The 144,179-nt window shown below is 47.8% G+C and overlaps 1 protein-coding gene across 1 annotated transcript; it reads right to left on the bottom strand.

Annotated features, from left to right (window-relative positions):
* Positions 1–31,274: 31,274 nt before the first annotated feature.
* TNC (tenascin C) lies at positions 31,275–89,971 on the bottom strand. The gene is made up of 27 exons (XM_036261518.1): positions 89,500–89,971; positions 85,182–86,591; positions 83,738–84,001; positions 82,306–82,421; positions 81,205–81,361; positions 77,278–77,547; positions 76,339–76,524; positions 76,019–76,108; positions 74,370–74,633; positions 68,271–68,543; positions 67,448–67,720; positions 66,590–66,832; positions 63,334–63,609; positions 60,782–61,054; positions 52,651–52,923; positions 50,795–51,067; positions 46,210–46,332; positions 44,997–45,140; positions 42,806–42,925; positions 40,925–41,068; positions 40,057–40,187; positions 36,780–36,912; positions 35,161–35,312; positions 34,350–34,446; positions 33,358–33,519; positions 33,058–33,221; positions 31,275–31,385 (listed from the first exon to the last, which is right to left on the bottom strand). The coding sequence occupies exons 1-27, from the start codon at positions 89,954–89,956 to the stop codon at positions 31,275–31,277; spliced, it is 6,579 nt and encodes a 2,192-aa protein (XP_036117411.1). The 5' UTR covers positions 89,957–89,971.
* Between the last annotated feature and the right edge of the window lie 54,208 nt (positions 89,972–144,179).

The raw sequence follows: 144,179 nt of genomic DNA, 5'->3' as shown, positions 1-144,179 counted from the left end.
CCGTGGGGCACGTGACAGGATGTGATGACTAGGCACTCAAATTATTGTTACCACTCATCCCCAGGGCCAGGGCAGATGTCAGAGCCGAGCTGCCCTCGATCCAATAGGCCACTGTGAAGAACCCTCTGGGTTTTGAGATCACGAGCAAAATGCTTCACTTTCGACTACAGTGTCTTCACCTGCAAAGGTGAGGTACCAGCTTAATGAACCCCACGAGTTTGTCGTAAAGACCAAAGGTTATGATGCAGGTACATGTGTTTAAGAAGGAGTTCAAATGCCTGGTATTAGCAAAACACCTCTCAGTTCTTCAGATGTCTCTTTGATATTAACATGGTTAAGATAATCAGCCCACACCCAGATGCTGGGGTCATTTAGCTCTGTGGGATTGTTTGAGGCAGAGATATAGGCATTTGGGGATTTGGGGCAGCCGGGCCTCACGTAGTACCAGGGACCTGGCTGGAGGCCCCCAAGCTGGGAGCCTGGTCCTCCAGGGCTGTGTGGGTGCTGGGCACGCCCAGTGAAAGTATGTTTAGGTAAGCTTGCCAAAGCTGCTCACTACCCCTCATTCACATTTCATGCCTGGCATGTAGTCCACAGATTGAATTTCCCAGGGTAGAGTCAGAGGAATGAGGAGGAGCAGAGAGATAAGCACACATCTCGGGCGTACACTGTTTATTTACTGTGCGCCCACCATGTTCTGCAAGTACTATCTCATATAGTGCCCAGAGAGACACAGTATAGTGTGTGCATGACCATACCCATTTACAAGCCCCAAGAGTTCAAATCATTTGCTCCAGGTCACACAGTTCATCAACAGCAGGGCTAGAAGTTACAGCCAGCTGCAAAAATTCCACGTACCTGACTCTATCTGAGTAAGGAATGACATTTGAGATGTGTAGATTAGCCACAGCAAGGTAGGACATCAGTGTTAGATTTCCTGTTATAAATTCTTTTAAAAAAATATTTATTTACTGATTTGAGAGAGAGAGAGAGAGAGAGAGAAATATCGATTTGTTGTTTCACTTATTTATGCATTCTTTGGTTGATTCTTATATGTGCCCTGACCGGGGGTTGAACCTGCAACCTTGGTGTATCCAGACGATGCTCTAACCAAATGAGCCACCCAGCCAGGGCCTATGAATTCTTTATATCAAGTGCAGGTGTCAAGAGGGCAGAAGGAAAACAAGGCAAGAAGAAAGAAGCAGACTTTATGCCTAACTATGTAAAATGCTTAACTACACAACTCACCGTAGAAGTGAGTTATATGTGACATTGGGGAGTTCCTAGGGCTAAATGCTTTCGATTTTTTCCCCTGACACTCTCCACATTTTGATTTCGAGAATCAAATAATCCAAGAATGTCATAATCCAATGTTACCTGAAGGACACGTATATGAAATATCACAAAAATAACTAAATATCCTTGTATTGCTTTTTCTTCCCTAAAGCTGTTTGTGGGTGGTACGTAGGAATGACTCAGGCAATGACATCCCACTTCTTTTGACTTCTGAAATACAAACTGGGCCGAGGCAAAGATTTTTCTAACCTCCCTTTGACAGCCCTGGCTGGTTTGGCGCAGCAGTGAGAGCATCAGCCCACGGACCAGTGAGTTGTGGGTTTGATTCTGGTCAAGGGCACGTTCCTCGGTTGTGGTTTTTCCTCGGCCCTGGTTGGGGTTATGCGGGAGGCAACCAGTCGATGTGTCCCTCTCGCATCGATGTTTCTCTCTCGCTCGCTCCCACTCTATCTGAATAAAAATGGAAAAGTATCCTCCAGTGAGGATGCCCCCCCCCCAAATCCCTCTGACCAGCTCAAAATATGAATAAAAAGTCACACATTATTTCCTGTGAACTTACACACCCACTAAAAGAAAATACATTATCCCCCAGACTCCTCACACTTTTTCAGATTCCCCAGGAACCTTAGATGCTTACTCAATTCAGTGGGGAGCATCAGCCCTTTTCTAAATTCCAAGCCTGGAGAGCGAGCTAGATTTTGTGCACCTGCTTCTCCCTGCCACACAGTGGCGCTGTTGTAACTCAGCCCTACAGAGCCCTGAAATGGTTTTTCCCAAATGGAGTTATATCCTTGCTAGTCCAGGTCCCTGTCCAGGCTGTAAATCCTACTTGGTCTCCAGAGTATTCGTTCCCTTCAGTGACACCCAAGAGCCTGGGCATTTCTGCCCACATCACTTCATTTCGCTTGAGGTGTGGGGTGAGGAAAAGCAGACCGCTCCCGCAAATTCTTTCTCTGAAAATGCCCCAGGGTTTTGATCTCTTTATCCTCTAGAAAAACTCACTGTAAGCCCTTTCATAAAGCCGGCAGGTGAGTGATGGGGTCAGGTTGGCCCCCTGTCCTTACTCACGTCTTAGCGCAGAAGAATTTCTGTGCATCAGGATATGGGGTATTTGGTAGGTATTTCTTTGTAGGTGTCTTTGGGAGGGATTTCTGCACGAACTCCCAGGGAGTAAGAGAAGATGTTGATCACATGTTTTTACAAAGGTTTCAGAATCAGGCCCCACGGCCATTCACTTGGTACCTAGGCCTTCTGTGCGCAGCCTGTGCTGGGCCCTCAGCCGTGGGTGAGGCTGGCTCCTGGCTCTGGGCGATACAGAGCTGGCTAGAATTCCTTCCTAGGCAGTTCGATGCACTGTCCCCTACAAATAGGTTAAGCTTCAGACACAGGGTGACTCACCAGGATTGCACCGTGGACTTCCCCACCTCAAGGCATTTGCCACACAGGTCCCTCCACTTGCAGTGACCTCCCTCCCTCCAGGGCTCACCCCAAAGCCTTCGCGGATTCCTGTCCTGACCCTTGGATCCTTCCTCTGGGCAACTGTAACCCTTCCCCTGTGTGCCTGGGGTTGGATGGAGCTGCACTTGCTTCTGCCTCCCAGCTGAACTGGAGCTCTGCACGGGCAGAGCCCGAGGCGCCTTCGTGTCTGTGTTCCCTCAGGGGCCTGTCGTGGATGACATCCAAGTGCACTCTCGTGCCATGAGCTTGCTTGGCCCTCAGTGCACAGAGCTGCCTCCCTTCCTTCCCAAGGGTCTCCCTATCCTGGACGCTGGGTTTCAGCGGGGTCTCCGCGAGTGGCTGTCCAGATGTGTGCCGGGAGCCCTGGGCGGAGCATTGGGGCACTGGGGTTTCATCCCTGCTGCCTCGGCTTCCTAGACCTGGGCCACTTCCTGAGCGACTTTCCCTTTCTGGGCCTCAGTCTCCACCTCTGTAGTCGGCGCTGGTCCCTTACGCTTCGGAATGGATAAGAATCTGCTGCTATGTGCTCTGCTTCTTTCAGATCGAACCTCCCCTGTGTCTGTCTCAGCCTCTCTTTTCTCCCCTCTGCCTTCCTCTTCGGTGTGTAATAAACGGAGAGTTTACAGTAAAAGCACAGGAAGAGCTGCATGATGTGTTCTCTTCAGGAAAGTACCTGGTCCACCAGGGAGCCAGCAGCAGCCTCAGGAGCCCGTGATCCTGAGCTGTGGCTCCCGGGGACTTTCAGGGTGGACCCAGCGTAGCCCTTGATGTGGCTCTGACGTGCATGCTACACAAGCGGCCCTGACTCTGAGCTGTGGGAAGGGCCCAGACAGTGGTGCTGGGGGGCAGTCAGCAGGTCCACTGGGAAATGGCGTGGAGCATGAACCTCGATAACCTTGAGCACCCCACAGGATGCTCAAACATCAGACAAGGCCAACCTGTTCTCCACTGAAGCTCTGCTAGAGAGGAGAACAGGCCCTTCGAATCCGTGTACACCCGAGAAGCCAGAGATGCTCAGGAGAAATCCCTGGAGTGACAGTACCTGGTCAGCTCCCAAAGCTTCAGAGGCGTCTGCCTCTTATAAAGTACTGAAGACTCCCAGTCTGTTTATTCATGTCTTGTTTTTCTTAGTAGAAATAAAGGTGATGGAGGAACCCGAAGGTACAGTCTCAACAAATGGCTTTTATTCAAGTCATTTATTCATGAATTCATGCATTACACTTTCTTTTCTTTTTTTTTTGGTACATGCTCCTAGCAGGAACTGAACCCAGGACTCTCTGGTCCGCAGGCCAACACTCTAACCGCTGAGCCAAACCTTCCAGGGCCATGCATTCACTTTCTTAGCAAAGATTTGAGGATTTATGTTATACAAGGCACTATGCTGGACATGAGGGATACAATGATTTAGATAGATAGATAGATAGATAGATATATAGATAGATAGATGATAGGTAGATTATGTGGGTACAGATATAAATAAAGATATAGACATAAACTTAGATACAGATATAGACATAGATACATAGACATAGAGACAGACACAGACATAGACATACACATAGACACAGACACAGACACAAACACAGACATAGACATAGACACAGACACAGACACAGGCATAGATACAGACATAGACACAGACACAAACACAGACATAGATGTAAACATAGACACAGACACAGAAATAGACATAGATAGAGACATAGACACAGACATATACACAGACACAGACACAGACATAGACATAGACACAGATACAGCCACAGACATAGACATAGATACAGATATAGACACAGACACAGACACAGACACAGACATAGATACAGACATAGACACAGACACAAACACAGACATAGATGTAAACATAGACACAGACACAGACATAGACATAGATAGAGACATAGACACAGACATATACACAGACACAGACACAGACATAGACATAGACACAGATACAGTCACAGACATAGACATAGATACAGATATAGACACAGACACAGACACAGGCACAGACACAGATATAGACACAGACACAGACACAGACACAGACACAGATATAGACACAGACACAGACACAGACACAGACATAGACATAGATACATATATAGACACAGACACAGATATAGACACAGACACAGACACAGACACAGACATAGACATAGACACAGATATAGACACAGACACAGACATAAACATAGACACAGATATAGACACAGACACAGACATAAACATAGACACAGACACAGACCCAGACACAGACACAGACATAGACATAGACACAGATATAGACACAGACATAGACCCAGGCACAGATATAGACACAGACATAGACCCAGACACAGATATAGACACAGACATAGACATAGACACAGACATAGACACAGACATAGACATAGACACAGACATAGATGTAGGAATATCTACTGGACCCTTGCAAAGCTCAGACTCTGGGAATGGACACAGGCACTATACAAACAGTGGCACAACAATGAGGTAACTGCCCAGAGGGGAAACACTGGTGAACCACAAAACTATAACATGGGGAAATTCTGATTTATTCTGAGAGTCAAGAGAGGCTTCCTGCATAGAGTCATTTGATAGCTAAACTCCAATGAGAGGGGACCACTCTTCTTCAAGCCCCTACCGCACACACGCTTGTTGAAATAACTGTATTGTGGGTCTGACTCCTTTGGTTTCAGTCTGTCTCCCTACGAAGTAAGAGTTTTACAAAGTCATTGAGGACCCAGCTTCTTCTGTCTACCCTCCTGTCTTCAGCCCTAGAAGACAGCTTTCAGTTTCAGGTCACAGAGTGGCTGCTGCTCCTCCAGGCATCACGACTGTTTTTAGGTGCAAAGAAGGGAAGGACTGACCACCAAAAGGGGCATTTCCTTTCAAAGGGTTTACCCAGAGCTCCACCCGTTGGAGTCTGCCTGCCTCTCATTGGCCAGAAGTAGGTCTTACTCTAGGATCTGCTCCTAGTTGCAAGGATGTCTGGGGGCAGAGAGGAGGATTTCAAACTGGGCACTTTGTCTCTGAACCAAATCAGAGGAGACGGGGCGGGACACTAGCTGTACCTGCCCGAGGTGTGCTCAGTACTGATTTTGGCAATCCATATCTTTTTCCCATGTTCGCAACACTGACTGAATTTTCCCTCTGGAAACAAACCTGATCCTACCATGGGAGATCCTGGTGTCCCGCCTCATGAAACCAAAGAATGGACCTTCAGAACTTTGAATCCTGAGCAAAAGAGACAAAGATGGAAAAAGAATTGGAGTGCATTCATTTTAAGGCAAGGACAAAACTTGATTATTTCCTAGTATCTAGAACTCTGGAGCTGCCCAGGTTCTATTCTTTCAGACCTGGTTCTTTAGTCTTCTCTTAGGTTCAGTGAGTCAAAGCCTCTGCTCTCTTCCTGGATTTCTCCCACCCCCAGCACCCAGCTCTTCACTTGAACCTCAACCTAGCACTCAGTTGGTGGGCTTTTCTGCTTTAGGTCATTGCTCACATGTCTGTCCCCTCCCTGCCCCCACCCACTAGACTGTAAACGCTTTGAAGGCAGGGACATTTAGGGCCTTGAGTGACTAACATGGTGATGAGCATGTTGGGTTTCTCGATACATGTTACTTGTTGTTTTTTGATAGATCCAGCAAGGTACCAGAATAATCACAGAACAGACAAGGCAGAAGACAATTGTCTTGGCCATGGAGAGATTTCTGTCCGTGTCTCCGGAACTTTTCTCTGAATCCTACTAGCTGGGCAGACTTAGTAACCCCTGATTCTTCAGAAAGTCCTGACTCATGGAGCCACCCTCCCCACCACCACCCATTATCTTTCTCCTCCTCCTCCCTTCCCCTTCTCCTCTGCCTCCCACTCCCCTTCTCCTCCTCCACCTTCAAGTGTGTCGCCATTATCTTCTTTACCATCATTACTAACTCATATCGAGCATTTCCTAGGTCCCAGACCTGTTCTGAGTGTTATCTATGAGGATGAGTTTCTTGCTCAAGCTTATAGCTAATTCATGGCAGGGTTAGGACTCAAATCAAGTCATTTTGGCCCAAAGTCTTCGTTCTTGACCTCTCCCTCCCTCCCTGCCTCCCTCAGCCACCAAGGTTCTTAGGGAGCACAGGGAACCGCTCCAGCCATGTCCACCCCCCCCTCAAAGTCCTTCCATGGACTCTGCAGCTCCCACTGTGGTGCCCATAGACCCCTCCACCCGAGGATGGGCCCTTCCCTTCACCCCGACTGGCCCATGTTCCACTCACACGCCAGAGCTTCTCACCCAGGCAGCCGTGTGGCGCACGAGCAGGGCTGTGCTTTCCCAGACAGACGCCTTACTGCGCCTCCTTCCCACCTGACGCGCCCCATCCACCTGTGCAAATCCTGTCCTTCAGCTAAGACCTATGTCAGGGGATCGAGGCACATAAAACCCTCTGGGTACACTGCCTTTCAAAGCTTAGCCCACTCTTCTTTAAACCTCCATATTTTCTCGGTGTCCAGGAAGCCCCGGCAGGGCTGCAAGGGGACTAAGACATTGGAGATGGACACACTCCGTTGAAACCCGTTTAGCCCCTTAGTAGCCTTGTAAGTTTTGGCAAGTTACTTAGCCTTTCTTAGTCTCTGTAAATGGAAGTAGGATTATATATTTGCAAATACAAGACACTTCTCATAAAATAGCTCATGCCCTGCCCCTCATCCTGACCACCACTTTCATTGCCCACGCTCCCGGGGAAAGCTGCTAGGCCTGCAAGTCGACTCTGAATCACCGATCTCCTAGGGAATAGGTCATCTTTCCTGAGAATGGCATTAAGAAAGGACACCACTGACTGTTATCACTTCTGTCTTATCTGCTCGGGTGCTCTTTACCCTCCTGGTAATTTCCTGACCTCCTAATGTCTCAGTCCCCCAGTGCTGGTAAGCAGCACCTTAGGCACAGTTATCTGCCCCTTCAAGGATGGAAATTCTATCTCAGCAACCTTGCCACCGGTTTATATTGGTAGGTCAGGCAAAGGGCATTGCAGACTGTGTGGGGGGAGAGGGAGGATGTATGAGCATGAAAAGGAAAGCAGCCCGGTTCTAGTTATGGAACTGCCTTTTACTCATTGTGTGATTCCATCGGGTTTCTGCCCTTCTCTGGCCTCGCTGCTGTCTGTACACTGGATGGCGGGACTCCATCCCCAAGCAGTGTCCACTCGGCTCCATGAGCAGGGTCTGCGAGCCTTGTTTCAGGGCCGTCAGCTTGGCTTCGACGCCCTATGGTGATGGGGGATGGGTGGTTATTGGGGGTGGGTCATCCTGAACTAGAGTAGTCTGAAATGTGTGTGTGTGTGTAGGGGTGGGGGACTGGGACTAATCCAGGAGACTGCTAAGGGGATGTCTGATATCCACCTAGGGACAGTCACTGGGAATTCAGTACCACTTGGAATTCTTGAAGATACTTGAAGATACTTTGTAGATAACCCTTAAAACAAGCAACCGACATTCACCGAGTACCTGCTGTCTACCTATGTGATACTGATAGGAGCTTTGCATTTATATTCATAGTTTTTATTTGGATAGTTGAGTTACTCAAATACTTTATCTCAGAGCACAGTGTCATCATTGGTCCAAACAGCCTCTCTTGTTTTAGTTATAAATATTATTTTTCTTTCCTGCATACTTGGTCCCTTCTCCCACCCTCCCCATCCTAAAGCTATGTGTTTATTTTTAAAAATGTGTAGTGTTTGTGGTGAATGTGTATGCTTTTAATTTACATATATGATGCTGTGATATATATCTCATTCTGTTTCTTTTTTCCTTCACTCCACATTCTGTTTTGAGACTCCCTCCACATGAATGGATGGACTTCTAGTTGAACTTGTAACTGCTACAGAATACCTCAATGTGGAGCCAGTACACTGCCCCTCCAGTGTATCACCTCCAATTCTCAGAAGCAGGGGTGCAGGTGTTGTCTGCTGGGGTACTCATTGCTCTCTCCGGTGCTTTTCATTTTATTTATTTATTTTTTATACGTTTTTAGCCCTGGCCGGTTTGGCTCAGCGGTTGGAGCATTGGCCTGCGCACCAGAGAGTCCCGGGTTCGGTTCCGGCTAGGGGCACGTACAAATAAATAAATAAATAAATAAATAAATAAATAAATAAAGTTTTTAGGTGGTTTGTTTTGTTTGCTTTAATCGATTTTTGTTTTTTTTTTTTAGAGAGAGAGGAAGGGAGAGAGAAGGATAGAAACATCAGTGTGAGAGAGAAACATTTATCAGCTGCCTCCTGCACGCCCCCTATTGGGGATCGAAACTGCAAGCTGGGCATGTGCCCTGAGTGGGAATCGAACTGGGACCTCTCAGCCCACGGGACGATGCTCAATCCACTGAGCCACACCGGCTGGGCAAAGCCAGTGCTTTTTAAAGGCTGACATTGGCTGCCAATGGAGATAGTTTTAAGTGCTGCACATTGTGAGTGTCACCAATAGGGAACGATACACTGTGTTGCATCATAAAGACGGTATCTGTTCGGTGGTAGCAAGTTACTGCTAATCCTCTTTGCTGGCTAAACTTCCCTTTTTTAAATAGATTAGAAAAGGCTTTCGGCTAACATATCTGCAGGCAGCACACTAACTGAAATTTAATTATGTTGGCAATGTAATTAAAATGTAATTTAATAAAGTATGTGTATTTAAAAGTCTCCCTCCATTTTTTATAAGCAACCCTGGTTTTCCATTCAAAGAGGTGACGGTCCATATTTATCAGAATCTAGAATATTACTGATTACAAAACATTATTATTATGTATTCCAGTAAGACAAAAAAATACTTTACTAATCAAACCTTCATGCCCCACTGATTGTGAGAAGCTAGCTGCTTTCAAAGATGTTAAAATGTGAACAAATATGTACCCGCTGCTGTTTCCTCTAACACATAAGGTGATGTGAGTAAGGAAGAGAGTTGGTTTAATGGAAAATAGTAAACAAGTGACAATGTTGGTGGTACGTGAATTCCATAGAGATGAGGAGTGGGGGAGGGGGGGAGTTTGGAAACAATGAATTACCTGCTGTGGGTGGTCCTCACACAGCTTCCTCGGGAGGGGTGCTTATTCTTGTTTAGCAGGCAGGGAGGGTGCCCTCAAGGGGAAGAGGAAAGTTATACTCAGGCAGTCGGTCAAAAGTCCCCACTTCAGGTACCAAAAGCCCAGAAAACCTATGACCTGACTCCAGCATGGCCTGTCTCCTGCCCCCTCTGTCTGAGCGCCCTGAGGAGCGCCCAGTTTTCTCGTCCCGTTTCCTTCCCATCTTGAGCTGTTTAAAGTTTCCCTGCTGGCAGCCACGTGCTGCTCCTGCCCGGGTAGGAGTCAGCATATTCGGGTACCTTTCTCACAGTGGCTACACCATCAAAGGAAAAATCAAATAATGATGAGTGGACACTTCTGACACTGCCATCCACGAAGGGATGTAAATTGAAGGCAGAGGATACTCTGTTAATAGTTGTCAAAGTAGCAGTCAGTGCTTTGTTAGTTACAGGCTCTTTTACTTTTCTTCTCATTTGACCCTTGTCACAATCCTATGAGTAGATATTATCCCCATTTTACAGGTGGGAAACTGACCATGTTAAGTTATTGCAAATCAAAAATGTTAATAATTAGGAGAGCTGTAAGTAGATCCATGAAGGCACCGCCATTCTCTTTTGTTTAAATTAAACTTTTTTTTTTTTTTTTAGTCAGTTGTAGATTCACTATTGCAAGAAATAGTACAGGGAGATGCAAGCGATCTGGTGTATTCTCCCACTGGGGACATCTTGCAGAACTATGTACCAAGTCACAACAGGGATGCTGGGGTCAGTGCAATGAAGGCACAGACCATTTCTGTGGCTCTCTCCTGGGGCTGCCCTTCTACAGTCACCCCAGCTCCCTCTCCTGCACCCCATCCTGTCCCCAACTCCTGGCAACCACTAATCTGTTCTCCACTTCCATAATTTTGTCATTTTATAAATGTTACATACTCTCCAGGTCCCTCCAGCCAGTCAGAGAAAGACAAGTACCACATGACCTCACTTATTTATGGAACATCATCAACAAAATAAGCTGTTGATCAAAAGAGATCCAGAGTCCTGGAAGTAGGGAGCAGACTGACCAACCTCAGAGGGATGGAGGGTGGAAGGGGTTGGAAGAGATAAACCAAAGAACTTATATGCATATATGCACAACCAAAGGACACAAACAGTAGTTTGGGGAAGGCAGGAGGAGGGAGCGGGAAGGAGGGGATCAATGGGGGGGAAAAAGGGGGACATCTGTACTACTTCCAACAATAAAGATTTAAAAAAATGTTACATAAATGGAATCATATAGTGTATAACTTATTGATACTGTTTTGCTTTGTTTTTTATTTTTTTTATTTTTACTCGGCTTAATTCTCCGGAGACACATGCTAGATGTTAAGAGTATCAACAGTTAGTTTCGTTTTATTGCTGAGTGGTATTCCGTGGCATGGAGGTGACACCGTTTGTTAATCAGTCAGCTTTGAAGGACATCTGGGTTATTCCCCTTTGGAGGTCTTACAAATAAAGCTTCTATGAACAACCATGTACAGGCTTTTGTGTGAACATAAGTCTTCATTTCTCTGGGCTAAATGCCCAAACGTGAAATTGCTGGGTTGTGTGGTAGTTGCATGTGCATTTTTGTAAGAAACTGCCAGATGGTTTTGCAGAGGGGCTGTACTATTTTACACCCCTTCCAGGAACATGTGAGTGACCCAGCTTCTCCACATCCTCACCAACGTTTCATTTGTCACCAATTTATGCCATTTTGATAGGTGTGTAGTTATATCTCATTGTGATGTTAATTTGCTTTTCCCTAATGGCTAATGTCATTGAACATCTGTTCATGTCTTTGGTTGCTCTCTGTTTATCCTTGTTCATGATATCTTGCTTCATTTTTTATTTTTTTTGGAATTCCCTTTTAGTTTTCCTCATGGTTCTTTTTTTAAGTTAAAATTTGTATTGAGATCATTGTAGATTCATATGCAATTGTAAGCCATAATACAGAGATCAATCATTAAAAAGATGACTAGCCCAGTTAAAAAGTGGGTAGAGGGTTTGAATCGACACTTATTTCTCCAAAGAAAACATACAAACGGCCGAGGAGCATATGAAAAGATGTTCAGCTTCAACAGCCTTCAGGGAATGCAGATTAAAACCACAGTGAGATACCACTTCATATCCACTAGAATGGCTATAATTTAAAAAGAGAGATAATAATAAGAGTTGGTGAGAATATGGAGAAGTCAGAATCCTCACACACTGCTGGTAGGAATGTAAAATGCTAGACCTGAAAAACAGTCTGGTATTTGTGAAAAACTTAAACAGGGTTACTATGTGATTCAGCAAATTCATTCCTTGGTATACTTAAGAGGATTGAAAAGATCTGTACACACAAAAATCTGTACATGAATATTCATAATAGCATTGTCTGTAATAGCCCCAAAGTGGACGCAACCCAAATGTCCATCAACTGATGAATAGATACGTATACCATGGTATATCCATACAATAGAATATTGTTCGTCAATGAAAAGAAATGGAATATTGATCAATGCTAGGATAAATGCCAGGTTGAAAGAAACCAGTCACAAAAGACCACCTATTGTACGATTTTATTATATAAAATATGCAAAGCAGGCAGATCTATGGAGACAGAAAGTAGATTAATGGTTATCTAGGACTTGGGGGAATTTGGGAGTGACAGGTAAATGTGAAGTTTCTTTTTTTTTGAAATTATTTTTTATTAATTTGTTTTTGTTACAGATTCTCCCCCCCCCCCCAGGTTTCTTTTTTGGAATAATTAATATGTTCCAACATCATGGTGATGGATATACAATTTGTGAATATACGAAAGGCCACTGAATTGTACAATTTACATGAGTCAATTGTATGGTTTGTGAATCATATCTCAATAAGCCTGTTTTTTTCAAAAACAAATAATGGAGAGAGATTCTGTATATCCTTTACCCAGTTTCCCCCAATGGTAATTTTTGCAAAACTATAGTAGGATAGAATACTGAGACCAGGATTTTGAGATTGATAGAATGTACTGATGTTTAGATTTCCCCAATTTTAGTCATTCTCATTTTGTTGTGTATATGTATCTATTTAGCTCTGTATGTTTTATTAAGTGGGCAGACTTGTTTATCCACCACCCTGGTGAAGATGCTGAATGGAATATCACCTCCTAAAGCTCTGTTCACCCAGAGACCTTCAGTTCGTCCTCACTGCCAATAACCAAGAGCAAGGCAACTGCCTTTCTTGCCTCCTAAGCTTCCCAGTAGGTAGCGTATCCTGCTCCTTGCTGCCAAGGACAGAAGTCATAGAGGGACATGAATTCCCACCCACGCAGGAGGTGCAGGAGGTCAGGATTGCGGGCACCATTCAACTAGATTCTAGAATCACCCACACTTCAGAAAGGGTAGGAAATTATCTTACCAAAAGGAGGAACATGAATTCTGGAGGGGGGAGCGCCCCCGTGTCTCCACTCCTCGCTCTCTCCTCCCACCAACTTCAGAAGCCGTCTCTCTAACTCCCAGGCCCGGGGGTGACTTGTCAGCACTTTTGGAGAGCTGGTATTTATTGGGCTGCCACCAGCAAAGCTCTCAGGGAGAGGACTGGCAATGATTCATCTGTACTAATCCCTGTGTTTTCATCAGCCTTGCCTCTGTGCGCGGGGACAGCCCCCGTGGCTCATCCACAGCATCATCGCTCGGTTTCTCTCTAAATGTTTGCTCAGAAAAAGCCCAGAGTTTGGCCTCAGTTTGTTCTGGGCTTCCAGGGGAATTTCCCATCTTCCTCAGATGTGTTTTATGGGTGAAGTTGGTAGAACATTTGCTCCTTACCTGGTGGGGCAGGAGGTAAATCTGGCTTCGGCACAGATTTTTTTGAGGGGCGGGGGATCAAAGACAGACTTACTAGGAACGCAGCACTTGGGACGAGAGATATGGGAAGAAGTAGTCATTACTCTGTCTTTCCACTGTCATCCTACTGCCCCCAGATCACTGGTCTTGTCATAGCTGGCCACATGCTGGTCCCCAGTGGACCCTCCCTCTGCATCTTAGGACCCAGGCACAATTTGGCCATCGCAAACTTACCTTGTGCACATGCACCCCATACAGCCCAGCGGGGGCCCCTGAACTCTGATTTATCCTTTAAGCCCCGCTCCGGCCAACCTCGAACTCCACACTCACAAGCCCGGTTGAGCTTTGCATTGTGACTGGTGCACGGCAGCATTTCCGAAAGTGGGTGTTACTATTAATGGTAACAACGATATCCTCATTAGTTGAGCAACTCTGAGAGACAAGTAGAAGCTCAGAGGTGTGAAAAGACGTGTCCAAGATCACACAGTCTAGTGGTGATGAAAGTTGTTAATAATGAATTTAAATTTCTCATTTTTAGCTATGCTTTCCCTGCAGCCTCCTACCTCCTCCAAGTTTATTATCCCAGAGGACAGGGACTCGACTTCCGAGCTTCCTAAATAAGACCCGAGCCTTGCAAACGGGGCCGTACGGAGAAGAGCAGGGTGACCAGCAGGCTAGAGACCAAGGAGAAGGTAATGTTGTAACTTGAGTCTGAAGGATGTTTTCCGGAAGTGTTCTCTTCTTTGAAGGGAGGACAGTCTGCTTCACTCAAAGCCTGCTGACTGCAATGCTAAGCTCGTCTAAAAACACCTTCACAGCAACGCCCAGACGTGGTTGATCAAACATGGGTACCATGGCCTAGCCAAGTTGACGCCTACATTTAACCATTTCAGCCTAGGGTTTTATGTAAAGGAGAAGGCTGGGAGGGTATTAAACCATCCTGTGAAGCAGTTGACCAAGAAAAGAGAAGCGCTTTAGATAAATGAAAGAAACAGCAGAACAGAGAGTGTTATTGCTTCTGCTCTCTGCTTGGGGAGCTTCCCGGCAGAGCGACCTCACAGGATGTCCTATTAACGTCAGGGCAGCCATCTCAAAGTCAACGTGGCAGTGTCGCCTCTCTAGGGCTGAGGGAGGCGTCGAGGTGCGGCCCCCTCTAGCTGCCCCGGGCTGCTGCGTGCTGTGGACAGCTGGGTGCTGGGTGGAGTACGGTTAGAAGGGCCATCACAACAGGACCAAGGTGGTTCTGTAGAGAAGGCCGCAGAGATAGAGCATTTGGGCTGAGGCTGAATGAATTCACAACAGCCCTCAGAAAGGTCTAGAGGTGGTGGGGCCGAGTTAGCCAGAGAGGACGTGGACTTTGCCCAAGCAGAGAGGGAGGAACTCGGCAACCCCCAGTTTCACCTGCTGTGGACCTCACCTGGTCAGTGTGCAAGTAGGTAGATCCAGGTTACTTCTGACACCCATATCCTCCTGGCTCGGTGCCTCAGGGCCCAGGGTTTTGTTTCCATCATAAGGTTGCATAAACCACACCCAGGTACCGTCTGGGACTGGAGTTGGGGATGGCAGGCAGGAAACCTCCCTTTCGGAGATTGGATCTTTTCCCCCAAAGTGGCTGAGACATTCCTAAAGGGTCTATTTAAATCATTGGTTCAAATTGAATATAAACTCTTTAGAACTTAAAGTCCACATTCGATTTCCTGACTGGCGTGGAGAACTGGATTCATTAAAGCAATGCATTCCGGAGCTGATGGGTGACTACATTCGTTCCGTTAGTAAGTGGTGAATCCAGGAGGGGAAACGGGGTCTTCATTTCTCTGGAGTTCTACACTGACTGGCAGACAGAGGCAATGTGATTCGCTGATGTGTGTTAAGACCCGCCCCCACCACCAGCTGACTGCCGCCAGCCTCCATCACACCCTCTGACCATGGCCTTCGAACACCGACTCTGAGGTCAACTTAGGCTCATAAGGGAAGTGCACTTTTCATCATTGTTTGTAGGGCACATTGCTATCCTTTCAGTTTGAGAACTTGACCTGTTTGTTTCAGTCTGTTCAGAAATTGACCTGAAATTATTTTCTCCTGTTTGTTTCTAGTCTTTTTAAATATGAGTGAAATATTACAGAGGAAATTATTGTCCACTTTGCCCATGATCCCTTCCGTTTTCTTCCGATCTTCCCCAGAAGCAAGCAGGTTCATGAGTTTGAGGTGGATTCTTCTAGCCCCTTTAAAAAAAAATACTTTTATACACACAAATGCACATATCCATGAAAAGCACACATTATTTTGCATGTGTCTTAAAATCAAACCAAATGTATCCAACTATATACATAATTGGTAAATGTATTTCCACTCAACCTTAATGAGATGACAGGTTAATGATTCTAGTTATTTATCTGCTATAATTTATTTGCTCTCCTATTGATGGACACTGTTTTTTTCCCCTAACTTTTACATTTATAGCCTGAATTTTAGTGGTCCTCTTTGTACATGTTTCCCTGAGCTTCTAGAATCAGGGGTGCTGGCTTTTCTGTCCTGGTGAGAGCTAGTTAGCACATTAGGGGATTTTTCCACCTATAGATGCTGAATTCCTTGAGGTCAGGGGCCATGTTTTATTCATCTCTGTATTGCCAGTGCCTGGAACACAAGGCTGAGATAAATGAATAGATACCTCAACGAATGAATTGCCTTCATTTCTCCGCCTGCCTTCCCAAACTGGCTTCTTCCCTCTGTCTAGCATGAAGAGAGCCGAGGAAATTTCCTGCCACAACTACCAGGTGTGTTACCTACATGACCTTGTTCAATTGCCACAACCTTCTGAGATGTGCCGTTTCACAGGTGAGAGAACGCGGCTCAGAAAGGTGAATTAAATTCCTGCCATCACACCGTCAGTTAGGGTCCAGGTGGGATTTGAACCCAGGTCTGTGCAAATCCAGAGCCTGTGGCCACTTCAATCTCTTCCACGATATCTCAGAGTGGGGGGTTCACTAACATGGAACAGCCTGATCTTTTCCCTTCTTAGACATGACATCAACATTGACAGTTCTCTTCCCTTCAAGGAAATCTTTTGACCCTCAGCCTGGGGAATTGACCTGCATTAATTATCCCACAGCTTTGACTCATTCACCGACATCTTCCTCTCTGAGGCCTTGAGTCTACATTAGAGTCGTGGAGATGTTAGCAGGATGCTTTGAATCAGTGGGGCGAGCCCTGTGGTTCTAGAAATGGGAAAGCCAGACCAAGGAGCCCAAAAACCATGCTCAAGGTGCCGCAGTGAACTAGAAGTCCAGCCAAGGTCTGCACTGGGCCTCCTGTGACCAGTCTGGTGCCCTTTGATCTGGCTTTTGGATGATCTGATGGGGCTAGTTCTTCCCCTACAGGGAGGGAAGTTGAGTGGTGCGTGGCTTTGTCATCTCGCTGATTTCAGGGATAATAAACAGGGGCCCTGGCAAGACTTGGACCGGGAATGGACATCCCAGGAACCAAGGACTGTGCAGCCAGTGGTTCCAGCACCCAGGGGAGCCCCGGGGGCGGCTGCCTGCTGGACCGAGGCTGGAGGAGAAAGGCGCCTTCTCTGCGGAGGCCTGCACGGACCAGGGTTGGCCGACTGCGGGAACAGACAGCTCCTGGCAAACCACTGGAAGGTAACCGCTTCTCACGGCAGGTCCAGCGCTCCCGGTGGCCTGGTCTCTGCTCTTCGGGGTTGTTCAGGGGGTCGGTTTGCTTCCACCTTTGATCTCTTCCTGCTCTGACCTGCAGCCTGCAAAGGCAGTATCCAGGGGGGACAGGGAGCCCGGGCTGAGTCAAGGTCCGTCGGGACCGAGCTTGGGCTAGAGTGGGCACTCGCGGCTCCGCGGCCAGTGGCTGGGATCTCTGTCACACTGTCCTTCCCGCCTCTCCGCATCTCTGACCCCGTTGGCTCCTCTCCGAAATGGGAGTCACACGGCCTGCTCTGCCCATCCTCAGCCTCGGGACGTCCAGCCCTGGAGTATGTTGTACAAGAGAGAGCTCGCCCTGCAGAGTGCCCACCCCGGCCTGGAGTCCTCCCTCTTCAGGCCCCAACGTAGATGACACATCCGGGAGATGCTCTTCAGGAATGGGAGGACAGCTGCACTGTGACGGCATAGGGCACGGTCGAGGCCGCTGCCAGGCTGAAGCACAGGGAGCATCTCCCGATGCCGGTGAGCTGGGGCTGGGGTGCACTTGGCCCCGAGAATCAGCGCCTGTCTGTCCCAGCCCCCCGCCAGCAGCCAGCAAGCTCACGGCTGCAGGGTCAGCTGTTGACCTTGACCTTGGCTGTAGCACCACGGGGCCCTGGCAGGGCAGTAGGTCGGCTGGAGAAGGAACTGGCAGTCCAATAACTCTGGATTCCAGTGTTGGTTCTAGTGCTTTGTGGGCTCACTTTCCTCCTCGATAAAATGGGGATAACGACTTATATGGTTGTGTTGACAACTAAATGAGCTCATTATGAAAACTGCTTAGCGACTGACAATAAGCAGCACTCAGGAAAGCTGCGGTTCTTTTCATGCCGTATCCCATGTGCTAGAGATGACTGCCGGGCACTTGCATAAGGGTTGAGTCAGAACTTCCCCTGTGGCTTCCCGGTGGCCTCGTTTCGATGAGCAGTCTTTCACCTCGGTGTCCCTTTCCCGCTCATCCCGATCCTTCCCCTGAATCTTGGCCGCGTAGCGGAGGCACAGACCCCATCTAGCCCCGTGAGGCCAGATCCCCAGCCGCCGCTGTCGCCTGAGGGCCCTGGCTGGATTCCAGACTGCGCTCTCCCTTCCTGAGCACCTAGGCAGTGAAGCCTGAAATCTAAAGCATGACCACTCACCCGGGCTGGCGTTGATTTCACGGACTTGATCTTATGTAGCACTCCTGATTCTATAACCACAATGAGCTTCCTCTGCAGCTTATCAGGCCTCAAGCAGAGCCCGAGATGAGGGCTTGGGAGGTGATCCCAGGAGGCAGGAGTGGGGGCCTGGGCAGGGGAGCTGGGGAGGAAGGAGAGGCCAGTGTACGCTCTGTGTCGGGTTCCCCCGGGCTCCTGGAGAAGGCCTGGCCACCGTGCTCCAGGATTGTCCTGAGGAAGGACAGGAGCCTGGGACACCCACTCAGAGCTCCCGTCCCTCATTAGTAGGGGGTTCCCAGAGGCCTCCCGCTCCCACTTTGAAGATGTCCCTGGGTTCGATCTGAGTGGGCTTCCCAGGTTCAGAAGACAGCCCTGAGGCAGAGAAGTGGGGAGACTCGGTGGCGTGTGCTGGGCGGAGGCTGTGTCCCCTGCAGCTGCGCAGACCTCAGGCACCGTGTCCGCCGATGCTGCTTGATCTAGCAAGTTCTGTCCCACTTCGGACTGTGCCCTGGGACACACCAAGGTCTAGCTTCAAATGTCATCTTCTTAGAGGGGGCTTTCCTGGTGTCTTATCTGAAGGAGCCGACCTCCGGTTACTCCATCCCAGGGTATTTTTTTCTGCATGACCCTCCCCTGGCAGCCTGTGTGGCATAAGACCTGCAAGTCCACGAGTGTGTCCAGATGTTGGTATCTGTTCAAATAAGAATTGCACCGGACTTGGACTGGGGTCATTACAGCCAAAGAGGGTCAAATTCCAATGCCAGTCCAGGACACAGGTGCCAAAGGAGGGCCAAAGCTTCGGGGGATTGTTGGATGTTGTGGTGGAAGATGCCAGCGTCGGGCACAGCAGGTCAGGCAAGCAGCGAGCCGAGGTGCGCCCAGCGGCAGGCAGCGGGGACTTCGGAGGAGCCCAGAGGTCCAGCGTGAGTTCTGCAGACCACGCTGGGCTGGCAGGAGGCTCTCTTGGGGATGGACAAGACGCACCTCCTGGTCCTGCTCCGGCATGTTTAGGGCAATTCTCTGGATCTGGTTTCCATTCCGTCACCCTGGCCACACTGATGATGTCATTAAAGGTTGGGAGAAGTGACGATTTTGGTGCATACCTCAATAAAGATGCATTTTTATCGGGCTACAGCTCATTCCAAAATGGACAGGGAAGGGATTTTAGGACCTGAAAGAGCCTGTTTTCTGATCTTGGTCCAAAGGAGAGGCAGCCTGCAGCGGTCCCCGGGGTTCTGGGGTCTCTGGAAGGAAGAGCCAAGGGCAGGACCTGGGGTCGAGCCCAGTTCTCAAGCCCCAGGAGAGAGCAGCCACTTCTCCATCCGAGCAGCGCAGAAGGACCGTCGCGCCTGAACGCAGCGGAGTCGCGTCCAGACTGCGGTCAGGAGCCGGGGCTGCAGGTGTCCTCCCAAGGACCTGGGGATTCCTGTCTGGGTTCTCCACGCCGCGGGAAGGCCCTAGGGAAGGAGGAGCCGGCGAGTGAGGTGTCTGCCTTGCAGTCAGAGAACCATCAGTGTGTGTGCCCCTTGGCTTACGGACCTTTTCTCCCGGAACCCGGTTACAACAAGAAATGACCTCTGGGCGCCCATGGTTTCTGCAGTCAGGTTCGGTAGTGCCCGATGGTGGAAAGAAAACTGGATTTATTCCTTATCGCTGTAGTCGGTGTCCTCACTGGGCAGGCTGGTGCCGCTGCCGATACTTGCGGTGTATTAACTATCTTTACAGCTGTCTTCACTGATCCCGTAGGGCAGGGTTCTAGAGAAAGCATTCCACTGGAATCCTAATTGCATTAAAGAAAGTGCCTGTCAATGGGGTGTGTCGAATTTACCTTCCTGCGCCTCCATTCCTGCCCCGTACGATGGACACATGGTATTATTTATGCCGTAACATTGCTGTGAGGATTAAATGAGTTCCTACACGCAAAGTGCTGATACTGGAGCCTGACATCTCTCCGGAGCTTCGTGGTATTATTTCAGCACCATCACTCATTCAAAGATGGTGAATCTGAGGGAGGGAAGTCAGATACTGTTTTCACACTGGGGGAGTCCACATTGGGAATCTGTGTGCGATTTCGTGTTTTCAATGTTCTTTGTAACTTGCCTTTCTGCCGAAAGAGTTGCAGTGGTTAACAGATGGAATGCACAGGAGAATCGAACCAGGGGAATGAAGGAGCAGAGAGCCTTACAAAGAACTAGAAGGAATAGAGTGTGCCGCACACCTGGGCCGTGACGAGCGGGGAAGGGGCGATGATGGCATCAGGGGAAGCACTGACAATGTCTATTTCACTTCCTGATCACAGCCCCGAGCACACTCATTGGCAGCAGTAAACTCTCTGAGCACAGGGACGGGGCCTGGACGCAGCAGGAATGCAGTATGTAGTTTCTGAGACATAAATCACGGTGAGCCAGTTTGCTGTGTCTGCATGCCCAGCTCTACTAATGAAACGCTGTGAAACGTGTGACTTCTGTGACTCCACTAGAAGATCTGGGGCCATTTTCTTTAAAACCATTTTTTAAAAATTGATGTTTGGAGAGAAAGGAAGGGAGAGAGAGGGACAGGGGTTGAGAGAGAGAGACAGAGATAGAGAGAGAGAGAGAGAGAGAAACATAGATGTGACAGCAGCTGCCTCCTGCACACCCTGTACTGGGGATCGAGCCAGCAAACCGGGAATCGAACCAGCAACCTCTTGGTGCATGGGATGATGCCCAACCAACTGAACCACCTGGCCAGGGCAAGATCTGGGACTTTGCTTTTTGGAGCTGAAATGCTGAAGTAGAAATCGTGGCGAGGACCACGAGAGACAGATACGAGTGTTGGCTGCGTCTCCCAGTTAGCAGAGATATACTCAAATTTTAGATGTCCTCTCCTCCCTCTGCCCCGAACTCTGCCATGGAGCAGCTGCCCGAATTCACCTGTCTGCGCTTCTTCCTCAATTAACCCAGAGCGTGCATCTTAGTTCCGCCTAGCGATGCCCCAGGCACGCGTGTGCTGATCATTCACTTTGTGTGACGTATGGCTCTTGGGAGTGGAGAGGGCACACCCCTCACTGAGCACCTGCTCTCTGCCAGACACCCTCTGGGACACATGATTGCATTCACTGCAACCATACGAGAGAGCTGTTATGATGCCTGGTTTATAGGTGAAATGATCTGAAGCCAGAGAAGTCACGGGCCTTAACCGAGGCTGTCCCGGAAGCAGAGCAAGGGCTTGGAACCACGGAGCCATCCATCCGCGCTCCACTGGGCGCACGGCTAGCTTCCTCGCCAGGTGCGGCTCGTCTAGCATCTGCTAGGAGATGATTCCTGCCCCCTGCACCCCTGCAGCCTGTTCGGGGAGGCAATTTCCCCACTCCATGTCTAGTGGTCTTGTAATCAAACCTTCGTATTAACACACGTCTTATATGCTGTACAGGAAGCTGAATCGGCATTGGTGTTCAGATGAAGTGGGGAGAAGACGTAAGTGGTGACAGACTGGAGCGGAAGGGTAATAGCACATCTTTGGTCCACTTAAGATTTGTACAGGCTCCTGCATCTCCCCAAGCGAAGGCTAGAAAGTGAAATTTGGTTCCTGCAGCCCAGGAGCCAGTGAGATTCTCTGGTAGGAAGCCAGGGTTGGGACTGCAGATTTCTTTTTCTATAAGAAGTGCACTTCATTGAAATGAGTGAAACCTACAAATTTTAGGAGGTTTAGGGTTTTGCCGACTTGCCAGTCTGTTTCCTGCAGGGGAACACCCAACACTTTTATTTCACCTCCTGTCCCCTCAAGGGGCCACGTTCTTCCTATGAATAATGTCTGTGTTTCATAGTCTTAACTCGTTCAAGACTCACTTTCCTTTTTGCATTTGGGTCTCGGGCTGGAGACTGCAAACCCGGAGCAGACACATTTTGGACACCTCGTAGGAAACAACTAACGGAACCAGAGGTGCAGGGTACGTCCATGTTAGTGCTGGAAGGGCCATCACAAAACCACTTGCAGTCACCGAGACCGAGGGCCCCCCAGTATCAGATGCTCACGCTTCTGTGACAGCCTCCTTGTCCTTTGGATGGCTCTGGTCAGTAGAATTTCTTTTCTGACTTGAGTGCAATTTGTCCCCGGGTAGACTTCACCACTGAATCCAAGTTCTTCCCTCTGTCACCCAACAGCATAGGTACTCTCTCTCCCTTCCGTGACAGCCCTTCAGAGATTTGAGACAGAGATTATGTCCCTGCACATTATCCCATTTTTCTCTCTCTAGAGAGGTGGTGTTCCTAGTCTTCTCCCTATCCTTATTGTCTAAATATGTGCCATTCTCAGGGTGATAAATATATTAACCAGACATCTGTTAATTGAGTGCAATTCTTTTTATTTATTTTTAATGGGGGTTGGTTGTGACCTCGGGATCTTTCCCAATAACTTGCAGGCAATTACTATAAATTAATTCCTTAATAAAGGACCCCTAATCATGCAGCTACCGTGTCCGAGCACCGTGCGCTGTGGGTGTGGCCCTGGAGAGGCAGTGGAATGTGTAGCTTGCCCCGGAGCGAGCCTTGTGTTGCTCTGAGTTCAAAGCTATTTGCTCCCTTGGAACAGGGCTTTTGGGTGGAGACAGATGCTTTTTCAAACCCAACTCTGAGGCTCACCTGAAGGGCATCCAGGTGGAGCGTGGTCCTCAGCCTCCCCTGAGCCGAGTCCACTGTGTGTCTCTCCCCCAAACCCCTTTCCCACACCTGGGGCCTGATGCACTCTCTCCGCTGCTAACTGCTCAGACGGCCTGTGTGTGGGAACACAGACACAGAGAAGCTGAACGCCTCTGGGATGGCCCAGCCTCATTTTATATTGGGACACAGAGGCACTTTCTGAAGAAGCTCTTGAACCCACAACGAGGTGAATCCAGTTGAGCGCTACTCCTGCTATGCCTGGAAAATGCTCCCTAATTCCCTCAGTCCCTTTCCTTCTAGTAACTGTTTCAGTTAGTGCATGAAAAGAAAAGGCTTGGGGGGTCAGCTAACTGCTGACTTCCCATCAGTCCTTGAGAAATGATGGTTCTCCGTACGGTGGGGCAATTGGGCCTGTCCCAGATCGGGAGGATGCTCCCCGGGAGACCACGTGTGTCGAGAGTCCCTGGAGAAGTGATGTCCGCTGGACCAGTGCCACGTTCTGTCTCTCAAATGTCTTCCGTTTGTGGCGTTTCCCCCTTGGAACGTCCTGCCGGATTTCTCTCCCCTTGGCGGCAAGCCAAGCTCGGCCCAAGCCTGTCCTAGGACAGGCTGCAGAGCAATCTCTTCGCGGTTTCTTTCGATCACACTGTTAGGTTCTGACCTGTCGAGGTAACGATGTGGGCGAGCGGGAACTGAGTTTGAACCCACACCGATTGCTTGGCCGCTTTGGGAAAATCGCATCCTCTCTGAGTCCGTTTGTTTCTGCTTAAAGTGATGATGTGGGAACAGAGCTGACATGCAACCAATTAAACAGAAGGCGAGGTGAGGCTAAGAAGGACTGCTGGCCTCTCCTCCCAGGTCCGGCCACGGGGCCCCTTGACATGTCCTGGCTGAGAAGCAACAGAACAGGCTCTGCTCTCGGGGCTGGAGGAACGGCAGAGAGGAAGCCCATGCGCAGGTCCTGTGGTCACGGCTGCCTTCTGGAAGACATGGGCGCTAAGTACCCCAGTAGTATGTCCAGTGGGAATGTGTGCTCTGGGGAGAAATAGCAGCGTACTGGGCGTCGGGCTTGTTTGAGCGTGTGCTCCAGGGTGGTGAGGGCAGGTCTCATGGAGAAGGTGACCCGGGGAGGGTGCCTGGAGGAAGTGGAAGTGAGCCCGTGCGTGTTGGGAGAACATTCTAGGCGAAGGTCTGAAGGGGGAGAGCACTTGCCGGGTAAGAAGAGCGGCAGGAAGGCTAGTGTGCCTCGAGCGTCCGAGAGGGGAGTTGAGGTCACGGAAGTTTAAGGGCACGGATCACTCAGGTCTTCAAAAGCCACTGCGGCACCTTGGGCTTTGGGCTAAGCCACCAGGCAAACTTTGGAGGGTTCCAAGCAGCGGAATGAGGTGGCTCATCTCAGCATTTCAAGAGGATCACTCGACCACTCTTGGGGGCGTAGACTGGGGACAGGGGCCCTTGACTTTGTTTTCAGTGTTGCCCAAGCTGCTCAGGAGAGGCCGAGGGATCGGCATCTGAACCGGGTTTTAGAGGTGAAGAGAAAGTCAAACATGTCAAGGCCAATGGGAACTCATCCCCATCTCCAGGGGGCTTCACTCCGTGCTGGAAAGTCGAGCTCTAGGGAAGGAGAATAGCGGTCTCGTCTCTGAGGGGCCAGGGACAAGCCAAGGAACGAGCACAGGACAGTAGGAACATGTGAGCTTGGTCTTCGCAACCCACAGCAAGGGAACAGAAAGCAAAAGTAAATTAGAGGTGGGGCATTGACACAATGGAGCCGATGAGCATGCCGGAGAAAGGTGGAGGGCCTAGCCAGGAGGTCCTTGCAGACTCTGTCCCTGTACCCCGGTTCCTAAACCGCACCCCAAGTAGATCTGCAAGAAGTGACAAGCCAGGGGGTCTGTGGTTGTGGGCAGCAGAGGGGGAGACAGGAACAGAAGTGCCTGCCCAGCCCTGGGCAGAGTTTGAGCCCCTTATGGAGAGAGGGAGTAGAGTAGAGGTGCAGGTGTTTTCTCGAAAGTGCCTGTGAGTCTGGGAGCCCAGCTGGCATCGTGCCCACATCAACACTTTCACAAGGAGCTCCGCCCGTGGAGGCCTCCTAGAGCCGGGCGAGACTGCCATCTGCTGGAAGCCTCAAGTATTGTGCCCAGACCCTCAGCTGGGACAAAGGTTTACAACTTGTGAGAGAGACAAACCTGTGTTGGCATTTTCTCCGGGCCAGGCACCGTCCATTTTCTCTTTTCAATCATCATAAATTCTCCACAGGGTAGTTCCTCTTCATTCTCATTTTTAGGGACACTCAGAAAAATTGAGTAAACCAAGATCATTTGGTCATTGGAAAACTTGGGGTTCAAGCTCAGCTCCGACAAGAAGCAGATTACTTGGAAGGGGCTGTTACGGTCACACCTGCTTTGCAAACTGTCAAGTGTTAAGGGGGAGGTGGCCATCAGCAGGTGTTCTGTGTGTCCGGAGTGACAGGATGAGGGATACGGGGTAAGGATGGTGCTCCGGTGGGCTCTGTGGCTGATGCTCAGAAGATCCGGGTCTTATTCCAGGCTCTAGCACATGAAGGTCAAGTGAACTTGGAGGTCACTCTACCGCTCAGAAACATTTCTTACCGTATAACTGCAAATATACTGGCCAATGTGGCCGCTGCTTACTTTCACTGCGTGTCTGTGGGTGTGTGTGTTTCCTATAACATGCTGAAATCCATTTTCCAGTCTTGGGATTGGAGCCAGCGGTTATCAAGGAGAGTCCCTGTTTCTGCTTCCTTTCTGAGCTTTCAAGGCACATTGGGGGCTCACTGTGGAGGGAGGGGGTGAGGGGAGTGAGCCCTCTGCTGGCCACTGATATACCACACCTGCTTACATCCCGGCAGGGTGTGCAGGGGAGGCTCCCACTACCCATGGAGGCCCAGGGGACACAGGTAGGGGGAGGCTGCCTTTCTAGTGCAAAAGTGAGCTTTCTAAAGAGCCACGCTGATGAATCACTCCTGCAATTCCCTTCGATATTCTCAGCTGCGCTCAGGACGCAAAGCCTTCGAGGCCCGCCACAGGCTGGTCTTGGTATCACTGACGCTGTCCTCATCCGAACCACGGTAACCTCAGGGGGCCTCCCTGTCCTCCAGGGCCCCTCGGCCCTTCGTGTTCCTGGAGTCAGTGGGGCCTTGACTCCAGCTCCCCATGTCTCTAATTAGGCTGTCGTCCTAATCAAATGACACTGTGTCCAGAGAGCATGCCCTGTAGGAACTGAGGGCAGCTCAGGTATAGGGCTGTGAATATGGAGAACTCTCTGGAACCCTAAGTCCTATGACTTCTACCTGCTAAACCTTTCTCAGCATCACACGCTCCATCTCCAGGGCACCGTGTTTGTGCAAACGCCATCACCTTTTACCTGGATTCCTGCCCGCCTCTCCCATCCTGGACCAACTCCCAACTACACACAAAGGTGGTTTTATTTTATTAAAAAATATTTTTTTCCCTTTATTTTTTTTTTTTTAGAGAGAGAGGAAGTGAGAAGGAGAGACAGAGAGAAACATCGATGAGAGAGAACATCTATTGGCTACCTCCTACACGCCCCCCCACTGGGGATCAGGCCCACAACCTGGGCATGTGTCCCGACTGGGAATTGAACCAGCGACCTCTTGGTGCATGGGTCAATGCTCAACCGCTGAGCAACACCAGCCAAACACAAAGATGGTTTTAAAGGAGCAGACATGCCCTGGCTGGTGTGGTTCAGCTGGCTGAGGTGTTGTCCTGTGCACCAAAAGGTGGCGGGTTTGATTCCCGCTCAGGGCACATACCCAGCTTGTGGGATCCCTGGTCAGGATGCTTATGGGAAGCAACGGTGAATTTCTGTCTGTCTGTCTGTCTGTCTGTCTCTCTCTCTCTCTCAAAAAAGACCATCCCCTCAAACGAAACCCAGACATCCAGACATAATAATACTCCACTGCTTAAAATTCCTTAGTAGCTTCCCATTGCACTTGGGAAAACTATCAAAATCCTTATTCTGGACCCAAAGAACCCGCAGGAGAGGCTGGCCCCATTCCCCCGGACGTCTAGCTTTCTTTCTCTGCAGTCCAGCCGCCTCCAGGCCTGCGGAGATGCCCTGCCCTCGGCCTCCCCTGCCTCCCCCCTGGCTAACTCCTACTTGTCACTGGCACCGTGACTCACATGCCCTTCCTCAGGCAGCCCTCCCGCTCACGTCCCCAGCAGAAGTCCTCACGGTGCCTGTCCTTCCTCCTTAGCACACCCCCCGTTTCCAGCCATCCGTCAGCTTGTCTGAAGTGGTGGCCTGTCCCTGACACGGGGGCTGCACAAGGTTGGGGTGTGGTTATTTTGCTTACTTAGTGCTGAGCACAGGGGGTGCTCATTACCAACTTTGCAATGGAAAGGGAAACCAGAGACTTGGGAGGACACGAAATCAGCACAGCCGACGGGGAGCTGGGTCCTCTGGGGTTGGCCCAGCCCGGTGGGAAGGAGGGGCACTGGGGGGCGGGCAGAAGGGGAGAAGGTGGGATGGGTCGTAGTCCCAGAGGACCGGGTAGACACCGTGATGGTGGTGGGCAGGCCAGCCTCTCCGGCTCCTTGGTTTGCATTTCCACTCAAGGTTAAATCAAAGTCCCTCTGCAGGAATCCACTGGACAAAGTCGACCTGATGTGCTCACGCCCCACTGCCTTGGGGAGGAGGAAAGAGCATTTTTCTGCGTGGCTTCCAAGGTGGCAAGTGCTCCAAAACTAGAAAGGAGCTTGCACGCTGGGGGCGTTCTGTGACCGATGTCCACTCCAGGGGAGAGGTGGGACACCTGGTGAGGCGGGGCAGGCGGGCAGCCCGTGAGTGGTGTGAGCGCCGAGGTTCCCACGGGAGAGGCGTGGATGAGTTTAAGTAGAGGCGGGGGCAGGGTGGGGGGAACCACAGCAGCTGAGACGCAGAGATGCCCTGGGCAGTTATCTGGAGCCTACGGAGAGACTTGTGTGCAAACTGTCAGTCCTCCAGGATGCTATAGAGATAGAGCTGGAAGATAGGTGCCCTGACCCTCCCGTCCCCAGGCATGGAAGCCCATGGCTATAATTCACACATGGCGGCCTTGAAGGACACAGAGGAGGGGGAAAGGAGGCGAGCAGATGGGGAGGGGCAAAGGGAAAACCAATCACCCTGGAAATGAATCCTCAATGGAGAGCTACGGAGAGCTTTGTGGGGCGGACCTGGGCTTGGACTTCAATCGTGGAGTAGGGTTTCAGGATGGAGAGACTGCTTGAACCGGGCCACAGAGTCAGCCATGGGACTGAAATGCGGCTGAGAAATGCTGACCTCTGACCTTTGACCAGAGCTGGCCCACCAGAGCTCGGCTGTGCAGGCAGTTTGACACCAGCTGTGAGTCGTTGAACGTCACAGCCTCGGGCTCTTCTCGGGGCACCTGCAGCCTCCCCAAGGCCACGGTTCAGGACTCCTGTTTGATAGGCCGTCTTCACCGTCAAAATTGGATTCTTGTGCGGCTTCTGGGGAACCCTTACCAGCTTAGGACTGGTGTCTTTCCTCGAGGAGGTGGGACCGGGGCTCAGAGACCTGCACAGCAGCAGCCCACAGAGGGTTGAGCCGTCCGCCGAGGCTGGGTCCCGGCAGGGCACCGGTGTGTTTGGGTTCACGGAGCAAGGCTAGCTGCTAGGGCTGAACTGCAGGCAGCGAGTCTCGATCGGGACAGCGACGGTGCCTCTACCATGACAGCACTCATGACAGCAGCCACGGGCTGGCCAGAGCCATACAGGCCTCTCATCCTCTCTTCCGGGCCATCGCATCCCATCTGAACGCGGCCAGTCAGCCCAAGCGTTTTCATTAAATAAGTCAATTTGCTGGAAGTGCCTTCGGGAATGAGCTGGGGGTTGCTTTCCCCATCCTCCCCATGCCCTTGTTTGAGAAGAGAAATGTGCACCGTGTGTTTCTGAGCACGGTCACTGAGCACAGACAGGTCTGCTGTGCCGGGCAGGCGGCGCCCCGCCAGGACTCATATTCAGGCTGGGGCTGGGGACACTGGGCTGTCTTCCTGTTGGGGGGCTTTGAGCCTGGGAGGAGGAGGTCCTCCTAACAGACGTTCCTTGCAGTTCTAAGATTCTGGGAGTGTAGGATCCCGATGAAGGATCCGGTGGGCCTTCCTCATTCTGTAACCCATGCTCTCATCATGGCGAAACTTTTCCCAGGTAGGAGAGGTTTCCATCCTGGGCCGGGGGAGGGCTCGGACACTGGGGCTAGGCTGACACCCTAGCTCTATTGTTCATCGGGTAAAGAGTCACAGACAAGTCCTTGCACTTCTAGGAACCTGGCTCCATCATCTGTAAAGTAATAGTAAGATAACCAATGCGCATGAGCACTTAATGTGTGCCAGGCACTGTGCTGAGGGTCTCCTGTGGATGGTGTCATTTACTTTTCCCAGAAATGCTTTGAAATCACTTCACTGATGAGGAAACTGAGGCACGGAGAGGTTAGGGGGAGGGAGGTGGAGCCAGGTGTGAACCCAGGCAGTTCTGCCTCTGGGCCTTTTAACACTTGCTTGATAACAATTCCCACCTCATCTACGCCATAAAATTGTTAGGCGATGACATGGGAAAATGGGTGTAAAAACATCTTTTAAACCAAAAATGATTAGTCTTGGAAATATCGAGCATGGAGCTGAATCTTAAGTTGTAAGCTTTTCCCAACCTTGTTCAGCTGTGTCCAAAACAGTGTTCCCTTCTTCCCTGGCTCTTGTCTCCACTTGAGCCCCCACCTTCCCCTTTTAGCGTTCCCCCTTTGTTCAAATTCATCTGCGGCAGCGCGAGACAGACATGAGCGGGGCAAGGACGAGGGCCGGGCACAGAAGGTCATGGGGCAGGAAGCCTGCGCACCTAGCGAGGACCATGGTAGGGCGGGACCTCGTCCCCGGGGACCTTCCCTCCCCGAGCAAATCGCTGGTCATGTGGTTTGGACCCTTTGACCTTCCCTCACTGGAGATGACATCGAGGCTTCAGTTGTATTTCAGCCCCAGGCCCAGAAAAGCAGCAAAACCAGACAAGAGACACCAAGGCTGACCTCAGAACCAGCTGCATTGGGAATGACCCCCTGTCCCAGAGCCCACCAGTCAATCAGTGGAGACCCTCCCTGAAAGGAAAGCTGGGAAGCTGATTAATATTCTTCCCCTGGGACCTCCCCCCAAATCTCTACCTTAAATCCCTTAGGACAGAGGACCCAGCGTGCTCTCCCTAACCCTAACCCTAACCCTAACCCTAACCCTAACCCTTCTTCCCCTCCCCTCCCCTCCCCTCCCCTCCCCTCCCCTCAGAAGCATCATCTTTACCTTCCTCACTTCTAAGCTCCAAGGGCCCTTCCTTTGCTTCTATAACTTATTTCCTAAACCCATTTCTCCTCTACAAATTACTTCTTCCACCTCTGTGATTTTATAAATAAATATTCTCTTCTAGTATGAGTCTTCACGCTGAATTCTTTCTCAGCCAGACTTTAAGTACCGTGGTTGCTGAACCCAGGTCCGGCCTAACACCTGGTGCTGTTCCCGAGGCCCCCAACACGTTGGCTCGGGTGCAACTCAAGCTCCCCAATGAAAGGCAGAACAACAGCCCGACTGAAAAGTACTTGTGCTTTTATTAAAAAAAAATACAATCAGGTACTGTCCACATGTGTTTTGGAAAGGAAGGTCTCTTTAAAAATCCTTAGTTTTCATCATCATCATTATATTAATAATATTAATTATATTCTTAAAATGGAAACGGGGTTGCTTTTCTGGGTTCCGTTGGATGAAGTGTAAAAAAACGGGGATGGCTCCCAATGACACCCGTGGAATCATTGCGAACGAAGATAACGATCATTAATTATACGGCTGGTTCTAAAACAAACTACCACTGTACAGACTGCCCTCTCCCATTCCCAGAGCCACCCTGGAGAGGGAGAACCAGTGTGATGCTGTCCCTGGAAGCCTCTTGCTGATCTGAACAACAACACAGGAACCTGTTGGAGACGCTTGTCTTTGGTTCGAAGGAAGGGATCGCAGAGCGGGAGGCGGTGTCACCTCCCCCGGACGGGGCCGGACGGTTGCACGGGTTGGACTGATGCTTTGGTAACATTCTTTTCTCCCTCTGGGCCCTACGCCTCCCCCCCGGCTGTCCCTGGAATTCACGCTCGTTTGCGCCTGCCTTCGAGATTTCGGAAGTTGCTGGGTCTCACCTTCATCTCGGCAAACTGGATGGAATGTTCGTGGCCCTTCCAGTGGAACCAGTTAACCCCCTGTGAAGAAAGAGGACACCCCCAGATTGGTTCCCGTCAGGTGAGGGGTTCACGGACTGGCGCTGTTTGGTTGACAGGACAAGCTGTGTTCCGTGACGGGTCGCTCACGGGTGTTTCCCCCCACCCTGTGTGTGCTCTGGGGAAGCTTCCCAAGGGCTGGCAGGACCTGCCGCAAGGTGTCACAAGCCACCTGAGATTTGATCTGCCATCTTGAAACAAGCCGTGACCGATGGAACTCGGCACCGTTAGGAAAGGTGCTAAAGGAATTCAGGGCACAACTGGAGGTTGCGGAGCTGAGTGGCTGCCTGCAGGGGCGCCGACTTCACGGGATGCTGACAGAGTGTTTTAAGAGGGCTCGGCATGGGATGGCAGAGGGCACGGCACGGGATGGCAGAGGGCACGGCATGGGGTGGCAGAGGGCACGGCATGGGGTGGCAGAGGGCTCAGCATGGGGTGGCAGAGGGCACGGCATGGGGTGGCAGAGGGCACGGCATGGGGTGGCAGAGGGCTCGGCACGGGATGGCAGAGGGCACGGCACGGGATGGCAGAGGGCTCGGCATGGGAAGGCAGAGGGCACGGCACGGGATGGCAGAGGGCACGGCACGGGATGGCAGAGGGCACGGCATGGGATGGCAGAGGGCTCGGCATGGGATGGCAGAGGGCTCGGCACGGGATGGCAGAGGGCACACAGGCGTGATACAGATTCGGCGACCAGACAGATAGGGTGAATCTTAGCGCTCTCACTGGAGAGATAAATGGTCTTGAACAAGTTTCCAAAGATTCCTGGGCCTCAGTTTTACCATTTTTCTCAAAGGTCTGACTATGTCAACCCTGAAAGGATGCTGTGAAGATGACGTGTTTGTAAAGAAGCCATCACAGCCCTGGCCGGTTTGGCTCAGTGGTTAGAGCGCCGGCCCGCAGACCAATGAGTCACGGGTTCGATTCCGGTCAAGGGCACGTGCCTCGGCTGCGGTTCATCCCTGGCCCTGGTCGGGGTTGTGCGGGAGGCAGCCACTCGATGTGTCCCTCTCAGGTTGATGTTTCTCTCTCTCTCTCTCTCTCCCCCACTCTGTCTCTGAAGATAAATAGAGAAATATCCTCGAGTGAGGATTGAAAACAAGAAGCAGCAGCTATCACAGCGGCTGGAGCAGAGCCAGAGCTAGAACCCGGCTCCTGTCTCTCCTTTGCGGCCCTTTTACATCATCTCCTTCTTCTTCCAAAATCGTGGGAAGGATGGAGAAAGAAGTGTCCTTTGGGCATGTGCTTTGTGTATTTGGGGGAAGACTCTGTCCTACGTGGATGTTGGAGGACCGGGCAGGGAGGGCGGTGCAGCGATGCTCAGGGTGGAGGAGTCACTGAGGCAGCCCAGCAGGCAGGAGGCAGGAAGCCTGCTGTCACCTGCGCCGCCTGGTCCGCCTTGCGTCCGCTCTCCTTCCGGGGCCGACAGGCTGTCTGGGGAAAGCTTTCTGGTTTGATGTCCACCTGACAAGTGGTTCCCCTCGGGATCGTCAAGAGTTAACACTGCAGTTTCTATGACTTCACCTGACCTGCAGTGTCACTGAGCTTTCTCCCCGCTGAGCTGCGACATGTCATCCACCTGAGGTTGCTGCCTCCTAGTCTCACCTGCAACCGGCTTCCCAAACACAGTCCCGGGCCTGCACGGTCCACTTACCTGACTGTGGTTATTGTCCCCGTATCTGCCCATCAGGTTGACACGGTGACAGTTCTTGTACCAGAAGGCTCCCTTGTAGGACAGAGCACAGTTAGTGATGGCTGAGTCCGTGTCCTTGTCGAAGGTAGAGAAGGACCTGCCATTGTGGTAGGACATCGAGTCACCTGGGAGAGAGAGAATGCACTTGAGAGATCCAATAAATGGGCGGACTAACGAAGGAAGGGGTGATGAACGGAGGAACCGGCTGGAAACACGAGAAGGCCCTGTGGCTCTGTGGGTGCCAAGGGCGGCCGTCTGTACCTGCGGTCCCGCTGTACCCCTCCACCCTCAGCTTGTAGCGTGTCTTGGCGTCTCCCACACTGAACTTGTCGTAGACGGCGTAGGCTGTCTTCCCCTGGTCCCGCAGGTCCACCCGGAGCTCGTACTGCCCTTGGGACGTGATTTTGTTCAGGTTGTCCAGCCCTGGGGACGACAGGCAAGGGTTGACGCAGAAGCACAGGTGACCATTGTTTCCACGCCGCTGTGCCAGAGCCGAGGCTGGTGTGCGCTCAGGCGGGCTGAGGCACACGGACCGGGCTGGCAGCTTGGTGAGCTCCCTGCGGGTGCCACACCAGGCAGAGCAGACCGTGTTCCTGAGCTCCAGGTAACCTCCGGGTGACAGCTTTGCCCTGCCACCACCCTCGGGTACAGTGCAGATCAGAGGAGACAAGGTGGAGACAGCCCTTTTAAATTCTAAAGCTCCTTACACGTGAAAGGCAATGGATGACGGGGGAGGGGCACTCCCCACCCAGGACAGTGCCCGTGCAGGCAGCTTGTGGGCTGGATGGAGGTCGGCCTCGTAGTGTTAGCTTGGGGGATTTCAAACCGCAGCTCTAACGCTTACAGTATTGGCTGGATTCCCCCCCACGGCTCTGATGTCCCATGTGCAGGATGGGGATTTTGTACCTTGCAGGGGTGCTCAGAGGTTATGGCAATAAAGAACCCATCTCAACCCCTGGAGCCCAGGAGAGCAGCCATTAAAGGTATCAATGAGGAAGATTCTTAGATGGTCAGTGAATGACTTAAAGCTATGGTCACTCTTCAGACCTGGCTGTTGGCTCTCCCTTGAGTCTTTTATTTTTTAATGACCTAGGGAACTGAAAGTATTCTCCACTGAGAAGTTGAAATTCTGTGTCTGCTATCAGAGCTATTTCTTCCTCATCCGTTTCTCTCCCATGGGCGGCGGTGGGTCGGGACAGGTGGCAGGGAGGCAGAAGTGGACACCTGGGACACACACACGCAGGCTGCATTACCAAGCCAGAATTCTTCTCGGCGGTCCCCAAACCCGGCGGCATAGGCTTTCCAGTTTCGATAGAAATCCTCACGTCCATTTTTGCGTCTCAGGAACACCTGTGAACGTAACCAGTGAGTCGGGGTGCACGTAAGCTATTGAAGGAAAGACAGGGCATCTCTTTGAGTGGAGGAATGTTGGACTATGGGGAAAGCACCCTGGCAGGTCACCTCCAGCCTCGGAGCCTCAGCGAAAGAATAGGGACTGAAAACTCCGCTCAGCTCGGAGGGGTGATGACGTGGTAGTGTGGGGTCGTCACTAGTAACCGATGCCCCATCCTGGGGCAGGATGGCGACGGGGGGAGAGGCTGTGCCGAGCGACAGGGCATGTGGGCACTCACTGTACCGTATGCTCAGTTTTGTTGGGAACTTAAAACTGTTCTAAAAAAATTTAATGAAAAAAAAAATACTACCCAGATTGTATGGTAATAAGATGGAAATCATTCATGTAAAACAGCACAATGCCTAGGAGATAGCAAATGCTAATTAAGATACACAGTGGGTTTGTGACCACTGCCTTCTTATGCATCACAGAGCTGAGGACCAGAGGAGATAAATTACAAGAAAATTATTTTTTTCTGTTTATTTATTTTTATCACCAGCTTCTTTCCCATTCTTTTGTTTGAGACAGAATCCCTGAATGTCTATGTGTGACGGACAGTCATAAAACCTCATGCCCCCTGAGGTCAGAATGCAGGGGGAGGACCTCCACCCCCCTGCCCCCATGTGCCCTCAGCCCCCAACCCCCGAGCCTGCGGTTTCGGTGAAACTCACGATCCATCCACCCCCGTCAGAGGTCATGTCACAGAAGACTTCCAGAGCCTGGGCCTTGTCGCCGTTCAGATAAATGGTGTAGAGGCCAGAGGTCGTGTCTCCATTCAGCATTGCTTGGGAGCAGTCCCTGGGGAACGGGTACAGGAGTCCAACTTCGGGATAAGAAGAAAGAGTGACTGTCAGAGCGGGGAGACTGGGGCGGGGTTTGCACATGTCGGCTCTGCTGTGTGCTGGCTGGAGGACTCGCCCTCTCTGAGCCTCTGTTCCCTCGTGGGCAAGGTGGGGACAGAATCTATTTTGCGGGGTGCCACGAGGCTCAGAGATAGTGGAGGCAAGGGACACACCCATCTCAGTCCCTCTCATTGACGGAAGCCGCCAGTGACGTCAGCGGGCGAAGGGCTAAGCCGCTGTGATGGGCACGTGTGAGGTTGGCCAGGCAGCACCTGATGAACACCGGGACCTGGCACCCCGTGGGTGGCTCCCTGGGGAGCAGGGCACTCTGTTAGGTTGCTGCATCAGACCATTTGGAAGCCAAAGGCAAGGGTTCCGGTCCTGAACTAGCCCCTTCCTTTCCTCGGGACGCTGGAGACGGCGTTTAACAGCCCCGAGCCTGGGGATCGGAGGGGAAAACAAGAACGCCTGGGGAATTTCCAAGTGCGATACTGTGATGCAAGAAATAAAAACCCGACAGAGGCAGACAGTCGTGAGCTGGTGCTTAGCAGGTGGCACGGAGACCTGATGGCCACGCAGTTCCCTCTCGGATCGGACTCCTCACTGAACTTGGCCTTCACCTGAGGTGGCATCATTAGCCCTTGTCTCTTTCGTAGCCGTAGTCTGAGGTCACCTTTAGGGCACCCTCATATTTTTGTGTTCCCAGCACCTGGCAAAAGTTCTGGCAAAAGTTCTGGCAACGAGGCGCGTTTGCCTGTGCCCCTCCCTCAGCAGGTGTGTGCAGAGTGGAGTCTGAGGGTAGGAGGCAGCTCTGAGCTGCACTGTGTATCCCAGGCTCCTCCCTTCCCAGGAATGGCTGCTTCCTCTTGTGCAGCAATGGCACACCTGCCACATGCCATCTGCAGAAGATGCCCAGTGGCAGGTCAGAGTCTCTGGGAGCCTCTGTTTGCCCACTAAGAAACCTGGGTATGGCATTCCTGGCCCACCACACCAGCCTGGCGGGAGGGCTGTGCGAGACTGGGGACATGGACAGGGTTTGCGAATGCTGACATGCTGAAGGAGAAAGAAAGGGACCCTAAGGTTGTAATGAGCTCCGAGAATGGACCACATAACGGGCTAGGAGCTCAAATACAATACGAGGACCCTCATATAGTCCTCGTGAAGAAGGGAGAGCTATTAATCCCGTTGTACAGATGACAACACTGAGGCCTGGCAGTGACGTTCCTGAGTCACACGGAGCAAGTGGTGGAGATGAGGACTGAATCCAGATGTTCTCACTACTGACCCTCCTTCCCTCCCACCAGGAGTCCTGTTGTCTCTTGTTATCCTGTCATCTCACATTCCTCGGGCTTTCAGGGAGAGGCAGGACGTGGATCCCTTTCAGGATTTGATAGAAACATTTAAAGTGGCAGTCAGAGAAGAGGAAGTTTGATCCCTGAGCTCCTTACTTGTGGTGAAGATGGTCTGGACCACCTTGCTCCTCAGGGGCCCGTCCAGTGCCTGAATCTTCACTGTGTAGTGAGTGGATGGACTCAGCTCTGCCAGGCTGTAGGAGGTGGTGTCTGGATCCACAATCACTTCCTAAGAGCAGAAGAGAGAATGTAGTAGCTTTTGGCCACGCAAATCCTTAGGCTATGGATAATGCATTCATTGATTTGCCCATCCATTTACTTCTTTATTCAACAAGAATCCACGGAGTCCCTCTGTGTGCCAGGCCTCATGCTCACTTATGAATGTCAGAAATGGGGAGAATGCAGCACAAGCAAAGGTCCTGGGGCTGGAAGAGGCAGAGCTACTTAAAATAATATGAAAGGCAATGACCTATCTCAACCATACTTGGCTTTTGGTGGGGGAGTGATGGAAGAGGTGGGCAAAGACCAGATGACAAAGGGCCTTAAAAGCCATGCGATGGAATTTAAAGTTTATCATGATAAGAAATGGCAATTCCTCAAGGGTTTTGAACAAGTGAATGACAGCAACCCAATTTAATCTGGTAGCGAGATGAACGATGCAACGGAGAAAAGGTGTGGACGTTGAGGCTGTTAAATCAGTGGTCCCTGAATATGGTTCTTTATCACAGCCCTCCTGGAAGCTGAAAAATAATGCAACACCTGGGCTCCGTCCCAGACTGACTGGATCATGAGGACCAGAAGTGGGGCCTGGCCAGGTGCGTGTTTAGGACACTCCCCAGGTGATTCCCATGCACAGTCCGTTTGGGCATCTCACGTCAGGAGACGGTTACAGCGCTCAGTAGGCAAGACTCCGGCTGACCCGCATGCCTCTCTCCTAGAACAGAGATGTCCAGGAGGGGCAGATGTGTGCTGCTGTGGCAAGTCCCATTCTAACTACTCCTCTGTCACTGTGCTGCTGTCCGGAGGACGTGATCAGTTTCAGTTTGCAGGAAACTCTGTCTTTTCCAATCTTGTTTCTAGCTTCCAATGCCTGTGAAATCACCTTTTAGTCAATGACCTTGGTGTCTGGGATTGGAATTCAACCTACACTCCTAGCTAACCGGACAGAGTAGTGCTTTCTACATCTGCAGACACAGCTGCCCGGGTTAGGCAGCCACGAGTCAGTGTGGAGGCCCCTGGAAGCTTCTCTTCCATCCTCACAACTGGGGAGGTGAATTATCCTGAGTTTTCCAGTGGGGGTGGGGTTTCAGAGAAGCTAAGAGACTGGCTGTCACCCCTTAGTTTATTGGTGGCAGAGGACAGTCTTGTATCCTGTCTCCCAATGTCCCGTCCAGGGTGCCTTCGTTCTGCACCAGACTGCTTCCCTTGAGCGAAATGCATAACGCTGGGGACTGGACATGCGGGAAGTCGACCAGGGTGCGTGCTCATGTAATACCAGTGACCCAGTGACCTTTGTGTGGCCCCCAGGTCAGGTCCTCGGGGAAGGATCAAGTACGAAGCTGGGTTCATTGAATTACTCAGGGATACAATTACCTATCAGCTCTCCAGGCTGCTGTGCAAAGTCATTTTCTGGGCAGTTAGGATACACGGACAGGAGACTTCAGATAAATACCAAATCCTAGCATGCCTGCCCAGGAAGGGGCTTTGGAGATGGGAGGGTCCCGTGCACTGGTTTTAGGGATGTGAACGCTGTCACCCAGAGAAGTACGGGACATGCCTCTGTTCACACAGGGAGCTAGTTCGTTATTATACCCGCTCCGGGAAGGGCCATGATGGTGACTAGAAGTGTGTGCCCACTTCTGGGTAAGCATGGCAGATTGGACATGCCGGCTGATCTCTGCTTGCTTCTGATGCCCACTAAAATGAGGGTAAAGGAATATAAAGTGTAAATCCCCGGCGTGAGGGGACAGCCACGGGCCTGTGACATCCGCAGCATCTCGATAGATGGAGAGTGTGCGGTGCGGTGACAACCGGGGGACAGGACGGAGAGCTGGGGGCTGAGTGAGCGGGCAGAGCCCGTCGGAGGCTCGGTGACAAACGCCCCAGGGCCCAGTTCAGGAATGAAAGGTACACAAAGGCAAAGAGACCTCTGAAGGCCAACGTGGGGTGTGGCTGGGTAAACATTTGTTTAAAAACGTCGTATGAGAAGCATTTCCATCTCTAACAGTCGCGTGCTGCCCTTTCCCAGGCCGGATGGCAGGCTGAGGTTGAGTCTCTGGGAAGGCTGAGCCAGGGAAGAGGCCCTGGATCAGGGCCATGCGGCCAGCAGCGGCCGGGGTTCCACCAGGGGCAGCTTCTCCGGCAGCCTGGTGGGAGGAGCCGGAGGAGCGTCAGGGAGACGGAGTAGCTCAAGAGAAATGCACGTGCAGTGCTGATATTTGGGAGGCCCCCCAACAATGGCTGGGCACTTGCCCAGTCACTCTACAGTGAGCCCCCTTGTTGACATGCCTGTGGGTGTGATGGGAACCCCCCCGTCAGCTCTTTCAGTCTTGCCTCCAGTACAGAAGGACACACCGACATGGCGTGGGAGTCCCCACCGTGAACGATGGAGACCCAACCCAAACCAACAGCAGCAGAACGGAAGGAAGAACCTGGAGGAAGTGCTAGGCTGGCTGTAGACCAGAATCACAGGAACACACATCCTCAGACATAAAGAGACGATGACGCATGACACCCGAACACTATGCTGGAAGCAAAGAGTGTGCGGAGAGTAAGGAAACAATCCTGGAACCACAGAGTATGATGACCACAATACAAAAAAAATTCAATAACAAGTTTGGAAGGTTCCGTTTGGAAAATCTCACTTGTGTGAAGGTCTAACGTTCTTTCAAATGACAGAGTGAAAGAAAAAAAGTTCAGGGGTAGAGAAAACAAATAGCACGAACCATTTCTGTAAACAGTATGCGCAGCTAATGTCATAACATCATGGTGATATGTGTTTCAACATTTGATGGAGCGGTGCCATCTGGGTGACACTATACAACTATAATGGCAAGAATGCAGAAGGAGCCTTTGGTCTTTGCTCATTAAACCATGGAAGGACCGAGACTCCAGCTCTTAAAATGTCCTCAGCTCTTACGAGCAGTGGATTTTGACCTTGGCTGGTGATCAACGCTGGAGTCTGGTAAAAATGAGAGGCTGGACCGTGTGATTCAGAAGGTCTGGCGTGGCCTCCAGGCCCTATTCATTATTATTTTTTTACTTCCCTGGTTGCACTGGGGTAGAGAAACACCACCAGATAATTCTTCCCTGCTTTTAGGATAATGTGAAAGTCTTAACTAGAACGGGGAGTTGTTTGTATACTTCAAGATACCTTGACTGTCCCATCCACGGATTCATACACCAGCAGGTACCCGGTGACAGGTGCCCGGGGGGATCGCCAGGTGAGGAGGGCGGTTTCCGACTGAACCTCAGTAGCAGTCAAGTCTCTGGGAGAATCGAGCTCTGGAGAACACAAGACATTCAGTCGAAAATACATCAGTAAATAAGAGAAAAATCCCCGGCTGGCTATCAGGCAGCTGGTTCCATGTCCTTTCCCATCATTGCCCTCTATGACCTTGGGTGGAGCCTTCCCCATCTGCAAATGAGGAAGTTGAGCCAAATAGTCTCCAAAGACCTACGTTCTCTGGGGTCCATCTCGCCCTCGGAGCCATGTGTTCCTGAGCCCAGCATGGCCTTGATTGGCCTTGGTTGGACTGGGGGGGGGAAGACACAGCCGTGAACATATTTACTGATGTCCCTTGCTCCTAAATGGGAGGAGGGATGGATGCTCACCCCTACTGAGAGGACGCCTCCTTCAGTTCCCTGCCTGCTTAGTTTGTAAAAAGATCTCAATGTAGAAAGCCCCGGTGGACATCTAGGAAAACACGCCTGGAAAATCCTCTTACAGTACTTCCCTGCCTGGAACATGCACCAGTCGATCCTGGATCCAGGCCAGTGGGGACTGGTTTTGCACTTTAAAGCTCCTCTTTTAACATTGTTTTCTAGTCCATGGGGAGCACAGGTCATTTCGGTTCACAAGGAAATTGTGTGTTTCTCCAGGTTCCGGCTGAACGGGCACTGGTGAATTTAGCTGATCTGCCGTCATCACCTTGCAAGGACCTGACTTGAAGGGGGTGGGAGAGGGACCGTTTCAGATGGGGCTGTGGGTGGGCGCCGTCCAGCTCTTGGTGTCTCTGTACCTGTGGTGAACTTGGTGCTGATGGTGGAGGTCTTCTGGGGCCCTTTCTCTGCAAAGATCCTCAGCGTGTACTCCGTGGCAGGCTCGAGGTTGGTCAGCGCGTACTCCACCGTGTTCCCGGACACTGTTCGTGTAATTTCCGGCACTGAACGTGGAAGACACAAACGGGACAGTTAGCGCTCCGGGTCTGAGCCATCGGCAGACTCGGCCAGCGACGCACACACCTCCTTCCAACACCCACACTTGTAGTGATCTGCAGAAATCAGGTTCGCTTTCTGAAATGACTCACACCCCTTTCTCTCTCGACCACTCACCCCATATACAAAAGGCTTATTATATAGAGACTAAATTTTGCCAGGCACCAAATCAGAAGGAAGGGGAACTCGGGGTCAGGAGAAGTTTCCAGAAGGTGCAGGCTGCAACAGGTTTGCAGCTGAGGTGCGGCAACCAGCCGGAGAAGAGGTACAAGTGACATCTTCGAGCCTCGGGCCACCACACGTAAATGTCCACGGCTTGTCCCTCCTTTTTACTTCCTCACATGTTCTTTCATAGTTTGCCAAATCTTGTCAAATCAATAGGCTGGGGGACCTCAAAAATCAGGCGGCAGACACACCAGAGCCTGGTTACTGCCTCTGAGACCCAAGTCTCCAGGTCCAGGTGGAAGCCAGCATCAGTGCCCAGGTGTGTGTGTGTTCACTTCCCATCACCGGTGACCAGCCATCCTGGCTTGCCAGGGCCCGAGGGGCTTCCAGGGTAGGGGACCTTTACTGCTAAAACTTGGAAAGTCCTGGCCAAATTGGGACGGGTTGGTCACCCCACCACATCATCTCTTAACCTCCCATCCCAGCCCCTAGACCAAGCGCTTTCCTGGGCATCCAACATTTCCCCCCTTCCCCTGAACTGCACTCTGACATGCTGCAGGTGAGACAGCACCATCCTCTGGGATTCAGCAGAGTTTGTGCAGAAAGAATATTTACAAATTGAAGAATAAAAAGAATAAATGCAAACACCTCTCCTCCTTCCCTCCCCCTCCGCCAGCCTCTGTCCTCACAAAAAACTCTCTTAGGTGGTCGCTGGGTCTGAGTTAGGATTTCAGAGACCCAAACACAGATTATGGTGCCTTCTCCCGCCGTCACTGACAGTAAAATGATACTGAACCGCCAAATATAAAACTTGCATACGCTTTGAGGTTAAAATAGCAACATTTTTTCTAGAGGAGCTCATTACAAAACTATGAGTTCATTCATTGGCAAGGAATCGCTCTTTCTCCCCTCCCTTGTTTGTATTTGAGTTTAATATTCTGGTGGCTGTTGTTTGCTGGTGCCCCAAACATGTGTTTAATTTGCCTGCTGAGTAAATTAGCAAAGAGGCTTGCAAAGACAGGAATAATAACTTCTGATTTCTCAATCAGATTGGCTACCACCGGTCTCCTCTGTGGCCTGAGAGAAGCCCACGTCCCTGTTTCAGATTTTAGGCTCCGGGCTCCTTCTTTGTAAGAGATGAGAGCTGCTTCCGAGAGAGGCTGGCTCATGCGGACAGTGGAGACCCTCACAGCAGAGGAGGACAGGGAGGGACATTCCCTTTTGTTGTTCTTCAAATGGCCAACCGGCCTCCCTGGGCATAACTATGGTATTGGAGCTCTTTCACTTGACAACAAGCAAAGGATATGGGCAGGGCCTCCTTGCCACCCCCAACCAGCCCCCTGCACACCCCACCCACCCAGCCCCTGTTCTGAGGTGGCGATCAAGAGCCCCGAGGACATTGCCGGCCTGTCCCGCCTCCCATGCCTATCTGTCACTCTTTTCCAAAGGTGGCCGAACAGGGAGAGTTTACAGCAGGGGAGACATTCCTCAGAGCGAGAGGGGCTTGGACACAACCTCACCTCTCTCCCCGGTGTAGGAGATGACGTAGCTGTCCACAGGGGCGATGGCCGGCTGCCACATGGCCAAGGCTTCTGAATCCGTGATGTTGGCTGCCACCAGGCCAGACGGGCTGTCCAGAGCTGCAAAGGAAGATGATAATATGCTGGAGACATGGGCAGTTGTGGGAGGGGACCTCGGACCCCAGCGGCTCTGCTGTCTCCACTGTTGCTGGACTCCTGGTTTGGGACACAGTGTCAGTTATGTGGACGGTTTCGAGTCCTGACCTTGAAGCCAGGGTGAGGTGGGTTTGAGTCATGACTTCTTCCCTTGCTGGCCAGGTTACCTTGGTCTCTATTTCCCCATCTGTAAAAGGGGGATAATAATTCCGTCTGGCTGTATCCTCAGTGATACTCTGATGGTCACATGATGTTATGGGTGGAAAGATACTGTATGAAATAGAAAGAACTGAACACATGACCAGGGTTATCATCATGGTTCATGTCACCTTCCCAAGGGGAAGAACTTACAGAAACACAGGACACTTTTGGAATGAAGGCTGCCCGAGGCCTCTCTGGGCTTTGAGCTCTCGCTCGGGTGATGGTGATGATACGGACCCGGGCCCTGGAGCCCGGGGACCCGGGCTCTGCCTTGGCTTCTCCGTCAGGGCCTGTGAGGCCGGTGTCATTTTCCTTCTCCAAACCTCGCTTTCTTCAGTTGTCAAAGGGTGGCGGATGTAAGAGTGACCTAGACGTGTGTGATGTGTGCTAGGGGCAGCACTCCTAACTGCGGGCCTTATTAACGGACAATGAAAGTTATCTGGGGCCGTAGATATGATTTCCAAGTGACTTGTTCTGAGAAAGGAAGAATATTCACAGGACATGGCCCATTTAACTGACCACCGCTGCTACCCAACACCACTTTCTTAGAAACCGAGCTACATACAACTACTTTCCTCCTGTGTCCCTATTGACTACTCTGTTATTCCAGGACGACAGCCCTGGAGGACGGGCGGCAGCCATCAAGAGCTCGTTTTGCAGAAGAGGTGTCTGCGCCCCAAGAGATGCAATGACTGGCCCGACAGACAGGAGGGGCAGAGTAATTTTGGGGGCTCACATCGTCCACTCCAAGTTCCCTCCTGTGTCATCATGACTGTACAGAACCTCCTGTAACTGATGAGGACACTGGGACCTCGGGAAGAAATGCACCCGGCCTTTGCCCTCTGTTGCCATGGAGAATCCGTGAGTGAAAGACTTCTACGGGGGGAATAGGGCCTGCATGGCAGGGTACACAGGACTCTGGGTTCAGAGGGGATGTTTTAATTGCATATTATAAACTCTTTGAGACTATTAGGATATTTTTAAACTTTTTACGAGGCCCATTTTTCCCATCCTTGAATGGATTAGACTGGATGATCGCTCATCTATCAAAGGATACATTGTTTAGGGACATGGCTGCCTGAAGAGAAATTTTCCAGTTCATTCTCCTTCAATGCAGTTCATTATTTCCCCTCCTCCCAGTGTGCTGTCCAAATCAGGTTATAATAGCAGAATAACCCTTTATTTTAGGAGAACACAGTGTTTGGAGTGCGACTGAGCTCGGTCCAAATGTGCATCCAGCATTTATGAGTTATAGGGGCTCAGTTGTTTTCTCTGTGAAATGGGGATGCTAATAGCCATTGTAATGGTTTCACTGCACAGGGGTTAGAGACAGTGCCTGCAACACAGTGGCTGCTCAGTTACTTCGCAGCTGTCTGGGCAAAGCACCGGCCCGAAAGGACCCTTGTGGTTGCTGGGTACCAGGCGGGGAAGGGAGGAGGCTGATTGTGTGTGGTCACCATGCTACAGATGCTTTGCGTGTACCCTTCCATGGGATCCTGATAGTAAAGGAAGCCAAATCGTGCCCATTTCACAGAGACAGAAACGAGAGCCTACAGGCATGACCCGAGAGCGCACGTATCTAGAGGTGGTAGACTTGGGATTTCACTCCAGCTCAGTGTGACTCCCAGGCTTGCCCTTTTCCTTTCCCATGGCCCCAGGAAATGGGGGCCCAGGGAGGTTAAGGGTGAAGTCAAGGGCCCCAGTTCATACGATGGGCCAGCAATGAGGTGGGGACTGCTCTGAATCTAGTCCTCTTCTGCCTAAGATCTCCTAAATAGAAACCTTTCCCCCGCTGCGGAGTCGTGAGCAATGATGCTGAAGGCGAGGAGCACACCTGTGGTGAAGGCCCCCGAGACGGGTTCGCTCTCCTCAAAGCCCTTCGTGGCGATGATGCTGACGAGGTACTCGGCTCCAGGCAGGAGTGCCATCAGCTTGGTCTGCGTCTTCTTTCCATCCACAGTGACCACGGAGGGTGAACCTGGAACCGAGTAAAAGCAACATGGGACTGGTGCGCCTCACTGAGATGTACTCACTGTTGCCCTGAACATGGGCGTATCCGATTAGAAAATGACACTGCAGCGTTGTCCAACGCCATTTGCTTGACTTCTCTGGCATAAGAGAAGAGGTCTTACTTTGTTGTTTAATGTATTTTTTCCATTCAGGCAGATGCCAAAAACCAAGCCAGGAGAGGAAAAAAACATGAAGTCACAATTTGCTAAAAATGACAAATTTCCGTTCGGTAGAGAGCTGTCATATTGTGCAAATTCTATTTGGTTTTCCTCACAAAGAGTAGGGGAAGCTCAATAGGTGATGTATATCTAAAATATTTAACCCATTGTCCTAGGCTAGGAATATATAGCTTCCCTTACTAGCCGTGATTCTACTCTTTAAGAAGTTGGTCATGGTCAAATTTGTATTCCTATAATTATTAAAAAGTCCAAAATTTATATTTCTTAGAATTTCAGGGCTGGTGAGGAGGTTGGACATCAGCTGGTCAAAGCCCCTTAGAAATGCTACAGTATAGCAGTCCTCTGAACAGATTATCAAGCATTCTCTCTATACATACTTCCACTCACAGGGGGCTCACTACCTGCCGGAATTTTTTTAGACAGATTAAACTGTTTCCTCTGTGGTCTCTGATACAGCCCGTATGCTCTAAACAAGAACTCCCCATTTTACTAAGTCACAACTCCGCATCCTTTACTGAGAGACAGACCCAAGGGCCAAAGCTCACATATATCCAGGTCAAGGCCACCTTTTCAGATGCGTATGGTCAAAGAGAGAAGGTCATTGTTGTAAAAACAATATTGGAACTCTATCTCTCATAGATGCTTAGAATTTCAGGGCTGCAAAGGGCCTTCCTAAAATAATCCTCCCAAGGTAGTATCTTCTAAGAACCTTGTAGCTCTTTGCAAACGAAGTCTTCCCAGATGGTCTCAAACATAAGGATGGTCGTGATGTTGGGGAGGGTAGGAATTAGCAGGGTCTCTTCACTATTCCGCCCAAACCCTCCAGGCTCCTCCCTGCCCCCTCACAAAGTCCTTTACCTCCTGCAACGGGCACATAGGTAATCCGGAAGCTCTCCACCTGGGCAGTGGGTGCCATCCAGCTGACAGTGACTGAGTTTTCAGTGATGTCTGAGAACACGATTTCCTTCGGGGAGCCCATGGCTGCCAAGGAGAAAACACAGGAGAAACCCAGAAAGAGTTAACTGTCTCGCTCATCAAAGATTCTTCCTGGATTCCTTATCCAGGAAAATTCAGCCCCTAGTCTGTGTCTGGGCCAAACCTCGAGGATGGAGAATGTGGTGACCTGTGGTCAAGTTATGACTTCAGAGAAACAATCATTCTTTCATTCAGGTGCAGGGCCCAGGGCTGCAGAGCTGCCGTTTGGTCTCACTCAGGGGGAACGTTAGCACCACAGCTGACGTCTGAGGACGGGTGAGTGGGTGGCTTCCCAGCTTGAAACACACCCTCCTTTAATTCTGGATGTTAGCATTTTAACAAATCATGGCTTTCTAGTTCCTTTGATTAAATAATACTGAGAATTGACAATTTATATATAATACAAATATACTATAAAATAACATATATATATATAATTTATAGTTCTTTGCAGTTGATAAGGATTAACTCTCATTCAGAAAACCCTGAGAAGAAGGCGTGGTTAGCCATTTGACAGAGGAGTAAACTGAGGCTCGGTTTTCCAATGGACATTCCTGTGGTATGCCTGGGCGGTAGGACTGAGCACAGCCCCAGGATCCTGGAAATGATGTTCACATGGACACTGACCTCGGCAAACCTATTCCCAGAACTGGATGGAGGTCCAGAGCCTGGGAGTGACCTTGGGCCCATCACCAAAGCAAACGCCCGTGGGCATTGGGTCTACCTGCGGAGAAAGCCGTGCCGGGGGCCCAGTTCTGATCCATAAATCCCTCCCCGCACAGACCCAGTGTTCTTTGGCTTTTCTCTGTGTATTTTTTGGCGTAGGGTTCTGCCCTCTTTAGCTGACCACGCTTAACTAGAGAACTCAGGAAACAATTTGCAGATCTCCAGGGATCTCACTTCATCTTTTCCCCTCTCCAAGCACGTTCATTAAGTTCTGAAACCCACAGACCACTTTGGAGAGGGTGTTTTTCTTTTCTCTCTCTCTCCATTTCTATCTTTTTGTCTCCTCCTACAGCTTTCTCTTGCAACCTGGTATCCATGCCGAGACACTGTGGCTGCCTGGGGTTTTGCCCTCCCCTGGGAGGGCTTTGGAAACCACAGAGCTCTGGAGTCTGCAACATCTCGATTGTCCAAAACCACAGACAGCCTGGGTGACCTGGGCTGGTCCCTTCACTTCTGTGAGCCTCCATGGCTCCGCCTGTCCAGTGATAAATGGTGCCCACCTTCAGGAATGTTTTTTTTTCCTTTAAAAAAAAAATTTTTTTTTCTTTATTGATTTTTAGAGAGAGAGGAAGGGAGAGGGAAAGAGAGATAGAAACATCAATTGACCGCCTCCTGCATGCCCCCCACTGGAGATTTGGCCCACAACCTGGGCATGTGCCCTGATCGGGAACCAAACCGGTGACCTCTTGGTACATGGATTGGCGCTCAACCACTGAGCCACACCAGCCAGGCCAGGAATGTCTTGAGGATTAGCAGAGACAATGGGTATAGAGCCCCTAGCGCAGTACCTGGCATGCAGTAAGAATTCAGTAACATGATTGCCCCCTCTTCATTCCCTTTCCCAGGTGACTTCCTGCCGTGGGCCACCCTGGATTTCGAGGTCGTCTCCAGGGAAGGTCTAGATGAGGCCAGCTGAGAAACAAACCCCAGGGAGGCGTGTAAGCTCAGGCACTGTGGTTTGCCTGCAAACCTCCTGGATGCAGGTCCTGGCCCATTTCAGAAGGTGTATCTTGAGACCACAGCCTTCTTCTCTAGACCCATCTTCTCATCGGCAAAATGACAATATTATCTGCCCTATCTCAGAAGCCACAGGCATCAGTAACCTCATCCATCATGCACCCCTGAATGCACAGTAGCGGTGGAATTCCAGGGTCGATGTGTGTGATGTTTGTGGACCACAGACCACCTAGGTGTGGAAGACTATTTGTTATGTTAGTATGTCTCCTTCTACATGAAGAGCCTGGATCATAGAGAAGGCAGGATTGCCAAGCAAGTGTCTCTGCAGACTCTTGGACCCCGGTCCCCAGACACAATGTCATTGCAGTGCTGTGGTGTGTGGCTTCAAGGACATCTGAACTGGAACTGAGCGGAGGAGTTAAGAAGATGTTTGGCTGGGACAGATGGGGTGGGGAGGCAGGGGGAACATTCTAGGAGTTGGGAAAAGGGGCATTGGCTACCCTTATTGGCCTCGGGGGTACATGTCTGGGACTCTCAAGGGGGACAGGTTAAGGAACCCCCAGAAGAGGTCACAATCATTTTACTCTGTTGCTGGATTTTGAACTATCTTCTGTCTGTTCTGGGGTCCCTCCAGATGGCACCTAGAGGCATGTTGGCACTGGACTGCCCAGAGGTACAAGAAGCTCCTGGCACCTCTGGGCCTCCCAAAGCAGAGCCCAGGCCAGGGGAAGAAGCGGCTCAAACCGCAGACAGGAAGCAGCACCATTGTAAATGCAGGGAATGACCAGAGGAAGGAGCAAAATGTCCTAACCTAAGTGTCCATCCTAGGAAAATGGCTACATAAATAAGGTGTATGCGGTTATCTTTGAGCTCTGTTAATGAGCAAGGAACACACATACACACACACACACACACACACACACACACTTCTCTTTGTGAACTACAAGGCCCCAGAGAAAAAAAGGGTTTTCCAAAAAAAAGCAGGGTCTGCCTTTTCTTTTGTTCTTAAAAAAAAAAATCATGATTATTCATTCTCCTTTTGGCTTTAGAACTGCAGGGCCTCTGGAAAAAAAAAAAAAAAGGCCAGCAAAACAAAATCAGTAATCAGAAATAAACTTTGAAAAACAGTGTTTATAAAGCAAGGTCAAAATCAGGCTCTGTTTCTGATCTGCAGTTGTTTTATGGGCAGCCACGGGGGGAGGAGACAAGGGCGCGCATCCCAGGGATAGGGTGCCCTGTTACTAAGAAACGGGTTTCCCCCCTCGGACTGAATCACAGCATTTCCTCCACATCTACAAATAGTGGTTGTGATTTCCATAGGTGGCTTCGGGGAGCTCACTGGGTCCTGAAACTTTAATCTCAGGAAATACCCATCTCTGGACAAAGAGAAGATTTTGGCTAGTATTATGCTCTCTGCCTGTCAGAGATGGCAAGTACGTGCAGGGTGGACAAAAGCAGGTTTGCAGTCATTCATGTGGTAAATAATACGATAGTCGATAAATAATAATGCAAGAACTGTGTTTTGCACACTCACAGCTGTGAACCTACTTTGTCCATCATGTATATTTGTTGTCACCCAGCCGTCTTATATTCAATAGTGTTAAAATAAGTTGGCGTTTGGGTTCTACCCCACATCTGGCTGTGTGACCTTAGGCAAATTGCTTTACCTTTCTGAGCCTCAGATTCTTCGTGCACAAACAGAAGAGACTGGGCTGCATCAGTCCTCTGGTCCCTTTGACCATTTCCTGTGGTTTTGCGATTCCTCCCCCTAACAGCCATCGGTAGCTAAGGCTCCGCTGCTCCACTTCCCTCAGCTCTGCGAAGGAATGCGCCCACCTGTTGTAGGTCTTTCCTTTCTCAGGAGCCATCATGTTATTATTATAACAAAAAGTCATGTTATTAACCATGCTTCTTGAAACAACTCATGTGGAAGAGGGTGTTCAGTCCCCCGCTAGTGCCTCTTAGGGTTGGTGTGAGTATCCAGTTAACGTAGTGAGCTTCCCGAAGGCCAGCTGTTCCCCTTTTCAGCCTCGTCTTCTTTCCTTCCTGATCACGGTCCTGATTATTCACATTGCATTTTACAACTATTCATTCTTATAGGTGGAGGTACTACTTCCCATTATCCCTGCACAGTGTAGTTTGAACATTTAACCGAAGAATGAGGAAGTGTATCTCTGTATAAAAGTGATGAAATAGCCCAGCTGGTGTGGCTCAGTGGTTGAGCATCGACCCATGCACCGAGAGGTCACTGGTTCCATTCCCGTCAGGGCACATGCCCAGGTTACAGGCTCGATCCCCAGTAGGGGGCGTGCAGGAGGCAGCTGATAGATGTTTCTCTCTCATTGATGTTTCTCTCTCTCTCCCTCTCCCTTCCTCTCTCTCTAAAATTAATTAAAACATTAAAAAATGATGAGAAAATAGGTAGAAGGAAAAGTCTTTGGAATAAAAAAGTACGATATTTGTAATGATGATGATATATTAATAACGATAATGAATATGTAAATATATTTCATTTGCCGAGTCCTTACTATGGGCCAGTCCTGCTACTATGAGTTTTCCATGAATTATCTCATTAATCCTCACAATGCAATTAATTAAATGGCATCATACTCTTTTTGTGTAAAGACTTAGCCAAATTGCCCAAGGTCTCCCGTCTATAATCGAAAGAGACAGGATCTGAACGTGAGCTTGTCCACGTCCAAAGCTCCTGTAATTTCCCAGCCCTGTGAGAAGAAGACCCCCAGGTAGTGACATTTCTCCGTTCCTTCCTGGTTCTGTACGGTACCTGTTGTTGCTACTGTACTGACTGGCTGGGACCGCCTTCCACTGCTTATTCCATAGAGTTCAATTTCGTATTCGGTGGCCTCTCTGAGACCTGTTATGTCCCTGGTACGTTCGGGGGCAAGGAGGGTTATTTCCAGTGGCTCAGACTGCTTTTTGGTATCTCTGATTTTGAGAACAAAACTGTCGAAGACCCCTTCATCGGCAGTCCAGGACAGACGGAAACCGTCTGGAGTGGCATCTGAAACCAGAAGATTGTCAACTTCTGGCTCGGCTTCTAGAAGGGGAGACAATGGTGGGGGGAGGAAAAAACACGTCATTCAGCAGCGTGTGCAATCCGCTCTCCAGTGCGGAGGTCAGTACGCAGTGATGCCCAGCTCTCAGAGAGAGGTGTCCTGAGATAGCAAAGGGAAAATCATTCAACGTGAACGAGTCTAGCAGGCCTAAGAGAAGGGAAAGAGGGTGTCGACACATTTCATACAGACCGAGTGGATGCTTGCCTATGTGAGTTTTGTCTAAAAGCAACTCTATAAATCCACATCTGGACTCAGCCTCCGCCCCTCCCCTGTGTTATTAAGCAAGTTCAAAGCCCGTAACTTGTTTACGTTTGCTCTCTGTCCTCCAGTGGCCGAGTGCCCATCCTCTGTGAGATCTTTTTCTTTTCTTTTTGAAAAGACAAATAAACCAGCATTAACGATCTGTAGAGCTGCCTATGATGATACCGCTGATTATATTTCCCTTGATCATGGGCAGAATGGCTTTTAAAATGATATAAATGTTATGATATTTTTGCTTTTTTTTCTTGGAGCTGTTTTACTAAAGAAGGCTCCTACTCTTGACTTGCTTGCTTTTTTTAACCATTAGATAAGTGTTAAGATGGTAGAACTGAGGCTTGGAACCTCTTGTACTAAATACTTTAGACTCAAGGTATTATCTTGGATTGACTAAACTAGACAAAACTCAGCATCAAGATAAATTTACAGCTGCATTTCCCAAAGTGTACTCACAACCAACGATTGCCATTTGATATTTTTCCTTAAAACTTATCCATTGTCCAATAAGCTTGGGAAATACTGCCTGGGTAAGTCCCTCTTGGAGAGACACATGTACATTAGAATGTTCTCTGAAACCTTGCGGTCAAGGATACCATTAAACTATGTTTACGTCAGTGTTTCCAAAACTTACTGGAACATGGGGCTTCTTTACCATGCAGGACTTGGAATAGTCTACGGAAGTGGTGATCTTTAGGAAGACTTTGGGAAACACAGATTTTTGAATGTTAACACTATTAATGCTCTATTTCTCTAGGAATGACTAGTCTTGAGAAACTTATGGATTTAGTCTGTGCTGAAGAATGTCTATGATATTAGTGATTACCAGTATCATAAGTTGATCATTGGTTTTCCAGTGATGAGCCCATCTGGTAAGTTTGTCAAGATTACAGTTGAAACTTGGAGATGGTAAGTATTGTAAGTTTTTGAAATATACTCATTGGTATATTTCTCCTGAGAAGGCTGAAATATAGCTGGGAACCAGCCAGGATGAACATAGGGGAAGGTGATGTGGAGTAAACACACAAGAGCCACGGATAAGACATGGTCTAAAGGATTTGGAACACCAAGTGGAAACATTTCGACCTTCTCATTTCTGGATTGGGAAAAGGGGCGTGCTCATTAGAGACATAAGACAAGGGAGAACATAGCAGTGGCGTGGGAGGTAGGGGGTGTAAGAGAACAGGCCACATCTATGGATTAAGTAGAGAACATGGACAAGGATGTTAAAACCATGGTGATCTGGTAAATAGATTACATGGTAGGAGACCAGGAAGAGGAAGAAAATGGCTCACTTGAATCAATATACCTGTAATAATCTCAGCCCTCAAGGGCTTGGTTTGGTGCCCTTGGGTGAAGCCAGAGACCATGACCTCATAGCCAATGCCGGTTATGAGGCCTCTAAGCTCCAGCTTCCTCTGGGTTCCTGAAAGTGTGAACTCCTGGGGATCCAGCAGCTTCCCTGAATCCACCACCGTTACTAGGAAGCGGTCAAAGGCATTCTCCGATGCCATCCAGGAAACTGTGAACCCGTAGGGGTTAATGTCGGAAATGGTTAGGTTTTCCAGAAGGGGCAGAGCCTCTGAAAGAAGGGAGGAGCGAAAATAACTCAGGTTAGCAGCACTGACTCTTCTGGGATAGCACAAGTCTCCACAAACACCGATAGATACCCAATCAACCATTCGAGGTGTTACATGCTCAGCCAATGAATATTAGTAAGGTGCTAGCTGATGGTGTCTTGTGTAAATTTCATTATAAGCCTCTGAGGTAGATATTATTTGCACTTCTACAGGTAGGAAAATTGAGCTTCAAAGAGATTGATTGACTTGGTCAAAGCCACATAGCGAGTATCTGATAGAGCAAGGTTTTCAGCAGGGTCTGATGCCAATAGCCATGAACTACTTCTTACACAATTGGGTATCTCGTGTTGGGTTTGGATGCTTTCTCTACTTCCCACTGTCTTCTGGTCTTGAAGCGAATCAGCTCCCTATTCCCAAGCCCTCAATATACCTCCTTTTTGGTACTCTTCACATGTTTCTGTTCCACCTCTGGTTCACACATTTTGAATCAAGTTGATTAGGTCAATTAGTGACACACGTTCATAAATTGAGATTAAAGGGAGGGACTAAGATTTTTTTCATGCGTCAAAACGAACAAATTATGGTTATGGCCAGCAAAGAATACTAAGGTTTGCTAATTCTTTTGATGTTTACTTTTCTAGATAAAATCAGGAGATAAGGACATGTCTGGATCTTCAGTAAGTTCTGCCATCAGCACTTGTTCATTCATTCACCAAACACCTGTAACTCAGGCACGTTCACTTTTTAGGTGCCAAAGGGTCTTTTCACACATTGGGATTCCCCAAAGGAGTGAGCATCCTTATGACAGCTGAGTTTCTGTCAATACTTCCCTCCCTCGTGACATCGAAAGAAACAGAGAGGTCAATGACTTGGCCAAGATCACATAACTAATAGGTAGCGAAACTAAGATCCAATCCAGGTCATCAGACTCCAAGTCCAATGTTCTTTCCACACCCTTAGCCAACATCTAATTAGTCAAACCCATCAGGGCTGGCAACCCCTGAGGCTTAAGCAGGATTAATGAAGGTCCAAAGCCTCCCTCCCCTCTAGCAAAACAAAACACAGTAATGGTGAATGTATTTTTTTTTTTATCAGAGGGGGCACGGGGAATTCCATGGCCAAGGCTGCTTTAGCTAATTTTGCGCCTTCTCTTTCATTGCAGCTAAATGGAAAATTTCAAAGAGATAAATGACCATACACTAATGCCCACAGTCTAATCCATGGGATGTAAAGAAAAATGTTTTAAAAAGAGAGGCTTGGTGATCAAATGAACAAGTAAATAAATGCCCTCATCCCCTAAGCAGAGATTTAAAATTTACAGTGGCTTAGACTTTCTGTACTTATGTTGAAACACTTGGTGTTTATTTTGAGACATTTTTTCTTCTTCCTCTTCTTTTTTTTTTTTTTACCACGTCAAGATCTCCCCAGAATCATAACTCTATCAAAGGCAAAGATGAACCCCCACGGACTGTGCAAACGGGCTTCCTTATCTGGAAGACAGGGGCTCTGGTTCTGCTGCTGAGTTTTGTCTGGGTGTGTGGCGCCTTGCTTTGATAACTGGCTTCTTTGCACCTCGCGCCATCAAAGCAGCGCATTCTGATGAAAAGGAGGGCTTTCAGGCTAATTTGTTCTTCAAGGGCCTGCTATTTGTAGTCTCTCATGTTCCTCCCCCCTCCCCCTATTAAAATATGCGTTAAAATATGCTGCTTTTAAAATGCAATCTTTTCTCCTCAAGGATTAGCTGAGACAATGCTGTAACCGGATCTGGGACTCCCAAAGCCAGCTTTCCCAACCTCCTTTTCTTCTCCCTGTTCCATGGGAGGGACTTCAAGAGGCTGCAAGTCAGGGCCTGATGGGGTCTGTGGCTGGCCATCCTGCCCTCCTTCCTGGGCAGTGAGATTCTCCCGTCATAGCTACCCCACGCCCCACTAAGGAATTCCCACGGTCTGCGTTTGAAGACTGTCTGAATGACTGAATTCCCATTAGATAATGGGACAGAAAACAGAACCACTTTTTGATCTCATATTAAAACATGCCCAGGATTCCCTTAAACATCACAGGAACGTCCCACCTGCCCAGGACTGTTCTCCAGGCTTACTGCTTATTCTTCAGAGTGCCCCTCTCCTCACCGTGTTCGGAGAAGCAGAAAGGACCCAGCATCTGTGAAATGCCCCCCGGGTGCCAGGCAGTTCAATTTCATCACACCCACTTCGTTCCTTGCCAAGGCTGCCAGAGGGGCCTGTGGGCATCCTCTCTCCACACGTAAGGGCACTGGGGTCCAGGGCAGTAAAGAACCAGGTGAGGTTGTGTCACTAGAAAGCTGTGGAGAGGGTTAGAAACCCTCAGCCTGACCTCAACATCCTCACTCTTCTAGGGCACGATGTTGGCGCCGGTTCAAGACTCACTTGAACTTCTTAACGTATCTTATTTATGGCAATTTAGACCCTTGGAGAGCCCTGGATTATTGTGAAGAGCAGAGGGCAAAGTTGGTTCTCCCGCGTTTCAGACTAGGTATCTGGTAAATTGACAGTATTTACAGTCTTTGCCATTGATTTAGGATGATCTCAGGAAAGGAAATGGAAAACCATTTCTTTACGTAATTCAAAGAGACGTTAGAAGTCAAGTTTAATGAATGGGTAAGGTTTAATTAAGCTTGGGATTTATTTGCTATTCTAGGTTGAGCCTTCATTAATCTGTTATAAAATCAATTTTAAAGAAATATTTTTTTTAGAGGAAAAAGATAAATTATTATATTTCAGGGCAGGTAATTTATGGACTGACTGCCTTACGTAGCATGATTTATGAGCAAAATTCCTGCCCTAGGCCATTATTAACTTAGAACTCACTCTTTAGCCAGAATCTCTGAACTGCGGCTCAGACAGCCTATAACCGAGCATGGAATCCGTGGAAGTTTTTGTACAACTGTTGACCACATCGTCTCTCTTTCCTACCAGTGGCTGTGAAGGATCCCTCTTCGCAATAGTATCTCTTCACTTAGCAGTTTATGTATGGAGTGAAGACTGTGTTTTGGGTTCAATATCACTTTAAAATGTCTATCGCCTCTACCCCCTTTTCCCACCTCAGAATTCTAAGCAGACAAATGAGAACCTTTGCACGAGTACCTGTCATGACAAAGGCAGTGAGGGGACTGCTGGGGCCCCCAGCCCAGGTGGTCCCTGTCACGCTAACGTCATAGCCAGTGTTCTCCACCAAGCCGGTGACGTGAGCCTCCTGTGCGTCTCCTGGGACTGTGAACTGCTGGGGCTCATGCAGAGCACGCGCATCACTAACATTGATAACAATCTTTGCAAAAGGCCCAGCTCGAGTGGTCCATGACATGTTGAAGCTGTCAGAAGTAATATGGCTAAGAATTAGCGCGCCCAACTGTGGCTCTGGCTCTGAAGAGGGAGAAGGAGCAGGGGCAGAGAGAGAGAGACATTGTTAGAGGAAGCAGTAGATCTCTCCAGATTGTCCCCACAGAACATGAAAGTATCGATCCCTCCACATTGTCGCTGGAAGGTAGCATAGTAGGCTTCATAGCTGTATCTGCAGGCACGTATTTTTGTTCTTTTCTGAGTGGAGACGTGACCCTTTGGCAGTCATGTGTGAAGAAAAGCAAACAAGTCGTGAGGGCAGTACACAGATTGATGCACAGGGTGTTAGGGGGACAGTCTGTCGGCTCTGTGATGGGGCCCTGGCTCTGTAAGATGTTTCAAGAAGACAGCTTCCTGTGTGGTAGACACGGAAGACTGTATCCCCCCCTAGAGATCTGCAAAGCACACTAGCATTTTAAAGACTCTGAAATGCTTGTTTTATAAAGAAACCTCCTTAATTTTGGTGAGCCCAGCATTTCATAAACTTATTGATCAGTGGATACCCTTTATGAGGGATCTTCTTTGAACAACTCAAGGAGCTGGTGGGCCGTTGAACATGCCTCAGAAAATCCACTTTGAAGTTTCCTGATTTAGTCTTCCGTATATCTATTTGGATTGTGCAAATTAAAGGTGAATATCTATATAAGAGAAATTCTCAACAGTCTTTAGAAACCCAAAATGTATACGCCATAAGGAAACCTACATTTCACCCCAAATGCTGTAAATGTGAAAATGCCTTTTATGAAAAAATTCCTGCCCTGGCGGTTTGGTTCAGCGGTTAGAACATCGGCCTGTGGACCAATGAGTCACTGTATTTGATTCCGGTCAAGGGCACGTACCTCGGTTGCGTTCGTCCCCGGCCCTGGTCGGGTCCTGTGGGAAGCAACCAGTTGATGTGGCTCTATCACACCAATGCTCCTCTCTCTCCCTCCCTCCCTCCCACTCTATCTGATAAGAAGTAGAAAAATACCCTCAGGCGAGGAATAAAAACAAAAGACGAACAAACAAAATTCCTAGTGCACGTAAATGTTAAAGAAACACTTGAACCCCAGGGTGCTGCATTTTTTCTGGTTAGGAAAGTTACTTACTGGATCATTTGGAAAGATGGACTGTTCCCCAGAGGTTAAGTTTCTCTCTCGAAGTTTGCACGATCAGGGATGAGAGCGACTCGTTTTTAAAGTAGGGGCCTGTACTGCCGCTTCCCCCGGGGATGTATCTTTCTGGCCTCCTAAATGCACATTTATCAAATACTACTGACACTAAAGTAAGTGTAACCCAGACTGTAGTTTAGAGAGAGGCAGCAGCCCTGGAGGACTGAGAGATGAGGATGAGGATTCAGGGTTGGGAGGAAGCAGACTGATCCTCCCAGGGACTTAGGGCATTTTGCTGCAGCTACTGTGTTTGCAGGAAGGAAGGGACTCATTTGGATAAACTTTAGCTGGACAATGTCACAGCATAACCCGATGCCATAAAGTCCCCTGGGACCAATAGGCTCTGGCTCAGAAACAGAGTATAGCCCTAAGTAATGGCATGGGATTTCCTACTTAGCAGTCAGTGGGAGAAGCTAATGATGGTACGATTTTCAGCCACAGCACTGGCAAATCACCTCCACCCCACAAAAGGTCAAATCCTCCACATGGGGCTCTGTCTGTCCTAGACTTGGCGGTGGAAGCAATCCCCTGAATTAAAGGATGGATGTTAGGACTCCTCATGTGACCAGACGGAGACCAACCGTGCCAACTCGCTCACCACGCTGAACAAGACCTGGCTTCTCAAGGGCGGGCATCCCGCCAGCTGTCCCCCAAAGGGTGCAACCGAGCTGAAGAGTGAGATGCAAGCAAAAGCTCAGGAAGAGAAAGGTAGTTCGTGTTCCCCGCAAGCTAGGGACGTTTTCTCCCACCGCTTCCAGCCCTTTGAGACGATTCCTTGACATGCTGCCTGCTTCCAGGAAAGGCAGACGTTTTCAAAAATCGAATGCTCTGAACATTCCCCACATGCACCAAGATTCGGACAAGATGATGGATGAAAGGAAGACCCTGGCCCTTTGCGACGGATTTCAGTGGATGATGAAATATGCTTGATAGAGTGAAGGTCACAAAAGAGCAGTCTGTAGGGAATGCAGGCAAGTGAAGGTCTCAGGGACCGGATGAGACCACGGGGTCCTCTCATGCGCTTCTAGGGGTATGTCTTAGGGTTTTTGTTTTTTTGTTTAACTCTGAATGTTAGTGGCACCATTTTTATTTTATTAAATTTTTTTTTCTTTATTGATTTTAGAGAGAGGAAGGGCGAGGGAGAGAGAGACAGAAATATTGATGAGAGAAAACATTGACTGGCTGCCTCCTGCATGCCCCCCACTGGGGATCGGGCCCACAAGCTGCGCACGTGCCCTGACCGAGAATTGAACCAGTGACCTCTTGGTGCATGGGTTGAAGCTCAACCACTGAGCCACACCAGCTGGGCCATGGCACTGTTTTTAAAATCTTCATGGAGAGAAAGAGAATCGAGCACTCTGACCAAGGAACCAAAACCGGCATGCACACACTTCTTCGAATTAGACACAGGCCAACTTTGATGAGAAAGACCACAAGGCAGAAGATAATGGGAGGGACTGGAAACGATTATTCAAGATCAGATGCAAGGACGGTTTAGAAATTCAACCCAAGAAGTCAGGGTAACTCGGCACAAACACACAGAGCAACTCCAGATGTGAACGCATAGTAAGAAAAAGGGGCTGATACTGAAGTTCCTTAGTTGGGGTGAGAGTACTGTTTTTTCAAGAAAAGCTTCAAAGCTCTCATTGGGGTGGCTTTATCGAATTTGAGAAAGATCCGGAGGAACTAGGTGGATAAAAAAGGGGGAGCGAGTGTTTTTTGGAATGCTCCTCAAAGGGAATTCAGGGGAGTGAAGAACCGTCGTGGGACATGCCTGTGGTTGTTCGGACCCTCAGGATCTGAGCGAGCCGCCTGCCAATCAGCCCAGAAGGTGGGCAGTGGGGTTAGAAGCAGCGTTGAGGTTGGTGGGGATAGAACCACAGGATGCCACAGGCACGGGACGCACCGCCGTCTCCTGGGGGTGGTCAACATTCCTAACTTCTCTAAGAAAGCTATCAAAGGGGCACTCCTGAGTTTCCACGAGATGGACACACTGCCCAGGTCACATGTGAGATCGGGAGCTGGATAAGAAGAGGTTCAGCTACTAAAGCAAGGAGGAAAAAGATAGGGAAGTGTGTCCATTTAAGACACTCTTACAGGGCCAAAACCAAAACATATGACTAAATCCATAAATTTTTATGCTTTGCCCTCTGATACAGGAACAGGTCCTTTGTTGGAAACCAATCTGAGCCATGGGAAACAAATATATGTGTTGACTAATTTTCTTCCCTAGGTTTTGTTATACTTGCACCTGCCTGAGATGAGAACTAGACACTGTGGGCCCTCTGACTCCTCTGTGGACCACCTGATAGCACTGTGTAGTCTTATGTAGCATGAAGACAGACCCTTCCTCGACCATGAGTGACTTATAGGATCGATAATTCTGATGCTACAATGTCTACTCTTGTCTTAAATCCTCCAGAATATGAGACTGTGAACTACAGGAAGAAATTCTCCTGTGTTTAGTCCACACACAACTCTTTATTTTCAGTGTGTGATGTCTCACTTTACCTGTCAAGAGAAGGCATTGTCCCAATTGTGCCAAGCATGCTGTTTTGAATGGACAAGGCTCTCCTTTCTAAGTTCATATAGAATATTCTCTCCTGCCGTCTGCCACAGAACATCGGCCATCGTATGTATGTCATGGGTACAGATTTAAAGTAAGAAACATGGCCTCTTCTGCTAACCAAACTCCTTGTTTCAATGCAACTATTTTACTTCTGTGTTTACCATTTATCATTCTCTGTTCTGGGGGCAAGAGAGCATGTTTTGGTCTTTTCTCTTGGAGGTGGCATTGGACGAGGGGTGTTCTGGATGGCATGATTTCCTTCTGTGCTCATCTGATGAGGAGTCTACTTATTCTCATCGCTTTCCCAATTAAAAAAATAAACAGCACCAACACAATCTCATGAACTCATCAGACGATGTGGGTGTTAGGAGGTCAAAGACAAAGACCAGATAACCAAAACTACGGTTTCTGAAACCTCTCTGATTGACGTAGCTGTCCTTCTAACTCAGGGACAATGGTCATTGTGGCTTTTTGTGGTTGTTACCGGAAGGAAGAATGCTTTTTTCCCAGATTCTCTATGGCAATCTGAACCAAACTACATTTTATCCTGCAAATGTCCTGGTCAGTGATAAGTCAGGCAAGGGGCTTCATGAAAATCCAGCACTTGGGTCACTGTTGGAAGAGAGTTACGTTGACTCGTGCTCCGGCCTGGCACTGCCGAGGAGTCGCTGCTCCGTGGCATGGGGGTCCATGGGCAAGAACGAGTGGCTTCACCTGCAAGGAAGACCCTGGAGAGAGAGGGCGTTAGAGGTGGGAGCACGTGTACCTGTGGTGGCTGTGACATTGATGGTTTTGGTCCGGGTGCTGGGAGCAAGTCCAGAGAGGTAGACAATAAATTCATTACTGGGGCGTAGCCCTGAGATGTGGGCAGTCCGCTCAGCACCAGAGATCGTGTGTTGCTTCGTCTCCAGCAACCTATTAGAATCAATAATTTCAATGGTAAAGGTCTTGAAGGCTCCATCGGTAGCTGTCCAGGAGAGATTGAAGCTCTCAGGCGTTATGTCGGAAACACTTAAGTTTCCAATTTCAGGTTCTCCGGCTGAAAAAAAGGGGGGTGGGTAGGAGAGGAGAAACAAATAAATTTGGGTTAATCATTTGGCTTGTGTTGTGAGGTTGAGGTTGTTAATAGCACCATAACCGGATAAAAAGAGCTGCTACCTGAGGGTTATGGTGAAATGAAGCCGTGTTACCAGTCAGTGCCAACGAGGGAGGAAAGGGGATTTGTTAAGAGAAAAATACAAAAAGGAAGGTTAGGCAATTAGACTTCCCTGCTCTGGGGCCGTCACACACGGTCAGGCTAGCTGAGATCTGGGGTGTGAGAAACATACTGAATGATGGAGGCCAGACCTGCTGTGTCTACGCCCAGATGCTCTGGGGAGCCCCGCCTCAGAGATGCTGGCCATCAGTCAAAAGATGTGAGCACCAGCAGCCTCCCTTCTCCTGAACTGCACCCAGGGGACCAAGATTACTTGGCTCTCTCCTGCAGACATCCTTGGCTTTGAGGAAGCTCCCATCAATTCAAATGAAGACTAACAGATGCTGATGCCATGACCAAGATGGTACCTGGAGGGTTCTGATTTTGTGACTTGAAGAACATTGGCAACTTGTTGGCATCATTTTTGGTATTTTCTTTATCCTTCTGACAAGACCCAGCTGTTAAAATAGCTTGTCCTCTCTTAACTGCTTTCTATGTGGGCCAAGAAGGCTAGCATTGCGTCGCCAACCAGGAGACCTGAGCCAAGGCGAGGCAGTTAGGCAGCCCTGTTCCGCCAAGAAACAACATTTTGTCTTGGAGACGGTCCTGCCCGAGCTTTTCTGAGCAGCAGGGATAATATATGCAGAGGGCAGGCAGGACCAGGGTTTGAAAGACTAATACTGTCTCTTTGGCAAGGAAGGAGAAGGCCTTCCCATCCTAACGGTTTGGTGAAGCTCAGATCGGATGGAATTAGGGCCCTTCCTCCCCTCATACTGACTCGTCTAAAGCAAGAATGTTGCTATCACTAAAAAGAAAAAAAACACCCAAAACCCATAGAAGTACTGAGAACACCCAAACCACAAGATCTGCAGGAAAGATCAGGAGTGGAGGGTGGTTTCTCTGCTTTCTGAGGAGGGATGGTCTGTGGATGTGAGATGACATGAACCCCAGGTCCATCCAGGGCAGCCTCTGCGGCAATTTTTAGGCATTTCAGGGGCCTGTTCATGCGGCAGTTGCCTGTGCTGTACGTTTATCTCAGTGACTTACTAAAATGACGGAGGCTGCAATGGGGAGCTATGTTTTTGGTAGAACCAACCAGGACATAGAGGTTTGCATGAAAGTTTGGTTGCAATAATTATCTAAACATGGGGCAGGCATATGCAAAACCAGACAACACAGCCTCTGTGTGCTTCGAGGTGACAGTGGCCCGTGGAAGATGAACAATGAAGACAGGCTCCTGGAGAAGCACTGAACGCCTTGCCGCTCAGCAGAGTGATGAGCCAACCATGAGGCACGGCCTGGGTCTAGGCTGGGAGTGTGCCATCAAAAGGCCAACACTCCAGGGGGCAACTCTGGATTAAAAGAGCTAAAAGGCATCAATTCTCTGACATTCATAGCCTGGGACATCCTTGCTTCAAGTGCTGCTGGGTGCATTCTGCTCATGAATGGCTTTTTTTTGGGGGGGGGGGGGGAGTGGTATTGTCTCCAGCAATAATTGTGTGATTTTCTTTCTTTTTGGTGTTTTGGTCTAGCTATTTGCTAATTCAGTGTTCTAACAATGACTCAGTATCCGAGCGAATTCCCCAGAGGAGGATAATTCAGTTCTCTTATTATACTCACTGTATTTAAAGAAACATTTAAATTTAAATTAAAACATTTTTTTTTTTTTTTAATGCAAGAATGACAGTGCCCATACACTTGATGGGTTTGGGATAGGAAAACACTATTTCCAACCAAGAAAAAGACTCTCTAAAATAAATAACCTGTGTTCCCTCAGAACTCACACATGGGAAGGGCCAGTTTTTAGTGATATCCAAGCACTGGAAAAGAGAATTAAAACTTTCAGTCTGTTTTCTGAAACAGAAAGCCATCATTCAATAGACACGAGAGATGTAGTTGTAGAATTAGACAGATAAAGTCTGGGAGAGCCTGGGAGCTGAAGGTCAGAAAAGGCAACATCTATATTGTTTATTCTCAGGATGGCGAAGGCACAGCCCGCAGGGAGGTCTCTGACCATGCACAGCCAGCAGCTACGGGGCACATGGAAAGGATTTAGAGTGGAGGGCAGCTGACTCCCTGGAGAGAAGGCAGGGAACCTGGGGAGACAACAGAGAGGAAGGTACCTGTGGAGGCCTCAGTGGAGAGCACGGGTGTTCTAAGGCCCCCGATCACCCCGTAGATGGTAACTCTATAAGGGGTGGCGGCCTTGAGGCCCGGGATGTCCACAGCCCTCAGGCTGCCCGGCACCGTGAGGTTCTGAGCTGTCTCCACCTTATTGGCCTCCTGCACCTGAATGACAAAGTGCTCATAGGACTGGTCAGCTGCGGTCCAGTTGAGTTTGAGGCCATCCCAGCGAACCTCGGTCACGGCTAAGTCTCCCAGCTGGGGAAATTCCTCTGAAGAAGGACAGAGAGGTATGTGTCAGTTCTGTAAACCAAAATGAGAAAACCGAATGTCCTAAAGCTCAGGGAAGAAAGAAAGGGGTTAGACAATTTTGTGTGCGTGCGTGTGTGTGTGTGTGTGTGTGGTCATTCTTGGTCTCTGGGCATTTCCAATTGGTACTGTGGTACCCTGGCCACAGATTTTCAGCTTTGTTCAAGAGCTGAAAACGGTCAGAAAGGGAAACATCTGCATTGTTCATCCCTGAGATGGCAGTGCCGCCCGGACCACTGCACAGCCCACCAGGGGATCTCGGAGAACACGCAGGCAGAACGTAAAAGACGATTGGAAAAGGTGGGGTTGTGGGTCAGGATAAGGAAAGTAGGGATGGTTCATGGTGCAGCCTTTGGACGCAGCCGGGCCTTGGTTAGAATTCTGACACTGATGTTTGCTAGCTGGGTGACCTTGGAATGTCACCCAACTCATCTCTGGGCCTCACCCTCCTCACCTTTGAAAGGAGCTGACAGTGCTATTTATTGGATGATGGGGATTGAATAATACTATTTAGAAACCTCTGAGTACCCTACCTGACACGCAGTGAGTGCCTGGTAAGTGGTCGTCTAACAAATACTTTTTCTTTTATTCAAGCCAGTTTTGCCCTGTCAGCAGCCCCATGACTCATTTGCCCCCTTTCGACTACACCTTTTCACTTTCACACATGTTGCCCTCCACTCCCTTCTCACTAAGCCCCCAGGACCAGTAGGTTCTGGTCAGCATCAAACTACCTTAAAGAGCAAAGCCTCAGGTTTGCTGACCAAGAGAACAGAGTTTTTGTCTAAAGATAACATCTTGACCTCAGTTATGTTTCAGCCCCAGATTGATGCAGGTAGAACAGACTCTACTGACCATATCCTTTCAAAATCAGACTGAACGACACCATGGCTGATGTCAGCACCAGATGCAATGATCAAAACCACCTCCTACCCTGGCCCCAATCAGTCAGTAGAACTCACGACCCTAACTGCCTTAGTTGACATGATGAATGATTTTTTCCCTATATAATCCTGTCTTCTAGAAGCCGTCAGGGAGCCAGATTTTAGAGCATTAGCTCACCCGTGTCTCTGGTCTGGGTTGCATTTCCTTAAATAAACCTTTACTTTCTTTGCTGCAAACTCCCATTTGCATCTTATTGGGCTTTGATGCACTCAGACCAACAGTTTGGTAACAATGTATTCCCTTGGAAATTCTTGGTCATATGGGAGCGAGTTCCCTGCTCTATTGCATTACCTGACCTTGGAGAGGTCATCTTATTGCTGGCCACCTGCTATCTGACTGGGTTTGTAAAGCCTCAGGGATGAGCAACTCTGAAGTTTTATCTCTGGAGTTTTCCCAGCTCTCAGGGATCAAAGGTTCTGTTCGGGAGTCCTGGTCTGGTTCTTGTCCTCTCCCCGTCCTCGCAAGGACTGTGTCTGACTGAAGAACGCCTGCCCTTGGGGTGAAGTGAGGGCTCCCTTTTCATTGAGGGTGTTTATTGCTTGGCAAACGGTGCGAAGCAGGGCCCACCATTTATTTTTCTCTAACAGAGGAAGGGAATTTAACGTCGTTATTGTGGCTGATTTAGAAGGTTTAGATTCAAATGTAAAAATCGATCAATCCATCAAACAAACAAAAAACACCTGCTTCTCAGGGTTAAATGAAATCGCTCAGCCCCTCTTTAGTAGCCAGAAGTGGCCACGGATTCCAAGTCAGATGCGAAAATAACTGTGGGAATTTTACGGTGAGAGTCTGAGCACGCTCTGCCATTTAGAGGGGCCGTTTCAAACTGTGCTCCACATGGACCTGATGTGTTTTTGGAAGAGCTGGGGCCATGGGAGCCTGCTCTCGGCAGCCTGCTCCGCCTCCCCAGCTCGCCAAGATCGGCTGCTGGTTGATCTCTTAAGATTTCACGTGCCAAGGAGCTCTGCTGCTAAAACCAGAAGTTAACAGATGACGGGTGTGGACTGCTAGCACCCTGCACCCAGATTACGTGCGTCTCAAAGGCCCCTTTTCCTCTTGGGTTTGAAGCTACTCCAGGAAACCAGGACAATGACAACCTGGCCAACTTAGGACAGTGGCCTTTCTTAGTTTTGGAATTGTGTGTATCGTTTCTAGCAAGGACCCAATTTATTTGTTATATACGAGCAAGAAAAGCAATTTTGTGAATTAGATTATTTGGACAGTGTTATCAAAACAGAACCTGTAGACGCTATCACGGGCTTCCGGCTCCGCCTAAAAACCTTACTATCAGATATCTGACCCATTTTCCCACAGCTGCTTTGAAAGCTGTTTCTAGAAGCCTCATGGACAGTATGACATTTCCTAGAACAGGTGGATCAGCATATTTTCAGGGGACACCTTGAGATGAATTGTTTTTCCTCCCCAAATGGAATGAAAAACCTTGACATCAAGTGTGGCTGTCCTCTTTGGGGGATGTCCCTGCCTTGAGTGTCTGTTAAGAAGAGAGAGCCTGGATCATTTTAGAAGATGACCAGATCATTTCAAAGGTGATCCTGTAGAGGTCTGACCACAGGCTCTGGCAGTGACTCTGAGGCCACTAGCAATAAGATTTCTCTAGAAAGTTCTGACCGTACTATTGTGCCACCACCCTACCACTCATTGATGCTGTTTTTATCATGATATGTTGCTATCTGATATATTTAGCTCTTCGCTGTCCAATATTTGTTACAGAACTTTGCTGAGCACTTTTATGATCTCGTTTACTGCTCCCGATCGCGTTCAGAGGCAGGGGTGTTATTGCAGATTTAAAGGTGAGGAAAGAGGGCTCAGAGATATAAAATGATACCCCCTAGAATATTCGGCCAGTTAGGTGGAGTTCCAACCTAGACCTCCCTGAGTTACAGCCTGTGTTTGCTCCGCCCCTCGACAGCACTCAGAAGACGGGCTCCTGCCACACGGGGAATCTCCTCTGTTCCACAGCCTGGCTCAATCACGTGCCCGGGCTGATGACCTCCGCAGCAAGGGGTGGAGGGCTGCGGCCGCTGACCTCGCCCTGTGGGGTAACGGTGTACGGGGTATCAGCCCTGAGGCCTGGGATATCCATGGAGCACAGGCTACCAGGAACGCTGAGACCGTGGACGTCTTTGGCCAACTGCTCACAGATCCCGTCTGGGGTGGTCCAGGGCAGCCTGAGCCCATCCCAGCTAACTTTGGTCACCGTGAGGTTTCCCAGATCAGGAACCTCCTCTGCATAAGGACACAGAGTCTCCGAGTTACTAAAGAAAGGCGGCTGCACATTGGAATTCAGGTAAGATGGCATTTTGGCGAGGGTGGGGTGAGCTGTCCTGGGAGTGCTGATTACAGATGCATAATTTATTTACGGCGGCTGTGGAGCTCACTCTAATAGTTGGCACCAAAGCCAGGGTTTTCCTATTCAGCCTTTGGGAATGAAAGACAGTTCTAGGAACTGTTCACGACTTCTATTTTTGACATACAAATGGGGCTTTGGGGAGTCCTTTGCTGTGTTCTTCAAGTGAGCTCAGACCGATTTTTCTCCCTCTGGCGAACTGTGCTTTCCAGCTTCTTAAATGTTACAAGTGAAACTTGCTTTGAAAGGAAAGTCATCTCTCCCTTTTGTAAAGGAAGAGTAGGTGGAATTTTCCATGGAACTGGCCCCTATGCTGTGACTGGGGCTTGGCCATATAAGGGATATGACATTTGGACAAAGCCCGGTGATTTTGCAGGTTTACCCTAAGGTGGGGGTGCTGAGCCCAGTTGACACAGGGGTGGGGGTGGGGAACTTTGATTCCTTCTGGGCAGAGACAATGGGAGGAAGTAAATGAATGAATCAGTTTAGAATACCTGTCAAGATTTCAACAAAGAGAGGGGTTGTGCTGAAGTCCTGAGTGACCCCGCGGATGGTGATGCTATAATGAGTGGCTGCTTTGAGCCCTGGCAGGTCCACGGACCGCAGTCCTCCCGGGACTGTGAGGTTCTGAGCTGGCTCTACTGTGCCCGTCTCATGCACCTGAATGAAAAACTGCTCATAGACTCCTTCCGGAGCCGTCCAGTTGAGCTTGAGGGTGTTCCAGCCCACCTTGGACACGGTGACCTCTCCCAAACTGGGAATTTCCCCTGGAGAAGGACAAAGAACCAGTTTAATAATCAAATCACAGCAGATCCGGGGGCTCTTGAACACAAGAATAGGCAGTATGTGACTTTAAAAAAATGAGGCTTTCTTTAGACAAATGCGCATCATGCACTTTCCTAAATTTGTGAAACAGAGGGAAGGGGCGAGGTGTCGGAAAATATTTGTTATCTTATTTCATTAAGAATTGCCTCCCTCCAGTAGACAAGGACATTAGTTTCATCCTTTTAAATAAAAAGCCTTATCTTCCCTTACCAGGAGGCAGCCCACTTGTGAAGCTCAGGGTCCCTGCCAGGGGGGCTGTGTGTAGCCCCCAGGCTGGGCTCCGCAGAACTCCGAAGGGTGTTGCCCACACCACACCGGGGCAGTGTGAAAGCAGCCCCTGGGGTCGTGCAGCCTCATGGCCCCCCATTCTCAGACACCACAGCACCACCACGTGGGCAGAACAAGTCCATTGAAAAGCAAGTTGTGTCTGATTATCCTCGGCAGTTTCCTGTTGGGAGAAGCAGAAGCTATAGACAGAAAGGGAAGAGGTACCTGTGGAGGCCTCAGTGGAGAGCACGGGTGTTCTGAGGCCCCGGATCACCCCGTAGATGGTAACTCTATAAGGGGTGGCGGCCTTGAGGCCCGGGATGTCCACAGCCCGCAGGCTGCCGGGCACCGTGAGGTTCTGAGCTGTCTCCACCTTGTTGGCCTCCTGCACCTGAATGACAAAGTGCTCATAGGCCTGGTCAGCTGCGGTCCAGTTGAGTTTGAGGCCATTCCAGCCAACCTCGGTCACGGTGAGGTTTTCCAGTTCAGGGGTGTTGTCTGAGTAATGACAGAGATGGGGTCAGTTAAACCATTCCTTCTGGGAACCCAGAAATGGCAACCTGGCCACCAACACCAGAAGCCCGTGGAGACCCAAGTGCTGCATGTCGCAACCGCATCTCTGCGCGGTGCTGTTGCCATAGAAACACCGACAGAAAAATCAATGTCATGCTTATTTTGCCTTGTTGCGTAAGTGGGTTTGTGTTTCGGAAGTGATGTATTCCCACTGACCTGTGCATTTAGAAACCCTAGTCGCCCATGTGACATTGCTCTGGGCTTCGGTGTCCCCTGTGCAAAGTGTCTCTCATCACAAGGATGAGGTCAGAAGGAGCAGCCTTTGGCCATTCCTCAGATTCGTAGTCTGAGTTGTCCAGCCTCCTGTATTTTGACAAAATTGGCCCCTCTTAGACGTCCTTCCTTTTCAGGTTTCCTTTATCCCCTCTACATTATCATCTCTTTGTGGGGGATCTTTTGTCAGTTTCTGAGACTCTAATGGGTTCACATGAAGATGAGAGATAAAGGAACACAGTACAAGTACGGCTGAACTGAGCAAGGCGGTGAGTCTTTGCAAACCGGTCCCTTACTGGATAGAAAGAAAGACTGAGGCCCCAAGAGAGGGCATGGGAATGGGGTGGGCCTTCGCCATGAACACAAGTACAGTGGAAACACCCCCGTCGGAACATGCCATCCAGGTGACAGTATGCCCAGGCCTGACTCACACGGACTCTGCCTGACCTGGGAAGGAAGGACTTTCTCTGGAAATGGATCCTGTGAACAACAGAGTAAGAACTGCTTTGAGTTCATTCAAAAGAATGTGTTTTTTGGTTTTTTTCTTTCTCCATTTACATCTTACACTGGTTGCTAATTTCAGGTGAGCTCTGTGTGCCCATTTAAAGCAGGCTTCTAAACTCAGACGTCTTAGTTGCAATTGGATGGAAGATACCCTTTCAGAGGAAAATGTTTCTTTTCGAGAATCTACTTCATTCAGCCCCACCAGTGTGACTCAGTGGTTGAGCAGCAACCCCTGCACCAAGAGGTCGCTGGTTCGATTCCTGGTCAGGGCACATGCCCAGGTTGTGGGCCAAATCCCTAGTGGGGGATGTGCAGGAGGTGGCCAATCGATGTTCTTGCCCATTGATGTTTCTATCTCTCCCCCCCGTCCCTTCTTCTCTCTCTCTAAAATCAATAAAGAAAAAAAAAAAAAAGAATCTACTCAGTTCAGACTTTGGCATGTTCTGGAGAACGTGCTTTCTCGTTTCATGCTGGCAGAGCTACACTCATCTCTGCTCTTGTTGGATCTAGAACAGGGGTCTGCAGACTGCGACCTGAGGGTCGAATCTGGTCTGCTGCCTGTTTTGGAAATGAGCAAGCTACCGACAGTCTTTATATTCCTAAACAGTTGGGGAGAACCAGCCAAACGAGAAGAACACTTCCTGATGTATGAAAACAGACGCAGTAAAGTCGCGTGGGCACACAGCCACGCTTATTCATTTCTGTGCCGCTGATGGTGGCTTCGGTGCCCCAAGGCCTCACTGAGTAGTTGTGATGGAAACCGTAGGCCTGAAATACGTCACTGTCTGGCCCCTTTCAGAAAATGTTTAGGACACCTGATCTTGAGCTACATTCTATGAACTCCTCATTTAGCCCAAATTCGTGTCCCGAAGTGCACACCCAAAGCCTCGTAGCAGTTCTAACCACACAAACACGGCCTCCCTGAGTAAGAGGACCCCGAACTCAAGGTGATGTACCTAGTTTGGCCGAAAGGAAGGGGAAGTCAACCCTCCTTAAAGCCACAGGCCCTTGTGAGGCCGGATGCAGGGCTCCTTGACCTTGTCAGTTGTCTCTTTGACCTTGGGATTGAGTTCAACCGCACTCAGGAGCGCGCCCCTGTCAAGTAGTCCGGCAGGCCTCTTGCATAAAGAGCTGTGGGACAGGCCCAGCCTAAGCAAAACGATGAGGTTAGGGAAACGGATCTGACAGCTCACAAACCCCCCTTCTTATCCCGTTTCCCTCTTTTCCTCCTCCTGCTGGTCAGCAACTAGGCTGACATCGATGCTTTCTCCCTTTATGTGAACTCAGTCACCGTCTTTCCCTGCTCGCCTTCCAAGCTCTCTCTCTCATTCTGACATAAAACATTTTCTTTTTCCCTTAAAAGAAATTTCAGGTACCAGGTTGTAAGAGATACGAGAGTGACCTCACTGAGCAGGGAGGGGGTGATTATGGATTATCGATCCGGCCTTTGCAATGAAGATGGGTGGAGAGAGGAGAGGTGATCCACAGTGGAACACACCTCTTCCGGAGGGGAACCATCTTTTCGCTTTGAATCAGCGTTTTATGCGCCACGGATACTGTCATACGACGCTGCTCATACAGTTGAGAGTGCCTTTCGCCTAATGTTATGTCTCTTGGTGAGTAGTAACAATCATGGTAATGGTACTTCCACCAACATTTTTGTCTATTCTTCATTTTTTGTCTTTGGGGGGTAGGTAGATCAAGAGAGAGCATCGGTTTATACTTAGTGAGCAATGACGGTCTCTGTAGGGGGTGCTCTTGGTGTCCCACCCAACCCTTCACTAAACAAATGCTAGTCCGATAAGTAACAGGTATAAGTAACTGCAAGGAGTAAAATCAATAGATAATTGAAAGGAAGAGGACTAAACATTATAAAAAGAGAGAGAGAGAATAACATGAATAAACATTTAGCAGACAACAGTCGACGTGGAGAGCAAGAGGTTTCCCAGAGTAAATGCAGACTCTACATTTCACTAGCAAAGGACACCCGTGGGCTTCTGCCCCAGGAGGCCCAGTTTCCGTGGTATCGTTCCACACTCAAGTTCTTGGCATTTCTTTATGAAAAGGCTGTTTGTCTTTTTCTTATAGCGGCACACTGGCATCTACCCTCTGAACAATGTCAGTGGGCCTGGGAAATCAGGATTTTGAAATCTCATTTCTGTGCTGATGGTGGGTTGACCAGCTGGCCCGGAGGAATTTTTAGCTGTGCCAACTTTAAATTTTTAGGTTCCCAACATCTTGTGGATGGTCAAGGGGAGCAGTCTGCCGCCTTAAAATATGCCTCTTTGGGAAAGTTATTATTTTAAGCTGGTTAATTTTAAGAAATAAAAGACTCAGGATGAACCTTTGACTTTCTCCCTAGCTACTGAAAACAATGTTCGCTAGAGGACCAGCTCCAGGAAGGGAGCAATCATCCTAAATAACTACAATCCAATATGAACTAGGTATGATAGATGAGGAGGAACATAGCCAGGTCCCGTTGTTCAAGATGGCCCAGCAAGCACTCATTTACCAAACATCTGCTTCTGCATCTTCAGGGGAACTGTCTCCCCTTTCAAGTCCCAAATCACTGTCCCTCTTTGCTTCTTTGCTTAAAATGGTGTATAGGCCTCAACTGGGCCGAATATCCTTGTGGAACCCTGGTAGATACATGATTAAATCTGGTCATTGCCACCTGGTAATCTGTCTTTTATCATTTTAATTATTCAACCAGCCAGAAGAATTAAGAGGGGAAAGGGGACATGTCCCCCTCCCCCACACCAACATGGAAAGATGCTTCTTCACTAGCTGTACGTCCCGCACTGCTCACGCACATTCATGACCTCCACCTTGAGTAGGTTTCCCTGAGGTTATCAGAGTCAAATGCAGACAGGAGGGTTGGGAGGGATATGCCTGACACACACTACTTATTTTCAGTGCTAACAGGGAGAGCACCCTCCTTACCTTCCTTCCTTCCTCTTTTCCATCCTTCCTTTCTCCCTTTACATCCCCTTCCCTCTTCTCCCTCCCTCCTACCTTCACTCCTTTCTTTCTTTCCTTCCTTCCTTTCTATCCAGATTAAACTTAACTGCAGACTTTTCGGGGGAATGACTTTCCCTTGCTTCCCCGTAACCCTAAGGGAGAGAATCTGGGCTGTCAGTACAGTGGTGGAAGGGACCAGAGGATCCCGTGGAATTAGTGCCTCTGGAACAGCTGAGGTCCCAGATGCTCATGAAGTACATGCCTGTGCTCACTGCGTTCAAGGTGCTGGGGATGCAGCACAGGGTAGAAGCAGAATCCTTACATTTTGGTGGGTAGTAAGAGGCACATGGATAAATAAACCAACCACTGGACATTATCAGGCCAGATAAGTGTCACGAGGAACTCTGGAGCAGCAGAGAGGGCTACTTCAGGATGGGGGCACCATTTTATATCGCTGGCCAGATAAGTCTTTTGAGAGAGCACATGAGCTGAATGCAATGAGGAAGAGGCCATGGGAACTAAGAAAAGTGGTACCTAGGCAGCATGTGTGAAGGCCCTACGGCAGGAGCAGGCTTGGCATACGTAAGGAGCAGTGAGAAGGCCAAGGTGACCACGGTGAAATGGATCAGGGGACAGGGGTGGGAGTGAGGTCTGAGAGGTGGGAAGAGCCAGATTCTGCAGGGTTGTGCAGCCTGTGGTAGGGTCTTTGGATTTTCTTTCAGGTGTGATGGGCAGCTAGGTTGGGCACACTTTTGATTTGATGCCACATCAAGGACAAGGCTTACTCAATTCCACAGCTAGAGACCTGGAATTCCCTGGGAAAAATGCTTTAGGGCAGCCAATTCAACGTCTTCTCTCTAAACCCTCCGACAACGAGTGGCACTTTGCACACTTCTGCTTTGAAGAACCCAGTGATGCAGAACTGGGCGTCCCTTGCTGCTAAGGTTTGAGCCTACAGCCCTTGGACATTTTAAGACTTGTAGCCACATGATACATCTACCCAAGAGCAACCATTTTTCCTGTTTCTTTTTTTCTTCCCCTGTGCCTACCAAGACCAAGAGCCTGGACTTCTAGTTCTTTACAAATTCCACAACACAGCCCTGTTCGCCTCGATGTGCCTGTCCAGCAGCTTCCCCCCATTTTAAATCTTTCCCCCCATTATAGCAAGTGGAGTATTGCATCTCCTGTTTACTAACTAGCGAGTTCCTCAGAGCACATGCCTTCTCAATGGACGTAGAACCCCCAGAATTCAGCACAGACACTCAGTGGGTGCTCAATAAATACTAATTAAATTGACACTAAAGACTCTTACTTGTCAAACTCTGAAGAAGGAACATTTCCCATCTACATAACTTTTATATTTTGGGGCCCAAATTATCTGTACATATTTTTCACATAGGAAGAGCTGATTCTCCTTTTAGCCACCAAGGAAATGTGCAGCAGATACAAAGGGCAGAATAATTGAGCTGGAAGGGACACTGGAGGTCAAGGTCGGCTGTCACGGGAAAGCAAAATTCACTCTTAATAACTACAAGAAAAGAGAAAATGGGAAGGGCATTTTGGAAGAAGGCTCAAGGACCATGTGGAATTTTCCAGTAACCTTAGAGGAAAGCAAAAACCTGGAAGAGAAACATTTAATGAGAAATAACCAAAGAATTATACCAACATCCTGGTCATCTTGAAAAGAAAGAAGATCAAAGGTAAGTCAATTGTTAGGTTGAACAGGGAGGGGGACAAGAAACAATTATACAGAAAGACTCTATATAATGCAAACATTAAAAAAAAAGCAACAAAAACCCCCAGAGAAACACAAATCCTGATGCTGTAAGTTCTCCTAGGAAGAAGAGTTGAAAACCACTACTGACCACCCAGCAAGGGGACTTTGCTGAATCAGTTGACAAGAGGAAAAGGTAAGTAAGTAGCTCGCTCTTTCAAAGTAGCATTGAGAGGTTTCATGAGTAGAGGAAATAGCACGACTTCCCATCTGGTGTTCTCATGTGAAGACACCTGGCTGCTGGGTGTGCAGACTTCACAATCAACAGTGTCTGCAGGGAGCTCAGGGGCTGACCTCACCTGTGGACGCCTTTACCCGCGCGGCCTTGCTCCTGTGTCTGCCCTTCTCCGCTCTCAGGAGGATGGCGTACTCCTGCCCAGGTTCCAGGTCTCTCAGGACGTAGGAGGTGGTGTCTTTGGGAAGCTGCACCTCCTTTGGCTGGCCTGAGGGAAGGCTGTAGTTGAGGCGGTAATGGTCAAACTTGGCCAACGGTGACCTCCAGAGCAGGGTCAGGGTGGTCTCCGCAGTTTCAGACACCCGGAGGTCCTTGGGGGCGTCCATATCTGGGGGGAGAACACAGAGATGAACGCTCTTCAGGCTGTGAGGCAGGCTTTCTGGGACTGGACGTCAGCGGGCTCTGGGCTGCAGCCCCACCCCCTGAGGAACAGCTGGGTAGCTTTAGGGGACTCACCTAACTGCGTCTCAGTTTTCACTTTTGAAAATGCCACTGTACATTACCTCGCTGGAAGACTAAAAAGGATATAATGGTATGCCCATACCAATTAAAAGCATTCAAAGGGAACTGACTATTGATACAAGAAACTATTTGGATGGCTCTCAAGAGAACTATGCTATAATCTCTAAAGTCTGCATACTGTATGATCCCTCTTATGTAGCATTCTTGAAATGACAAGATTATAGAGATGAAGAACAGACTAGTGATTGCCAAGGGTTAGGGGTAGGTAGGGAGGGAGGTGTCATGATTATAGAAAAGGAAGAGCCATCCCAAGGATGCAACTATTCTGTGTCTTGACTGAAATGAAGGATTCAAAAATCTACGCATGATGAACTGCATAGAACTAAATACACACACAGCGAGGAGTGCATGTAACACTGGTGACATCTGCATAAATGTAACATTGTATCAATGGCCATTTCTTGGTTGTGATATTGTTTTGTAATTAAACAGTTGTTGCCACTGGTGGAAACTGGGCCAGGGGCTTGGGTGGGGGTGAGGAGTCTCTCTGTATTATTTCAACAGCATGCGAATCTACAATTATCTTAAAAAAAGAGATCAAACGGTATAGAAGTGCTCAGCACGGGCTCCTGCACCGGGAGGAAGCTCAGGGAAGCATGATGCTTGCCCCCTCTGCCCTCCAGCCTCCCTTTCCTTCATCCGAGGGCAGGGAAGGGCGGAGGCTGGTGGAGAGAGAGGAAAGCATCTTCTTTTTAACAACTTTCCCAGAAAAAACCTTGATGACTCAATGGCTTCAGATCAGGTAGCCCCTCACCATCCTCACCCAGGACGCAATGGTAAGAGCAAAGTTTGACTTAAACTGTGTTCCTGCCACTTATAATTTGTATGACCAAGGTATACAATATAGATTAGGTGAATTCTAAGAGAACCCCCCCAGATGCGTTTTGATTAGTCAATGACATTAAAAAAAAAAGAAATTGGTTACAGACTTTGAAAAGTCAATAGATTTTATATAAAGTCTGGTTCCAATTTTTCCTAAAAAGAAATTCGCTGCCCCCCTTCCTGTCCTGGGAGAGCACCTCTGGCGTCATTTAGATGCAGGGTGCTCACGTTACTTTCGAGTTAGACATCTGGGCTCGACCCTTTTTTCTTGGGGTGTCTACTGTTTCTTTTAAAGCAGGGTTTCTGCCCCCTGAGTCCTGTGTCTGTTAGAGCCAGCCCGAGCTGGGGGGGAGTCCAGGGTCGCCTCACCTGTGGCCGCGTTGATGGTGGCCGGGATGCTCTCCATGTCCCCCTTCACCGCAGACACGCCAATCCCATACTCAGTTCCTGGCCTCAGACCTGAGAGAGAACGCGCAGGTTGAAATGCATGTTTGGATCGGAAAGACCTTCAGAGGATCATAAAAATGGCCCTGAGCTGTCCCGGAGGCTGTGATTTTTGAGTATCTGGAATGTTCTACAGAATGACATCCAAGTGAGAGGGATTGCCGGGAGCTGCGGCGTTTTCTCTCTCCGGAGGGTTGCAAAGTGGGGGTCCTTGGGGCCGGCTGGGTCTGGGCTGCGGAGCTCACCTGTGAGCGTGGTCTTGGTTGTGGCCTGTTGGCTCCTGGGGACTTCGACCTCGGCATGGTCGCCTCCAGAGATGGGTGCGTACTTGATCCGGTAGCTGTCGATGGCCGCCTTGCCGTTCCTCCACTCCAGGGTGATGCTGCTGTCCGTCTGGGAGACGCGGCGGAGACTCCTGGGAGCATCCAGGCCTGTGTGGGGAGGAGGGGGCGTTTGTCTCGAGGGCACCAGGCACCAGGCACCAGGAGAGCAGGAGTCTGACTATTCCAGCTGAGCTAGGAAAGGTTCCTGCTGCTGGAGGAAAATGACAGACTCGCCCCCACACCCGTCTCAATAGCTGATGCCCACATCTCAGCAAAGACTACACACTTGGCCCCTCCCCCGCTCTTAAGGTGTGTGATACTTGAGTCATTCGGTTTTCCTCAGATTCTGTGCTTAAATCAACAACCACACAGAAACTTACAAATAAGGTCTATGAGGGTAAGAACCGGTTTGCTGGGCTCATCACTGCATTTCTGAGGACTCACGTGGTGCTTACTGAGGTCTGGAGAAGATTCATGAGCGAGTGACTGGCACTCTGCTAAATCGATGCCACAGGCTGAGAGGCGAGGGGGCATCTTTGTCATTCATGTTTTCCATTATTGAAATTTTTATTATTAAAAATTTTCTTTCACTACAACGCTTGTCTGAGTATGTCAGACTAGCACCTTCCATGCATGCAAATACGGATTATCTTTTTTGCTTAGGAAGGTTCTTTTTTTCTTTGAAAAAAAAAATGAATCAGTCAATGAGTACACTATTTGAAAATAAAATGTCAAGGAATGAAAATTCCCTTTCTGTTTTCCTGTTGTCAAAGGAGCCTGGAAGACACCCCAGTGAAGTGTGGGGTGGAAGTCTTGCAACCCTTCCTTTGCTGGTGCTGATACCTCAGGAAGGCCCGTTACCTGTCGTGAAGGTCCCGTTGGCAGGGTTGCTAGACATGTCGACCCTGCGGGAGGTGAGGGACACCTCGTATTCGGTGTCTGGCTTCAGGTTCCCGATGGAGTACTGGTTCTCATCGGGGGTGAGGTCGATGGTGGTGCGGTCGCCTGGCACGTCTTTGATCCCGTAGGAGAGCTCGATGCCGTCGATCTCGGCCAGGGGCTTGGACCAGGTGACCAGTGCAGTGGTGTCAGTGACGTCTTTCACCTCGATCTGGCTGGGAGCGTCCAAGCCTGTGATGGGCAGAGGGCAGAGGTGGTTCAGAGATCGGGCAGTGCCAGGGCTGAGCAGAGAGAGGCAGCATCCTGATCCATCTGTGTATATTCAGGTGAGATATTGACCACTAGACCTTATTTTATCTTTCTGAGTCTCGATGGCCTGTTTGACAAGCTGTAAGTAGGGATGATGACTGCTACCTTGGAGGGCTTGTTGCTTTTATTTCAAAGTAAATGAGACAATGCTTGCCAAGCACCTAGCAGGGAGCCTGGACCATGGCAGCTCATCATAGCTGGCTGTTACTCTGTTTCTATTATCATTACTATTTCCTAAGATGAAGAAACAAGCTTAGGGGCTGCTTCGCTTAAAAAACACGGACTTAGTCTCTTTTGTCTTTTATTATTATTATTATTTTTTATCCTCACCCGAGGATATTTTTCCATTTTTTGTACAGATAGAGTGGGAGGGAGAGAGAGGAAGGGAGAGAGAGAGAGAGAAACATCGATGTGAAGGGACACATCGAGTGGCTGCCACCCACACGACCAACCAGGGCCGGGGACAAACTGCAACCGAGGTACGTGCCCTTAGCAGGAACCGAACCCGGGTCTCTCCGGACCGCAGGCCGACGCTCTAACCGCTGAGCCAAACTGGCCAGGGCTCTTTTGTCTTTTAATTAGGCAAGACTCCCTGGATGGTTGATAACTTCTCCCTCGGAATTAGGGTGCCGAAAAGGGAGGTGATGGCAGTCCTGACAGCATATGGAGAGTTGTTTTTGATGAAAAGGACGCAGGAAAGAGAGTCATAGCTGCCTGTCTTTGTATCCTCACCTAGGTCTGCTCCCACGAGTTCCTCCCTCCTGCCCCGCCCACCTTTGGTTCCGGAGCTATTCAGCTGCTTCTCCCCTCCTGGCCTGTGCTGGCTGCTCCTTTGTTTCCTCTCCCCAAGCTGGCCCCTCCTCCCTCTAAAAATCTCCTAGTCATCCTGCAAAATCTCGGTTACAGGTCACTTCCTGGCGAGATGCCTGCTTTGACCCCGTTGCAATTAGGTAAACACACATAACCTCACCAAAGAGTATAACATTTGAGTTCATCGAGGTGATTAAGTTCTAGAGATTTGCTGTATCAATTTGTACCCATAGTTATCAATATTGTATTTTACACTTAAAAACCCGTCAAGAGGGCAAATCTCCTGCTAAGTGTTCTTACCAAAATAAAAAAGAAGAATATGCTAATATTGTAATTTTCTCATGGTTCCATAACAGATGTCTAAACAGTTTTTTTCAAAGTATATTATTTAATTTAGATAGGGTCATTCATTCATTCAGACAGAGGGTCTTTGACTTTTCTTAATCCCCAGCATAGAGTCAGGCTTTGTCATTTATGTCTTGACTCTGTTTTTTAAGTACATAAACAATTTTAATGTAGACACCAAACATTCCAGGCACTCAGTAAACGCCTAAATGATTGCTTGCCAGGCATTTAGTCAATGTTTCCTTCTTTCTTCATCTGAAAATAGTTAAGGTTGTGTTTTCAGTATTGGTTGAGGAGACAATATCAAATGAAAGGAGCTTGGATTTATCAAGGGAATGAAAAGAAGGAATAATTCATAGCTGATTGTGAGTGACCTACAGTCGATGTTTTTGAATTCCAGGTGTTGATACGTTAGTCTCAGCTCACAGATAATGAACCCATAAGATGCACAATGAAAATGATGTTATAAGTTAGCAGTGAAGCTGTCTGTCCTGTGTTCTTGCAGGGACCAGCAGGCACTCAAGCCAGACCTACTACCTTCCTTAGCAGCCCTTTTATTAAGAAGTTGGGATTCAGTCAAGGGCACTGCTATCTACCTAGGTTTGGGACAGCTGAAGAGAGAAAACTAACATTGCCCCGTGCTCACCACAGGGCTTTGTCATTTATGGCTTAGCTCCCATGACAACTCCACAGGTAGGATGCCATAAGCCCATTTTTCAGATGGCAGGTCAGAGGTTTAAAAAGTGAAACTGCTCAAGGTAATGGTGCGTGGTGAAGCTGGGATTCAAACTCGGGACTCTTTGGGTCCAAAGCCCATGCTATTTTTCCTCTAAATGCGAAGGCTTCTCCAAAGCATTCATGTGTCAAAAATTGTTGCAGTACAACCTCTATGAAGACCGGAGGGAAAGAGTCAAAAATGTTTTGGCATCCAAACTTGAAGGGTCTTTAAAGATAAAAAACAACAACAACCAAGTAGCAGAAAAATGGACAGGCAAATATCTGCCTCTCAGTGTTGATATTTGTGTGATGATGGGACCGAAATGATAGGATGTTTGTCCTGCATTAAGAAGGGAATAAAGCAACCAACCCCCACAGGTAGATTTCAAAGAAAAGGGTCAATGGAAGGAACATCTGTTGTATTCTCAGTGTCTTCTCCACGGCAAATCTGCATTCACTCGATCTGCTCTATGCCATCCTGATGATCTAATGACTTTTTTCCTGTTGGTACCTGCCTTCTACCTACCACTGAGGGCTGTTGTCAGGGTGAGGGAAAACACTTGCTTAGAAAGGCGACAGCCCTAAAAACGGGCTCTGAGCTAGGGAAAGTGTGCAAATATTCCAATGCAAGATGTTCTTTCTTGACATTAGTCAACAGATTTAACGTTCCAATAACATCCTGCCACGAAGAGTCAATTCCTTAAACAATTAGCACATATATTATCTTGAAAAACACAAAGAGGTTTTTCCAAATGGCAATGAAAAGTAATGTTATTCATTCATTCATTTATTGATTAAAACTTTGCTTTCTGGTAGAACAACTCCAAATTCAGATCCTCTCCCCCCCTACCCCGACCAAATGATCGAGCAGTGCTAAATCCTACCCTACCCCCAAGAAGTTCTGACATCATTACTATTGAGTGACATTTTATTTAGATTCCTGTAGAAGACATGGAGTCAACATTCTACATAAACCAGAGCCTAGTCAATGCTAGTGGTAATGGGATTCAAGTAATAAAACGAGACCCTGGCTTAAAACCGTGGTCCTGAGAGTATCAACCAAGTGGAACTGGTTAAATGAATTTAGTTTCTCGAAGCCTCAGTTCCTACTCTTGAAAAATAATAACAGTAACGTTTGCCCTACTTCCTTCCCAGGACTGGTGCTAATGTTAAATGAGGTGATGTGGGGGATTGGGTTGCAATGGTCGCAACCATCCTGCACTGGTGCCACTTTGAATGTCATGTTGAAGATTTACTCCTTTCTTCCAGACATGGATCTGGTTCTCCACCCCTTCCGTCTGGACTGGTCTTAAGATCTACTCTGGCAGAAGTACTATTCGTGCCAGTGTTCAACCTGGTTAGCTCCTGGCAGAGCAGCACCAGGGAAGCATGCTGGAGGCTGAGAGACCAGTGGAGCAGATGGGCATCATGCAGGTGGAGGCCACCCTGGCTGGACCAGCCCCCAGCCCACACAGGTGCATAAGGGAGGCCAGTCAAGAACAGAAAAACTGTCCAGTCGAGCCCATCCCCAAATCACCAACGTGCAGAATTATCTCTGTGAGCCACTAAGTTTTGGGCTTGTGTTTTATGTAGCAAAAGCTAATTATAATACAGGCGCTAAAAACGAAGGGCATGTGATGAACCGGAAATGCAGTGAGTCACATTCAGTCTTGTCATCGTGTCAGTGATAGGAAAGGTGCTACTCACGGGTGGTTGTCACTCTCTTCAGGCCCGGGCCCCGCGTATTGTTTTTCACGATGTGCAGAGATATCTCGTATTCCTGCCCAGGAGCTAGGCCAGTTTGCCGGTATGAGGTCTCCGGCCTCCTCAGGCTTTTGGTGATCTCTTCCTCATCTTCTTTGTTCTGAAAGACAGAAGCTCCTTGGTACCGCCTAAAGGAGGGGCCAGCCTCGTCATATGCCAGGCACCCATTTCGCACCCATTCACTCCTCTTTCACTCTCCCCTCTGTTCCCTAAGCGCGTATCCGGCATCCGATCACGTTGGGAGGGCTGAGGATACAGCAACGACAAAGACATTTCTCGTGGGTGGCTCTGCCTCACAGCCTTCTCTCTCACCCTTCGCCACGCAAGTCAAGGGGCAGAATGGGAGCCGCACTCCTTTGGCAGAGTAAGAAGTCGGCGTCACAGAGGTCGGGGATTGTCCCGTGGCCACAGGGCTAGTTAGTGGCAGAGCCTGGGCTTGAAGTCAGGAACCCACTTCCTGCCTCACATGAACTTGAGGCCCAGGGGCGTTCTGAGACAGAGACCGTTTCTTCTCTTCTTTGCCTCTGAATAGAGACTTTCAAGACTGAGAAATCATTGAAACCTAGAGATGGCTTAACTCCCATTTGTCTAGGCTCTCAGCCCTAAGGGCTATGCTCATTGACTTATTTTATATATATATATATACACATATATATATATATTATTTTTTTAATTTATTTTTTATTGATTTTAGAGAGAGAGGAAGGGAGAGGGAAAGAGAGAAACATCAATGAGAGAGAACAGTGATTGGCCGCCTCATGCATGCCCCTCACTGGGGATCGGGCCCACAACCTGGGTATGTGTCCTGACCAGAAATCAAACCAGTGACCTCTTCGTACATGGGTCAATGCTCAACCACTGAGCCGCACCGACCAGGCCTCATTGACTTATTAAAATCACTTAAAATGTACAGGCAAGCACACAAGGACCGACAGAGCCTTGTTGCCCACCAAAAGCCAAAGAACTAGAGTTGATATAAAGAGTCTGCAGAGGCCTCTGACCACCTTTTAGGCTCCTGCATGCCCGCTGCTCCGTGACCCCTACCATATTCCGGAAGATGATCTCCCACGTTTCGAAAGCGATGTCCAGAGGATCCCACGCTACTTCCACAGATGTCTCCTTGACGGACTTGAACTTGAGGCCTTCAGGTGCAGGCAAGTCTGTCAGGAAGAGGCCAGAGAGGAGGTAAGGATGGTAATGTGTGGTGGAGGCCAGAGCCCTGTTCCACTGCACCCAAGGGTGTCTGCCGTAGCCTGGGGCTGAGCATCTGAGCTGCAGCCTGTCTGAGGGTCGCTCTGGGATGCTGCCTACTGCGAGCCAGTGTGGGAATTAATATGAGGACCGACCACATGATTAGATCATGGCAATTTCACGTGGTTAAACCTAACATGTGCACAGGCTTTGGAGTGAGACAGACAGAATTTAGGCTCTACAATTACAATGTCTTTTTCATTCTTTCTTTTCTTTTAATCCTTACCCAAGGATACTTTTCCATTTTTTTTTTTTTTTAGATAGAGTGGGAAAGAGGGAAGGAAGGAGAGCGAGAGAGAGAAAATTCAAAGTGAGAGAGATCCATTGATTGGTTGCTGCTTGCATGACTCTGACTGGGGCTGGGAATCAAACCCGCAACCCAGATATGTGCTCTTGTCTGGAATCAAACCTATGACTCTTTGGCCTGTGGGCTGACGCTCTCACTGCTGAGCCAAACCAGCCAGGGCTACAGTGACAGATCTGTGTACTTGGGTAAGTTGCACAAAATGCCCCAGCCTCCGTCTGTTCACCGGGAGAGCGTGCGCTTTGGGAATGTTTTCGGACTGGGCGGTCGTTGCATGGAGACTGGGGGCGTGGTTCCTGGCGTGTAGCGCAGGTTTGGTGTGTCATCCAATGATTTGTGACCAAGGGAAAAAGGACCACTCTCTAGCCCAGCTTGCTTTTCAGGCATGAAGAAAACTATACTGTTGTTGGACTCTTAAAGGAATAGTTTGAGCCCTAGTGTTTCCACCTTTAAATATAGATATAGATATAGATATAGATATAGATATAGATATAGATATAGATATAGATATAGATATAGAGAGAAAGTGAGCTCCAGAGGAATGTAGCAGCAGAATAGAGCAGTTAAGAGCATACATCTGCAACTAGACTGCCAGGGTTCAAATCCCATCTCTTCTGCTTATTGACTGTGTGATTTGGGATGAGATGCTCAACCCTTAGGAGGCTCAGTTTCCCCATCTGTGAAATGGGTTAACAATAGCTCCCATCTTACAGGATTATTGTGATTTACATAAGTTAGTATATGAGGAGTTTCTTTAAGAAAATATTCAGTGGGCGTCACTGGATTCCAGGGTCTTACTTGGTGTAACTGTGAAAGGACAGCTACGAAGCTATGGGGCTATGGGGCAAGACCCATGGGGGCAGCCATGCCCTGGGCTGGGGGGCGTGCTCAAGGCTGCTGAGGGCGGTTCTGCTCACGCACAAGTGGCCACCCTGGCGCTGACGGGAATGCTTCTCTTGTTCTCCAGGACGGCGAACACGCGGATGAAGTACTCCACGCCAGGCTCCAGCTCCCGGATGGTGGTGGACATCTGGTCCCCGGGGACCCGGAACTGCATTTCCAGGCCATCCTCGTGGGTGGGTGTGTACACAACGAGGTACTCTGTGACCCGCATCTCGTTCTCCCAGGCCAGGTTTACAGTCTGCTCCGTCACTTCTGTCACAATGAGGTCTTTGGGCGGGGACACTGGTGGGAATCAGAGGACAGCTGGGGTTAGTAATGGACCCTCTGCGTTCTCCCTTCCACCGGCAGTCACAGAGGCCTGAGATCCATCTCCCGTTCTCTAACATGCAGGCGTCATGGAGGAACCCTTGCTGTGAGCATCTCTGAAAGGGTCGGTGGCCATCCACTGCCTCCAGGCCGCAGTTCCAGCTCTGCAGGGCGGCCTTGAGGGCTGTTTCTGACCTGGCTCCTCCCACCGCTCCCTCCCCGGACCCCGGTTCAGAGTCAGGCCATCCGCGCGGGAAGGAGCAGCCCGAGCTCAGCTCCCTGCTCTGTACTTCGAGTCACACATCCTCAGCCCGGGTCCAACCTTTCCACTCTCTAGATGTGCCTGAGGGAGAGGGACCTGCCCAGCTTAGCTCATCTCATCAGATTTGGGACTCTGTCTCCCTGCCGGCCGGGGGCTCTCCTCTGCCTGGGCCACATTAGACACACAGCCGCTTATTTATTCTCATCTCCCAGTAGCTGTAATCAAGGTAGAAATTCTCCATGATGACAGTTCTAATATGGTAGATGAGAGAAGTACAGAGAAGACCCTCATTAAACATGAGCATTATTGGTCTTTGTTGTGTTTCCGCTCAGCCCATGTGTTCCAAGCACTTGCTGTGTATGCCTTGTGTTAACTGTAGGGATAGTGCCTGTAAGGAGCTCACAGTCCTCGGGGGCAAAGACAATACAGAGGGAATGATGCGGGAGACGGGCCTGCCTCACGGTGATCGGCGCTGATCTCAGCTGAGTGTACATTTAGAACAGTTTGTTTCATATAATCTCACTGCCCATTCAATTTAGTTGAATTGTTCCTTCCATCCAAATAGAGGGACCTGGTTTATTTTTGGTCTGATGTCAGTGGGAAGTAGGAGAGTTGACGCTTAACAAAAGGGAGGTTATCATTCCATCGACTTCATACTGAGTGTGGCTGTTAAACTCCATGTAGATGAGTCAGGCAGACTCAAAGATCAGCCTGTGATGTATTGGCTGTGTGCCCATGGGGCAACTGCATAACCTCTCTGAGCCTCTGAGATTTTAGCAGGTGGATAATCAGGGCCCCTTCAAAGAATCTGTGTGTGTGTGAGGAGTGTGTGTTTAATATAACACTTAGCTCGCCAACACATCCTGGGTGTGTAGTCCGAGCCCCGGTACTCACCCTCTGAGCAGTCTTCCCCGGTGTGGCCCTCATTGCAGATGCAGCGGCCGGCGACACACTGCCCCCAGGTACTGCAGTCATTGGGGCAGGAGCGCTGCCCGCAGTCCAGGCCCGTGAAGCCCTCGTGGCAGACGCACCGGCCGTCCACGCAGCGGCCCCGGCCGTGGCAGTCGCCGGGGCACCGTTGCTCCTTGCAGTCCAGGCCCGTGAAGCCCTCGTGGCACACGCACTGGCCGCTCACGCAGCGGCCCCGGCCGTGGCAGTCGCCGGGACAGGAGAGCTCCGCACAGTCCCGGCCGGTGAAGCCGTCCTCGCACACGCAGCGGCCGTCCACGCAGCGGCCCCGGCGGCTGCAGTCCTTGGGGCACCGCAGGTCCCGGCAGTCCTCGCCTGTGTAGCCGTCCTCGCAGACGCACATGCCGTTCACGCAGCGGCCGTGCCGGTGGCAGTCGTTGGGACAGCTCATGTCACTGCAGTCGTAGCCCTGAAAGCCTTGCTCACACACGCACTGCCCCTTGATGCAGCGGCCCCGGCTGTTACAGTCGCCGGGGCACCGCAGCTGGCCGCAGTCCTCCCCGGTGTGGCCCTCGTCACACACGCACTGCCCGTTGACGCAGTGGCCGTGGCCGCTGCAGCCACCGGGGCATCTGAGCTCACTGCAGTCAGCCCCAGTGAAGCCATCGTCACACTCACACCGCCCGTCCACGCAGCGGCCGCGGTTGTGACAGTCGGCGGGACACCTCTCCTCGCTGCAGTCCACGCCAGCGAAGCCCTCGTGGCACACGCACTGGCCCTCCTCGCACCGGCCCTGGCCGTGGCAGGCATTCGGGCAGGTGAGCTGGCCGCAGTCCTCCCCGGTGAAGCCCTCTTCGCAGTAGCAGGTGCCGTTGACGCAGCGGCCCCGGTCGAAACAGTCGTTGGGGCAGATGAGCTCGCTGCAGTCTTCGCCCGTGAAGCCCTCGTCGCACACACACTCGTTCTCCACGCACCGCCCGCGCTGGTAGCAGTTGTTGAGGCACAGGGGCTCGTTGCAGTCATCGCCGGCAAAGCCGTCCTGGCACACGCACCTGCCGCCCACACACCTGCCGTGCTCCTTGCTGCAGGGCACCGGGCAGACCTCCTGGCTGCAGTCCGCCCCGGTGTAGCCTTCGAAACAGAGGCAGACCCCATTCACGCACTTGCCCTGGTCATTGCAGTCACCGGGACAGGCCAGCTGGCTGCAGTCGTCCCCGGCGAAGCCCTCGTCGCAGACGCACAGCCCCTCGAGGCACTGGCCTCGCAGGTGACAGTTGCCGGGACATTCGGGCTCAGAGCAGTTGGGGCCTTTCCAGCCGGGCTCACAAACGCAGCCGCATCCTTCGGTGCTGAAGTTCCCCCGGCCGCTGCAGAAGGGCCTGGTGTCCAGGCGGCCTGCAACGAAAAGAGCAGGCGTTGTCAGCGGAGCCGGCAGCCCAGCTTCTCGGTTTCTCCCCGCAAAACCTGGATTCGAGTTCGGCCAGAGCACAGTTGCACCCTTGGACCCCATCTGGCTTGAAAACTAGTTGTTTAGTGTGAAATCGAATGCAACTCATATCTAATCACACGAGGGAGGGATTCTAACCTGAACTCCCTGAAATGTGTAGACATCTATGAAAGACTGTGTGTGTGTAGGTTTGTAGGCATGTGTGTGTTTCCACCCCTGGGGAAGGATCCATAGTTTCCACCAAATGTTCACGCGCTCCATGGTTACCGATCACTGCCTTGTGCAATGTGTTATGCTGGGCAATGTTGCTTCTGCGACATAGTCGAGCCAAGCTCGGGCACAGAGGAGATGTCCAAGAAATAATTGTTGAACTGAACCCAGTTCTGACTCTTTGACTCAGTAGCTGTGCCGCATTTAGGAAGGGCTTTAGCCCGGGCTCAGTGGTTGAGCATCAACCCATGCACAGAGAGGTCGCCGGTTCGATTCCCAGTCAGGGCACATGCCCAGGTTGTGGGCCCAATCCCCAGTGCGGGGCATGCAGGAGGCGGCCAGTCAATGTTCTTTCTCATCGATGTTTCTATCTCTCTCTCTAAAAATCAATAAAAAAAAGAAGGGCTTTAGACTCCTTCTGGAGCTCAGTTTCTTCATTGGTCAAATGGGACCCATAGACCACTTCCCTGGGTCTATCAGGGTTAAATGGGGACACTAAGATCTGACTATTGTGCTCACTGTGATGTTCTCATTCAGAGTTTTTCAGGTTGACTCAAGTTGGTCAAGTTTATGTGACCAAAAGTTTCTGATTTTTGTGACCGAAATGAGGACGCTCAGGAGTGGCTTTCTAGTTCTGTCAGGACCACTTGCCATTGGGCTCTGCCCCACAGGACGCACGGGCTCTAGCACTGTCCGCTCTCCTGGGGGCTGCGGTGGTGAGGGCGTCTGAGGAGCGGTCAGTGCTGGCAGGACTTCAGGGCTTCCAAGTCTGTGTCACGTCTCAGCTCACTTACAGGAGCTGGCCTGATCTTAGATGCAGAGAAACACACTCCCGTTTCTCTGCATCGAAACACAGTTGAATGAATACGCTTCATCTCCTTCCTGACACGAGGCAGGAGGGCCCTTTTTAAAAAGATGCTTTGAAAAGTGAGAATCTATGGCTGTGTTGTGTAGTATGGTGAGCAATGGACATGTGTGGCTTTCGGACAACGGGGCTGTGGACGGTCTGAGTTGAGGCGCGTTGTAAGAGTAAAGTATGCACTGATTTCAAAGCGGAGTGTAAAAGAATGTCAACTATCCATAATCAGCTTTATATCGACTGCAGGCTGAAACAAGGATGTTTTGGTTCTATTGGGTTAAATAAAATAGATGATTCAAATGATCCCTACCCGTTTCTTTTCATTTCTTTAATTTGACTATTGGAAAATCTAAGGTTATATATTTGCTCATGTTATATTATATTTCTATCGGATGCACTGATGCGCTAGACAATTATTTCAAGCCACTTTTTAGCATTAATCCTATTGTGTACCTCCTATTTACGTTGCCAGGGAGTTGAGAGAAGGAAGAAACACTAATTTATGCATAAAGAAAACCATTTTTTTGTTTTTTTCTTTTGCCTTAGAATCCTAGAGCACATCATTAGTACTCCCCACTTATGGTGATTAGGTCTACCCTTAAAATAATTTATCCAAGTGATTTATGGAAATCTTTTTCTGAGTGGCATAAAGAGAGATGTTCATTTAAAGCTGTTGAAACACCTGCAGTTCTATCAACTTGGGGAATGGAGATGAAGACATCATTTCAAAGTGGCAACATTTTTTCAAAGAGGATGCAGACAGGTGTTAGTTCTGGAGACGGAGTTCCGGAGACACACAGGCATGTTCAAAGTTCCGATCTCTTATTCCTCTTTTGTCAGCTGGTTCACTTCTCAGAGCCCCAGTTCCCAGATCAGTAGAATGGGAGTACTCAATCTTATCTTAAAGGGTTGCTGGGAGGGACAGATTAGATAACGACTATAGTGCCATGTACATAAAAGGGGCTCAAAACGTAGTTGTGGTGGTTGTCACTGTTGCCATTCAGCTGGAACATTTATTCCACTTCTCAGACTTCGTACCACCATAGGCAGCTTTGGACCTTTGCGATAACACCAGGTTTAACTTTTTTTTTTTTTTTTTAGAGAGAGAAAGGAAGGGAGAGGGAGCAAGAGACAGAAACATCAATGTGAGAGCAGAACATCAATCGACTGCCTCCTGCTCGCCCCCTACCGGGGATCAAGCCCACCACTCGGGCATGTTCCCTGATCGGGAATTGAACTGGTATCTTTTGGTGCATGAGATGATGAGCAACCAACTGAGTCTCACCAGCCGGGGCTAAAATACTGTGATTTATATCCTAAGTTGGCCACTTACTGCAAGACCTTGAGGAATCCTGCATTACTTCTGGGCCTTAGTTTCCCCACCTGTGCAATGGGGTAGTGGGGCTATCTCAGTACCTTTCAGGGTACGATCTTTGGGTCAGGAATTTCATAATGTGTTCATAGGTTTTGAGGTAGAGAATGTGTACATTTCATGGTCAAATAAATTTTGGAAACTAGTAATTAAAGTGAAATGGGTTTTTGTTTTTGCTTTTTTTTGAAGCAAGACTTCAAAAGCCTGCAAATTCCCCTAAGGAACATTTGTCACCGAGAGCAGAATAGAGATGCTTACATTCTCCACACTTATTTGACCATAAAATCTCTTTGTAATGAACACCTCGTGAGACTAGTTTCCCCAGGAACCCACTTTGGAAACAACTGATGGATCCAGTCGTGCTCAAAATTCCTGCCACTGTACAGTGGGGGGCTGGGCAGGCACCTGCTCGTACCTTCGGCAGGCTGGAGACAGCAGCCTGCCCCCATGGTGCACTGCTCCCGCAGGGTGGACACCAGGTTCTCCAGCTCCTCCAGTCTGCCCAGGAGCTCCTTGATGTCGGGAGCCGCGGCGCACCCACAGGCCCGGCGGGGGATGTTGATGCGGTGGGTGAAGACGATCTGGTTCTCCCCGTCTACCGTGTGCTCCTGGAAGCTTTCTCTGGGCTCTGATGGCGGGGCCAGGTCTCTCTCCCCACTGGCTGATTCCAGATCCACGGAGCACTGGGACCCTACAGGCAGTCTGATGTTGTAGATGTGGTTAAACACCACAGGCTGGTTCTCCTCCGGCAGAGTGATGTTCACCCCGCTCTGTCGCTTGTGCCGGATGACTTTCTTGAGGACTCCACCATCAGTAAGGGCGGCAAACAGAGCTAGGCAGATGCCCACCAACAGCCGCGTCACGGCCCCCATGGTGGAGGTGGGTTTGGCTGGATGTTTCTGGGGTTCTAGGATCCTCGGGTGTCTTACTCTCAGGCAGAGCTGGGGACTTGGAAGCACAGAGCTGAATAAAGCAGCTGCTCCTGATCTTCTTGAAAGAATTCTCTTCTGCACGTAAATAAAGAGAAGCAACAAGCTTATTAGTATTTTCTGCTCATCGAATCCATTGACTATCTGCAACTGTAAGTGAATTTTTACTTTGTCTTCTATATTTGAAGCTCTACTAGTATTTATCCAATATTCACCGTAGCGTTGATATACAAGGTCTCTAAAAGAGTAAAGAGGATGAGATACCAACAGAAGTCAGAGGAGACATGCTATTGTGAAGCAGTACCCTCCTCCGTCTGTGTTATGGCTGTTCACCTGTGTGCGCAGTCGGGCAGCAGAGGAAAGGGGAATTCTCAAAGGCAGTAAGAAATTATTGAGAAAAGACAGGAAAGCTTGATTAAGCTTTGGGTGGCTCTAGTGTTGATTAAAATATGCCTTGGATACATGTGAGAATAACCCATACATGTATGATGTCAGTTATAGTTCACTAGGAAATACACTTGAGTGTAGCTCAAAAAAATAATTGAGAGCCCGGCCGTTGTGGCTCAGTGGTTGAGCGTCGACCCATGCACCGAGAGTCACTGGTTCGATTCCCAGTCAGGACACATGCCCAGGTTGTGGGCCCGATCCCCAGTGGGGGGCATGCAGGAGGCAGCCATTTGATGTTCTCCCTCATCTCTGTTTCCATCTCTCTCCCTCTCCCTTCCTCTCTCTCTAAAATCAAGAAAACAATTAAAAAAAAAAAAAAAGAAAATAATTGAGAGCTATTTGTTTTTCACAAATTGACATTTTCCTGTGCTCATGCTATTTTTAGTCCTGTACATGCTAAGTTAGTTATTTATATCAAGTTGATTGGTATTTGGATCACTCATCCTATAAGAGGTTTTCCAATTTTTTTCTCCCCGAAGAAGATTTTATCGCAATGACAAAATACATGAACATAATCCCAAGACATCATTTCTTCCACGATGACAGAAAGTCTTTGTAAAACATGTAGAGGGATTGTGGCCAGGAAAGTTGAACCAAGGAGCATTTCTGTAGGGCTGAGCAGAGATCTGGGGACTTAGCCCCAGATGTGCATAGAATTAAGAACTTCCTATCTATACCACATCCTAATTATATCCACATTTACTGTTTCACCAACTGTCATGTAACATCTACTTAGGGCTTCTACTCCCCGGCTAGAGCAAAAACAAACAACTCAAAACAAAGACCAAAAAGTCCAAAAAACTTCTGAGTATGCTTTTTCACTCGAATGAGTGTCCTAAATGAGAATTGGTGGACCTGTGATATAGGCAAGTCCACTGAATAAGAATTATTGTGAAGAGGAGAACTTGGCAACTTCTCTCAAACCAGCATAGCCCATCTTACTTGTTTTCTGGACAAATATTTATAGATTGTCTACTGTATTGCGATTGTTTGAACTCCCTTTGCCTTCCACAAAGTCCTTCCTTTCTTCCCACCCTCCTCCCATCAATTCTTAGCTCTTCTTTTTTTTCTTCTTCTTCTTCTTCTTTTTTTTTTTTTTTATGAGAAAGGGCCACGGGCCAGTTTGAAATGCTTTTGGACTTTTACCCAACACTTTTGTGTGTGTTGCTAAATGACTTAAATTTCCATCTAAAAAGCCATTAGAGCTGCTGGTTGGAACTCAAAGGCAATGAGTCCAGGGTAATAATGACCCGAGCAAGGGTTGAATGAGGATTTCTCACTGTGCGTGTAGGAGACGTGTGTTGGCACAGCCCAGTGCCGCATTGAGTGGAGGAAGGAAGTGGGGTTCTTGAGGGCTGTGTATTTCCCATTGGCTCATGGTGGTCTGAGGTCGAGTGGATGTTTTTGTACTTTGGGAAAGACCCATTCAATCTTCAGTGTGGTAGCAATGCCTCAGCTTTGGAGTCAGGCACACCTGGGTTCAAATGCCACTCACTGGCTCAAACACTTGGGGCAAGCTCTTTACCCTCTTTAACTAGGACCTCATTTGTAAAATAAGAGTCAATGTTTTTCCTGAGGGGATTGTAGGTGAGCTCCGCATGGTGTCAGGCCCATAGAAGGCACACATGAAAGTGTAGCTGCAATTTTGTTGCACTTCTAGGGGCAAAACCAGGCGTGAGTTCCTGCCCACAGCCTCCTTTAACTTAAGCTTGACCTCCTCATTGAATCTAGTCCTAAACTCAGCAGCAACTTGGATCTAGATCAAAGGAGCTGCAGAAATCTCTAAAAGGTAAGGAAGTAAATCTTATGAAGATAAGATGTACTAGAAGTGGACATATTTACACCAGAGAAGCAAACGATAGAGAGCAAATAACCTTTAAGAATGTCACATGCAGCCCTAGCCAGTGTGGTTCAGTTGATTGAGTGTTGTTCCGTGTGCCGAAAGGTCACCGGTTTGATTTCTGGTCAGGACACAGGTTTTGGGTTCAGTCCCTGGTCAGGGTGTGTACGAGAGGTAACCAATCAATGTTTCTCTCTCACATCCATGTTTCTCTCTCTCTCTCTCCCTCTCCCTTCCTCCCTCTAAAATTAATAAAAACATACACTTTTTAAAAGGAATGTGAGATGCTGACAACTGGCTGGTTAATGTCCCCTTTGAGGAAAGACCTACAGTTTGTAATATTTAGGTTAGATATGAAGGATCCCATCTGACAGTAGGGCCTTTAAAACTTGAGCATGAGCAACGTATTCTCTAGAGACTCTTCAAATAGCACAAGCAGATTCTTATCTTCACATAAAGTGATCAGGCAATCAGTCTGGAAAATACCTTGTAGGAGGCAGGAGTGTGGACCTGCGCGTGTCTGTCCTGTGGCTGGAAGAACCGAGATTACGAGGAACAGGGTTACCAGTGTAGGTGCGGTGACGGCAGGAGCTGGCTTGTCCCTGTGGCTACAAAGGACAGAACAAGTGCTGATGTGTGTGTGATGAGGGTGGGGGGAGGGTCGATTACAAGAAGACACATTTCAGCACAACAGGAAAAATATTTTTCTAGTTGCAATTATCCAGGCGAAAGGGCTTCTTCAAACGTATAGCAAGCTCCCAGGTGCCGGGGTAGTGGTGAAGAGCTCAGGTTTTGTAGACAAGCTGTCTTGGGTTTGAGTCTCTGTTTTGCTACTTCTTCCGTGAGTGAGGTATTACCTGCCACTGTAAGCCAGACTCCTGTCAGCAATCACACGTGACATGAGTGTCTTCGTGGGACTGTTGTGAAAAGGGCATGAGATAACATGTGTGATGGGAATGGTATAGTGTTTGGCAACAGCAAGAGCTCAATAAAGGGAAGCTTTGTAGTAAAAAAAAAAAAAAAATAGGGACTATTAATATTTTTTCTAGGATTTTCTTTCTCCAAACTCTTGAAACTTCGGCATATACAGATCTGTTGTTGTTGCTGTTACTTTTTTTCAAAGCAAAGATAAGAAGTCTGCAGTGAAGTAGAGATTTCCCTCTCTGAGTTCCTAGGCAAATATACCCTGGGAGATCTCTCTCTCTCTCTCCCTTTATCTCTATCCTTTATCTGCCTACATACCTATCTTTTATGGTGAGATTAATGGATCTGGTGAGTCAATGTTTGCAAAGGAAGGCAGCAGGAAGAGACACAGCCTTTGGACTGGCTCAATACATAGACTGGTGGGGACACACACCCAGGACAATGTGGCTGTTTCCAAGTGCACGCTGCCTGGCTCTGTGCCCCATCTCAGCATATATGCTGAACGCAGGAAAATACGTGCGTGGACCAGACTTTGTTTGCTTTCTCTATCAAAAGAAAGGTTTAGGGCCAAATGAATTGCTGTGACTTGTTTCTATGAAACTCTTTAGGTGTCTCCTCTCCCCTGAAGTACTCAACATATAATTAATCTAAAGAAAAAAATTTTCCCATAAAAATTTCCCCATGAGAGAGAAGGTGAGTTGGAATGTTTTGAATTCATTAGTCTAGAGCTGCGCTGTCCAATATGGTAGACAAGAGTCACAGTGGTTATTAAAATGATAATGAATTAAAATGAAATACAATGAAAAATTCCACCCACAGTTGTACTACCCACATTTCAAGGGCTGAATAGTGGCATGGCTAGTGTCTATAATATCAGACAGTAAAGATAAAGAATAATTCCATCATTGCGACAAGTTCTATTGAGCAGTACTGGTTTCAAGGGCTGCTTGGTGATGCTAAGCCCATGGTACAACGAGCTCAGAGAAGTCAAAGAGAGTCTATAAGGAAGTATGATATTATTAAGTCTCCTGTCTAATGCAAATGGGTGAGTACCTCAAGCAGAGGTGCAAGAAGACTAGGAAGTTCTTTTCAGTAATTCACCCAAACACAGGCAAATATGTATGTGCACTGTAATTTCATACCTGACATGTTCAAACATATCCAGGTAGAGGTGAGGAATGGTCTTAATGGCTATTGTCCCCAAATCTGAAGGAACATCCGATACCTTGCTCAGGGTCAGCATCCTTTTCCCACATCTTATCCTAGGAGTAGGTCTTCTTTCTCTTGGTGTATCTTAAAGCCCTAACTTCTACAGGAGATTCTTCTCCCCAAATCAAACCCAAAAATAAGCTGCTCCAGAAACTACTCTGACCACACCCATCATCTTGTCCTGCTCTGCCTCGTTGTAAGAGATAACTCGTGACCCTCCTTCTTCTGTTGACCCTGCACTAACTTTGCTCCAGAGTTTTTAAAGGAACCCAGTCCATTTCCTGTGGAAGTCTAAACAATTCTGTTGATGAGCAGGTGGATGTAGGAGAAACAGCCGAGCCTCTGGGGAGAAATAGACCTGTGGAGATTCTCTTTCCCCTCTCAGTCTCATTTGCATGATTATCCATATACCTAGCTCATAGTTTTGGGAGAGGATGGGATAAAATGAGAAGATGTATTTTAAGCTACTAACACAATGCCTGACATACAGTAACTGCTCAATATCTGGCAGCTAATGACAATGGAAGCAATAATAATAAACCTGGTCAATTAGAGAATAGGTCAGAAAGGAAACTTTGCTTATGGAAGGGATGGATGAGTCGGGGAGATACATCATGACTATAATAATAGTATAACAGGTAACAAAAGGGATTGACCAACCTAAGCCTATTAAAGTTCTAAGTGGAGGGAGGCTACCTCCTTTTGAGGAGCTCAAGAAAGACGCCGCGAGGGAGAAAGACCTGAAGGATGGGTGAGGTTCTAAAACACAGATGGATACAACTGTAGTGGAGGGTCTACTTTGGAGCCTGGACAAGTCTAGAAGGAGGGAACTGCATGAGAAAGGCAATAGGGTTGGAATGCATGGAGAGAAGGTGACAACAATACGTCCTCTTTGTGGCTGTGTGACACCGGCAAGGGTCCAGTAACATGATGGAACAGTACTGAGGGGTAAAATACTTCTACGGGAATGGAAGGAGAGAGCACACAAGTCAGGAGAACCCCAGTGAGGAGGACACAAAGGGTCAGCGTGAAGAGCTGGTGCTGAGCCTCGTAGGCCCTGTTGTGTCCTCTAAGGCTACGTGCCCAGTGGCTCACAGTGCTGTTTGCTGAAAAGACACAGGCTCCTGTATGTAGTTTCTTAGTCTCCAAATACCTGGGGCATTTATGGTGCTTATTCCCTACAAGAAATAAAAACTATATAAAAACAAGGGTCCTAAAGACTTTTCTTTACGGTGGGGGGGGAGGGTAAGAATGTTAAAGTATTAGGACTTCATTACTAATGCAAGATAAAAATTAGTTCATGTTTCAATTTCTTTGTTATTAGATACTGCCAATGTAGGATGAGTTTCCAGGTTGGGGCGTTATAGATTTTTATTCAGAACAGTACTCTGAGTTACTTTATTTTATAGGGAAACCATGATCAATATTATGGCAAGCATATTCTAGGGGCTTCTTGGCTTGTTAGCAAATGTTCCTCCCCCGTCTCCTCCCACCCCAGTGGAGCTGTTTTGGTAGCTAACCTTTGGAAGCAGCATGGAGTAAACTTAGAGTTATTTTTAGGCACCTCACCAGAGGATAAAGACCATTCTAGTTGAAGGAATCAACAATCTTTGGATTTTTCCTTAGTCACGGCTGGAGAATAAACAATTTCATTTTTAGATGAAGATAAAACTTCCAACAGGCTGGAATCGTATTTCAGAATTAGTTACTGGTCACTTCATTTTTAGTAGCTCAAAGAGTATGTTTATCTTGTTGATTTAGGCATGTCCGTGAAGTATCCTAGGCTCGAGGGAACAAGGAGGATTCTCACTGTTTAGCAATTCAGATGAATTTCTTTCCACATCATTTTGGCAACGCATGAGACAGCTCACACCAAGATAATTTTTTTGCATGTGTGCCCAGCCAGTTAAGCACAAGGTTGCTTACATGGGTGTTCTTAAAGGTTCTAGTAATTCCTCACCCCCTGTTCTTACCAACATTTATAAATTCCTTCTTGGCATGTGTCAGGAAGAGACAGGAGCCAGGAAAGAAACTTCAGTGTGAATTTTTTTCCAAGGACATCTGATCTTTATAGTTGACTGAGTCCAACACAACCTGTGTCTTTAAAGAATTGCGAAAACTCTGATTGCCAAATCTAAACTCTTCCAAGCCCTAGGCATTTGAATCCCATCGCTGAAAAGCACTTAGCATGGTGGCTTAGCTGTGCCCAGTTAGGATGCTAGTAGAGCCAACAGTCTTCCTAGAGGCTTGAGAATGAATTTGCTTTAAAGATCATTCATTCTTGCATTCAACAAACATGAGTTGAATGGGTGCTAAGACCAGGCTGCGAGGTCTACCTGCTCTCAGTGAATCCAGGAAAGGAAACAGACATAGAAACAAACATGAATAGGAAACAATGATAAATGCTACAATGGACAAATATTCAAGGACATTCCGTGCTGTGTTTGGGTGTGTCTGCTTTATAATCATTTGATACTATCAGATCCTGGTTCTGCCTTTTGTTATTCGTTTGAACCTTATGGAATTGCCCTTTTTGTAGGTAAACATAGTTGGAAAGGGGTAACTTCATATAGCTCCATCTAGAGGCTATGACCTTAGATATGTAACATTGCCTTCCTGAGCCTCGGTTTTCTTACTTGTAAAATGGCAACACTCATATCCACCCCACAATAGAATTCTTTTAACTGTGAGTGAGAGAAAATGAGGTTGTACGTGGAAATACTTTGGACAGTGCCTAACTGGAGGGAGAGCTTAGTAACTGGCGTGTGTTGTTATTGTATGAGGATCTGTATCTTTTGTTTGGAGAAGGCAGTGCATGAAGGCTAGTCTCTGAACAATGAGGGACTCACACAGGGATTTGGGAGCAGCCCTAAAGACCAGGGATACTCTGAAGTCCTTGGGAGCGGGAGGAGGCTGTATGGCCACGGTCCTGGTGTCCGCCTAGCCTATCCTACTGCAGTAGCAAGAAAATCAAGCCCATGAGCCTGGGTGGAGTTCTTTTCTGGGAGGTTAGTAGCCTGGCCAAGAGGCAGTTCTGCTTCTGGGCTGGCTGTGCACACTGCTCAGCCAGGGCTTGCTCCAGAACAGGCTGTCTGTGCTTTAATCTTCCAAGACACTGCTCCTGACGGGAAAGGTTTGGCTCAGACTTTCAGCACTTTCCACAGACATGGACAGACATCGGATTACAGAATCAAAATCAGACTGAGCAGGGCTTAGACGCAACTGCAGAAGATCACTGATTCCAGGGGTGGCAAAGCTGTGGCCCCCACACAGATGCTTCTAGTGTATGTGGAAGATATTTCTAAGGAGTACCGACATCACCCCAGGCAGCCACATCCAGTTCCGTCCATGGAGCACGTGCCATGAAGGAGCTTATCAGAACTGGACACCCAGAGAGGGCCACCAGCTAATTAGTGGTAAAGCTGCCGTTAAACCCATAGATCCTGCCTCTTGATCAAGAAATTTGATTGAAGTTTATCTCTTTTCTCGGATCACTGGGAGAGCTTCAGAATCAAGTGCATATGAACGGCTTGCAGTAATTCTCAGTCTGAGGTCAATTTAATGGTCCCCAGAGAGAAATATGAGCAATGGAATTTCGTAGAACATCTGTATTAAGAGATTTCCAGATTTCTTGGTCCTGCAACATTTCTTCAGTTTTGCATTCATCATCCATCCCTCCATCCATTATTCATCTATCTATCCATCTCTTCGATACATACTTATTAAATACCTACCATGTGCCAAGCCCCACGTTTAGTATGAGGGATACAACCATAAAGATTACAGGCATGTTCCTTATCATCATAAAGCTTACAGTTTCTTCCTGAAAGCTCACAAAATGAAATTGATTTTAAATCCATATATTGTGGATTTAATATTTGTGACATTCTTTTTTAAAAATATGTTTTTATTGATTTTTTTTAGAGAGAGAGGAAAGGAGAGAGAAATAGAAACATCAATGTGAGAGAAACAAGGACTGGCTGCTTCCTGCACGCCCCCTACTGGGGATCGAGGCTGAAACGTGTCATGTGCCCTGATCAGGAATCGAACCCGGACGTCTCAGTCCATGGGAGGATGCTCAATCCACTGAGCCACACCGGCTGGACCATTTGTGATATTCTTAATGGTCCCTGTAGATTGACAACATGGTACCTGCTCCCAAGCCAGCAGCAAGAGTAAACATGTTAAGATTCTTTTAAGAGCTACTTACTGTTTACTTACATCGAGCTGCACAGTGTGCTGGTGCTGGGGAGACTAGCCCAGCAAGGGCCTGTTCTCTGAGTCTAGAAATCTCAGAAAGTAGAACAGACACAAGCACGTTTCAGCAGCAGTGCTGGTCTGAATGACCGGAGCCTCTGCTAAGCGCTTTACATGTCCAGTTTCAAATTCTCACAAAATGATATGAGGCAGTATCTTTATTCTCATTTTGCAGATGAGGGGACAGAAACATAATAATTAAGTTGCTTGTGCATTTGGATATCAATTAGGTAGTAGAACTGGGATTTGAACACGGGTCCACTGAAGTCCAAATAAGTACTCTGAACCATCACGTCATATGGCCTTTAGGGCTGGAGGGCCAAGGGGAGGAGCTATGGGTGGAGACCAGAGCTGAGCTCTGCCTATAGAACTTCCAAACACCTGGCTCAAGCGAACACTGTCAATGCCCTTAAGGTGTCTCATCCTGTGTGTGCTGTAGAGAGAACACATGCTGACCGACACCTTGGAGATACTGTTACATCTCAGTTCTCACTGGGAGAGGATTCCAGATGCCTTGAAGGTTCTAGAAAACCCCTTTGCCATCTCTGAGTGTAAAAATCTACCTGTTTTTCAAGATAAAGCTAAAAAAAAATAATTTATGATTAGAAGATTTTCAGGCAACTTTTTCCCTCTTCTGAATTCTCAGAGTACTTGATCTGGTACATTTCTATCATATGTCATTCTAAAAATGGTTTGGGTGGCTTTATTATGGTTGTATATCTTCCTCTTTAGAGCAAGAAGCAAATCGTATCTTGTATTTATGTTGACCGCAAACAGTTAGTGTGTGTACGGTTAGTCCTGGCAAGTTAGAATGTGTACAGGTAGACTACTGGTAGGCTGTAAATTCCTTGAAGGCAGGAACTAAGTCTGAGTCATTCATTTCATACCCAACACTGTGTCTAGAGCACAGTCAATGCACAATATACTGATATTGAATACCCTAAAGCTGAAGGTATTTCTTGATTTGAGCTCATCTACAGCAGGTGCTCATATTCGTGAAATTAATGAACACATGTTCTTATTTTCCCGATGATCCCAACACGATTAGTTCTCCTGTGATCTCTCTGAAGGTGAGAGAAAGTCAAGGAATTCATCACAGCCGCACTCCTGGAGCTAGTTCATGGTTATTCCTTCAGCTGTTCGGTGACGATGTGTCAGACACGCACTAGACACAGGGCTTATGCGAGGAGCCAGGGCCGACCAGGATCCTTCCCATGAGGTTCTAGTCAGCATCGCAGTGGTTCCCGAGCTCCGAGCCGTGGTTCCGACAGTCGCTCGGGGGACCTTGGGCATCATGGCCACAGTCTTGTGAAATAAGCAAGAGTGTGTGGCTCCAATTCTAGCATCCCTTTGGTTCTGGTTCGCTAGGGTCCACTGCTAACTCAGCAGTATGTCTGCCTAACTTAATTTTGGTTTTTATTTTATTCTTTCTTTTTCTAAATCCTCACTTGAGGATGTTTTCATTGATTTTAGGGGATTAAACCCAACCCACAACCTGGGTATTTGCCCTGACCAGCAATTGAACCTGCGACCTTTCAGTGTACAGGACAACACTACAAACAGCTCAGCCACACCGGCCAAGGCTTGGTTTCAATTTTAGATCCAAGACAAATAGCCAACAATAAGTACAAAAACACCCCTCTACTGTGTTTCTTTCTTTAGTTATTTGGCTTAAGGATTGGTGGTGCTTCACCCTCTCTCCCATCCCCCAAACCGAAGTTTCATTAGCAACCAAATTAAGCCCACGACTCTTAATCCATAAAATATTTCCATCCAGACACAATACCAAGGCTCATTTCTGTGGTTTCGTATACCTAAGAAAAGCTCCCATGAAATATAACTGGATCCATTGATACGTTCAGACCACAAACTGCCCTGGTCTGGTCTGGTTTCAATTTCTGAAGTAAAAATTCTGCAGAGCCCTTGCTTCCCCTCTTCCATTTCTTGCCCAGACAGAAAAGAAAATAAAACGTGGTCCGACCAAGTGGCAACAACACAGGTTCCTGAAAAATTCTGGAAACTTGTTTCAAAAACGGATTTGAATTCATTTCCCAATGGAACAATGGCCTCCTCTGATTTGGCCTTCAGCCAGTATTTTAAGACCCTGGTTCAGTCCTTCCCAGCATTGGAAAGCGGGTTCGTAAGCTCTTTAGCCACGGTTATAAATGAAGGAGATCTGTCTAGGTAGGACAGGTTAGAGATGGATACGTCACACTATACTAGAGATTTCATGAAAAACGGTGGCCTTTGTGGAGCTGTTATCAGTCACCCTGTGCCAAAGATTAGCTTTGAAAAGACTTTGAAAAGCCTCAAGGAGGCGCTGTGATGGAGAGAAAACACAGCTTTCCCCGCCAGGAAGAGCTGAGATCAAGTTCTGTTCACCGGCTCGAGAGCCTTGGGCAAAGTCCCATAATGTTTCTGAACTGTGGCTTCTTCACCTGTGAACTGGAGATCTCTCCAGGGTTGTTGGAGACCGTGAGCGGGATAATGGAGTTGTAAAAGCCTGGAATGTCGATATCTAATGCTAACTAAAGGTTAGTATCTATTCTCCTTTTCTCTCCTCTCCTCTCCCTTCTTGTCCTCCCCATGAGGAGGCTCCAGAACAGTGAATGCAGATGATGCTACTGTAGAGGTTCATGTGTTGGCTAAGAGTTGAATGGCTTTGGGATGGCAATTCGTTTTGAGTTCAGTGTCCACTTCAGTTCGCTGACCTGGCGCCGGGAGCTGCGATGAGGAAGATTCAATGGCCATGTTTGGACTCAAGGGGGAAAAATGCCGTGATGGGTTAGCACTGCCTTCCATGGGTACAGGACGGGGGGCGGGGGGTGCTGATACATGTGCTAAATATCTGGCATGGCGAAACTCGATAGCTTTGACAATATTTTCCAACTCAACGTGTCGATGTTCAAATGAATGGAATGCTGCTTGACTGAGGCCGGTGTCAGAGGGAGCCAGATGGAGTCACGGACGGTTATAGACGTCCGTACGAATCAAATTCAGTACAGTCTGTTGCATTTTGATAAGCGTTGACTCCTGAAATGGAAATATCCCTCTAAAACGGAAAACAGGAAACGGAACGTTGAGGGTACACTTACTCCAGTGAGTGATTTGTGTGATCCCAGGCAAGGCAGACCTACTTTCATCATCTACTTCTCTTTCTCAGAATGGGGCATTTGAATGTTACGGTCATAACTAATAATGATTGAACACACCTGTGCCGGGAACTACTTTATGTGTCTTATGGAGGTTCTCATTGAATCCGACCTCAGAGGGAGCTGACTTTATTTTTCTCAGTTTTCAGATGAGAAAACTGAGGCTCACACAGTTCAAAGTCATGCACCTGGAAAGGGGGAGCGGGAGCCTAATTCTGGTGGGCTGACTCATGAGTCAGAGACCCCATGCTTACCCAGCTTTGAGGTCATTTTTTAATGATTTCAAAGGGTGGTTTCCATGTGATTAAGTTAGGACTAACTTCAAAAGGACCCAGTGGTCAGGGTCCAGAATAAATATTAGCCATAAAAGATCTTTATGACTTACCGCGAGAGAAGATGAGCCTGCCATAGAGAGATATTTCTAAGCCTTGACTTTGATTTAATTTAGCTGTTTAAGCAGCTTTTCCTAAAGTGTAATCGGCAACATGCTGACAGGTATTAATGCAAGGGACTTTTTAAAAAATTTTTTCTAATTAAATGTTCTTTGGCAACTGTTATTTTTGAACCAAATGCTTTTTGAAACCCAACACATTCCACAGCTTTTGGGGTTTCCCTGGGTTTTGAAGTGTTTGTGTTCCTTGGAAATCTCCAAGAAAGGGAGAATTTGTGCAGTGTTTCTCAAACTGACTTGATTGTTTTGTGCTTGGAGTACGTCCCAGCGGTAGGTTTGAGGGCACACAATGGGGGACAGTTCCTAGACCCTCTCTGTTTTCTTTTCTTATTTTTGTCCTCACTCGAGGATATATATATATATATATATATATATATATATATATATATATATAACATTTATCTTCAGATAGAGCGGGAGGGAGAGAGGGAGGAAGAGAGAGAGAGAAACATCAACGTGAGAGAGCCACATCGAATGGTCGCCACCCACACGACCCCAACTGGGGCCGGGGACAAACTGCAACCAAGGTACGTGTCCTTAGCGGGAACTGAACCTGAGACTCTTTGGTCCGTGGGCCGACACTCTAACTGCTGAGCCAAACTGGCCAGGGTTGGTTGCTTCATACAGGGTGGGGCAAAGGTAGATGTACAATTGTTCATATGGAAAATAGTACAATAATAAATAGATACTAATAGTATAAGAATGAACTCTGTGTTCACATACTTGCAACGGTAAGGCTTCTTCTGCCCCGCCCTGTACATCATGCAGGAGTCATGATACACCTATGAGGGGCCTGTGGCTAAGCGTGAAACTTCAGGATGGAGGCTCTCTAGCAACGTAAACCAAGACTGAGGCAAACAGTTTGACATTCATCCTGTCCCTGACACTTTACAAAGGCCGTTGAGTTGGGACACCCTCCCTACGAAGCATGATTCATTGTTCAGGTTAAAGAACTAATATTTATGCAATAAATATCAGAGGGAAAGTCAACATCATGGATGGAAGTAATGTTGTTAGATTCCTCAAAAGGGACCTCAAAAGGGATCTGATGGAAGAATGGTGCTGGAAAATTGGGGTGCACATGACTCTTTTGTTTACATATTTAACTTGAGGGGAGGTACAAAGCTAAATGTAAATCCTTAAAGCCCCTGAAAATAGCTAACCCTCCTAAGTCTGGCCTGGAGAGAAAGTGAGTAAGTGAGAGGAAGATAAAGTGAGAAGTAGCAGACAGGGGAGTTTAAACCTCTCTCCTTTCTGGAACATTGGGCCTCATGCTATGTACTATCTGAAGAAAAGAAGCACGGCTTCCAAGAAATCAGTCAAGGCATGATAGCATCTCAGAAGGTCTAGACGTGACAGCTTTAATTTTGAAAGAATAAATTTCAAATAAAAACAAACACATAAATAAGGAAAGGGGGGGGGAAATCCCTTCACACAGGATATTTTAATTTAGCATATGGCAGAAAAGTCAAGAAATTTGGCCTGAGAGAGAGAGAGAGAGTGAGGGGCAAAACGGGATGAAAAAAACAAATGAATAACTCTTCTAACATTTTTCTCCTCTTCCTTCAGGTATAGAGTTTAGCATATATTTTTGGAGGGGGACTTACTAGATGAGTATTTTTATTTCAATCACTATATGTGTAAGTACAATAATACCCAACTTGCTAAGTTCTGGTGATTGAAAACTATATAAATTTAACACACTGACGGGCAGGAGTCAGTAAACTTTTGTTTTTTAGTAAATGCTAGGCTTTCAGTCAGGTGGTCTCTGCCACAACTCAGTTTTCCTGTTGTAGAGAAAGTAGCCATAGACATGACATAAATGAACGAGCACGGCTATGTTTCAATAAAACTTTCTTGACAAAAATAGGCCCCTGCAGAATATATGGTGATTCTTGCTGGAATATAGTAATCAGTCAATAAATGACAACTAGTATTAAAAAACAAAACAAATATAGATTGTGCTAGGCAGGAAGGAAACTAGCATTTTATTGAGCACTTACTATATACCTGTTTTGCGCCAAGCCTTATGTTACACATGCGATCATTTGTCTTGTCTTTTGTCATGGCAACCTGGTGAGATTATGCCTCTTTGGAAGTTAAATTGATAATCAGGGAGGTTCAGCCACTGGCTTAAGAGGCAGAGCCAGTTTTTGGACTTTTAACTACTCTTGTTGGTTGACTCATCAAGCAACTTCCTGCAGTTTATATAAGGGATAATCTTAAATCAGCACTGCTTGATAAAATGAGGGATCAGAGCCCCAGCAGACCTCTCCATTTCCCAGACCTTCGACAGCAATCTGGTGGCGGTCCACACGTAAGCACTGACATATTTGACCTCCATCTTCCTCCCAAAGCCTCTGGTTGGAGCTCGAGTTTCATACACTTCCCCTTTGGAGGATGCTGAAGCCAAGGTGTACTGTTTGCAAATGCTTATTAGCTTCTAGGGAGATGTTGGCAAGTTTCTTTTGGCCTGAGATGGGGTTCCAGAGTCTGCTGAAACCTGGCTGTGCTCATTGATCATCTCAGCCAAAAAGAGTTGTTAATTAGGGTGACATCCTGCTTGTGTCTACCCCTAGAGCTAGTTTTCCTGCTCTGGGCATGCCTGTTTTGGCCCAGGTGGTTTGTTTGGCTTGTTACTATAGGTCTGGATGAAGGAAAGCAAATTCACAGTCCTTTTAAAATCTACAAAGCCCTGTGCTCTGGTGCAGAATTCACCAGACTGTATTCCAAGATGTTTTTAGGTAGATGGCCTGTGGGAAAAAGGTAAAAAAAAAAAAAAAGTTTGGGGATACTGGGTTAAACAAAGCTGAATAGATTAGCTACTATAGGATTTCTCAGGTCACATATTCTTCTACCCAAAATCTCCCATTGGCTTCCAATCACACTTGGAGTAAAATCCTAACTCCTAGTTGACAGAGCTCATTTCCTGGTTTCATTAAGATCTTTGTTTGAACATCACCTCCATGTCCCACCCTGTCTAAAAGAGGACCCCTTATACTACCAGCCATTGCCTGTTCCCTTATCATATTTTATATTCCTTCTTAGAAAATATCTACCTGAAATTGCACTGGGTTTATTTCATTCCTTTTCATTGTCTGCCGTCTTCCACCATAATATAAGCTCCACGAATAAAAGGATCTTACCTATCTTGTTTCCTACTGTATCTCCAGCCCTTAGAATGATGTATTACATGGACATATAAACTATGCATTTCCAAGAACAGAACCCAGTGTCAAATATTCCTCAAACTCTTTGGTCATAGAATCCTTTTTAAAAGGTGCATCTCATGGAAATGCTGTCCCACAGGACACACTTTTTTATTTTTTTATTTTTTATCCTCATCCGAGGATATTTTTCCATTTTTTGTACAGATAGAGTGGGAGGGAGAGAGAGGAAGAGAGAGAGAGAGAGAAACATCGACGTGAAGGGACACATCGAGTGGCTGCCACCCGCACGACCAACCAGGGCCGGGGACAAACTGCAACCGAAGTACGTGCCCTTAGCGGGAACCGAACCCGGGTCTCTCTGGACCACAGGCCGACGCTCTAACCGCTGAGCCAAACTGGCCAGGGCCACAGGACACACTTTTAGGAATGCTTGTCTAATGAAGTTTTATTATCAAGAACCACGTCAACAACTGGTCACAATAATGACGACACAACATTTATATTAAGTGCCAGTTTCTGTGCTAAGCGATGCACTTGCACTACATTGTTTAATCATCACAATAACCTCATGAAATAGGTGCTACTAGTTTTCCTTTAATACAGATGAGAAAAATAAGATTTAGAGAAGTTAAGTAACTTGGCCAAGATCAAGGAACAATTAGACAGCAAGCTCTTGAACCCAGAACTTTCTGATGCTAAAGCCAGACTCTGTTATTATCCAGTCCTTCCCCTGGGCTGTGGATTTCTCCATGTCCTAAGATCTCTTTGCCCTCGTTCTTTCCTTGAGCACGTTCCTTCCTCCTACTTGTTGTTGACTGACCCTTGTTATAACCTTCCGATTTCCTTATCTCTTGTGACTCAGCCTCGAATCCCCAGACAGACCTCCTCTGTCCTTGGTACTGGTTTTTCAAAATCCCAGGCAGTGCATGCTGTGATTCTGGGGGCCACCTCTGAAAGCAAGGACATTCCTTGAAGTCTGCGTCCTGAAATGGTTTCCTGTCCCCAGACTGTGCTGGCTTCCTCCTGCCACACATTATGACATCACTCTGCACGGTCCAGAGTCTAGAGGGCAAAGTATGAGGACAGCGTCAAGGTCTAGACTTTCCAAATAAAGTCTGGTGAGGAAGGGAAGTCCAAACCTGAGAAACAGCAAGGATTGCTGTCTGTTGTTGAAAATTAATTCTGTTTCCATTATGCTCAATTACAGATAACATGGATAGAGATGCTCATTTCAAGAACGTCATTGGCAGGAGGAGTTGACCTATGAGTGGAGAGGAGATTCCAAAATGATGTGATAACGATAGAGAAAAACAAGGGGTGTAGGGGGCTGACAGTAAAGGAAGGGTCATCTCATCTACCTGGAGAAGGCAGTTCCTGAACTGACTTTTGAAAGGAGATTGTAAGTAGGTGAAAAACATAAGTAAGGGCATTCTAGGAAAGAGGGGATAGCATCTGGGAGAGCATGAAGCATAGCTGAATTCCAGGTCTATTTGGAGACCAGGAGCCAGATCATGGAAAACACTGAGCACCAGGCTGGGAATTTGAATTTTTCCTGTGGCCAGAAGAGAACCATTTGCAAATCTTTAGGCTTAGGAGGAACGTGACTTCTACAACCTAAGGCTGGTGGGATGGAGGCCAATGGGGAAACTGTTGTAGTGGTCCATCTGTGAGAGGCCACAGTCTGAACTGGGGTGATGGAGAGGATGAGGAGGCAGTGATTTACTTGTCAAGGCAGAAGAGTCCACAAGATTTGGTGTATAGTAGGGTAGTAAAAAAATGTGGAAAGGCAGATGGAGTTAATCCTAGATTTTGGTCTTTATCATATCTGCTAGTAGAGGAATAGGTTAGGGAGAAGGGCAATGGATCAGTTTCAGCTTTGGTCACTTTGGATGTCATGCCTTTGAATAAAATACATTTGGAGTCCTTGCCTTGGAAGACTGTGTCTTAGGATGATATTCAACAGGAAGCATGGTTTCCCAATGGACTATAACATTTAATGGAAAACACCTGGCTTCACATTGTAAATAGATGGGAAGCTTACATAAGACACCGTCTTTCTTAGAGGCTGCCATATTACTGATTGCTCATCAACAGAAGTACAGGTGGGTTGGATGAATTTGTCAAATTAAGAAGTTGTCAGAAACAGGTGACACTGGAGTGTTGAGGGCTTGGGCAGGCATGCTAAGATGGTTCCCAATGAAACAGCCTCCTGCTATTCACTTCCTGTGCAATTCTCTCTCCTTGAGTGTGGGATGGTCTGGTGGCTTGTTTGTGACCAATATAACATGGCTAAGGTGATGAGATATCTCTTGGACTATTAGGCTACACAAGATTTGATGTCTGTCTTGCTTGCTGGCTCTCTTGCCGGTTTTGATGAAGCAAATGTCAATGTTGGAGCGGCCCATGTGGAAGGAAGTGAGGGTGGCCTTAGGCCAACAGCCAGCAAGGAACTGAGGCCCCCAATCCAACAGCCCTGAAGGAACTGAATCCAACAGCCACATGAGTGAGCTTGGAAAGAAATCCTTCCCCAGTTGAACCTTCAGATAAGACCGCAATCCTGGCCAATCCTGTGTTTGTAGCCTCACAAGACACTGTAAGTTAGACCCATCTAAACTGTGCTTGGAACCCTGACTACAGAAACTCTAACACAGTCAGTGTGTTGTGCGAAGCCACCTTGTATTGTGGTAACTTGTTGAACAGCCATAGATAACTAACGCAGAGGACTCCTTGGCTCCACGGGTGCCAAAGCTCTTCAAAGAATACAACTCTGCTACTTTTTCCTTTTTAAACAATGTATTAACTCTGACACCTTTTATATTGTCTCTGGCTTCCAAGGACAAGAGTCAAAGGACCTACGATTCAGTCCTGACCCTGTTGCCAACAGGCATGAAATTTTAGCAAGACTTTCCCTTCTGGAGTGCTCAGCTGCACTACCTTTAAAATGAAGGGGATTAAACTAGGCCACCAATTACAACACTTTTTTTTCTTGTCACAGAATCCTCTCATTAAAGCCATCTCATGAAGAAGCTCAGCGTACAGAACAGGTGAACGTGGAGGTGCTCCGGTTGGAAGAAGGGTGAGAGGAGCCCCAGTCTTTTAAAGCCAGTTGTTAAGCCCCCGGCTTAGAGATTATTCAGGAGCCTGTTTGGTTTCAATATTCTATGCATCTTAGGGAGATTTTTTTTTTAAAAACAACCTACCTACACATTAGATCACTGTTTTGTGACATCTTTGTATTGAGCTACCTCTGTGTAACCATTACAGAGCCCAGGGCAAAAGTACCTCAGAGAGCAGGCCACTTCCCTTGGGGGACGCGTTAAAGGCGGACCTGTCCAACATGAGCTCATTTGACTTCCCAAGTGCCCTGTCAGGCGGCCGCTCAGTTGCATCAAAGCTCCTTAGGTGTTTGTCTCTCCCAGACTGTCTCTTCCCTAGGTGGGAGGTCATGACTTCCTTGTCTGGAAGTGCTCACAGGCTTGATGACTAATGTTGTCATTGTTATTTGTATCTGGTGCCCACACTGGACGCAGTGTTCTTGAGGGTCTCTGCCTGCCAGGGAGCCCACTGTAGCTCTAGGCTCTCTCTCTCTTTTTTTAAAATATTTTTTCTTTATTGATTTTAGGGAGAGAAAAAGGAAGGGAGAGGGAGAGAGAGAGAGAAACGTCGATGAGAGAGAACATCGACTGGCCGCCTCCTGCATGCCCCCCACTGGGGATCGGGCCACAACCTGGGCATGTGCTGTGACCAGGAATCGAACCAGTGACCTCTTGGTGCATGGGTCGATGTTCAACCACTGAGCCACACCGGCTGGGTTCTAAGCTCTCTTGATCAGGCCTCAGTGTGTCACTTCCATAGTGAGTTACATGTCCCCATTGCACTGCCTGCCCAGCCAAGTTCCCCAGGGTACTGTTATTAGCCAGATTTCCCTGCATTGCATCTGTAGGCTCAAAGTCTTGAACAAAAATATACAGACTTGCACTCAAACCCAGTCTCCACCATCTTTGAGTTCTACCTGTCAAGTACGGTTTTGTCTCTGCACCCACCTGGGGGATGAAGTTTGAGCTCCCCTCTTTCTCCAAAGTATCCCTCTACCTAAAGTCCACCATAGTCAATTCTCTTATTTGTGTTAAGTGTTTGCCCTCGGTACTGAACTACCCTTCAAAATGTGTTTCTAGCAAGTCACCTGCTGTCTCTCACCCCTTTTCTTATCTAATGAATTGGGAGTCATACCTGAGTACAGAGTTGCACTGTGCAAAAAACACAATTTGGGGAGTTTTGCAATTTGGAGGAACCCCAAGCCACCACTTTCTACTTTGTACAAGCAACAGCATTTCTAAGCCTCAGTTTACTTGTAATACATAGTTGTTGGGAGAATCTGAGAGTGATGCACAGAAAAGTTATTTTATACATTTATGCATATCCTACTTTGTTAAAATTTATCTGGCACATGAATATGCTTCACAAATCAAAGAGCACAGTTACGAAGCGAAGCGGTGCGGTGCTATTGCTCCATTCCTATGGGACAGCAGGGAGTTTCTTCAATACCTTCCTGAGGGCCTAACACCTGCCAGCAGGTGGTTGGGCTTTGGGGACAAAGAGCCTGCCTAGAAGACAGTTCCTGCCTCACTGATGTACTTGACCTTAGTGGTGTGCAGTCAGGTGCAGGGGGAGCCTATCATCAATTGTGATGCATGCGGGTCAGTGGGGAAAGCAGAGATCTCCGCGGGAACCAGGAAGCAGGTGTGTAAGCCAGCCTGCAGGGCAGGCAGCACTTGATTACATACATCCATGCTCCGGGTCTCAGTAGGAGGGATGGGGTGTGGATCAGGCTTCATGCTCCTGCAGCTCAGAGCTCAGTAGAGAAAACATATCACACTAGAAATCATCTACTATTCACTTAATTAGTTTCTACAGGAAGTGAAACCTGAAGGAGTAAGTTGGAGATTGCAACAGCGGCCACCCTGCTGAAGGGAACACCAGGGTCCGGCAGACAAGCTTTTGACTCACGTAGCTTGGCTGTGTCTAGCCCTCTCTGCTGTCAGAGGATGAATCGTAGTGCGGAGCAGGAGTTGCTTACCATACTGACTATAAACACTGCCTCCGGATTTGAAACTGGCTCTGCGTTCAGGCTCCAGCAATTATTATCTGTGTGATGTTGGGGAAGCTACTCAAGCTCTTATAGCCTCGGGTTTTCCGTGTTTGAGTTGGGAGGCTGGCTATCGCACTTGCTGGAAACAACAGTGCGTGACTAAATGGCAGAATGCCTGCCCAGTGCTCTGCAAATATCAGCTCTTCCGATCATCCCCGAGGCCCCTCCTAGAAGAACTTTTTGGACACGTTCTTGTAGAAGTTAGTAGCCGCCAACTCACCTCCTCCAGGGTAAGAGTCGATCTGTGGTTAATTCCGAGGCAAAGCTGTCTACCCAGAGCTTACACAACATCTCTGGCTCTCGATACAGGGTGTTTGGAGAGGGTTGAAGGGCCAACCAAAGCTATTTGAGTTACTATGGCTGCATAGTTAAGGGCCTTTGAATTTCAGGAAGTTTAAAAATCTGAGCTAACTTGGCATGAAATAAATTTTTTTATCACTTTCATTAACAAGTAAAAGTGGAAGGGGTCTTTCATTCATGCTTTGCTTTCAACAGCAGTGTTGTCCTTTTATTCAACGATGGAGGGTCAAAGGGAGTACCTAAGTACTGAACTAGGTTGTCGCTAAAGTTAGGGAGCGGCTGGAAGTATGAGACAAGGAGAAGGAAACAGAATAAGGATTTCTGGGCTTAAGGGCATGACTGGGGGGAGGGGGTTGGCCTTCAGGGTTACCATCAGGTAGGAACAGAGATTGTTTTCCTAGGTGAGGCCATTGCTGTTTTTGTCTTGGATGAAATTATTGCCTGGAGTTTGAGGGGGTTTTCCCCCTTGGAAAGGAGACTTCATCTCATGTTTCTCAAGTGCTGAAGGTGTTCATACTAGCCTGGGATTAGATTCAAGGGGCTTCTCTATAATCTTCTCAAAGTGAGAAGGATTGAACCATAATCCTCACGTCTGAGCCTATAAGGGAGTTTGTGGTTCAGAGCCCGCAACCATTTCCTGACTGTCCTGGGTTCATAGCCGCAAGGCTGCACACCCATGTGACTTTCCCAATGTGCCCTTGTAAAACCAGGTGCTCAGTGCATCTGGCCCTCAGAGACGGTGCAGATACAGGTCCAGCCCTGCTTTGCCAGGCAGAGCTCCTGCCTGTAGTGCACGGCCATGTGTGTGCCTACCTTTCTGCGACAGAATCAGTAGTAATGACCTCATTACTGCCTCTAGAGACGTTCTTCTGTCTTCTGGGGCTGAAATCTGACCTTTCCTATTTCCAGGCAGAGAAGGGCCCCACCATGGTCGACCGTTTTTGAACACCATGAAAAATGATCTATGCTGGGCTATTCTGCAAAATCAATAGACAGCAATGCCTGTCGGGGGCTTCTCTACCACCTTGGCCAATCACCGAGAGACATTGTTTAAGGTTCTGTAAGGGATTAGCCCGGCCTGACTTCAGGAGACCAGGCTGCATAGTGGAAAGAAAGAGAGGGTTTTAGTCAGAAGGTCTGGGTTCAAAGCCAACTCTGCTCCTCACTTATGGAAAACCCTTAGATGAATCACTTAACTTCCTCAGGCCTTAATTTTTTTTGGCCATGGAATGGAGCTAGTCATTCATAACTTGCCGTGTTAGAGAGTGAATTATGAGAAACCATAGGCAAACCCTTCTATCGCACATGCGATATATAACCCTCAACATTAACTATTTCAAATGCGTGTGTGTGTTACCATCAGAAAGGGATTGTGTGTTGAGATTCAACTAGATGTTCCTTACCCACTTTCTGCTTTTCAAACCAACATGACTTCCGTCGGGAGGGACTTGTGTTTGAAGCCAGATGGATATTTTTTCCCCTATAAGAAAGTATGGGTGTGCCCTGGCCGGTTTGGCTCAGCGGTTAGAGCGTCGGCCTGCGGTCCCGAGAAAGTATGGGTGTGCCCTGGCCGGGTGGCTCCATTGGTTGGAGCGTCATCCTGTACACCATAAGGTTGTGGGTTCAATTCCTGGTCAGGGCACATACTTAGGTTTTGGGTTCGATCCCGACAGGGTGCATATAGGAGGCAATCAATTGATGTTTCTCTCTCACACAGATGTTTATGCCTCCTTCCCTTCCTCTCTCCCTCAAAAAATCAATAAAAACATATCCTTGGGTGAGGATTTAAAAAAAAGAAAGCATGGGTGTGTATCTCTAGAAATCAAGGGGCATGGGTGTGTGTCTGTGGAGATCTAGGGATAGGGGAGAATGGGTGTCCTGAGTTCTTTGTGAGTATTAGAAAGGGTAGGATAAAGAGGGACGTGTTTTTCATTCTGTCAGCTTGAATTCCCTTTCCAAATTCCATTCCGGTTATATGATCAGGCTACCTCTGTATTTATGGGTGGCCACAGTCTGGCTGGTGGGGCAGATTTAGGCAGAAGGAATGTTCATGCCTTCTAGAGGTAGCTCAAGAAGCAGCAGCATTCAGCAGGTATATGGTGGGGTGTGCTTCTGATTTGGGGGTCACAGGAACACCGGTCTGAAAACTGGCTCCATCCCTCTGAATCCTAGAACTCAGGAAAATTCTCTTTGCTTTTCAAGTCACGTCTTTGTCTTATAGGCATGGTCCATCACCTCACAGGTGAATACTTAGTGAGATGATATCCACAGGGCCTATAGGTTAGAGAATAGGTTCTCCATGGGTTTGGCTATTGTTACCATTCAATTAATGAAAATAATCATCCTTCTTCTTGTCTGATTGCTGTGGCTAGGACTTCCAGTACTAGGTTGAGTAAGAGTGGCGAAAGCAAATATCCTGGTCTCCTTCCTGATCTTAAAGAAAATGCTTTTATTTTTTGCCTATTGAGTACGATGTTGGCTGTGGGTTTGCCATGTAGGGTCTTTATTACACTGAGAACAAACTAGAAACAGAGGCAGGGACGCAGGGAACAGACTGACAGCTGTCAGGGGGAGGGGGAGGGGAGGGCTGGATGAAAGAAGGGAAGGGATTAGCCAAAGAACACAGAGCATAACCCATAGACACAGACCACAGTGTGGTGATGGCGGGGGGGGGGGGGGGGGGCGGGGGCTGGGAGGAGGTGGGCAAAGGAGGGAAATGGGGACATCTGTAACAGTGTCAGCAATAAAAATACAGTAAAAATAAATAATCATTTCGCATTTTATACTCCTCGCATGTATTCTTGTCTACTGTACTCCCTAGGAGATGGCTCGGCCTTGCACCAGAGGGGGGACTCGGAGGGGCACAGATTCTTGTCAAAGTGCAAAGTCGCAGCCTAAGTGCACCCCACCTGGCTTCATGACTGTCCCCTGTGTCTTCTGTGTTCAAGATTCTGTGGAAACGTCCCAGAGGCTGAGAGCAAAGAGGTGAGCTTTGGACCCTCCACCCCACTTCCACCCCATCAGCCCCTCAGCTCTCTGTCATATATTGGGGTTTTGTCCTCACTTTCATTTAAGGAATATTTCCCCTGCGAAAAATGTTTGAAAACCATTGTCTTAGGACATTAATCAGTCTTGGACAAGTCCCTGTAGCAAACTTTCCACGCGTTTCTCTAGCACTGAACAAAGCCCTCCCCAGTCCTGGGCTTGTCCTATGGCAGGACGAGGCGGAAAGCTGGCTGGGGTGGGGGCGGGGTGGGGGCGCAGCCGCAGGTCTTATTTCTAAAGCACACATGGGAAAGCTCTATAAAAAAGGGGGAAAAGTTCACAAAAACCTGAGAAAGAAGCATTCATTCTTCAAGCGGGGCTCTCGGTCTTGTTCTCCTCGGGACAGAGAGCATTTCCACAGGGTCCCAAGGCAGCATCAGACTTCAGAGCCGACAGCTGTAGAATCTGCAAATGCCCCAGCTCAAAACCTCGTGCATGCTGGAGTCAGAACCTGGCATGCCATCCAGCCCCAGGTGGCTCCCTTCTCTCCCAACCTGTGCCAACACAACCTCCTGCTTGGAAAACACAGCCAAGATTCTGACCTACCGGCCTGGTGAGACACCTCAACCTGGCAAGATAAAATGACAGGGAGGGGTTCAGGCGGGTGAGAACGCACACGAAACAATCCAAGCTTGGCCAAGTGCCTCCTTTAACTTCCCAGGTGCTGGCGGTTTTGGGCGATACCAGTGATGATCCAAACTTCCGATTACCAAGCAGTCACTCATTTTCTCTACATCACGACAGAAGTTATTGCGCCCATTTTAGACAAGTGGACACTGAGGCTCAAAGAGGTTATGTATTTTCATCAGGGTCACCTATGTGGTGGTGGTGGTGGGGACACCGAAGGGATCCCCAGCTTCAAAGCCTGAGCTCTTAATTCCCTACAACATCAGTGAGAGAGGGGGACTCCTGTGCTCGTTCTATAGTCAGCCGGGGGAGTTGGACACCTCCTTTCCTGGGGCGATTTTGTTTCTCAGGTCTTTCTGTGATGAGAGGTGATTCTAGAAAGAGACAGGATACTGCTGGCTCTAAGCACCCCAAACGTGCCCATGTACCCAGCCCAAGTGTCAGTGAATTAGGAGGCACCCACAGGGAGTCCCCCACCCTTCAGAACAGAAGCTGGTGCCCAGCACCCTGGTCTCATAGCCGGTGACTGTTCACCTGATCCTAGGAGTCACCTCTGGCTCCTGTCCCCAGCCCTCGTCCCTTGCCATGCCTGACCACAGGGCGGTGGTTGTGGAATGAGGGGATGGTACAGAAATGAAAGTTTTAAGGTAAGGGCTGTTTAGATGCAAACTTGTATTGTTCTCCACAATCCTCTGTCAATCTCCCCCAGCCCATCCCAGAGTAAGGCTATCAGCAAACTCCAGTTTGCAAACTCAACTTCCCGAACCCTCACCCAAATATTCACAGGTGAATCAGCCAGACAGGGAGTTAAGCGAAAGTTCTTATTTTTCCTCTGAAGAACAAGGCAGACAAAAACTTATCTTTTTCACAAAAAGTTCCTTCCACGTGTGACTATGCATAGAACTAGAACAAACAGACGAGCGCCTACAAGACTGGAAGGGAGCAAAGGGAAAACAGTCAAGGTGCAACCAGACCATCACAAACACCTCGTTTTGCTCGCGGCGCAGATCAAGCAAAAAAGTTTTGCGACGATGAAAACGCAACCCATTTGGTACTAGGCAGGCAAACAGTATGTCCAAATGATCTCTGGTGATGGGAATGAAGCAGACTTACCTTTCCCGAGTTAGCAAAGACCTAGATCCCTGCATGAACCAGCGCCACGGAGTAAGTAGCTGGAGGGGAGCGGCCGCAGGGGTCCAGGTGCGCTGGCCCCCGAGTCACCCCACCGCGCTGTCTTTGTTCGGAGGAGGGGCTGGAGGTGCCTGCGCGGGAGAGCGTGGGACAGTAGGAGGCTGTGGCCAGTGCAGCCAGCTTTGGCTGGCTTATATAGTGAGCTCCTTCCTCTGTAATGGGACGCCTCGCCTCCAGACATCCTTCCCCACTTTTTCAGTTGGCGAATTAAAGGAACAGCCCTCCCAGCGGAGGAACAGGGTTAGCTCATGAAAGACGCCCGCGCTCCCTGCCTGCCAGGAAAAGAACCCATTTGCATACAATTTATGGTGAAAGTAGGAATTCCCGCTTCCCTCCCTCCTGCCCCCGACTCAGAGCAGCTGTTAGTGATGTGTGAGTTTTGCTTCGCTCCCCAAACGGATTTTCTAATTGTGAGACAGAAGCCCAGGGAGGAAGAGGGAGCCGGATCAGGGGTTTGGCTCTGCACCTCACAGGCTGGAAACGTGACCCGGGCTTGCCTGGGCTCCCGGCTCCCGCAGCAGCTGCTCAGTGGCACCTCTGAGAAAGCAAATGAGTTCCTGGAAAGAGGAGATAAAGCCCTTCAAAAGCCTGGGGAGGTTTGGGTTTCTCTGGGCCAGCAGAGAGATAACCCAGGATTAGTTCTCGGCAGGTGGAGACAGTGCCCTGAGAACGGTCCTCTTCTCTGTGGGGGATCAAACCCTCTTCTGGGGGGACAACCAGTCCGGCTGCCAGGAGGCCACACTGCCCCAGCCCCAGGTCCCACAGGGAGCAGCGTTTGGCACTGTCCATGCCCTGTGCCTGGTCCTGTCTTCTAGGCTGCGGCTCTGGGGAAAGTTCTCTGAGGTTTCTTCTCAAGGCTGAAAGGTGTCTGCCATAAGGAAAAAAAAGTAATGTAATGTTAGGGGAGGAAAACGTTTCTCTCTGCCCTTCTTGGTTTTTCTGCCTGGTTTGAGAATTAAATTGACATGAGATGGAGTAACAGGAGAAAATAAAATGTAATTTTGTATGTATGGGAGCTCCAGAGAATGAGAGTGAGTCCCACAGACAGTCAGGCAGTATATGCCCTTCTGTCCTCCGGCCGCAGGCCGACCCTCTAACCGCTGAGCCAAACTGGCCAGGGCAGTTTATGCCCTTCTGAACTACAGAGAAGGGGCAGGTCCGTCAGGGGCTTCAAAGGGGAGGAAAGCAATTCACGTGGAGATGACAAACATTTCCTGGGCCACAGACAGACAATGGGACCCAGAGAGGACTTTGGTCTTCAAGCCCTGCTCCCAAGGCCCTGTAGGTATCTGCTGATTGTTCTCACCCCGGACCAGATCCTTTAGATTCCTTTGGGCAGTTAAGGGGCAGATTAAAAAGCCCTTCCTGAGTCTTTTGTTTCTTAAAATCATCAGCCTAACATATTCCTCATGCCAAGGAGACACATTTTGGGGTGGCAAAACCCTGCTGCCCCCCAGTAACAACTTAACCGTGGAGACATAAGCTGCGCTTGGCTCTCCGGCCCTCCAGCCTGCGGTGGATTGCTTGGCTCTCCGGCCCTCCAGCCTGCGGTGGATTGCTTCCAAGCTCTGAGTCAGCCTTGAGCTGGGTGGTTAGCATGCATCCAGTATCCTCAGGGCACACACAGGCATCTGAGGGAGTGGGGAAGGAGGAGGGCACGGCACTGGCACCCTGCTTGAGCTTGTCATAGCACATAGTCGTTTTGTGACAGTGGAGGAAAGTGAAGCTTCATGGGACCTGGAGCTGTGGCTGGGCCCTCCTTTGTTAGGTCTGTGCTAGGTTCGGTGCCGGGCGCTTTATGGCCATTATTTCACGACATCCTCTTAACCACCATGTGATAGGCACAAGTGCTGTCTGACCCTCTTCACAGATGAACAAACTGAGGTTCAGAGAAGTAATGTAACTCCACTAAGGGAATACCCCTGGGAAGCATTCAGATGATAACAATGGACCCCCTAAGTCTTACTATTACATCAGTGCCCAGGTGCACTGTCAGCTGATATTTAAAGGATGTTTTGTGCCCTATTAGATGATAACACAGCTTGTATAAAAAATTACAGCCACATTTGAATATGGGAGACATGTTTCTTTGTTCTATAGAGCTATTCAGGCATCCTTGATTTTTAAAATGAACTACCAATAACAGAAGTTTCAGTGAGCCACCTATTTTAAACACTGAGTGGTACCATCTCCATACTTGTGATTTTTATTGCTGTGGGCCCCAGTTTCCCCATCTGACAAATGTGGGACACGATTATCTCGATGGTCACTGTGGCTCTGGTATTCTAGGATTCTCTGCTTAAGGGACCGTCCCAGACAGCAAGAAAGCCCATAAATAGTCACGTCATAGAACAGCTCATGTGAACTTTTGAACCGTTTTGGCCAATTCAAACGTTAGTTGTTTTGGAAGTTTTCAATTCTGTGTTTTAGCCAAAGCATATTGCAGTAGCACAGGGCTGTGTCAGCCGGTGGTGCCTCTTGGCTTCCCAGCGACCACCAGGTTGCTCTTCTGGGTTAGGGAAGAAAATGCTAAAACGGAACCATGTCCTATGGCATGTCGGCTACATTTACACGTCATGCAGAATCAATATATATTTCGTTGAGATAAGAAAGCATGCTGGGAAACTTGGGGGTAAATATGGCTTCTTCCAGGAAGGTCCCAAAGCCGACCCCTGCACCCTCGTAGCATTGCAGTCATTGATTAGGGCATACGACAACTGCCTTCGGCAATCACGGGAGAAACGAAGCCAAGTAGGACCGGGGCAGGAAACAGGTCAGAAGAGCAAACAAATAAGAATACCGCTAAGCATTAAGTTTACTATCATAGAAGTATATTTCAATAATGTACATAAGGTGACTAGCTTTATTCATGCATCTTTAAAAGAGGCTATTTGTAAAAAGAGTTTTCTCCAAAATCTTTGTGGAATCTTTTGAGTAAGGGGGTCCCAGACAAGGACTTGGTTACATACATCCCTGGACCTTTTGCTGCCTCTGTCCCAGGCAGATGGGTCTGCATCAACCTCGTGTGGTCTGATGCTTGAATCTTTGCTGACGCTGTGCTTCCTTAGGACGCTCACCTCCGCCTCCTCACGTCCACTTGTCATCTGCTCCTGATCTGACTTCACTACGGAGCTTCTTCGATCTTTTCCACAAGAAATACTCCGTGCACCACAGTGTTTTGTAACTTTGTGAGGACATTCATTGCCTCCGCATGGCGTAATTATGTCTGTGTGTGTCTAGTGTTTCCTCCTGTCCTCTAGGCTTCCCGAGGACAGTGACCACACCTGCTTATTCTGTGCCTAGCACAGAGCCTTCGGTATGATGGAAGCTCAGTAAATGTTTATTGAATGAAGGAAGTAATGGAGGAACAAGTGAATATTTGACATGCTGTGCTCTATTGTGAAATCCTTTCTCTTTTACCCATAGAATGTAAGATGGAAATTAGATTATTGTATCCAACACGTCCCTTGCACAGATGAGAAAAGGGGCCCCGAGGGGAGGCTTGTCCGAGGCACCAGGCTGCTTTCCATGCAGATGGTCCCACAGTCAGAGCTGAGCCATCAGGCCACGCCAGACATGACAGCAACAGATGGTTATGAGAGTCATAATCATTCCTCCTCTTGTTTGCCAGAAGCCACACATCTTGGCTTCCAATCTCTTACTGTTGCATCTTCCTTAGTAGTATAAGGACATTTTCCACGTTACGAGGGCATGCTTGTAAACACTACCTCTGCACGGAGTTCTCACCCAAAGACTGATTCCGTGGTGGCTTGTTTGCAATCCTCACTCACAAGGTGCTGGTGGAGTCTGTGCTCTGGAGGCCAGAGAGAGCGTGGGGTTCACCTCTGGTGAGATCATGCTCATTTCCTGAAGGTCTGTTCATTGTCATACATTTCCAACCCCCAGGTAGGTCAGCCAATGAGTGGAATATTGGCCAGGACTAGCACTGTCTGAGGAAGCCAAGTGTCCATGTCTTTGAGAAGTCTGTCACCCACTTCCCAAGGGACCGCTTGTTTAGCCCTCCCTCAATGTTCTCTGTCTGCTCCTCTTCTTCTTGGAACTCATCTTGTGCTAACTCTCATCCAAAAATCCCACGTGACTGTATTGGCCAGAAATCTCTTCCAAAGCAATGAGGGCGCTCTGGTCCGACAGTGGACTAGTCATCCAATTAGATGCAGTTTGGGCAGAGTCAGGTCTCCAGTCTTTCTTCATTGCTCTTTTTCTCTGTCTCTTTTCACTTTCCCTTGGATGAAAAAATCTCAAAGATAACAGTGCTTCCTGAGTGGTAAGATACAGGAGAACTTCCCTGTCTGATGGAATAGGGCAAATCAGCTGTGTAATCAACTGATAATTAGATTTTCTGGTCAAACATGGCAGAGTGGAAAGAGCTTTGGTTTCGAGTGGGGTCAAATCCTGATGCTGCATCAACGTCCTGTGTGACTTCAATCAAATCTTCCTCCACCCTCCCCTTGCCTCTCAGTATACTGGTTACCAAATGAGCAATTTGTAAGGATTTTAGCAACTTCATTTTAAGTGAAAAATTCAAAGAAATAATTCAGAAGCCTCTGAGCCTTCGCACATTCAATACTCTGTCCTTAAAATAACCCTTCTCCCACTTTACCTAGATGGCAAATCCCTTACTATTTTTCTAGATTTACTTCAGAGTGATTCTAAGAGAGTTTCCATGACCTTACATTCAGAGAGAAGGGCCCTTCTCCACGCACATGGCATCCATTGCCCCTTTGCCTCATTAGACCATGAACACTCATTCACAGATCCGTTCATAGCCAGCACCTATCTGTCTATGGTTGGTGCGTATACCATGCCACTTGTTAATTATTTTGAGTATCATTTCTGCATACCATGGTGTTTAGAATGGCATGGATCAGTGGTAGAGGTCAACAATAAAACTTTCTTGAAATTATTTATTAGGTGATTAGAACATTTATTGGTATCACTTATTTATCCATTTCCCCAATGGGACACGAGAGCTCCTTGGGGACAATGACCGTGCTTTCCACCCAAAGGCACCGGAAAGTCAACTACAGTTTCCATGAAAGGGCTGACGGCAGCTGATTGGCTGAATGAAGGCAACAGTGGGAAACAGGTAAGACAGGCACAAGCAGTTTTGGATTTAATCAGCTTGACTGTTTTCACAGTGAATTATCTTGAGAAAATCATGTCTCTTCTCTGAAACTCAGATTTGTCATTGGTGAGACAGGTAACAATCCCCACCTCCCATACCACCCAGAGCGGCTATGAAGACCAACTGGAGTGTGGCAGAAAAAGTGCTCTGTAAATGTGATGTCCTATGTGGGTTTTTAAAATAAAATCAATAACGTGCCCCCCTCCCCCAAGCTCATTTGAAAGCTCACCCTTTGCATAGTCCTACTGGGCTTATGAAAGCAGGAGTCCCAGCTTCTGTGTAAAGTGTTTCTGGGCTCTGCAGGGGGAACGGGGGGAGGGGGAAGGAAGTTGAAGCCACCTGGTGCTGTCTTGTCTGCTCACACTTTCTAAAGACCCACTGCCCATCTGGAGGCTGACGGGGAGGAGGGGGAGTTCAAAAGACCAGGATTGGCCAATGCTAAGTGAGGAGGTCTGGAGTGTGTATTCCCTACGGAGGTTTGGGGAAGTGGTTTTGGTCATGATTACTGGTCTGCAGTGATGAAGACAAGTCACATCACCTTGGGCCCAGTGCAGGTCAGAGGGGGGATACACAGCTTTGAAGCCAAAGCAGATTGAATTTCTTTGACTGATTTGCCACAGCTGAGTTAGATACTCAGGAGGAAGTATAATCTGTCCTTTTCCTGATTTCTCACCTTGGTTTTTCTTAGATTTCTTTTGTGATCAATAACAGAAACAGTGGCTCACATGAACTAGTTTGCATGTATTAAGTTCTGTGGGCTTTACCATGAGCCCATTGGGCAGACACTATCTATATTAGACATTGTTCCTAGTTTTCAGACGGGGGTTGTGCGGTATAGAGGGGATGAGTGAATTGTCCAAGACACATGGTTAATAAATGGCAGCAAGAACATCAAACTCAGGCTGTAGACTTCAGACCTACCTCTTATGGTGTGTGTGTGTGTGTGAGTTTGTGTGTGTGTGTGTGCTTCCTTATGTATTTAATTCAACAATTTCCCGGAGGCAAAGATGGCATTCTTAGACTCAGATAGACCGCACCGAGTGATTATGGAATTTGTGCATAAATATCTAATGAGGCAAAGATGGCTTTCTTTCGTTTCCTTGGGTGGTATGTAGGCGGGGTTTAATAAAAGTCCAAGTCTCTGTGAGTGCTGAAACTTTGAAGCTATCTGTCATGGATTTGGTTTCCATACTAATCCAGCCACGAACTAGTTGTGAAAAGAAGTGGGCCCTGACTTCTCATAGGTCCTCTCTTACAAAACGGGTACGTTACTAACTGATACCTCTCAGGGTCATTCTTGTGATGAAAGAAAATACACTCAGTCAGAAGTTCATGTTGGCCCCATTCTAAATCATCTCCAAATGGTAGTCGCTTGTTCTACTCTGGGCATTTGTTTTCTCATCCTTAAATGCTGGGAAAGAGATCATCTCAGCTATGTCCCAGAGATATTCTCACTAAAATAAGAAGGGTTAATAAAAATGTATAAGCAGATGAAAAGTATATAGCTCCTTTTGTTGCAGGTCATGGGATTCCCAGGTCGACAGAACTGAGTGCTGGTTATTCTGTTTACTCAAATGTCCTTCATAAATCTCCCCTTCTCCCCTGCACTCTGGTATGTGCATGATGTCACACACACACACACACACACACACACACACACACACACACAGCGCAGCACACACATGAGCTCATTGAAATGCATGTTTCCCTAAAGGGCTGTGTATGTTGAAAGATTATCTGGGAGAAGTTGTACTCACTTCCTTTGACAAGTGGAACTACATTTGCCTATTCATTCCATAGCAGGCTGTAAGGGTCTTGTTCTCCCACTGTTTTCCAAGACTTGACATATTCTGCTTCTTCCAGTGATGCTGGAAGATTCTTCCCTGTTCAGAGTCAGCTGGATGGTATTGTTTGCACAGAGCTAGGAGCTACCCCAGCAGGGCCTCGAGATACACTGATATCACAGAGGCATGAGTCTCTGTGCTCCTTGGGAACCACCCCTGGGCTGGCTCTGGTCCAGACTGGGCAGGTTCACGTCTCCTCTCTCCCTACACACAGCCTTCCAAAAGCTGGGTGGCAATCAGAACACTTAGATTGCTAATGACATTCCAAGGCATAACTATTATTTTAGTCCTCACACCTTAGACAATGCCCATACTACAGGTGAGGAGAGGGCGAGAGTCTTGTTTAAAGTCACACAGCCAGTTCATGGTTTGACAGAAAGTCTCCGCACGTCAAACACTGCGCTCCTTGGTTTCCACTGCAGAAAGCAAACACGAAGATGCTATTGTGTCACTGTCCTGAGGTACAGTGGCATAAAAACATGATGTGAAGTGAGACGGGCTTGGGTTTAACTCCAGCCACGCCATTCACGGTGTGTGCAATGTTTCTAATCCCTTCTGCATAATGGAGGTGGGGACACTCCCTTCACAGAGTTGCCAGGACTGAGGTAGGCTGAACAAGAACCCCCCAGCCCCCGCCCCGGCCCTAATTCCCCAGAACCTACGAATACCTTGTACGGCAAAAGGGACTTTTCAGATGTGATAAGTGAAGGACTGTGACATGAGGAGCTTATCCCGGGGGCAATCACAGGTGTCCTTCGAAGAGGGAGGCAGAGGGAGGTTTCTCTGCGGAAGAGGAGAAGGCGCTGTGATGAGGGAACAGAGATCGGAGTGATGTGGCCCAAAGCCAAGGGATGCTGGCGGTTACTAGAAGTTGAAAGAGGCACGGAACAAATTCTCCCCTGGAGTCTTCAGAAGGAACCAGCCCTGTGGACAACTTGAACTTGGCTCGGTGAGACTCATTTCAGACTCTGCCCTTTGGAACTGTAAGAGGATACATTTCTGTTGTTTTAAGCCACTGAGTGTGTGGTAATTTGTTATAGGAAACCAATACAAGAAAAAAAAATGGGGTGATGTCTCTGTCTTGTGTATAACAGAACCTTAAAGTGGTAATTTTATCTCATTAGATTTCTAAATACTCCCGTGGCAGCTTCTTTCCGAGGACTTCTAGGTATTGGCTGGAAGACAGGGAAAGGAAGAGAAGTCAGAGGGAGCTGTGACCTCCAGCTCCCCTGACAGTTTTGAAGTGGCCTCCTAGTGTGGGAGCTCGGCAGTGTTGAGTGATGTAGCCCAGAGAGAGGAGTAACACTGGGCTTGCATCCTTATCATTCCAGAGTCAGCCTGACCCTAATAAGTGTCAGGCTTATCTGGGTAGCTGCTCATCTGTAATTCCGAGGGTTCGTCCACGGCACATTTTGTCAAGTGAAAAGAGCTCATTGATCATTGTGCTCAAGTGAAAGATAAGAGAAGGAGGCTCAGAGCAGTTGCCCTGCTTATTCTCGGAACAGTGTTTCACACAGAGGAAGCGGCTCGTCGAGATTTCCCTAAGACCCACAAAGTCAGAAGAACACACTGCTTAGAAAATCCTTCTCACAGATCCGGTTTCTTCTACTGAGCACAGACGTGAAAAGGTGACAGAGAAGAGTAAGCAGACACATGCCGGGCTCCCCAATCCCTCCCTGCTTCTGTGCAGGACCCACAAATCCTGTCTCTCTTTTCAGCTCTCCCTTGGTTTCCTTTTTGCTCTGTGATCTCATCAGACGGAGCTGTGGTGTCTGGGGACCGAAGGAGACCCACAGTGAGCTGCCAAGCAAGTCCTTCAGACACTATTTCAGAGAATGGCCTCTGTCGGGGAAGTTCAAAAGCTTTCTAAATTCTTTGGAACACCTGCCCAGGCCAGGACTGGACTCAACTTGCAGATGAATGGTATATGGGGAGTGCTCTCAGTATAGACACATGACTCATTGTTTGAGGCACTTGATAGATGATTCCCCCCCGTGGAAATACTTTATAAGGAAATGATGGAGAAGCCTTGGTAATCCCCGTGGACCGGACGGGGCAGGGGCCAGGATGAATCAGTGAGACAGCTGCATTGTCGAAGACCAGCTGAGGGGCGCTCACTTTCAAGTCGATTCTGCCAGTAACTCCTGTAAGCTGATAGAGGAGTGCCGATGAGAGATCTCTGGGAACCTGGTCGAATGAGCAGAAATCAGCAGGAAATGGTTGCTTTGAAAGGAAGTAGAAGTAGTGTAGCTCTTTGGCAAGTTGCGATTTCGTTTTCATAGTTCATCTAATAGGCGACGTATATGAAATGGCTGGTATCTGACTACGCTTGACCTACAAAAATGGCACTTACGTATTAGTTCGACTTAGTATATTCCGAGCACTATCACCAAAGCTGTGACTAGTGTCTTTGCCCACTGTCACTCTTGCAATGGGAAAACTGGTTAGGTTGCTGAGGGAGGGTCTTTGTGAAAGTCAGTGAGGGAACACAGTCTCATAGTTCTGGGGACCATGGTTGAACAATGGATTCCTTTCTCCCATCTGTGAGTATCTACTGACATCAAAGCTATGTGTAGAATCTAGATAGAGCAGGAACGCCCACTCAAGGAGATGGTCATAAGCTGATACTGAATATCCGAGTACAGATTGGGGCCAATAGCGAGCCTGGGTAAAGGATGGTGTTCCTGAGTCCACACCTGGGCAAGTGTGTGAGTGGACGGTTGCTTTCTAGAGGGCCCTTCACAGAGGAGATCTTTACTTCTGCCACTGGGGGTCTCCCATAAATGGTGATTGCTAATGTTTATTGAGCATTTACTGTGTATTGGAGTCATATTTAGAATATCACATATACTAACTTCATTAGATCTTCACCACAAACCTATGGACAGATACTATTATTAACTTCAAATGGGGCAGGGTGCTATTTGTGGGGTTAGAACCCAGACCTCTTTTCATCTTGTGCAGAACCCTCTTCCCTGTGTTTCCCTGAAGAGCACATTGTACTGCTTTGCTTTCCTTGTTTAAAAGGGGGTGGGGGGTGGGGCAAGGAAAAAGGCATGGCGATGCTTTCATTGACTAACCCTCTCCACAGTGTATTCATTTTTCCATTCCATATATATGGATAGGATGCACGGGCCCCGTACTAGCCGATGCTGGGAACACAGCTGCATCTTTCTGTCATTACAATGGCTGGCACACAGTAAGCCCTCTATGGACACCGGTTTTGTGAATGGGTGAGTCTCATCCTTTTTCAGTGCAAGTTTAGATATGAAACATCTGGCTCACGATTTTTGCCTTGTACAAGAAGCCAATTTAATTCCATACAGAATTATAGATTGTCTATGGTTGTCTGGAACAATAAAAATAACAACCCCGATCTTCTGTTCTTGGTTGTTGGATGTTGTGAGCGCAGAAATAGCAACAATGAGCGTTTCTGAAGCCTAGATCTGATGAGTTGGAAGGCCTCAGGGGGCAATTTTGTCTGAGTTTTAATGTGGTCAACGCATGCCCTCTCAGGCCGAAAAGCAGTGCTCGCTCAGACTATTTTAAATGAGTATCTATTATGTGCCAAGGACTATGTCAGGTGCCGGAGAGGCAGTGAATAAGTGATGCCGTCCTTGATCTCAAGGAACTTTCAGACTCTTGAATGAGAAACCCTGTAAACATATAAACACACCCATAGGCATGTATCACAAACGGTGATGAGTGTGAGGGGAGAAAAGCCGAGTGGTGGTGAGACACCCTACATTGGTTTCCACCACCCGGTGAGTACTTTATTTATTTAATTAATTTAAATATGTGTTTATTTATTTTTTAGAGAGAGAAAGGGAGATAGAAACATTGATGTGAGAGAGAAACATTGATTGATCGCCTCCTGCACGCCCCCTACTGGGGATCAAGCCCACAACCTGGGCACATGCCCTGACTGGAAATCTAACCAGGACCTCTCAGTCCATGGGACAACACTCAACCCACTCAGCCACACCGGCTGGGCCCTGGTGAGTATTTTAACCGACATTTTCCTGAGGAGTTAGCTGATGCTCTCGACTGTGAAGTGCTTTTCCCAAAGCCACACAGCTGGTAAGTGTCACAGCTGGGATTAGAACCCAGAACCATCCAATGTCAAGTGCATGTTTTCAACTTTAAGTCCTCACGGAGAAGCCTCATGATACACCAATCACCCCATCCAGGGACTGATGGTTAGAAATGCCGTCATTAAAACTTAGCCATTCTTCCGGCACACTGTTGACTTGCTATGCCTTTAGCACAATTTAGGGGTTAATTGTGTACTATCTTGCGTTGATTTATAAATGAGTTAATTTGTTTAAATAAGGGCATGGAAAATTTGATTCTTCCACACAAATCCGCCCACCTTCTGTGTAGGCTGATGTTGAATGTAGTCACATTAAATACTCAGTGGTTTAAGTCACAGACTTTCAAATTTTTGTATTTCGCATGAATTACAAAATAATGGACTAAGATAACCCGATGGCTCTGAGTGTGGACTTGAACTCGTGCCGACCTGGATTTAAATTCCACCTCAGTTCCTTCGGAGCCGGATGCTCCTGGGAAAGACTGTTTATCTCCAGGATCCTCCGTGTCTTCGTTTGTGAAATGGGGATTAGAACACCTAGACTCAGGTCTGTCGTTAGGAGAACATGGCTTAAGACATGGAAAATGCCAAAGAGTTGGTCATTATCATTACTTTTAGATTTTCCTCTTTTTTGAACAAATATCATCCAAAGTATCCAACAAGCCGCCTCCCCAGCTTTTACTTCACTTCTCAAACTAGACATGAAGTTGGAGACTTACTGTATTTTATTTTCCCCTGAATTATCTCCCTTGCCTTTAATAAAAAGGGGTCTCAGTTGTTTCATTTGTTTATGCCAGTGATTCTCAACTGGGGGTGATTTTGCCCCCATAAGGCATTTGGAAATGACCGTAATTATTTTTTGTGGCCGCAACTTGGTGAGGGTGCTACTGGCAGCTCATGGGCAGGGTCCAGGGACGCTGCGGAATAACCTGCAGGACAGCCCCCAGTGACAAAGAATTATGCAGCACAAATAAGTCAATAGTGCTGAGACCGAGACACGCTGGTGGATAGCCCCCAGGAGCACACACACATGCGCACACTCATGCACACCAGGCACATACATGCTCACACACACGTACTGCCCAAGTTCCCTGCAGCGTGGAGGGAGCAGTGTGTGCAGACCTGAGCTCCAGGGTGATGTCATGCCAGGGAAATCCACACAGGTCTGCGGTGAGACACATTACACGTGGGGGATCTCACCATTTCCGTGCAGACCCTCACCTCGCCGCCGCCGCCGCCTCATATCCTGCTCTCGTCCCTCCTGGGAACACAGGGAAACCTCACAGCAGATGGGGTTTCGCTTAGTCACATTCTCTGTGGCCAGATCCGATTACGTAGACAGCAGCTCTGGCTCTGAGGGACGCGCAGTTGCCTGGTGATCTCCGGGCTGGCCTTTCACCTTCCAGACCCTGATTCAGCCTGAGACAGACAGAGCGCAGCTCATCTGTGGTTCTAAGGAAGCTGAGCAGTAGAAAGAAGCCAAAAGGATATTGGTATCTTCTTTGAGGGCAGGGACTCGATATTTCTATTTGTGTGTTTCTTGGGCTTAACATGTCAAGTGGTAAGTGTTCAGTCGTTTTTAAAAAAGAACTACATAAATGATAGAAAGCTTGATGCTGTTCGTATTTCACATGAAAAAGCAAGAATGGGTGCTTGTTACTGCATGGTTCTATTGCTCCAAGAAGTGTGTTGTGTGTTTGACAAGCATTACCTCATGCAATTCTACAACCGCGATGTGTAGATTAGCATCTCTCCGTGAGAGCCGATATGACAGAGGGTGGGCAAAGCTGGCTCACACAAAGGCAAGAGCTGCTTCACGGCGAAGCCGGATTCCAACCCATGTCTCACTTTCTTCGAGGCCTGGGTCTCGCCCACTGACCTAGATCCGCTCACCTAGGAGGAGAGAGCGGATCTTTAGTAGAAAGCACTGAGTACCGATGGAAGGATCTAAATCTCCTCTTGGCCTCGTTCTTTAGCAAACAGGTACACTTAGTTCCTGGTGCCTCCCGTCTCACCTGGGTGTGCATTTCTCACCTGGCGTGCTGTTGCTGCCTTCTAGCTCCAGCTCCAGGGGTTCCCTGTCCTCACTGTGGCCATCCTCTCAGAGTCCTGGCTCTTACTGTTATCTGATGAGCAGTGTCGTGAGATCAAGGATGACACATGTGCAAATAGAATGTATGTTTATTAGGGAAACAACAGTTGCTGCAATAGAAACACACACACACACAATGTTGGTGACGTAACAAAATGGAAGGCTATAGCTTGCTCATGTAAAGCCTTGCTAGAGAGTGGGCTCTCCTTCAACCAGTGATACCAGAATCGTTCCCCTGGTGACTCTGCCATCTTGGATTCCACAGAGACTGGGTTCGTCTGCAGTAAACCAGCAGGAGCAGAGAGAGAGCGAGGAGAATGGCACAGGCGGGGTTATGGACGACACATAGCGACATTCCGCTGGCTAGAGCCCAGTAGTGTGGCCACACCTTACTGCAAGGAAAGCTGGGAAATATAATTTATCTGGGTGTCTTAGGAGGTGGCAGCGTGAGTTTGGTGAATAGCTGCACAGTCCCTGCCACAGTGGGGATCTCTGAAGCTTGTTCTTGAATTCAGAAGAGATGGTCAGGGAACAAAGGGAAATGTTGATGGGCAACAGATCCGACTGTGTTCCTCAGCTCTCCCCTTTCTGTTGATGCCCGATTCTTCCTACATATAGACCTCCCTTCTGGTGACAATGATGGCCTAGGGACAAGGTGGTGAATAATACTCTCCTGGATGATGGACGAGGCCATCCGATTTGTAGAATGAAAATAGAACTCTTTGGGAAGAAGGATCAGCCGGGCCCTCTGATTTCTGGTCCATGCGAATCTTCCCATATTTTAAGCAATTCATCAATTCATGTATTTTACGTTATTTATTTGAGGATACAACATCCAATTCTAGTCAGGGGGACTCTAAACAGTCAGTTCCTGCTAAGAGCTTACAGTCAAGTGTGAAAAAGAGAAGAGGAACCGGACTGTCAACAGTTTCTTGACTGAGGCAGGTACATGCTAGGTGAAGGTCACCTAAGCCAGGCTGGAGGGAGCATTCGCTAATTTATCTCCACACCGAGTGTTGACACATCCTTACAGCAAGGCAGCGGGGAAGGCTGTTCTGGTGGAAGCCACAGAATGTGTAAAGGCGAGGAGACAATAAAGAGCATCCAGGAGCAGCGAGTCGTTCAGGTGGGCACAGGATCCAGAGGGAGAGAGACGGCTGGACTAGATCAGGACGGGTTTGCTTTGCTCAATGAATGAGTGTGCATCCATTAAGCTCCTGACCTTCAAACAATGAAAACGTCCATTTGGGAATAGGGAGTTTCACAGCGCACGATGGACCTGGCCATGCCTGGCTTTGGTGAGAACATGCTGCTTGTCCTTGGTGATTTGGGCACTCCCCAGCACCCCTGTGTGCATGTCACAAACTAGGGATTTCCTCTAGGCATGTGTCTGGTATCCGTAGGTCACATACAATCTCCACTACACGTTCTAGACTGTCATAGCAATAACGTGTGCCGGAGAAGGTGCTGATTCTCTACCCGCTGAGCACCAGGCTCTTTTTCCCAAGGTCTTTCCAATAAAATGATATCCTTCCTCCCTCCATCCCCCGGAAACGGATGGCTGCTTCTACTCTCCAGAGAAGAAGATTGAGTCACCGTGTACTTGCCTCACAGAGACTTGACACCTTCTAGCCATTAGTATTCATGGAAGAGACAATTACGAGGATGTGCTGGGAACTGGAATCTCAGTTTCTCATTTGTAATCTATTTTTGGATAGGAAGCAGAGACACATGGAAAAGATTTGATAATGTTAACAAATGACACCATAGTAACTAGCTGAGCCAGGAAGTGTTTCCTTCCACACTCAAGTGGTACACTTCAGTCACACAGACGGCTGGGAAAACAGGCTCCTCATCTTATCTAAAATGCCAGTTCATCTTCTGATGCTCAACCCAAATGCCACCTGCTCATTCCTTAATACTGAGCTCAGAATGCCGCTCTATATTTCAGTTGTATCTCTATTCCTTGATCACCCTCTTTGCCTTGGATCTTAAATAATTGCCTCCATGTGTGGCTGCTTCATGCGATTATAAAATAAGGTGGGCAACATTTATTATGAGCCTACAGGGTCCAGACCCTGGGATAACCGTCTTACACATTCTATTTCATGGAATCTTCTCAAATTGACTGGGGCAGATGGTACTAGTTCCATATTAAAAATAAGTAAGCGGCAGTTTCTAGATGTTAAGCTCCTGGCGGGCTTAAAAAATGTCTCCATCTAGCTCTGTGGGTATGACATAACCATTCCCTTATTTAGAAACAAAATAAGTTTTATGGAAATCTTTGGATTTCTTCTCTGTTCTACCCGAGGAATGCAATATTCATCCAAGGCTCATTTTATGTATAAGAAATAAAATATTAGGAAAACTCCATAGTGCTGTAACCAAGGAGTCACAGCATTAAATACCTTGGGATGCTGCCATGGGCATCTACCAGAGGACATGCATTGATCTGTGCTTCATCTGAGAGAAAGAATGTTCAATGACGTCTGGATGTATTTTAGGATCAGATTTGCGAAACGTTTCCCAAATGGCTGTGTGTCACAATGTGGGGAAGGCTTGGGCATCTAGACCACCTGTGTTCTGCCTCTTTTCATCTTCCTGTGTTGACCTTTAGCAAGCCCAATGTCTCTTTCCCTGGAAACATCTTATGAAACACAACCTTTCTTTGGGTCAATCCCTGATTTCAAAAAGTCTTCAAACATCTGCTTTCGTGTGTGTGTGTGTGTGTGTGTGTGTGTGTGTGTGTGTGTGTCAGGGAGAAGGAAAGAGTGAGGGAATGGTTTCCACTCAGTAGTCTGGGGCCCACTATATTGGAAACTCCCCCCCGCAAAGGAACTGTTTCAAGAGCTCTTCTTTTGCAGAGCTTGGAGTGGATTCCTTTCTGTTTTTGGACAAGCTGTGTGAAAATCCATCATGTTCTCAACCATGGTCAGGAGGCCTGTTCAGACCTTTAAAAGTGCAGAGGGAGTCTGCTAGCTCCTGTTTCCAATTAGCTGGATGAATTGGTTCCCCTTTGGAAGGGAATGAGGTCCCTCGGAGACAATGAAGCCATCTTTACCATCCCTGGGAGAGGGAGGCTGGGGGTGGCCCAGATAAGTTAATGACAATGTTCAAGTTTATTTAACTTTGTAATCACCCTGTCTGCAAACACACAGCATTTATTATGGGAACAGATTGCATCCATTATGAGGTGAAGATGAAAATGAGGATATTTATTCATTTATTCAATATATATTTACTGATCACGTGTGTTTAGCAGTTTTCTGGGCAGTGAGGAATTTGGATAGACCAGGGGGCTTTCTGTTACGAGGCTTCTAGCCCATGAGAGAAGACAGACAACTAAGATGATGACTGCAGTCCAATGGGGTTGGTGCCATCAGGGAGCAAGTAGAGGACCTAGGCAGGGGGAGCGGGGAAAGGTTTGCTAGAGAGGGTCACACCTGGACAGAATTTGCATATGACTTAGAGTGATGGAGGAAAGGGGAAGAAGGGAGGGAGCCGGAGAGAGGCAGAGGGATCTGCCCTTACCAGGTGAGAGAAGAGAACCAGCACATGGCATTTTAGGAATGTTCCAGAGGTGAGGGCCGGGTCGGAGGGAGTGCTGGGGGTTGGGCTGGGGAGAGAGGCAAAGCTGGCAGTTTCTCACTGAGGACCCTGTGAGCCATGTGAAGGATTTTGAAGTCTTCTCCTGTCGGTAGGTGAAGGGAGGCCATTCCAGGGTGTCAACCGGGCAGGGACAAGGACAGATCCGTGCTTTGGACATGTCCTCCTGGCCACAGTGTGAAGCAGAGTCAAGCAGAAGGCAAACCTGGGTCAGACCAGCGAGGGGCTGTCATAGCCCTTTAAGCAGGAGATGATGGTGGTTTGGACCAGGGTGGGAGCTGTGGGGATGGAGGGAAGTGGGAAGGTTTTAGTGATATTTAAGACAAGTGTGCCAGAGTTTGGTGATCGATCCGATGTGGGGAGCAAAATAGAGGGAAGTAGCATCCTGAATGGGGGGGCCCGGTGAACGGCATTCACTGACATGGAAAGAGGGGGAGAATGAGGGAGGCCACCACTTGGACCTGGGAGCTCTGGCTGAAGAATAGAGGAGGTGGCGGGAAAGGCCTTCTTAGTGAGCCCGGCTGCAGGGGGACACAGCACCCATATTCCTTTCTTCTCCAGACTTGGCCTGTGAACACATGCGCCTGGAACCCTCACTTGAAATGGAGCCAAGGAGAGGAAATGCATCTCTAGCGGAGCTCTCCCCACTGGTTCGGGGTGCTTTTATCCTCAAGTCCCTAACAGTGAAATAGAAATCATGCTTACAGAGAGATGGTGCAGTGGTTAAGCACATGTAAGCCACACGGCCTGGGTTGGTAAATAAACTAATTCTTTTTGCTACATGACCTTGGGCAAGTTACTTAACCCATCTGTGACTTAGTGTCTTCATTAGTAAGTGGGGATCATGGTTCCTACTTGACAAATTTGTTGTAGAGAAAAAAAATGTGTAGACCTCTATGTAAGGAAAGAGACACCTGATAAATACCGGTAAAACGAATGATTTTTACCGTGTTCTTGGTTTATTTCCTCTTCTTCTCAGTATAAAACATTTCTTAGATGCATCGTATGTCCTGGATTCAAAGCCCTGCTTTTCTTGAGGGAGAAAAAGGAGTTGAGAGGTCTAAGGTTTTTTTGTTTGTTTGTTTGTTTTTGAGAATCTGTTTGTATCCAGTGTTGGGCTAGACGTTTTCACATCTAACCCATGGCCATCCGGGATGATCATCTTAAAATTTTGCTCTAGTCATGCTTCTTCTCCTTGCTTCAGGGATCAAGTTCAAACTTCAGTGCCTCAGCAGGACTTTAAGGCTCATTATAACCTATCCTCAACTTGTGTTTCCACTTGTCTCCTGCCCCCATCTCCTAAATGCTGATTTGACCCTTTGCTTTAGCCCCAAATGCACTTTCCATTCTTCTTCAGCTGCCATGATCACACATGATCCCATGTCAAAGTGTGTGCTGTGCCTTCTGCTGGGACTGCCCCTACTTCTCACTTACTGCGCAAATAGCACCAGCTCTTGCAGAGTTGGTCACTCCATCTCCTCTGACCCCCAGCACCTTGATTGTTTTTCTAATATAACATGTACTACACAGTATCTTAATTATTTGTTCATGAGTTTGTCTTTCCCTTAGTAAACTGTGAGGTGATCTACAGCAGAATCTGTGTCTTCTTGGCCTTGAAAATCTCAGATCCTAACCTACAACTTAGCACAGAGTGGGTGTTTAGGCCAGGCTTACTGATGAGTCATTGGATAGCACACACGCACACACACACACAAATGAAGCAACAGTATGTAGACAACTGGTCTGCCTACCCCTCCTACCCTCTCCTTTCCTTTATCCTAGCTCAGCAAACTTCTCAAAAGAAGAGCATCTGGAATTCACCAGGAAGAAAAGAACATCCCAGGAAATGGTACAAATATTTATTGCTTTGCATGTGTTCCCTAGATTAGGCATTGATTCCAAGGTACCAGCATTATACACTATAATTCAAAATTAAAGAGTTTTTTTCTTTAAACCTCTTTATAAAGACCTAGGGTTGAAAATCATTAAGTTTCCTAATGCAAGTGAGGGCACCCTGTTACCCTGTTACAAAGGGTAGCCGGGATCAGGGGGGAGGGATACTGAGGTGGGGTCGACAAGGACGCCCACATCTAGTCTAATCTCAGCCCAACTTGCCAGGTAACATTTATACTTAGAAAATGTGTCGTCCTCACCTCCTTTACACAGATCATTTCCTGAGCACATGGGACTCCCTTGAACACCTGCCCTTCAATCTGTCCTGTTGTCTTTATTGAAGAGACTTCCTTCACTGTGATAAAATACAGTAGTCTTCAGGAGTTTGCTTTTGTATTCTCTACAGTCAGCTCGGAAAAGCTATATACCTTTTTAAGTTGACAGATATTTTTATTGTATGTTTAAGTACTGACAAGGATATAACTTCAAGTATATTGAAAAGATAGTCATTTAAAATTAAAACTCTCTTATCACTCTTTTCAATGGATTTAATGTCATCTAAAATTCCATAGTGATTTAATACCACTGTTTACTCGTTAAGAAACATATGAATAAGATCTTCCTAAATAGTTGAAAACTTGCACAGTTCCTTTTTCGTATTAAATGTGTATTTTCATTCCATTCCATTTTCTCCATAAGAGTTTATCCTAATGTGGTATATTTTTATACTTGAAAGTCTTTTATTGATCATGTTATCATATTCCTCTGAAACAAGACATGTATATAAATTCATATTAAACATTTTTTAAGTTTGTTAAGTATAAGATTCTAGCATAAAACAATTTCTTTTCAACTGAATCATGGTAACATTTGTTAGAAGTAGTCATTTGATCAATTCACTATATAGTTATTACAATTTTGATAAATATTCATGACATGAAACATAATGTTTTATTGAAAATGCTTCTCTGAATGAGATACATCTTTTTTTTTTTTTTCAATTAGATCATATATATGTTGAGGGATATTCATTATGGCTAGCTCAAAATGGTATTATGTAAATTTTATTTCTAACTTTCATTGTATTTTTGGTTATAAGACTGAGAAACCCAGTCACAGAAAGAAATTGACAAGAAAAGAAGGACTTTTGTTATAATCTCCTACCAGGTTGCTTGCTAAAAATCACATAGGGATAATCATCCAAAAGCATTTTTTAATGATTTCTCAATTGACACTTTAATTAGGTTCCCCTTCAATTTTATTGTAACCAAAGCATTGGAAGTCATCTGACTTGAAAAATGATCTGTTACTAGATCATTAGTCACTCACTTCCTCAACAGTTACAACACTTGGAAATGTACCTTTGTTTTTTCCCCTGGAGATTTTTGTACCCCGAGGGAACTCACAATGAGTTATGGCTGGCTTCCTTTTGTGAAGTGGGAGAAAGGCGTTGATGAAAATGAGACTCCTTATGCTTAGATTCTTCAGAAAGAGTGCAGATGGAAGTTGAGAATCTGAAAATTCCCTTAAAACTGTCTGCCAACTGGAGCCCTTGGAAAACACTTGAGTACCTCTGGGTGTTCATTGCACCACAGCTTGAAAATTGCTGTAATTAAATTAAAGTCTCTCCAGAGAAGCAGAATGGTTGTGCAGGTAAAGATAATGAGACAGCAGTGCAAAGCAACCAGAAGTCAAATTCATATTGACTTCCATGGACCAGACAGTACAACTCAGAAATGGAAGAAAACTTCAGTTTTTAGATTGACGTCATGAACGAGCTGGATTTCAGGTGAATCCTTGAGTTACAGAAACAGAAATATTAAATCTGCAACAAACTTCAGAGATCATATCACCTGGAGAAGGCAGTTATCTTTTATATCAACTTGGATTAATTGTTAGTAACTGCTTAGAGGTCTATATTAAGAAAGATGCAGAGGGATCATCTGGGATCTGTAGGAAAGAGTGCTGGGATTGATTAGTCATGTCTGTCAGGGGAAGAAGGGAGAGAAGCGGCACCCATGCCCTGTATTTGCCATCCCTGTGCCGGTCCAAGTGCCCATCGTCCACCTTGTATGGACCACAGGGAGAGCAGAAGCACAAGAAGAGCAGGGAGCTCAATAAAGAATTCACAGCTAATTAGTGGCAGGATTCCTTATTTTTTCTTCAACATTTGGTACTCATTGTACATTTGATAATATTTACTACTGAAAAATGTTGGAATTTTTTTAGAGTTGGAAGGAAGCAAATTCTGACTGTGCACATGTAAACTGTTGTTTCCTTCAGGCAGTTTGTAGGTTCCTTCACATTTGTTCTCTGTGTTACTTGCTAAGAAAAGAAAATGGGTCATCCATTATGAAGAGACTAGAAAACTGAAAATCCTAGGAGCATGGTCTTAGTTTCGCATTCAAATGGAGCTCAGGAAAAATCATAAACCATGTAAGCAACTTGCTACTCACCTGGATATTGATTCTACCTCATCCTGGCCCAGGAAAACAGATCTACAGAGTAGAGTTAATAGAGGCAGGCAAGGCCTCTTTCTCTTCCCTCTATCTAGGGTACCCATTCATTCTGAGCATCTTCACACCTCTAGGACCCTGCATGAGTCCCGTTGCCATGTGAGTATTATGGAATCTTGGGTCTGGAGTGGGGCTGGACAGAGGTGTAAGTGGAGGGACAGGAGGGTAAGTAGAGGGACAGGAGGGCACATACATTGATGGAGGGGTTAATTTATATGTAACAGATGAATTTTACCATATATACAAAATTGCACATTTTCATCCTTTTTCTTTTGGACCTATTTCCATGAAAATTTACACACATGTGCCTCATCTTTTTTATATTTCATTTATTTATTTTTAGCTACAGCATAATATTCGGTGGACTTTAGACCTGTGCAAACAATGCTGCAATCAAGGTCTTCGTGCATTCGTCTCGGTGCACTTCTGAGAACCTGTCTAAAGGATAAATTCCTGGAAGTGGGCTGGCTGCAACAAAGCTGCCAGTTCCCATAGCTACAGCCAAATGGGCTCCAAAGAGGTCTCACCAGTTCACCCTCCCAACGCGGCGTATGGCAGCGCGGGCTCTCCCACATCAAGCCGACACTGGGTATTTTCAAATGTGAATTAGAGGAGAATTTGAATTTAGTTTTGAATTAGATGTGAGGCATCCCTCTTGGCTACCCCAACCTGTGTCTCCCCAAAGCAATACAGCGCGGTGATGGCTTTCGCCACAGGCTCTGGGCAGAAAGCTGAATGCTCCTGCTTCATGGGAACGGGGTGTTTCTTCAGTCTATGCCCTACTTGGCATCCGTCCCTGACAGTACTAGCCGATGTGGGAGCCAGACTCTGGATGGTAAGAAAGAGTGGATTGGAAACAAATTGATCTTTTCACAGCTGGCTGTTCCCTTCTTTCCCCTGAACTTGGACCCAGCATAGAACAAGGTCACTGACGTTCTGCTGCAACAAAGATGGCATTGTTGACTGCCTTCTGGGGGCGGGGTTCATTCCCCGAGAATTGCCTCTGCAGTGTCAATGATGACAAGCCTGGAGGCAGCATAGCTGTGAGTCTGCAGGGGTCTCCAACGTGACACCCAAACGTTCCATCCTGCTGATGACCATGCTCTCGTCTATGGGTGTTCACAGCTTTACACAAAGGATGTCAGATGACTCAGTTCAACAGACTATAACCTCTTATTCTTCCTTCCTGGAGGCCCGTGGTCAGGGGTGGGAGAGTTGGGGATAGAGAAAAGGAGCTGTGTGAGCAATGGGGAAGAAAATCCAGTGCTTTCCCCTAGCACTACCACTCTTACCACTCATGTTTCTTTTTCTTCATAGCACTTGTTCCAACCGGGAGAAATCTGTTCACTGCCTGCCTCCTCTTTCAGAATAAAGGCTCCATGAGGGCTGAGACATTGTTTCATTCATAACTTTACCATCAGTCCCTAGACTACCTCCTGGCACATGGCAGGTGCTTGATACATATTTGTTGAATGAATGGATGGATGAATGAATGAATGAATGAATGAAGCTATTGAGCACCTCCTATGTGGCACAATTTCATGTATGTAATGCCACTTCATATTTAAACTTTATGAGGTATAGATATTATTTTCATTTATGGCTAAGGAAATTGGGTCTCAGATAAAATGACACTTGGTAACTGGTAGAACTGAGATTTTTTCACTGAGGTTCAACTGACCCCTGAATTATCTTCTAGACCACTGGAATTCTGATTTTTCAAAGTTTAAACTAAAAGGACATTAAAGACTTTTGAAAGTAGTGAGGGCCATGATGATCAAGGACATTTCCAGGTGAGCATAATGCATTCAACAAGAACAGATGTTCCTCGCTGCCCTTCCAAAATTTCCAAAATGTTAAGTGTTTATTAAATCCTTATGCATTTGGGGACAAGGAACAGGCTCATTTGTATGCATTTGCACAAATTTTGGGGCCTCTAAACTAAGTAACAAGGGGATGCTAAAAGAGCTTTATATTGACTGTGAGTAAGGGTAAGGAAGGGCGCTAATATTTAACAGTCATGTTCTGTGCAAGGAACCATGCTTTAAATACGTGATTTCATTTAGTTCTTACAATAACAGTTTCCTTCCTTTCTTCCTTCCTTCCTTCCTTCCCTCCTTCCTTCCTTCCTTCCCTCCTTCCTTCCTTCCTTCTTTCCTTCCTTCCTTCCCTCCTTCCCTCCCTCCCTCCCTCCCTCCCTCCCTTCCTCCCTCTCTTCCTCCCTCCCTCCCTTCTTCCTTTCCTCCTTCCCTCCTTCCTCCCTTTGATTCTTCCTTCCTCCCTCCCTCCCTTCCTCCCGTTGATTCTCCTTCCTCCCCCCTCCCTCCCTCCCTCCCTCCCTCCCTCCCTCCCTTCCTTCCTTCCTTCCTCCCTTCCTCCCTCCCTCCCTCCCTCCCTCCCTCCCTCCCTCCCTCCCTCCCTCCCTCCCTTCGATTCTTTCTTTGTCTCTAATGATCTCTGTCTCTCAGTTTCTCTTTCTCTTTCCTTCTTAATTTCCAGACAAGAATTTGAAGTTTAGTTTGATTAGGTAATGCATAGTGGAAGGGCCAGCATTTGAATCTGCATCTATATATCTACAGAGCCTCTTCTCTTTCTACCACCATGTCACTGCTGAGTGTTGAGCAGGGAGTGCGGTTTCATTTGACTAAGTACAGTCATAGGAACAGAGGGTGCTGTATAAATGACCAATTGGCAGACCCCTGACAGCCTGGTCTTGAGCCAGTGACCCCCATGGCTACTTGGGGTTTGGCGCCACGCCAGGTATGACTTTATCCTTTAACTGTTTCTGTTGTCAGCCAGTCCCCCGAGGGAGCCCTGTCTCCTCCTGGAAACCCTGTCTGGAATGAGAGGTCTCCATGAGGGCTCCGGAAGCTCCCCTCACTGCTGTTGTTCTCCCTGAGCACTGGCTGTAAGGTAATTCTCTGAGGTCCGTCCTTCCAGCTCCCCACTCAGATCCACAAACTCCAGGCTCCCAGGGGTGTTGAGCTGCCAGTTAAGATGAAATATTAGCCAAGAAGAAAAAATTATTTTTTCTATTTCGGGTTTCTAATCAGGACTGCGTGGCTACAGGATGATTTATGTAGTTGCAAGCATTTTCCAAAAAGTTTCTTTTAATATTATTGTTTCTCTGATCATCTCTCTTATCACTGGGGCTCAGCTTATTGCTTCTCTGGAGTCTGCCTTTATTTTTTTCCATCTACAAAATTCCAAACACATGGCCCCAGTCTAGCTCCATGAATCTGAAAATTTTTGGTGGAACTCTTTAGAAAAAATGTTCTATAAATTGTGTTTTGGACACAGCAAACCCCCATTAGGTTGTAATTGCACTATTTTGGGATGAAATGGCTCCTCTGGAAAAAAAAACAAAAATGGAAATCCCTATTAAAGGAAAGAAAGAAATAAAGAAAGAGGAAGGGAGTTTCTCCAAAGCATTGTGTTCTTCATTCACTGTTTGTTCATTTAAGTAATGGTTTGACAAATACTCATTAAGTATTTACTCTGCGTTAGACATTGTGCTGGGTATGAAGAACACAGTAGCAAATCAGGTGGAATCCACTGCTCAGGGAGTTCATGGTCTATGACACTAGCCAAGTGAGTAATTCTGCTTGCAGAGCACTGCATCGCTGACCACCTGCCTCTTCAGTCCGTGAGGTTCTCCGGCACTGAGGTTCTCCTCATCTGACTCCCCCAGTGTCCCTACCTATGTTCCTCTATGTTTTTTGATCATGTACTTTTCTATACCCCAGGGCATCTTTTCCCCTTCTTTCCATACAACTAACTCATTCTTTAAGTCCAAACCTAGATGTCACACCCCTAGGAGTTATTGAGGGTTTGTGCCCCTCTTATGTGATCTCATAGTTCCCTCCTAATATAAGATTTAGTATATTGTATTATAATCAGCTGCTTTCTGGCCTGTCTCTCCCACTAGACTGTAAATGTTTTGAGGACAGAGGCAAAGTTATCTTGTCCACAAGTATGTGCCTAATGCATGGCCATAGTGAATGCTCAATAATTATTCTTTGTAACAAACATGTGGCATGGAAAATAGAAAAGACAAATCAATTTTAAGAACCTTCCAAGGGTTCTTAAGAGAATTAAATGAAGCCGTATTTGTAAAGTACTTAGAGTAATGCCTATACCTAAAGAATAGATCCCAACTCTGTGTAATGAATGCATGGGTAAACATTGTAAGGAATTCTATCAGAAAGAAGAGGGCTGTCTAATGTGGCCTGAAACCCAGGATGGAGGTGGGACCTAGGAAACGTTTGAAAGAGTAGATGATGAGTCTTGAAGGATGAATAGGAGTTATTGAGAAGGGCAAACAGGAAAAGCGTCTCTAAGGTTGAGGGAATGGCCCATAAAAAAGCACAAAGGTAGCAGAGAACACGATGATGTGTTTGGGGGATTTAACTTTCTCATATGATTGAGGAGAACAGATCTGGTGGGCTGAGTGGGTGGGTGGCAAGGGGAGATGATTAGAAATGAATTACAAGTGGTCCTATGGTCCAGTGGACAGAGTGTTAGAGGGAGAATAGGGGACTGGAATTTGAGCCCAAATTCTCACATTAACTCTTCAAATAATCTCATGTGGGACACTACACTTTTCTTGGCTGTAGTTTTCTCACCTCTACCTATAATTAGATGATCAAGATGCACTAGATCATGCACTAGGTGAGCTCTGAAGCCCCCATTCATCTTGGACATTCAGGGAATCGGGGACATTCAGGGAATCGGGGACATTCAGGGAATCGGGGACATTCAGGGCGGCGGGAGTAAGAACTCCTTGAGGTAAGGGCTTGGTGCCTGGAAAATACTACTACTGTGGCTAGCATAGTTGGATACTATTATTTCTTCTCCTGCTCCTAGTATAATAGTATTTCTAGGGTTATATTAGCATGATATTACCTCTACCATTACTGCTGTATTACTATAGCGTTCTTACTGCTATCACCGCTATATGTTATATTGCTACTGATGTACTACTACTACTGCTACTATGATTACTACATAACTACTATAGTGTTACCACAGTATTATTACTAACATGCTACTACGCTATTATATTACTCTATTATCACTGTACTATTATACTACTATTACCACCATTATGGCTGTACAGCCACTATTTCAATACTACTGCTATTACTACTGTCAGAAATAGTAGCTAATGCCTGTGGAGACCCTGCTCAATGTCAGACACTATTTTACATGTACTGACTCTTAATCTTCACAACAAGCATAGGAGACAGGTTCTGTTATAATCACCATTTTATGATTTAGAAAACTGAGGCTCAGAGAAGTTATGTAACTTGCTCAAGAGGCTGGAGTTGAAACTCAGGTAATAAGACTTCAGAGCTATGCCTTGCCTAGTGGCTCTTGAAAGGTCTGTTGAGTAATGAAATAGAAGATGGGTAGGTTGAATAAAATCGAATTCTTCTGTTGCTTTTTCTGAACTGTTATTTTAGAAAGAAGTCCTAGGGAAATTGTCATCTACTGGAGACAGAAATGGGAAATGTTTCCTGAGTCAGGTTGGCTGAGAATCTTTAGTTCAATCTATTAAACCCTTATCATCAATGTTTCAAGCATTAGCTATATGACATGAAAGATGAAATGATTTATCCAATTTATGCATTTATGCATAGTCCAGCAGTATGAGAACATGGGGCAAGGGGACACCTGTGCACACAGCATGAGGTTCCCTGAGACAACCATGGTTCTCTTGAAGAGATCCGGAGAGATGTTGACCTGAAGGCCCCGCCTTGTGCTCCCTCATGACTGGTGGAAAGGAAGTTGCTGCCACTCAGTTAAGTAAGGAGTTATATGCACTCTACAGTGTGCATAGCTCAATTCTTTGAAGGGTCTCCAATATTTTGGATGCATAGTGGAAAATAAAAAACAGCATTGTTCCTGGCATCAAGGGGACATGGATGAATAAAGAATGTCTATGACAAGCATTTTTACACATTTTCCATTTCCAAATCTTCTGGAAGCCCATCTAAGAACTTCTCATTAACTCAACCACATGGTTTTTGGATTTACCAATTTGGAATTTCCCCCATAGCCCTGGGATTGGACTTGGTGACTGTGCTTCATCACCCTAGATCCTCCAGGCTCTGTCTTAGGCTGCTGGAACATTTTGCTCCCACAGCTGTTAAAAGCAACCTACTGAGGCTCAGCATCTTAACAGCAAAACCAAAAGGGATAGAAAAAAAAGGTGGGGGATTCATGGTTAGTAAGGGACTGACCTCATTCTGTAGGAATTCCTTCTGGACAAGGAGCTGCAGTGTTGTAACAGGTGGTAAGTCATCTGTAAGAATGTTTATCATGGAATTCTAGTGAAAGAAAAGGCTCGAGAAACTTTCTGGTAACACAAGTGGAGTCTGCTCAGAGGCCCCCAAAGGGAGTCCTAGAAAACGTCAGCCTGGCCAGGGAGGCCATCTACTCCTGGACTGGGCTCAGCTGGGGCGGCAGTGGCACTCGAGGTAACCCGACTAGAGCGGGGTTTATAGAAGAGTATTCTGGTCCTTAAGTCAGCTTGACTTAAAAGGCTAACCGTTGTGTACAGGAGGAAGAAGTTCAAAGCAAGCTACTGTTTACTGAGCATGGAGCTAGGACTTTCTATTTCTACTTTACAGAGGCTTATACTGCTTAATGCATTTTCCTAAATTCACCAAGTTTGTATGGGTTCAAATTCAAGTGTATCTGGCTCCAAATCTTGCATGGTTGGCTTTCTTGAAGTAGGGTTATGTAGTCAACATATTTCTCTTAGTTTGTTGCATTATGCACTGTCCTGGGTAAGTGCAGTTGTCAGCACATCAGGGTTTGAAAGACCTTAGACGTCCCAGGGCTTAATTTCCTCACTGTACAGATGGGAATGGACCGAGAGAGGAAGGGCCTTGTCAGACTCACACAAAGAACAGGGCCTGCGTAGAGGTTGGCTGAATTTAAGTTCAAAATGCTCTCTTCTGTCCAAGCATATTGCTCTGAATGCATACTTCATATAGTTTTCTGGTTGTTTTGAAAAAAAGAAAGAAAGAAATTTATGGCAGCACCATTTCTCCTTCTTCTAGGTAAGTCATTGCTAAATCCCAAGAGTTTCCCTTTGGGCCCAATGTTCCTTTTCTGGCCAGTGGTTACCAGCAGCTGGTGTATGAAACTTCCCCCTCTAGCTCAGCGAACAAGAACGTGATGTGAAACATCGGAGATACAAAGAT

The sequence above is a fragment of the Molossus molossus genome, unplaced genomic scaffold (genome assembly GCF_014108415.1).
Source record: "Molossus molossus isolate mMolMol1 unplaced genomic scaffold, mMolMol1.p scaffold_m16_p_14, whole genome shotgun sequence".
NCBI classification, from domain to species: domain Eukaryota; kingdom Metazoa; phylum Chordata; class Mammalia; order Chiroptera; family Molossidae; genus Molossus; species Molossus molossus.
Note: the sequence above shows the minus strand (reverse complement) of the source record. Positions and strands in the feature narration are given on the sequence as shown.

Coding starts and splice junctions, on each gene's coding strand:
- TNC (XM_036261518.1), bottom strand. CDS start 89,956: ATGGGGGCCGTGACGCGGCTGTTGGTGGGCATCTGCCTAGCTCTGTTT. Junction 77,548..81,204: donor GAAGAGAGTGACAACCACCC/GTGAGTAGCACC, acceptor TGCCCATCACAG/GCTTGGACGCTCCCAGCCAG. Junction 31,386..33,057: donor GGGACAATAACCACAGTCAG/GTAAGTGGACCG, acceptor CTTTCTTCACAG/GGGGTTAACTGGTTCCACTG.